This window comes from Thalassophryne amazonica, chromosome 17, assembly GCF_902500255.1.
Source record: "Thalassophryne amazonica chromosome 17, fThaAma1.1, whole genome shotgun sequence".
Taxonomy (NCBI): Eukaryota; Metazoa; Chordata; class Actinopteri; order Batrachoidiformes; family Batrachoididae; genus Thalassophryne; species Thalassophryne amazonica.
In genome coordinates, this window is record NC_047119.1 from 3,306,556 (window position 1) to 3,450,734 (window position 144,179).

At 42.7% G+C, this 144,179-nt stretch overlaps 3 protein-coding genes and 1 pseudogene across 12 annotated transcripts; 1 reads left to right on the forward strand and 3 right to left on the reverse strand.

Moving 5' to 3' along the window:
* Positions 1–1,894: 1,894 nt before the first annotated feature.
* sec31a (SEC31 homolog A, COPII coat complex component) lies at positions 1,895–38,184 on the reverse strand. Of its 4 annotated transcripts, none has more exons than XM_034192316.1 (28): positions 37,966–38,184; positions 35,103–35,182; positions 34,782–34,905; positions 32,094–32,292; positions 31,900–31,995; positions 31,161–31,301; positions 28,104–28,246; positions 27,914–28,013; positions 27,318–27,479; positions 26,386–26,538; positions 26,070–26,300; positions 25,873–25,947; positions 25,494–25,535; positions 23,789–24,022; positions 23,436–23,553; positions 20,927–21,105; positions 20,732–20,858; positions 20,463–20,608; positions 20,204–20,377; positions 18,046–18,285; positions 15,897–15,998; positions 11,971–12,073; positions 11,114–11,467; positions 8,253–8,308; positions 7,891–8,133; positions 3,153–3,272; positions 3,005–3,076; positions 1,895–2,877 (listed from the first exon to the last, which is right to left on the reverse strand). In XM_034192316.1, exons 2-28 carry the CDS (start codon positions 35,179–35,181, stop codon positions 2,698–2,700), a joined length of 3,993 nt encoding a protein of 1,330 aa, XP_034048207.1. In that variant the 5' UTR covers position 35,182; positions 37,966–38,184; the 3' UTR covers positions 1,895–2,697. The 4 variants fall into 4 exon arrangements, with proteins under 4 accessions (XP_034048207.1, XP_034048206.1, XP_034048209.1 ...); XM_034192315.1 differs by having other exon boundaries at positions 7,891–8,136; XM_034192318.1 differs by lacking the exon at positions 11,114–11,467.
* Positions 38,185–40,738: 2,554 nt separating this feature from the next.
* Positions 40,739–53,913, reverse strand: LOC117529849 (THAP domain-containing protein 1-like). 5 transcript variants are annotated; one of them, XR_004566122.1, is made up of 7 exons: positions 53,784–53,913; positions 46,536–46,749; positions 46,003–46,300; positions 45,738–45,875; positions 45,075–45,123; positions 44,721–44,766; positions 40,739–42,129 (listed from the first exon to the last, which is right to left on the reverse strand). XR_004566122.1 is itself a non-coding variant. In XM_034192725.1 (6 exons), exons 1-5 carry the CDS (start codon positions 53,852–53,854, stop codon positions 44,762–44,764), a joined length of 462 nt encoding a protein of 153 aa, XP_034048616.1. In that variant the 5' UTR covers positions 53,855–53,913; the 3' UTR covers positions 40,739–42,129; positions 44,721–44,761. The 5 variants fall into 5 exon arrangements, 1 of the variants encoding a protein (XP_034048616.1); XR_004566121.1 differs by having other exon boundaries at positions 44,721–44,773; XM_034192725.1 differs by lacking the exon at positions 45,738–45,875 and having other exon boundaries at positions 44,721–44,773; positions 46,185–46,300.
* Positions 53,914–70,245: 16,332 nt separating this feature from the next.
* lin54 (lin-54 DREAM MuvB core complex component) lies at positions 70,246–105,588 on the reverse strand. Of its 3 annotated transcripts, none has more exons than XM_034192448.1 (14): positions 105,466–105,588; positions 97,667–98,397; positions 88,480–88,591; positions 88,188–88,318; positions 82,234–82,389; positions 81,452–81,647; positions 81,260–81,333; positions 79,838–80,035; positions 79,585–79,676; positions 78,462–78,530; positions 78,181–78,283; positions 77,966–78,103; positions 77,640–77,842; positions 70,246–70,731 (listed from the first exon to the last, which is right to left on the reverse strand). In XM_034192448.1, the coding sequence occupies exons 2-14, from the start codon at positions 98,366–98,368 to the stop codon at positions 70,530–70,532; spliced, it is 2,376 nt and encodes a 791-aa protein (XP_034048339.1). In that variant the 5' UTR covers positions 98,369–98,397; positions 105,466–105,588; the 3' UTR covers positions 70,246–70,529. The 3 variants fall into 3 exon arrangements, with proteins under 3 accessions (XP_034048339.1, XP_034048338.1, XP_034048337.1); XM_034192447.1 differs by having other exon boundaries at positions 97,628–98,397; XM_034192446.1 differs by having other exon boundaries at positions 97,610–98,397.
* Positions 105,589–121,178: 15,590 nt separating this feature from the next.
* Positions 121,179–132,206, forward strand: LOC117530046 (annotated as a pseudogene).
* Positions 132,207–144,179: the final 11,973 nt, after the last annotated feature.

Genomic DNA, 144,179 nt, shown 5'->3' on the forward strand with positions numbered 1-144,179 from the left:
TAAAAATTCCCCATGCAAAACAGAAGTTACTATGGGTCACCTGGTACACTGATATCATCACAGGACAAGAAAAACCTAAAACATGTTTTGCTTTTTACAATGTGTCCAACGTGCAGATATGGTATGCATACTATGTGTCATCTTTTAAAATCTGTGTCAAAAGACACGTAAGATGACAACAGTGTATTACGTCCAAACTGTGTCAGACTACTCGCTTGCTTACTTCTAGTATGTACTGCGGTAATGGGCGGGAAGTACGTACTAACAGATATACCAGGCATTCGGTCACAGGGACAGTCTGATTTTCATTTGGTTGTTGTGGATGGTTGTGAACAAAAACTACCTTAAAAATGACTGTTGTCACTGACTGCTGTGGATGTAAATGACATGTAAAAGTCTAGTCTGTGATTGTACAACCCCAATTCCAATGAAGGTGGGACATTGTGTGAAATGTAAATAAAAACAATACACTGATTTGCAAATCCTCTTCAACCTTTATTTAGTTGAATACACCACAAAGACAAGATATTTAATGTTCAGACTGATAAACTTTATTGTTTGTGTGCAAATATTTGCTCATTTTGAAATGGATGCCTGCAACACGTTTCAAAAAAGCTGAGACAGGGGCAACAAAAGACTGGGAAAGTTGATGAATGCTCAAAGAACACCTGTTTGGAGTATTCCACAGATGACAAGGTTAATTGGAAACAGGTGAGTGTCATGATTGGGTATAAAAGGAGCAGCTCCAAAAGGCTCAGCTGTTCACAAGCAAAGATGGGGTGAGGATCACCACTTTGTGAAAAAAATAGTCCAACCATTTAAGAACAATGTTTCTCAATGTTCAATTGCAAGGAATTTAGGGATTCCATCATCTACAGTCCATAATATAATCATAAGATTTAGAGAATCTGGAGAACTTTCTACACGTAAGCGGCAAGGCCGAAAACCAACATTAAATGCCCGTGACCTTTCACCCCTCAGGCAGCACTACATTAAAAAAACTGACATCATTGTGTAACGGATCTTACCACATAGGCTCAGGAACACTTCAGAAAACCATTGTCAGTTAACACAGTTCGTCACTACATCTACAAGTGCAAGTTAAAACTCTACATGCAAAGCGAAAGCCAAACATCAACAACATCCAGAAACGCTGCCGCCTTCTCTGGGCCCGAGCTCATTTGAAATGGACAGACACAAAGTGGAAAAGTGTGCTGTGGTCTGATGAGTCCACATTTCAAATTGTTTTTGGAAATCATGGACGTCGTGTCCTCTGGACAAAAGAGGAAAAAGACCATCCAGATTGTTACCAGTGCAAAGTTCAAAAGCCAGCATCTGTGATGGTATGGGGGTGTGTTAGTGCCCATGGCATGGACAACTTACACATCTGTGATGGCACCATCAATGCTGAAAGGTACATCCAGGTTTTGGAGCAACACATGCTGCCATCCAAGCAACGTCTTTTTCAGGGACGTCCCTGCTTATTTCAGCAAGACAATGCCAAGCCACATTCTGCACGTGTTCCAACAGCGTGGCTTCGTAGTAAAAGAGTGCGGGTACTAGACTGGCCTGCCTGCAGTCCAGACCTGTCGCCCATTGAAAATGTGTGACGCATTATGAAGCGCAAAATACGACAACGGAGACCCCGGACTGTTGAACAACTGAAGTCATTCATCAAGCAAGAATGGGAAAGAATTCCACCTACAAAGCTTCAACAATTAGTGTCCTCAGTTCCCAAACTCTTATTGAGTGTTGTTAGAAGGAAAGGTGATGTAACACAGTGGTAAACATACCACTGTCCCAGCTTTTTAGAAACGTGTTGCAGGCATCCATTTCAAAATGAGCAAATATTTGCACAAAAACAATAAAGTTTATCAGTTTGAACATTAAATATCTTGTCTTTGTGGTGTATTCAATTGAATATAGGTTGAAGAGGATTTGAAAATCATTGTATTCTGTTTTTATTTACATTTTACACAACATCCCAACTTCATTGGAAATGGGGTTGTAAGACAGTTCTATATTTTTCAGCTTTATTTTATGAAACAAAAACCCACAGATCTTATATTCTGGCCAATACAGTTTTTCCTAATTGACTATAATTCAGAATGCCGGCACAGCTAAGAGGTCTGACTTTTCTAAAATGCCCTGCTGATTTTTTTCATTCCTGCTTCTTCATTGCTTCCTGTAAAGTCAGTAAACCAATCATGTTCTTTTATTTTTCTTTTACACATCTGTAGTGAAATGAGTGAACAAACTGAACTGTGTGCAACTTTGTGTCAATTCAGAGAATTTAGTATGTTTCAGGATTAATAACATTAAAATCTCATATTAATGAAATGAATAAAAAAAAATCAGTTCATTGTGCTAATTTGATCATTTAAGGTGGTATTGTCATAAAATATCCTGGAGCCCTTTTGAGGTGAAGTGTGCACATGTTTGCACAGGACTCGGAGCTGACTTTCACCCTACGTGTCACTGGGAACACGGCTTGTGTTTGAACTGTGTAAAACATAATGGCAGAAAACAATTATTTTCATCCACCTCAGAAGTCTTTGTCAAGTATTTATGCACTGAGAGTCAATTGGAGCTCCGCAGGAAGCAAACAGCCGACGGTTTTAACGTGTCTCACTGATATTCGGCTCCGTGCCGCCTCAACCAGTTGAGACTCGGGAGTGGTTGTGACCTTCTGTCGACTCAGACCCCGAGTTTGTTGGCCTGCGTCAGCACCACCTTCAGTACGGGCATGAATGCCGACGTCTCGCTGAAGTTGCTGTTGCTAACGATGTGAGTGTGGATGTTGAGGCCCTCTGTATAGGATCGGGTCTCTACACTCCGTGCGATGTTATGCAGTCCTCCTACAATGGCTGGAGAGAGCTGGAAGAAAACAAACAAACAAACAAACAAAAACCAGCCATTATTCATTTGCCGCCTCCTGAGCAGCAGCGGGTTGCTCTGCATGTACCATAGTATGAACATGGATCATTAACCCAAACACACTCACTGTTTGTTCTCTGAGTTTGTCGTAGAGGGCTTCCAGACGTTTGTTGGCATCATCGAGCTTCCTCCGCGTTTGCTGTGAATCAGTGTGAAAGCAGAATTAGCAAACGGCTCACCTTCATATGTCAAATAAACACAGGTGTTAGACTCACAGGGTCAGTAGCTACACTCAAGCACTTCTGGATGAGCCCTTCAAATGTGGTCTTCAGGACCAAGTGCTCATCAGGGATGGGCTTCTTCATGACCTTCTCAGCAGAGATGCACTGCAGAGGCTGAGACAATCACACGTGAGAATATAAAAAAAAATAAATGAATAAAGGTCTCAGTCTACAACCAGATCACTTTCCTGACTGCTTTTAAGTTTCTTTTTAAGCTACATTTCTAAGTGAACCAAACCTTAAAACAAAAGCTACACGTGAGAAGCGCTGTTATGTTCTGAGGTAACATTATGCCACAGCGGCAACATCCATGAGCCGCTACACTCAGGCACTAATGGTGGAGCTATTGCTAGCCTCAACCATTTTTTTCCTCATGCACAGGAACACTCTTCTTTGCTCGCATTTCACTGACCCCCTTTAGATTTTTCTACATATTGTTGGGAAGGTGTCGTAACACGGACCCGCAACAGGGGGCGCAAATGAACGGACAATGGATGAGACAAAGAGTAACAATTTAATGTTGTGAAACGCACAACTGGATACAGACAAAATATAATGCCAATTAAACACAAGGTGACGTGCGGGCAGGCTCGAAGATAGGAGACCTCTGGCGATCGAAGAGCCGGGACCCACACAGCTTCCACCACCAACGGCCTGAAGAACACTGGAGCCGCCAAGTCCTGAGTCCCCAGGTGGTCACCGTCTTCTGTTGCAGACCCTGGTACTGCTGGCAGAAGATGAAAACAGTTAATGGTGAGTGTGTATCCACACACCCAGTAATCCTTCACCCACAGGTCTTCAGGGAGGGAAAACCTCCACCTCCAGAAACAATTTCACCCGTGCAGCTCCTGTTAGTCTCGTCCCTGGATGGAGTGAGAGGCGAAGAACGTCGCCCTCCCACTATCACCAATCCAGCTTCAGACTGGAAAACGGCTGCACACAGAACAATGTTTAGATACAACGAAATCACAGCAGAGAAGGTTACCTTAGACGGTAGCTGATTTCTCGGCGAGGAGGTGGAGTAATAATCTGGCTTTTGTAGGGAAGGTGGTGATTGGTGACAGCTGGTGTAAATGAGTGACAGCTGTCACTCTCTGTTGTCTCGGCGCCCTCTCATGCTTGAAGCCCGCACTCCAAGCAGGGCGCCGACTGGTGGTGGTGGGCCAGCAGTACCTCCTCTTCAGCGGCCCACACAACACATATTTTCATGTTTTTGCAAGCTGTGGGGAATCTTACCAAATTTGAATTGAGGCACTTACATCAACCTCTGACTGGATAATTCACTAATGCACTGGATATTTGGTCCATTGATTCAGACTGTGCTCACACCGCAAGTTATCCACATGACAGTCCAAGACACTGACCAAACATAAAAGCCCCCGGATCTGACTTTCAATTTAACTGTAGCGTCATTAGTTCAAACACTTAAAAAAAATTTGGATTTCTGCCGGCAGGTTTGAAAAAAAAAAAAGAATCATTCCACATGCAGCAGAAAGTGATGGTGCCACATAACAAAAACCTGGAAATTCACTGGGTCCAACACTCAGCTACACTTTACATATGCAGGTACATGATGTGCATAATCTCTGCTTTAACATACAACAAAATGGAACTAAAATTATCTTTGCAACAAACCTCTCACTTGAGTCTGATTTCTAAACAGCAGTGTGTCAGGTTCTAGCACTCTGGCTTTTAAAGGAAATGACAGATGACAATCTGGTTGGTTTATTTCATGTTACACCCAGAACACACCCATGATTTAAGTGACCAAATACAACCGCTTTACACACCGTGTCTTACTTCCACTGAAGATAAAACGCTTTTATTGTGAAGTACATTCAGGAAAATATGGCCGTCCTGCTAAGTCTACTGATGGAAAAACAAACCAAACTACAGGTACAAACGCAAACTAAGATACGCGCATGGACACACACAGACCTGAATAAAACAAACTATAGATTAATAACACAATAACCAGTGTTGGGAATCAGACCTGTCATTCACACTCAAGCGCTTGGAAGTTTTATTGGAGCAGGTTATTGAGCTGACTCGAGTAATTCATGCATAACCAGACAGTCTGGAAACAGCCTGACTCATCAGCTGCTGTGTCATATTGTGGCGGGTGCAAGTCTGATACCAGTAACAAACATAATTCTGTAGTTATGGCCCTGTCCCACTGGTGTTTAGGAGGATTTGCATATGGATTGTGCACAAAATTGGCTCATATTTGCTTAACATCCGCAATATGCGTGAAACATGCTTGTATGAGCTGGCTGACACCGCACATGTCCGCAATTATCCACAGAGGCACATTTTTCCGTTACCAGGATTTCTGAGCTGCACAAAATTTTGGCTGCAGATGACATCCGCTTTATATACTCCATACATGGGTGATTCTTTAACTACGGGCACTATTGGCCTTGTAAATGTAATTTCCACCACACCATTGCCTTACAATATAAAGCGCCTTGGGGCAACTGTTTGTTGTGATTTGGCGCTATATACATGTGCTCTGATGTCACTGTTTATCTCCATAGAAACTACCCAAAGTCTTTCATACAAACTGCTTAAAGGGACATTAGTGTTGTGGTGGAAATTATGGCAATAGTGTGGGACAACTACATTTTGTTTAAAAAAATCACAACAGTTGTATGACATTGAATACCCCAATTATGTTTTGATTATTTTACTGATATTTTATTGAGATATTTTAAAACATTAGAAAAAACGTTTCTTTACCATTCATTTTTATCATTGAAGATCAAAAGTCTGGGTGTGGGACAAGCACAAAATGGCAATATTTGCATATAATGATGCTGAAAAAAGGTGAAAAAATTATCGTAGACTACTAGAACAAATTTCTTAACACACTTTCATTGTAAACATAACTATACGTAAAAGTGTGAAATTTCCCCTTTTTTCTGTTTTTCATACAATATGATCAAAGGACATAATAAGTGCCCGTAGTCTAAGAATCACCCACATACTCAATACATACATATACATACTCAATCTATGCGCTGTATATTCACCATCATCTGCTGATATCCGCAACTGACAGGGATTTGCAGCTTGGCAGCGGACTGGGACAGTGTGTAAAACGGATATTTTGCGTGTCCATCATGTCCACATCACGAACTAAAATAAGTTGTAGCAACTGCATACAGACTGGCCATGAATAAAGCGTTTTATTATGTCTGCTTTGCATCTGATTTGCATTTGGACGCCGTTCTTTGTTCTACCGGCTGCCACGCGCTCTGCGCTGGATGCTGCATATATAAAATAATTATTTTGTGGCAGATTAATCATTTTATTCTGCAAATTGGCTGTTGAAAATGGCTCTAATCACCTCCTGAATCACACTGGAAGTTGCAGCTGGGCGGCTAACAAGCAGCATGAAAGCATTTTGAGCCGTCTAAAAAGGTAATTATTTGAATTGTTTACATTGTCAAGGCTTGATAAAACAATTGCGTGTTTTTTTCCTTCTTGTGTGCAGCTGTTACAGTATTTATTCCTATATTCCTTATAACAGATTTAACTTGTTATAATCGTTCAGATGAGCTGCTCTCTGATGCGATCCATTGACATCACCACTTGCCCTGTTCACTGCTTGTTTACTCCAATCAACTTGTCCAAGTCCAGCAAATGCTCCAGAGGCTGTGCTGACGGCCCGAGTGCGCTTCTTTTATGACCACAATGCAGATGCCGTGCACGCGCAACACATGCGCAATGCATTCATAATACACCTGTAATACTGCCGTGATAATCGCAATGCGTCTGATCCGTTTCCTCACTACATGCGTTATACAACAGTGATTGTTCATCATATTTTCGCTATATATTATTAATATATCCATAATTCATACTGGGACATTTGTCATTTTTGGCCATTTTTGTTGCAGACGACAACGAACGCCCGCAATCTGTGTACTCAATTCATGCGCAATTAATCCTCTCCCCAGTGGGACAGGGCCCTTAGTAACATTTCTTACCTCCAGATGAGGAGTGGAGTCAGAGGTGAGTTGTTCCTTTTATTTTACTGCAGAAGAGCAGCGCTGCCACGTGTTAAAGCAGCAGCTGCATGCGGGGATGTTTTATTCTTATCTGCTGTCACCACATTTAATTTGGGCTTTTTTGTGTGTATATGTGGGCGTATTTTATTTTAGTTTTAAATCTGACTTGCTCTCTGTCCAAAGCACATGTCCTGTTGAATGTTTTAAAATATATAAACTTAAGGACATCACAATCAGCTTTTCCTTTGATGGGTGAGAGTTCAGTAAAACTACAGAGCAGAAAGTGGCTTCTTCTAACCAAACAGGAGTCACGTGACCACCTTCAATCGCTGAAATGGTTTTTAAAATTTATTTTTCCCCCCAGTCACTGAAAGTCCAGGAAAAAGTGTTGAAATGACTTCTACATGCATGAATGAACCGAGAGTTGCACATATTTGGTTGCCCAAATATTTTGATGGAGCTACAGTTTAAACTAAAATTGAAAAACAAAGCAGACTGTTTTCTTTCTTAAAACTGACCAGAGCAGTGAGGATAAACAGCAGAGCATCTGCTGCGGCTGTGGGCGGGCCAGCAGAGTTCCTGTACTCGATTAATGATTGTTGCACTTGTGACATTTCAGACATGACCGAGATCGATAAATCACTCCAGCTTTGGCTCAACTGTCCCACCCCCAACAATAACAGCAAAATACTTATCATCCAGTAAACTTCACAGTGTACCTGTATCACATCTCCCGTTGGTGCTCCCGGTGCTCCTTCCACACTGGTCTTTGGCCCTGAGGGGTTCATGGGTAGAGGTGCAAGCTGCTGCATGCCTGAGTAGGGGGTGTGGACACCGTCTGGACCCTGCACCATGGCACCGTGGGGTGCTAAAACAGGATCTGATTGGGCCTGAGGGTCACCAGTCAACGGAGCCATAATAGGGGCGGTGATGGGGGCAGGCGGAGTGTAGTTATCCAGAACCTGCTGAATAACAAGAAGTCTATTTTAAAACTTAATGTGCAACAGGTGTCGTTTTACTTTCAATTCAAACCGAGTTCACATTTGAAGTAACATAAAGCAACTTCCGTGTACAGACTTACCTTCTTTTGTGGTACTTTTTTCAGGACAGGTGGATCATTCCAACCGTTCTGAGGCCCTATGGGGTGGGAATCAGTGATTGATTTTCACTTTCATTGATTAACCTATGGCTATATCCAGATTACAGGCTGCGCTGCTCAATTCTGATTTTCTTAAAGGATATTCAGATCACATTTTTTTCCCCTTGAAATTCGACATTCTTGTATCTGATGCTGGCCCGACAACAATGGCCCATGCATGTTCAACAAAATCTGTAATCAGTGAGTGCTTATTATTAAAAAATCGAAATTAAAAACATCAGAAATGTAAAAATGCAACCTTTTTTTTGGCTGTGGAAGCATGTGAGACTTACAGGGAGCACAAGTCCCATGAAATCCAATCTGACCTTTCTCACTCAGTGATGCCGGAGATCAGACTTTTTTTAAGATCAAGGACACAAGATCATTCTGAAGAACTGTGACTTGTGTCCATAAATAACATAATGAGCTGAGAATAATATGTATATTAACATTATCAATCCAAAGATAATATATCAATGGTAAAAAAAAAAAAGGTGGAGACAAATTAGAGGGTGATTTGTCTCACCATCATGGATCCAAAAATTTCAACATAAATGCTAATTGCTGAGGTTACGCATCAGACACACAGATCAATATAAATCAGATCTGTGTGTGTAACTTGTCGAGTTAAAGACTGGGCCTGGCCCACTTCAGCCTGTAATGTGAACATAGCCAAACCTACCTTTTGTGTTAGTAACACAACAATTAACAATGTTAACCTTTATGCAATTATGAAACATGACACATTTATTAAAGTCTACCAAAAATCAATAAAAATGGAACAGTCAAGTTCCCAGGATGGTTAATGACACAACCTTATTTTGATTTATAAACCAAGAAAAGCAGTGTAAGACCCTTCATACTTAAAACTAAAAAGAGTAAACCACAAACATTAAATGATTATAAAGCACATCTATTTTGATAATTAGTTAATCATTTTGTCATTAAAAATATCCAAATTCTCTGATTTCAGCTTCTTAAATGTGAATACATTCCTTCTTTTTTTTTACTGGTTTCTTTACTGCTATCTGACTTAATATCTCAGCTTCAGCATTTGTGCTCTGTGTCTAATCTAAAGTGTGAGTACTGCAGTTTGTGAACTTAAACCTGTGATAGGTAACATACAGGGTGTTCCGAAAACTACTTAAACCCCCTTTACACAGGGACGGGGTCTGCCCAGCGGTCTTTGCATGGTCATGACATCACACTGAATGCTGCATGACGCCAAAGAGGGGCTCAGCTGACACCAGAACCTGAGGTCCGATCAGTATCCTCACACAAACCGGCATGATCGCAGTGGTCACCGTGAAGTATGAAGCTGCACCTGATTTCTGCAGGAGAGTCGCCAAGCCCGGAAGACACAAAATACCACACAGGCCACACAAAAACACCTCACAGAGCACCCCATGGCCGTCCAATGGGTGCACAATGACCATGGTGTTTTTGCCACACAGCAGATCGTTTACTGCAACATGACCGGAGTGACGTGCGTTTGGACATGAACTCAGAAAAAAAGGATCAATACCATTTTAATATCACAGCCAACAGGAGCGCAATGATCGGGGCTGTGTGCCATGAGCACAAGTGGACATGAAGCTCGACTGGCACTGAAAACACACATCACGTCAAACACGTAATCTGAGCCTCCATTACTGTTATGATGACAACCTGTAGTAACTAACTAACTTAAAACCTGTCACCATGGACGACAAAACGAGCTAAATATTAAATAAATCATTTCGCCATGTTTCCATACGTGCACATTCAGTTTGGATTGTGTATGCACCCCCCCCCACTGCAGTGTGCCTGACCGCCTGCATGAAAACACCTCATGTGAAGTTTTAATATACAAGTAGGTATATTAAGTTCACTGTGGATTCACCAGTTTTGTTCTTTTCTCCATGAATTGTATAATCCAGACTTTGAGTCACAGAGCTCAGTGTGGAGCTCTAGTCAAAAGAAGACAAAAAGTGAGTTTTCTAAAAAAGGACAACAGTCATGTGACTTTTTTCAGTCCCTGCAAAAGTTTTTTAAAAACCTGTTTGGATTTTTCATGGCTATCAGTTGTTTTCCAGCCATAGGAAGTCCAGTGAAAGGTGTTATTTGTCCAGTAATGTCCTTTTTCTGCAGATTCAGCTGATGCCACCCGTGAATGACAGAGAAACGCACATGCACACAAGATAAATCCAACCAGACCAGCGTGAAAAATTAACCTTTTAATATTTAGCTTGTTCCCCTACCCCCCCGAGAGCACAAGCACAGTGAGGAAAGATGACGGCAAACCACTCAAAATCCAGCACATACTGTATGTAAAAAAAAGCAGCTGCAGATCTCAGTGGAAATGTGACGTCACCTGTAGTGCACTAACTCCACGTGAGACTCAAACGCCGCTGAAGTGGTTACATAATAAAGGTGTTTTTGTGCCACCTCCACTGTTCAGGCGCATTTTAAGATGTTCGACAGACTCACAAGTGCCGCCGTCCTGTGTAAAGGAGGCCTTAATGACGGGTCATTCCTTTCTGAGTTTTTGAGAACTCGCATTGAGTCAATAGGCTGTTATTCTGGTACTATTCTTCTTATGAACACTACAGGCCACTCTGAAAACAAAAACACAATGACCCAGTTAGTGGACTGAAGCTAAAAATAAGCTCTGGCTGAAAACCAAGTGGCAGTTAAGATTGTAAATTTAAACCCTGGATTCTGAGTGAGCCAGAAGCAGAGAATCAGAGTGATGTGGATCAGAGTCATGCAGACCTGTTCTCTGAGAGACGGGATCTGTTCAGGGTCAGAGTCATGCTGTGTACCTGAGACTCCGGCTGGTGGAGGAAACGGCGTGTATGACACAGGAGATCCTGGCCCGCCATGCTGGAAAGACACTCCAGAGGATGGAGGAGGAGAAAAGGGTGAGGAAGTGGATGGAAAGAAAGGAGGATGGGAAGGAGGGCTGGAGGATAAGCACTGGCTGCTAGGAGGTGGTCCGGGATAGAGTGGAGGACCTGGCTGTGTATACTGAGAGAGAAAGCCAGGTGGGTGTGGAGGTGGGGACGTGCAGAGTGCTTGAAGAGGTGGAAGAAGAGGAGCAGCGGGTGAGTAATGAAGAGGCTGACAGGGGGGCGCCCCCCCAGCTCCACGTGAGAACTGGCTGACCTGGGGGTAGGCTGTGATTGACACGGGACACAAACAGATGCTGTTAGTGAAAACTGACACGGTTACCAGCAACAACAGCTACATTACATCATGCAACAGGACAGACGTGTGGGAAATAAACGTGACGAGACTGCGTCCACTACAGCGCATGCTGACGATCTTTGTCTCGTTTACAGGTTACAAAAGACTCTACGACAAAACAACTGCAGAAATGTTACGCACAGACATTCCTGTGTTAGTGACGAGTGTCATTTAGAGTAAAAACAGAGATCAGTTCTAACGAGACTGACTTAAAGAGTGAAACAGTCCCAAAAATATCTGATAGTGTCAAAGAATAAAGGCAAACAAGGCGTGTCCGAGATATATATATTTTACATCAACTTCATGTAGCCAGCTGGTGTTGATACCAGACGTGTCCAAGTCCAGTCAAAAATGACTTTGTCACAAAATGATAAAAGTAACTCAATAAATAAATAAATCACTGATCATAATGCAGGTTTACTCTGAGACTTACGCTGATACTGATGGGAATACATGTACATTGGAGTGGATGAGGCCGGTGGGGCAGCTGCTGTACCACAAGGTGGCATTCCATACATGGAGTTTGAGGGCTCCACCTTAAAAACAACAAACACAAGAAGAAACACAAATTAAACAATCCGAGGCCACATACTGTTTAAAATGTCTGGATCCTAGATCCAGACCTTTCAAAACAAAATCCCTCAAATGTTCCAAACATTCTTCTGGATCTCAGTTCACAGAATATATTCTGGTTCCCAGAACATTATTTATCTGCTCATCAAATTTCATAAGAATCAGTTTATTACTTTTTGAATTATCCTGCCAAAAGACAAACACTGGTGAAAACATGACTATCATGGCAGATACATGCCACTGTGTTCTAAAATGGCAGATGAAACAGCCACCAACATATCAAAGAGCAGGATGGGGGGCTGCCTTTTCCCTGAAAGAGAACATTTACCAATCACATGTAAGACAGAAATTTATGAGTAATTTGTTCAAACCGTTTAAGGAAGAAGCAGTAGCAAGATGTTTGAAACAGGACACAGGTCTGGACATTGAGGCTGCGAGTGTGACAGACGTCCAGGGAGTCGTGAGGACACAGCCGTACTTACAACGTGTTTTTGGAGAACTGCCTACTCCAGACAGATGTACCATACAGTTTGTATTTCTTAATGACTAACAGAAATGAAGTCCAAGACATACAGTGCCTTGCCTAACTCCGCTAAACAAAAACTGGCTCTAAAAGCGATGATTTGTTTTAATAGAAATTCTTCAATTACTTATGGGAGCTGAAAAAAATGGAGTAACTACATATTAAGCCAGCTCTAATTCCTAAACTGTTCATGTTACATTTTTGTTAAACATTTGATGTTAACAGTCCACAGTACAAGTAAAGCCTCACTGTTTCATTTCAACTCCACTGTAGTGCCGCAAAAGACAGTATCACTGTCCAAATACTTATGGACCATACAGTGTAGAGAAACAACGTGCACGTCAGGTGTGATGTGGCACATTTACACAAACACATGGAGGAGTGATTGCAGAGGCACAGGCAGTGGGCACAGCAGGGTGATTATTTAATATCATTTAGTGATTATTCTGTAATGTGACAGCCGTATTATTTATGTCCTAAAAAGCAGTGATATAAGTTAATGATATCAAACAACATTTAATTATAAGCTCACAAACTGAGGCAAAGGGTTTACTGTGTTTATGTAAATATAGACATCCTACTATTATAAACAACAGGTTGGTTGTCGTTGGCATTGTCCCACAGCAGCCTGTACTCAAGGTTCTTGAAATGGAGCAATATCTCCACCTGGTGAATATTTACCATTAATACAGGTACAGAAGAGTTTTGCCAACAGCTTTTACAGTTAAATGTTATAAAATATTCTTCATAATATCAGAGTATATGACTGCAAACATGCCACCTTGCTGTAGGACAGGTGCTGAGACAGATCAGATAAATTTGGATACTCAAGCACTCATAAAAAAGAAAATGCCAAGAAGTGTCCAGCCTTCATCTGGCAGGGAGAGAAACAAGGGGTAAGCCTGTTGCCTCTGGACTCAACCCTACTGCCTGGAGCCAGGGACTGGGTGGGAAATGTATCCTGATTCAGACCAGAGACTTATATTTCCACTTGAGATCACAGCAACCAACTTGGGACTTGATCTGTCCTTGTGGTCAAATTCCATTGACACGCTGTCCTCATTGAGCTGACTGTCCCTTGGGAACATGCTGTAGAACTGCATAATTTCTGAAACAGACATGGAATGTGGAACAGACTCTGCCGCGAGAACAGGTCCACCTGAATGGCATGATGGAAGATCCCTGCGTGTGGACTGGATGCCTGCATGGACTTCTCATAAATTTCATCTTTTGTTGTGTTATGTTCTGTTTTGTTCATCTTTTGTTGTGTTATGTTCCGTTTTGTAAAACTTTGCAAAACCTTGTAACTGTCAGAATGGCCCAAGCAACGGGTCACCCCTCTGAGTCTGGTCTGCTTGAGGTTTCTTCCTCAATATCATCAGAGGGAGTTTTTCCTTCCCACTGTCGCCTGTGTTCTTGCTCTAGGGGTTGGTAAGGTTAGACCTTACTTGTGTGAATCACCTTGAGGCAACTTTATTGTGATTTGGCAATATACACTCAACAAAAATATAAACGCAACACTTTTGGTTTTGCTCCCATTTTGTATGAGATGAACTCAAAGATCTAAAACTTTTTCCACATATACAATATCACCATTTCCCTCAAATATTGTTCACAAACCAGTCTAAATCTGTGATAGTGAGCACATCTCCTTTGCTGAGATAATCCATCCCACCTCACAGGTGTGCCATATCAAGATGCTGATTAGACACCATGATTAGTGCACAGGTGTGCCTTAGACTGCCCACAATAAAAGGCCACTCTGAAAGGTGCAGTTTTGTTTTACTGGGGGGGGGAAACCAGTCAGTATCTGGTGTGACCACCATTTGCCTCATGCAGTGCAACACATCTCCTTCGCATCATCCGTGAAGAGAACACCTCTCCAACGTGCCAAACGGCAGCGAATGTGAGCATTTGCCCACTCAAATCGGTTACAACGACGAACTGGAGTCAGGTCGAGACCCAGATGAGGACGACGAGCATGCAGATGAGCTTCCCTGAGACAGTTTCTGACAGTTTGTGCAGAAATTCTTTGGTTATGCAAACCGATTGTTCCAGCAGCTGTCCGAGTGGCTGGTCTCAGACGATCTTGGAGGTGAACATGCTGGATGTGGAGGTCCTGGGCTGGTGTGGTTACACGTGGTCTGCGGTTGTGAGGCTGGTTGGATGTACTGCCAAATTCTCTGAAACGCCTTTGGAGACGGCTTATGGTAGAGAAATGAACATTCAATACACGAGCAACAGCTCTGGTTGACATTCCTGCTGTCAGCATGCCAATTGCACGCTCCCTCAAATCTTGCGACATCTGTGGCATTGTGCTGCGTGATAAAACTGCACCTTTCAGAGTGGCCTTTTATTGTGGGCAGTCTAAGGCACACCTGTGCACTAATCATGGTGTCTAATCAGCATCTTGATATGGCACACCTGTGAGGTGGGATGGATTATCTCAGCAAAGGAGATGTGCTCACTATCACAGATTTAGACTGGTTTGTGAACAATATTTGAGGGAAATGGTGATATTGTGTATGTGGAAAAAGTTTTAGATCTTTGAGTTAATCTCATGCAAAATGGGAGCAAAACCAAAAGTGTTGCGTTTATATTTTTGTTGAGTATATAAACTAAATGAATTGAATGGAAGGTGGAAGTGTGTTCTGTGTGGGTGGACTGTAGAGGATTCATGGTCAATTCTACCAGAAGCAGTTGGCAAAAACAGTTAAAGCTTTGGCCAGCACACCAATATAGAGCAGTCCTGGCTGTAGCTGAAGATGTAAGGTTCTGTCTGAGGTCCTAAGCATCTACAAGACAGGAGACACACACCCTGCTCTGATCATCTTGTGGTGGTCCCGCCTCAACTGAGGGTGTCAGAATAAAAGGACAACACACCCAATGATGTTGAGGAATACCACTGATAATGTGTCATAAAGGCAGCTCCATCTGGTGGTCAAGAACAACTACACTCTGGAAGGTAAAACGCTTAATCTTCACCGAGTCCAAGTTCATAAATTAAGGTAACAAATTAACAACATCTGCCCCCCCGGTGACACTTATCTAGAGTAGGCAGGTATAGAAAATGGACAGATGGACATTAACCACATTAAGAAAGACAAACTTTGAGTGCTTGACATTATAATTCATATAGATTGCAAACGCCATATGTTTGTAAAACCACATACTGCCTGATAAATTCCACAGTGAACAAAATGAACTGGCTAATTTTTTTTTACAAAGATACACTGTGTGTAAAAGTGTGTGTCTCGGTGTACCTGCTGCTCAGAAGTGGAGCTTACTGGAAGAGGAGGAGGTACATTGGGGAGGGCTGTAGGAGTTTGGTTACTCCAGGTGGTAACAGTGGAGGCAGCCCTCACCTGAAGCACAGAGACAGACACATGGAAGAAACCAATGATGGAAGCACCACAGGGGAAACACCAACAGCACCACCACACTGCACAAGCACTGGACAGGTCAATGTGGGGGGTGGGTGTCAGGGTTTAAAGCAGAGCAATGTCCAACAGACAGAGCCAAACTCCCAAAGAGAAAGCAAGAACACTGTTTCCAGCACAAAGAGCATGAAGCTCCAGTCATGTGCACCAGAATTACAGGACATCCAGAAAGTATTCACAGTGCTTCACTTTTCCAACGTTTTGTTGTGTTACAGCCTTATTCCAAAATGGATGAAATTCATTTTTTCCTCAAATTCTACACACAGTACCCCATAATGTCAATGTGAAAAATGTTTTTGAGACTTTTGCAAATTTATTGAAAACAACACAAACAAACAAACAAAAAAACAAACCAATGCCATAATGCTCCAAATTGAGCTCAGGTGTCTCCTGTTTCCACTGATCATCCTTGAGATGTTTCTGCAGCTTAACTGAGTCCACCTGGGGTAAATTCAGTTGATTGGACAAGATTTGGAAAGACACACGCCTGTCTACATATAAGGTCCTACAGTTGACAGAGCACAAACCGAGCATGAAGTCAAAGGAACTGTCTGTAGACCTCTGAGACAGGATTGTCTGGAGGCACAAATCTGGGGAAGGGTACAGAAACATTTATGCTGCTTGGAAGGTCCCAATGAGCACAGTGGCCTCCATCATCTGTAAATGGAAGACGTTAAGATCCACCAGGACTCTTACTAGAGCTGGCCGCCCACCTAAACTGAGCGATCGGGTGTGAAGGGACTTAGTCAGGGGGGTGACCAAGAACCCGGTGGTCACTCTGTCAGAGCTCCAGCATTCCTCTGTGGAGAGAGGAGAACCTTCCAGAAGGACAACCATTTCTGCAGCAATCCACCAATCAGGCCTGTATGGTAGAGTGGCCAGATGGAAGCCACTCCTTAGTAAAAGGTACATGGCAGCCCACCTGGAGTTTGACAAAAGGCACCTGAAGGACTCTCAGACCAGGAGAAACAAAATTCTCTGGTCTGATGAGACAAAGATTGAACTCTTTGGTCTCATGTCTGGAGGAAACCAGGCACCATCCCTACAGTGAAGCATGGTGGTGGCAGCATCATGCTGTGGGGATGTTTTTCAGTAGCAGGAACTGGGAGACTAGTCAGGATTGAGGGAAAGATGAATGCAGCAATGTACAGAGACATCCTGGATGAAAACCTGCTCCAGAGCGCTCTTGACCTCAGACTGGGGCAACGGTTCATCTTTCAGCAGGACAATGACCCTAAGCACATAGCCAAGATATCAAAGGAGTGGCTTCAGGACAACTCTGTGAATGTCCTTGAGTGACCGAGTCAGAGCCCAGACCTGAATCCAACTGAACATCTCTGGAGAGATCTGAAAATGGCTGTGCACCGACGCTCCCCATCCAACCTGATGGCGTTTGAGAGGTGCTGCAAAGAGCAATGGGCCAAACTGCCCAAAGATAGGTGCAACAAGCCTGTGGCATCATATTCAAGAAGACTTTAGGCTGTAATTGCTGCCAAAGGTGCATCAATAAAGTATTGATCAAAGGGTGAAAATACTTATGGACATGTGATTTATTAGTTTGTTTATTGTGAATAAATTTGCAAAAAAACAAACAAAAAAATACTTTTCATGTTGTCATTATGGGGTGTTGTGTGTGGAATATTGAGGGGAAAATGTATTTACTCCATTTTGAAATAAGGCTGTAAAATAACAAAATGTGGAAAAAGTGAAGCACTGTGAATACTTCCTGGATCCACTGTATCATCAGTGTAACGTAAATCCTGGTTTGAAGGGAAACCATAAAAACAATCAGTGAAATGAACACTAGTTACTTAGTATGAAGAAATTAACCAATTCACACTAAAGATGAAATACTGCAATCAACTGTCAAATGGTAAACACCTGGGCGAACTAAGTAAATACATGATGAAATAAGTGGAATATTGAACATCAATGTTCACTCAGATTACTATCATCTCAAAGCTACACATACTGGCTGGTAATAGTGCTGCTGTGGAGGAGCAGCAGCAGGTGTCGGCACAGGAGCTGCTGCGGTGGGCTGAGGCACCATCGGGGGACGTGCTTGGCCGTACGAATGCCTCGACATGGCTGAGACGTGTTGGGTCTGAGCAGCGGGAACCTGTGCATGAATACTCTGCATTTGGACTGGAGCTGAAGGTGCCTGCAGTCCCAGAGCCTGACTGATCCGTTCCCGAAGCTGCTGTACAGCAACCTGCACAGAAGAGACAAGAAAAGTGAAACAAGGAATGGAGACATCACCCGAACAAGCAAAACTCAGTGATGGCCTTGGTTTTAGCATTTCACTAGCTCAGATGAGTAATTCTGTCCTCAGTGAAGCATCTCTTGCTAAAGTGGGGATGCATACCAGGAAGTGAGTTTGCACAGAATGTACGATAGCAAGCAGAGTAATGCTAATCTGCCAGAGGTTTTAAATGTCAGCCTTATTGTGAGGGAAAATAAGATAAGATCAACTTTATTTATCCTGAAGGAAATTATCTTGCCAGAGTACCGAAACTGTAACAGTGAACGTTTGTTTGTTTGCTTTTAAGATAAAGTACAACAAATTTAACCGAAATGACTGGAAGACATTTGCACAAGATGTTCGACAATATTGAACATAACTCAGAGTAACTGAATAACTCTGTTCATTATGTGTTCATCCTGCAGAAGGGGGAGGAATTATACAGTCTGATTGCCACAGGTAGGAAAGACCTCTTGTGGCATTCTGTTGTGTCCCTTGGTGGTCTCAGTCTTTGGCTGAAGGTACTCTGACAGGATGTCAGTGCAGCATGCAGGGGGTATGAGGTGTTGTCCAAGATGCTGTGCAGTTTCCTCAGCATCCTCCTCTCTGACACCTCCACCACAGACTCCAGGACAGAGCCAGCTCTCTTGATGAGCTTACTGAGTCTGTTCATGTCAGCTGCCCTCAGCCTGCTGCTCCAGCACACTACAGTGTAGAAAATGACGCTGGAGACCACCGAGTGATAAAATATCTGCAACATATTTCTGCAGACATTGAAAGATCTGAGCCTCCTGAGGACGTACAGTCAGCTCTGACCTTTCTTATCATCTGTGTTTACAGTCCAGTCCAGTTTGTTGTCTATGTGGACATCCAGGTACTGGTAGTATTCCACAATGTCCACTTCTGTTCCACTGATGGTAACTGAGTAATCAAAATGCCTCTTTGAACAGCATTTGGAGGCTGTGGTTGTTGATGCATAAAAACTGGTTGTCAACAGGTCAAAAAACTGATAGACTCCACGGATGGAAGGCTCATGGAAGGATGGCTATATTGGCCACTGACTATGAATGAATGATAATTTATTGTCATGACAACAAGTGCAATGAAATTATCATTACACTCAATTACCTCAGACAAAAATACAATTAATCCACAATTATTACTAGTTGAATGTAATAATGGCAGACATCAGAATTAAAACAACCACACATACATTTGACTGTTTATGTGCGCTAAACTTGAAACAGTCCGTCATACGAATTGAGGCAAAGTGAGCGTAGGCTGCAGCAGAAATACCGTGCAGCCAAACTTTGGGGGGGGTAGTGGGTGCTGCTGCAGCTGCAGATGGCGCACAGCCTCCTGGAGGGGGAAGGTGAAGTCTGGTGAAGTTGGGACTTTGAAGGTTGGGGCAGAGATAGAGACAAACAGGAGGAGAGGAGAGAGAAGGAGATGCGACCGCCCTCGCCAAAGTCCCAAGCAGTATTTTGAAATATCAAAAGTGTTTATTTGTTCATGTTGTTTATTTGTTATATTTACTCTCATAAATGAAAATAAACAAGTGAGATGGGTAAATTATAGTTTTTCATTTGTTGGATAATAATTTTAATTCCTAAGTTGCCTAACAATTGTGTACACACATATTCCCCTGAGAAAGCCAAAACTCACTTTTCCTTTGTCATATATTCAAGTCTGAGGTTTAATAACACTTTGGACAGACTGAGATCACTGCATTTGTTCAACACTTAAATTAATCCTCAGAAATACAACTTTCCTAGTAATTATACACACAGTTACACATAATGCACATACACAGTTTTTGCAGCCTGAAGCATAAAACATAAGATGACCATTAAACATGACACCCAGTGTGTCTTCATGTGTTACATACCTGGTTGGTGTTGTCGGGCAGGTAGGTGATGGCAGTGGACAGGCTGCCCTGGGAGGCCAGTAAACTGACATACTGGCTCATCTTCTCAGACAGCAGGATGCCAACAGCAGCAGGACCACAGCGTTGGGTCTGCTCTACAGCACGGCGCAGCACCACCACTTTCTCCACCAGGTCCTATGTGACGGGCACGCAGCACATTAGGGCTAGAAAGCTGGTATCAGACGCCACAGAACATTTTAACACGTCTGCATAAACACACCTGCAGGCGGAGTGGAGAATGTCCATCCTGTGCCCTGGTCCAACACGACACAAGTTTCTCCACATTTCCAGCACAAATGAAACACAGACAGGACTGGGCTTGCAGCTGGAGGTTCTCCTCTGCTTCCAGTCTGCTCCCAAGAAGGTCTAACAAGCAAAAACATTCAGACAAAAGACACCACAGCTAAGAGAAAAAGACAAAAATGTGCAGTGACAAAACCTGGTCACAGCTCACAGAGCATTTCTTCAGTATCATGGTGGAAAACTGACCACAGAGGGACGAGAACTCCTCAGGCTGAGCATAGGTCATCACAGCAGCCAGAGCTTCCTTCCAGTTCTGTAGGTCGCAAGTCTTCAGGATGTCATGCCAATCCCTCATCACCACTGCACTAATCAGCTACAAGGACAACACTTAACAGTTAACCTCTCCACCAATAACTAATCAATGACATCCTCCATCATTACCTTGGTTATCTTGCTGTGCATTTTCATAAAATACTTCTTCTGGGTTTTCTGGAGCAGCTCGGCCCCTCCAGCAATGGCCAGAATGATGCTGTCTGCCATTCTGTTGTCATGGAGACAGAGCTCCACAGCTCCCTCAAAGTCTCCAGTCAGCAGAGCCTGTATGATGAGGCCATCCATGTCTTACCCAAAAACAAAGAGAGGAAAAGAGAAAACACACAGATGACCAGCAGATTTAAGGACTGTCCTAAAATGACCAAAGAACAATGACAGAGGGCCACTTAAACTTCACTCAACTGACAAAATGTAGTTTCTCCTGAAATCCAAACATTTTAATGTTGTTTTATTTTTAAATGTCTTGTAAAATTACAGCTCATTTTAATTAAGACAACATATTTACCTGGGGGGGATCCATAACAAATATTTTCTCTTCTTTTTTAATGCTGTCTGCAGAAGGACATGAGTGTGTGTGTGTGCGCGCATGTGTGTGTGTGTGTGCACTTCTGAAAAGACTGGAAGTTACTTTGATGCACTGTGTGACACCAATGTCCATAAGATCTCTTGCAAATCCCTCCAGAGGTGTTATCAGGTTACAAAAACACTGTTTTGATTTGTTACCACTGCCAAGGAGGTTATTTTTGGTCACGTCCGTTTGTTGGCTGGTTGGTTTGTTAGCAGGATTACTCAAAAAATCTGCAACGGATTTCAATGAAATTTTTACCAGGGGTGTATCTTGGCCTAACTTAGAAGTCATTACATTATGGTAATGATCCGGAACACGATCCGGATCCAGTCATTTTTTTTAAGGATTCTTTATCATTGCAGGATAGGGCCAATTTCAACATCTAACTCATTGCATCTAACTTCATGAAGACGGGTCACAAAGGATGAACAAAAATTAAGTTACGACACAACAATAATTTAGCATGTTTCTCCTCATTGAATAAACTTATTAGAAAATAAAAAAAACTTGTGTAGTTCATGTAGTTTCTCTTTATAAATACATTTGCTGAAGATTAACCACTGAATCTGAAACATGACGGTAGATGCGTGAAACGACGTGGAATAAGCCTCTTTGCCAAAGGGTATTCCATGTGACGTCAGTGACCCTATGGCCTTGGCGGAGGTTTGCGCTCTCCGAGTCCTTCTAGTTTTAGAAGTGTTTATTTCTCGCTAGCTTTTACATAATATATGAGAAACGCTGTGGTTTCTGAGCATTTTCTGCCATGCTGGAGGAGGCGTCACAGAGAGACGAGCCAGCACACGTCACTGTACCTCTCTACTCTGAATGGCTGCCATCGTGTGCCTCCCATAATGCTTTGCACAAGTCTGGGAAAGTCCCCACGTGATCTATGACATCACTGTCAGGCTGCATGTGTTGTGAAAGTGTAGTGACACGGATCCACAACAGGGGGCGCAAATTAACGGTCAATAGATGAGCCAAAATATAACAATTTAATGTTATGAAGGTGCACAACGAATACACAGACAATCTCAGAATATGATTACAGTCAATCCACAAAGGTGACGTGTGGGCAGGCTCGAGGATAGAAGACGTCTGTCCTGAGAAGAGCCGGAACCACACGATTTCCGCCGCCACCGAACCTGGTGAATACTGGAGCCGCCAAGTCCCGAATTCCCAGGTGATCACCGTCCCCGACTGTCGGATCTGGTACTGCTGGCGAAGAACAAAGACAGTCAAGTGTGGGTGTGTGTACACCCCGTAACAACAACGGTGGGAATGCCACCTCCACCTCTCACTCAATATGCTGATGAATTTACAGTGATCCCTCAGAGGAAAAGAGTGCCGTCCTGCACTCACTCAGCCTCCACAGGAAGAGGGACCGGTACTCCTGCAAACACTCACAATATACAGCTTATAAGTAAACACAAATGGCTGAGGATATTACCTCTATTGAAGTACGATATCTCGGCGATGAGGTGGAGATGACGTCTGGGTTTTATGGAGTGGGATGATGAAGAATGAGTGACAGCTGTCAGGACATAATGAGTAACAGCTGTCACTCCCGGCTGTGTCCGTGGCGGCAGCGCCCTCTCGTGCCTGAAGCCCGCACTTCAGGCAGGGCGCCCTCTGGTGGTGGGCCAGCAGTACCTCCTCTTCTGGCGGCCCACACAACAGCATGGGTCTCAACCATCGCTGCCGTAAGCAGTTCAAGGCCGTCTGTTCTTTTGATATTTTACCCTTCAGGGAAAATTTTTATGTTTTTTTCTAGACAATGTGGATTTTGATTGTACTGGTGATGTTATATTATGAATTCCCTATTTAAAGGCTAATAAATAGAATTATAGTGGTGCCAGTGAAAATTCTTTTCATGCCTTAAATCTTAAAAAGCTCAGTGCCCTATAGCTTTAAGCAACACTTTAATAATACCTTTTCTCCTACAGAAGACATGAATCAACCGCCAAAACAAAAAGAACTGGCCCATGTGGGATGAATAAGCAATACTTCAAAATCAAATTCAGATCTTCTTAAAAACAGAAGCTTATTCACCTTGACTGATGCTGAGGCTGATACCTTCTGTGGAGTCTGGGGTGCTGATCTCAGCCGACTCTTCAGCTGGAGCTGAGGTGTCAGCACAAGTGGCCTCCTCCTCCTTCGTTGCCATTGTCTTCAAAAACAAAGAAAAATCTGTCTGTCTAATACAGTGTGTTTCCATGTTTTGCTGGAGACTGACACAACTAAAACATTTTTTTAGCTGACAGAGAAATATGTGGAAAACAAATTGATATTACTCAGTGTGTTCCTTCACAGGGTTCAGGATATGCAGTGTAAATGATTTAAAAGTGCATTAAAGGACATGTATTCTTTCTGCAAAATGGAATTGATATGGGCTTAAGGCATACCTCATCCATGGGGATACCCTCATTCTCTGGTATGATGGCGTCCCAGTTTGCTTCTGCTTCAAGTGTGTCTCCTGCTGTACGCTCTTTACTCTTCGAGTCGAGAACGTCCAGTTCAGGTGGTGGCTGAATGTTGGCTGCGGCGATCACATCAAATGATGCTTCGGGAGTTTCAAGAGGTGGTGCAAGACAAAGGTCAGCTAAAGGCTCCAGGCTGGCAGGAGAAGGCAGGTCCAACTGGATATGAAGAGCAGACAAAGAAAACAGAAATACACTCAGGCACAGACTCAGAACGACAGGACAGGCCAAGCTCAAAACAGTGTCACAGCTCCATGTCTGAGCAAATGTCATTCTGTTGATATGAGTTCACACAGACTTAAGATCAACAGTGACTTTAGATTTAATATCTCACTGTTTAAACACTCTTAATAAGCAAGTGCAGAAACTTAATGAAAGAATGACATGGTGCAACACTGTGACACAAAACAAAAAGCAACTTTTAACAATGCATTTCTTGGTGAATATGTTTTCCAGCAACTACATACGTATTTATATTGTTAAAGAAATAACACTGAGACCAAAGGGTGATTTTCTAATAGAAAAGCCACAACTGGTTTTAAAAAAGCAAACTGTCTGTTGCATCATGCACAGTTCTTGCAACACTTCCTTAATGCAAAATGTACAAATTGAGACATCAGGATTACAACATTTTTTTTCAAAGACCTGCAGCAACATTTATTATCAGTAGGTGTAAAATTGTCATTTAAGGAATGAAGCGCTGTGAGTTTAAAACATTAATTCAAAAGCAGCTCAGTAAATTGAGGTAGGCACGATTCATTGTTTTAATCAGGAAATGTTTGGGCTTCAATTTAAAAAATATCCATTAGTGCAAATTTAGAGAGTACTAAAGACTCAATCATTTTATTCAATACTTCTGCAGAAAACAAACACTTGTTTAATTTATTTTTGTTCACTTGGTCATGTGCTTTTCAGTGACCGTGCTGAATCCGGGTTTATGACACACAAACACTGTGCACTTCCACACAAGATGAAGCATTTTCAAAGCACACATTCATTTTTGATATGGTAAAAGTCCAGTAAGTGACATTTTCAATTAAAATGTGTGTTTGGCTTATTGTGCACATACCTGCAAATGGCTGATTGAATTTCATTTGCACTTATGGTCATGAACACACACAGAATCCTCATTTACATACTACTGTCTACGTTATGTTATGACCCGCTGTCATGTTCTTTTGGCTTTTACCTTTTTTCATTTGGGGTCACCACAGCAGATCCAACATGGATTACACCGAGTGCCCATCCTGATGCAACTTCACAGTTACATGAAGAATGGGCATGTGAGGTCTTGAACTGGGAACCTTCTGCTCTTCGCCATCATGTTTATCACACGCAAAGCATTAACCAACCCAACGCGCAAAAGTGTGGAACACTCTTGCAATTCAGCACTCCTTATATGGGATCTTAGTAAACCTGACCCCTTTTTATCTTTTTCTTTTATGGTGCACAACTAAAATAAAAAGCATTGAACTTTTTTTTTTACTTTCACTTTTGATACTCTGTGTGCTTCTTACCCTGTGTGCTGCTATACAATGCTGCTGGAACCTCTATTTTCCTGACAGAGCCTTCTCAAGAGATCAATGAAGTTGTATCTAATCTAATCTAATAACAGAAATGACAAACTTACAATTGGCTGGCCAGCATCCTCTTCTTCAAGTGCTGCTGAAATCTGGCCACAGAAACAAAACATTTATCACAAGATGTGTTGATTTAAATATGGAGTATGAAATACAACACATAAATATATAGTTTGTAGCACAGTAGGATCCATTGTTTGTCTGTTTCAGACATTTTTTTTCTTATTGCACATCTTATTTTACTTGCACATTTTATTTGCACATTTTTACTGTGAATTATTCAGTGTTTAGTGTATATTTATACATGCTGTACAGAGAGAGAGAGAGAGTGCAGCTCAAACCGAAGTCTAATTCCTTGTATTCTTGTGGCTACTTGATGAATAAAGGCTATTGTGATTCTGATTATGGTAATGAAAAAAGATATCCCACCTTCAATGCTACTTTCTCTTTGTCATAGCCTAGAAGTTCTAGGAACTTGCTGCGGATGTCACTCTCAAAATTAGCCTGAAAATGAGACACAGGTACAAAATAATTTTATAATACATTTCTTTGAAAACACAATATGCACTATTGCTGTATTATTGTTGTATTTGTTTTCAAATGACAGTGCTTTTTTTTTTTTTTACCTTGAGGAATGACCAAACTGTCTTTTCAAACTCATTTTCTGCTTCACTGATCTTTGCCTGGCAGAAATCCACAAAGCTGCCTGCACTCAGTGTGGCCTGCAACTGATCAGAGCGCTTCAAAAAGGCTGTTTCTGTAACAACCTGGCTAATATGCACAATATGCGAAGAGGGCTGCTGAGGCTGTTGAGGGTTCAGGTTTCCATTTTCCAGAGACACCAGTTTACCACCAAACTATAAGTGAGCCAAAAGAGTGTCAGTGCTTTCCACTGTAAAATACAGTAACAAATCAGAAATCGCATAACAGGACCTAACTCACAGCAAACGAAGCTCCGATGGGTCTCCGGATCCACTTAGGAGGCTTCTTCAGAGGACTGACTGCAGCGAGAGGTGCAGCCGGCGGCGGCAGCTGCAGCGGGGGCAGCGTCTGACCTGTCCCAAAAGGATCCATGTTCCCAAATGAATTACTGATCTGCAACAAACAACCACAATGAAATTAGATTGACTACGACACATCCTCACACTCAGATTCCAGAAATAAAATTTATAATCCATGACTGCAGACCTGATGGAACAAAAATGCAAATATGAGCAGAAGCTTGTTTTGAGAATATGCAAAACATCCAACAGCATCAATAAACCTGACAGTATGTGAGAAGGAATTATTACAAATCAAAAGGATTAATAAAAGAATTCACAAGATAAAATGTACCAACATAAAGGCTACAATGCAGCTCCATCAGTTTTCTATTATAAAACTATACGGCAGAAACAGGCCATTAATCTTCATCAAAATGAAGGTTAGTTTATTTTTACACAGCAATGTGATAACTTGGGGCAGCACGGTGGCTTAGTGGTTAGCACTGTTGCCTCACAGCAAGAAGGTCATGGGATCGATTCCCACCTGTGGCTTTTCTGTGTGGAGTTTGCATGTTCTCCCTGTGTGTTTCTGGGCTCTGGCTTCCTCCCACATCCAAAGACTTGCAGGCTAGGTGAATTGGACTCTTTAATTTGTCCATAGGTGTTTGTCTGTATGTGTCTCTGTAACAGACTGGCACCCTGTCCAGGGTTAACCCTGCCTCAATCCCTATGACTGCTGGGATTGGCTCCAGCCCCTTGTGACCCGATCTTGGATAAGTGGTTGAAGATGAGTGAGTGAGAGTGAATTTGATGACTTGAGCACGCGCTTCCATTCAGGGTGATTTTTGAACTTCAGATGAGTGTTTGGATTTTTAATCCCTGCTGTCTTACTTGGTCAGCGTGTCTCTGGCTCTGGGCCTGGCTGCTGCCTCCCATGATCGAATAGATGTCGATGTGACCATCAAAGCCTGCAGCTGACAGCAATGCAGGGTTCCTGGGGCACCACTGGATATCAAAGCACCACTGGCTGCTGGTGGGCAACTCGTACACCACCTGCAGGTTCAGACATTGATAAAAAAAACAAAACAAACAAAACAAAACAAAAAAAACAACAGCATTAAAACTGTGTCCTTTACATAAAGTTTGCATCATCGCAGTCTACTTCAGAACATCAGCCAGGGCCTCAAAATATGGAAAACATTACTGAAAAACACAGGAATCCAAGTCTCATTTGTTGTTATACCATTTTTAGATTTTCAGCTATCTCACTGTTCTGCTTTGGTTCATACACATAATTTTCTGAACCTTAGTTTACATGATGTGTGATAACTTGTAACAGCTACTCTCCTCAGATGACCATCACATCATTGAAAAGCTGAGATTCCAGGCTTTCAGAAACAGTATGGTAGCCTTTGCCAGGTTTTCGGTAATGACCAACCCCTCTGGCCGACGGTCTACTTTGTTTGACATCCACAGAATAAGTTTACCTCTGCTGTGTTTGGATTCCAACACAGAATCCTGTTGTCCTTCCCACAGCTCAGAAGCAGCTCTGGATCAGCCAAGCACCATGCGATAGACAGAATGCCGCTGTAGATAAAATACAGCGATATGCCATATGGTTCAAAAAGTCACAGGAATTCTGTGTGCCAGTATGACGACTCTAAAAAAACTATTTACCGTGTGTGACTCTCTATAATCTTGAGAGGAGAGGTAGCGAAACGTAAATCCCACATCTGGATGACAGGCATGCGATCATCTTCCGAGGCCACTACCAGCTGAGTTGCCACTTCTGGGTTCCAAGCCAGTCCAGAGCAATGCATCTAAACCCAAACACATGATCATTTCAGCCTAATGAACAAAAACAATTCGCCTCAAAGGGGAAATACAACACCTAGAAACTCCTGGTTTTAAGCCTTATTTTGGCATATTTTTGCCTCCATATATTCAAAAAACATACAAACAAACAAATAATACAAAAATGTACACAAAACGTTTTATATACATGGAATCTGTAGACTACCAGCAAGACGAAGATCATTTGAAAATGCACATACTTGATTTTCAAGAGTTATTTATTAACATGAGAACATGTGATTGTACAGTCCTGGGTCACAGCTTCAGTCAGCTCTGCCATACACGCTCGATTCAGTGGGTCAGACAAAATCAGTCAGAACCAATCTTGGTTACAAAGTTAATATGGTTCAAACTGCATTATTTTATGCTTAAATATTAAAAATAGGAAGACAATAATAATAATAATATTGTATTATTATTATTATTATTATTATTATTAAAGTAGGAGAATCTGCAGGGGTCTTGCCAGGCAGTTGAGTGTAGGGGACCGCCACGCTGTGATTTGGTTCCCCTTCGCTCTATTTTTTTTTAAAGGACATATGGCATGTCGCGCACCCTGGGCACCTCCCTACGGAGATGTTCCAGGCACGTCCATTTGGGAGGAGAAACCCTGGGAAGACCCACGACTAGGTGGAGAGATTATATCTCCACAATGGCCTGGGAACACCTCGGGATCCCACAGTCAGAGGTGGTCAATGTGGCCTGGGAAAGGGAAGTTTGGAGTCCCCTGCTGGAGCTGTTGCCCCCGCGATTCGATCCCGGATACACAGCTGAAGATGAGTGATGAGTAAAACATCACTTTAGTGCACCGCTGAAGTTTTATCAGCTAATGTTGCTATTCTTTAGGAAATTACTGTGTATAAATTTGCAGTTCTGATGTTCCTCTGACACACATTTCTACATTCTTTCGTGTTTTGGCCTGATGCCTCATTTCTTTCAGCTTTAAAGAAAGGCTGTAACAAAGGTTAAAAAACCCTTGTCTTTACTTCACAAAATGTGGCCCTCAAAATGCAGAAAAAAGCAGTTCAGAGGGTTATAAATTTCAAAATTTTCAGGGGGAGGAAAATGACCCCAGACCCTCCTACAATAAAATACAATACAAAAACTGAGTGACTGTGCAAGAAGGAGAACAGTGAGGAAAGCCACCAAGACAACTCAGAATACAGGCTTCTGCAGCTGTGATTGAAGAAATTGTGCACAGTACATGTTTTGCATTTTGTATCACCAGTTATACAGCATCATGATGAAGTGGTACAGAGGAGGACATTCTTTCACCAAAACATCAAATCTAGGCTTCATCTCAGATGTACCTTCTGGCAAACTGCAGCTGAACTTTCAGGTCTTCGTTTTAAGAAAAATCTTTTAAGAAAAGTCTGTGCTGCACTGTGGCTGCCCACTGCTCGTAGTGGTTGGACTGTGTCTAACTGTAGTTAGGATGGGTTACAGTAATGTGCACCTGGAAAGTACTCACAGTGCTTCACTTTTTCCACATTTTGCTTGACAGCCTTATTCCAAAGTCTTCTTGAATATGATGCCACACGCTTGGTGCACCTATCTTTGGGCAGTTTGGTTCATTCCACTTTGCAGCACCTCTCAAGCTCCATCAGGTTGGATGGGGAGCGTCGGTGCACAGCCATTTTCAGATCTCTCCAGAGATGTTCAGTCAGATTCAGGTCTGGACTCTGGCTGGGCCACTCAAGGTCATTCACAGAGTTGTCCTGAAGCCACTCCTTTGATATCTTTGCTGTGTGCTTAGGGTCATTGTCCTGCTGAAAGATGAACCGTCGCCCCAGTCTGAGGTCAAGAGCGCTTTGGAGCAGGTTTTCATCCAGGATGTCTCTGTACATTGCTGCATTCATCTTTCCCTCAATCCTGACTGGTCTCCCAGTTCCTGCTGCTGAAAAACATCCCCACAGCATGATGCTGCCACCACTATGCTTCACAGTAGGGATGGTGCCTGGTTTCCTCCAGACATGACGTCAAAGAGTTCAATCTTTGTCTCAACAGACCAGAGAATTTTGTTTCTCCTGGTCTGAGAGTCCTTCAGGTGTCTTTTGTCAAACTCCAGGTGGGCTGCCATGTACCTTTTACAAAGGAGTGGCTTCTGTCTGGACACTCTACCATACAGGCCTGATTGGTGGATTGCTGCAGAGATGGTTGTCCTTTTGGAGCTCTGCTGGTGACCATCGGGTTCTTGGTCACCTCCCTGACTAAGGTCCTTCTCCCCCAATTGCTCAGTTTAGACGGGTGGCCAGTTCTAGGAGGAGTTCTGGTAGATCTGAACTTCTTTCATTTACAGATGATGGAGGCCACTGTGCTCATTAGGACCTTCAAAGCAGTAGACATGTTTCTGTTCCCTTCCCCAGATTTGTGCCTCCAGACAATCCTGTCTCTGAGGTCTACAGACAATTCCTTTGACTTCATGCTTGGTTTGTGCTCTGACTGTCAGTTGTGGGACCTTATATGTAGACAGGTGTGTGTCTTTCCAAATCATGTCCAATCAACTGAATTTACTCCAGGTGGACTCCAATTAAGCTGCAGAAACATCTCAAGAATGATCAGTGGAAACAGGAGGCACCTGAGCTCAGTTTTGAGCTTCATGGCAAAGACTGTGGCTACTTGTGTACATGTGATTTCTTGTGGTTTTTTTTTTTTTAATTTTCAAAAATCTAAAAAAAAAAAAAAAAAAAAAAAAGAAAACTTTTTTTTGAATTGTCATTATGGGGTATTCACTGTAGAATTTTTTTTTTTTGGGGGGGGGGGATTAATTTCATCCATTTTGGAATAAGGCTGCAACATAAAATGTGCCCGTTGCCTGGTTTAGAAAGAACCCTGATACACTTCAATGAAATTAAAAATAATTTTAAATAAAAAACTTACGCGGTTGGTGTGGTCGCTAACTTTAATAATGAGGTCGTTCTTGCGCAGGTCCCACACTGATGCTCGGCCACTTGGGCTAGCAGATGCCAGGATGTGTTGGACCTGTCTGTTCCAGGCCACACAGCTAATATCCTCCAGAGGCTGTACAATGAAAATGAGAAAACAAACTTCGTTAACCATTCACTGCTCTTATACAACATACTGTAAAGAAAATTTCTAAGCATGTAGACAGTATGCACAAATAACATTTTTGGATGCAGGAACATGCTTCAGATGATATACACTCATGACCTTCATAATACAAAGACATACAGTATCAAAGGTGTGGGACGCACATGGTTGAACTGTGTAAAGAGCAGATCTCAGAATGTTCAGTTAAGCAAAACTGTCTCAGAAGGATCACTGGTGAATTGTGGAGTGCCACAGGGATAGGTTTTAAGAATAAAGATAAATGTGTTCATCAAGGATCTTGATATGCATCTTAACTGTTTAAATTCATTCTACTTGTGGATTACACACATTTAGTCTACTCAGGTAAAGATAATAAATGAGCACGATGCTGCATAAAGAATAATTTGAGCTAAAAAATCTACTCTGAAAGAAGGTCTTTGTATTGACAATACAATTCACAAAATGATAGAACCAGAGTGCAAACATTTTAAGTTCACCAAAATTAATCTGTCAGACTGTCATATGATTAAATAGAATGTGAAAAGTAGTTGATGCAGCAAATGTTGACCTGAGTTTTAGGTCCTGGGGTCATTGGAGTGCTGAAGTTATTCATGTCCCAGATATAGATTTCAGACTCATTCCCACCTGATGCAATCAGGTTTGTCTGTAGGACAAAAGACAAAAAACAAATTAGGTCAAGCAGTAGGTCATATTTTCAAACACACTACTCACACAATGGCAGTGCAGCGAAACATAACGTACCTGGAATGGATTAACATCGAGCGCCCGAACAGGCCCCGTGTGCCTTTCACTCTGAGTGATGATGACATCGTTTCCTCCCGCCATTATCTTAGCGGGGTCATACAGGATGACACTGCCATTTTCACCTCCTGCAATAAGGACCCCTGATGGGTGACCACTGCCATCCAATCCATATGGACCCCAAACCAACTTGTGGTACCTGAGAAGAATGAATTAAACTGTGACATTAACAATAACAAAAACGTAAATCAACATCAATCAAAATCAACAGCTCCCCCTCTGGCTGCCACCTTATCGTGGTGGGGGAGTTTGCGTACCCGGATGATCCTAGGAGCTATGTGGTCGGGGGCTTTGTGCTCCCTGTAGGGTCTCCAAAGGCAAACAGGTCCTAGGTGACGGGTCAGACTAAGGGCAGCTCAGAACCTCCATGACCAGTGAAAGATCAAGGACGAGACGTCACCCGGTATGGCGGAGCCGGGGTCTCACCCTGGAGCCAGGCCTGGGGTTGGGGCTTGCGCTTGAGTGTCTGGTGGTTGGGTCTTAGCCCATGGGGCCCGGCCGGGCTCAGCCCGAAGGAGCAACGTGGGCCCGCCCTCCTGTTGGTTCACCACCTGCAGAGGGGCCATGGGGGTTCGGGTGCAGAGAGGATTGGGTGGCGGTCGAGGGCGGGTGGCCCGGTCCATGCTCACAGCCCCTGGCTGTTGGGATGTGGAATGTCACCTCGCTGGGGGGCAAGGAGCCTGAGCTTGTGCGGGAGGTTGAGAGATACCGACTAGAGATAGTCGGGCTCACCTCCACGCACAGCATGGGCTCTGGTACCCAACTCCTGGAGAGGGGCTGGACGCTTCATTTTTCTGGCGTTGCCCACGGGGAGAGGCGGAGAGCTGGGGTTGCATTGCTTATTGCTCCCCAGCTCAGTCGCCATGTGTTGGAGTTCACTCCGGTGAACAAGAGGGTCGCGTCCCTACGCCTTCGGGTCAGGGACAGGTCTCTCACTGTTGTATCGGCCTACGGGCCGAGCAGCAGTGCAGAGTACCCGACCTTCCTGGAGTCCCTGGGAGGGGGTACTAGATAGCGCTCCGACTGGGGACTCCATTGTTCTCCTGGGGGATGTCCCTGGGAGGGGGTACTAGATAGCGCTCCGACTGGGGACTCCATTGTTCTCCTGGGGGATTTCAACGCCTTAGTACCTTAAGTCTCTGGATGTTGTAGGACTGTCTTGGCTGACACGCCTCTGCAACATCGAGTGGCGATCGGGGACAGTGCCTCTGGATTGGCAGACCGGGGTGGTGGTCCCTCTGTTTAAGAAGGGGGACCGGAGGGTGTGTTCCAACTATAGGGGGATCACACTCCTCAGCCTCCCCGGTAAGGTCTATTCCAGAGTACTGGAGAGGAGAATTTGACCGATGGTCGAACCTCGGATTCAGGAGGAGCAGTGTGGTTTTCGTCCTGGTTGCAGCACACTGGACCAGCTCTACACGCTCCATCGGGTGCTCGAGGGTTCATGGGAGTTCGCCCAACCAGTCCACATGTGTTTTGTGGATCTGGAGAAGGCGTTCGACCGTGTCCCTCGAGGCACCCTGTGGGGAGTGCTCCGCGAGTACGGGATCCGGGGTCCTTTGCTAAGGGCTATCTGGTCCCTGTACGACCGCAGCAGGAGCTTGGTTCGCATTGCTGGTAGTAAATCAAACCTGTTTCCAGTGCACGTTGGCCTCCGCCAGGGCTGCCCTTTGTCACCGGTTCTGTTCATTACCTTTACGGACAGAATTTCTAGGCGCAGCGAGGGTGTAGAGGGGGTCTGGTTTGGGAACCACAGAATCTTGTCTCTGCTGTTTGCGGACGATGTGGTTCTGTTGGCTTCGTCAAATCAGGACCTTCAGCGTGCACTGGGGCGGTTTGCAGCCGAGTGTGAGGCGTCCGAGATGAAAATCAGCACCTCCAAATCCGAGGCCATGGTTCTCGACCGGAAAAAGGTGCTTTGCCCTCTTTAGGTCGGTGGAGTGTCCTTGCCTCAAGTGGAGGAGTTTAAGTATCTCGGGGTCTTATTCACGAGTGAGGGACGGATGGAGCGTGAGATCGATAGACAGATCGGTGCAGCGTCTGCAGTGATGCAGTCGCTGTATTGGACCGTCGTGGTGAAGAGAGAGCTGAGTAGGGGGGCAAAGCTCTTGATTTACCGATCGATCTACGTTCCGATCCTCACCTATGGTCATGAGATTTGGCTAATGGCCGAAAGAACGAGATCGCGGGTACAAGCGGCCGAGATGAGTTTCCTCCGCAGGGTGGCTGGGCACTCCCTTAGAGATAGGGTGAGGAGCTCAGTCACTCGGGAGGAGCTCAGAGTCGAGCCGCTGCTCCTCCACGTCGAAAGGAGTCAGTTGAGGTGGCTCGGGCATCTTTTCCGGATGCCCCCTGGACGCCTCGCTGGAGAGGTGTTCCGGGCACGTCCCATTGGGAGAAGGCCTCGGGGAAGACCCAGGACATGCTGGAAGGATTACATCTCTCGGCTGGCTTGGGAACGCCTTGGGGTTCCCCCGGAGGAGCTGGGGGAGGTGTGTATGGATCGGGAGGTCTGGGCGGCTTTGCTTGAGCTGCTGCCCCGCGACCCGACTTCGGATAAAGCGGAAGAAAATGGATGGATGGATGGATGGATAAATCAACATCAGTGTGATGGAGACCTCCCAGTACCTATGAGGGGTTGAAAATGTGCCGGATGACTTCATGTCCAGAGAGGGATCAGCCAAGTCCAGCTCAAAAAACTCTAAGGAGGCATTGGTGCTGAAGGAGGCGTCCAGCTGTTGGGCTGATGTTCCTGGAAAAAGTGATTACAGTAGAGGCTCATGTTAAAGATGATACGTACATTAAATGCTGCTGAAAATCATGTAGCAGCTCTTTCTGCTGCTCTACTTTCTCCTGTAGACCAGAAAATTGCACTAACAGACCAGAGACTCTATAATTGAGATCATCATCTGAAATGACGTGCTGCTGGTGTTTGCTTCATGCTCATACCTGTTGCCAGGTAAATTGGATGATGCAGTGCAGGACTCCAGCTCTGGATGGCTGTGCGGTTGACCTCTTTAAGTTTCATGCTAAAAAATAAATAAATAAATTAAATAAAATACAGATTTTTAGAAAATAATCAGTACTTTCCACTTAGCAGTTACTACTCCAACCACATTTTACAAGGCCAAAAACAAAATTTAGGTATTACGAACATAAAAGAGCTCAGAAATGATGTAAATATGGTATCTGTGGAACTATCGGTGCCTGGATCAAGGATTTTGTTTTAGACAATGTGTGTCTATTAATGGTACAAAATCATCACAGTTGAGCCTAACAAGTGGTGCTCCCCAAGGATCTTTCTTGGGGCGGTTCTTTCTTCTATACATTGATGATTTGCATGCACCAATTTCATAAAAAAAAAAAAAAAAAAGAAAGAAAATTGCAGATGATCCAAAATCATATCATCCTACTTTGTTCAAGGAGCTTTAGAACAACTATTACCTTGAGCTGAGAAGTCATTAATTACACTGGTCAAAAAAAAAAAAAAAAACAACAAAAAAAAAAAAAAGATTTTGGGTAATTTTGGGGTGCCGAATCCAAATCTGAGCTCAAATTTCCTCTAACCCCTGGGAAAAATTATGGAATCACCGGCCTCGGAGGATGTTCATTCAGTTGTTTAATTTTGTAGAAAAAAAGCAGATCACAGACTTGACACAAAACTAAAGGCAATTCAAATGGCAACTTTCTGGCTTTAAGAAACACTATAAGAAATCAGGAAAAAAAATTGTGGCAGTCAGTAACGGTTACTTTTTTAGACCAAGCAGAGTGAAAAAAATATGGAATCACTCAATTCTGAGGAAAAAATGATGGAATCATGAAAAACAAAAGAACGCTCCAACACATCACTAGTATTTTGTTGCACCACCTCTGGCTTTTATAACAGCTTGCAGTCTCTGAGGCATGGACTTAATGAGTGACAAACAGTACTCTTCATCAATCTGGCTCCAACTTTCTCTGATTGCTGTTGCCAGATCAGCTTTGCAGGTTGGAGCCTTGTCATGGACCATTTTCTTCAACTTCCACCAAAGATTTTCAATTGGATTAAGATCCGGACTATTTGCAGGCCATGACATTGACCCTGTGTGTCTTTTTGCAAGGAATGTTTTCACAGTTTTCGCTCTATGACAAGATGCATTATCATCTTGAAAAATGATTTCATCATCCCCAAACATCCTTTCAATTGATGGGATAAGAAAAGTGTCCAAAATGTCAATGTAAACTTGTGCATTTATTGATAATGTAATGACAGCCATCTCCCCAGTGCCTTTACCTGACATGCAGCCCCATATCATCAATGACTGTGGAAATTTACATGTTCTCTTCAGGCAGTCATCTTTAGAAATCTCATTGGAACGGCACCAAACAAAAGTTCCAGCATCATCACCTTGCCCAATGCAGATTCGAGATTCATCACTGAATATGACTTTCATCCAGTCATCCACAGTCCACGATTGCTTTTCCTTAGCCCATTGTAACCTTGTTTTTTCTTTTTAGGTGTTAATGATGGCTTTCGTTTAGCTTTTCTGTATGTAAATCCCATTATAGGCGATTTCTTACAGTTCGGTCACAGACGTTGACTCCAGTTTCCTCCCATTCGTTCCTCATTTGTTTTGTTGTGCATTTTCGATTTTTGAGACATATTGCTTTAAGTTTTCTGTCTTGACGCTTTGATGTCTTCCTTGGTCTACCAGTATGTTTGCCTTTAACAACCTTCCCATGTTGTTTGTATTTGGTCCAGAGTTTAGACACAGCTGACTGTGAACAACCAACATCTTTTGCAACATTGCGTGATGATTTACCCTCTTTTAAGAGTTTGATAATCCTCTCCTTTGTTTCAATTGACATCTCTCGTGTTGGAGCCATGATTCATGTCAGTCCACTTGGTGCAACAGCTCTCCAAGGTGTGATCACTCCTTTTTAGATGCAGACTAACGAGCAGATCTGATTTGATGCAGGTGTTAGTTTTGGGGATGAAAATTTACAGGGTGATTCTATATTTTTTTCCTCAGAATTGAGTGAATCCATATTTTTTCTCTGCTTGGTCTAAAGAAGTAACCGTTACTGACTGCCACAATTATTTTTCCTGATTTCTTATAGTGTTTCTTAAAGCCAGAAAGTTGCCATTTGAAATGACTTTAGTTTTGTGTCATGTCTGTGATCTGCTTTTTTTCTACAAAATTAAACAACTGAATGAACATCCTCTGAGGCCGGTGATTCCATCATTTTTGCCAGGGGTTGTATATATATATATATATATTATATATATATTATATATATATATATATGTGTGTGCACACACACACGCTAACAGCTTGGCTTTAAATCGTGTTCACAGAAGCCAGTACAAGGCTGAGTTGGGCTATTACTGTATTAACATATTTATAACACAGGAATAGCAGCTTTGTGTGTAATAATTAAATGTTCCCACATTTTCCATTTGTTTCTTGAATGACGAAAAAAAAAATCATTATAATTAACCTAGCTAATTACAAACGCAAAGCCAAAGGACTATTTGCACTAATTCAAACAGGTATGGTGTCAAAAGACAGTATTATAGCAGGATAATTACAAAAATAGCAGATTCAGTCTGGCGCTCTAAGTTGAAGACATGATTTTTAGCAAAGCTAGCTAGCGGCAAGCTAACAGCTGACGGACGAGTCAGCGAACCTTATACATCAGTCAGTACACTGTTATAACACCTTACGATGACCCAAGTGATAACAGAGAACATGACATTTATTTCAGCCTGACATATATTTATGTCTGTGTGTGTGTAAAATCTGCGTGGCAGACACTTTAAGCGCCTTACCTTCTCTTCTTTCCACATGAACGGTCACATAAAATAAATTGTAAACACAAGCCTCCACTCCTACAGCTTCCTCTTTCGTTTTAGCTGAAGGATTTGTGTAGTTTGTGCAAACACAAGAGGCTACAGCGGAGCGGCTGAGACAGATTTCCACGTCCACAGTGGACCGTCCTCCATCAACGTGGCACTAAGCAACAACCTCCACCCACGAAGAAGAACAGCTTCCGGCCTGAGGCGCTAGGCTAACTGTTGCGGCTAGCAGCCCTCAAAATAATGTGCGGTACGTATAAAAGGGCCATACTAAAATACGAAATGGGGTCAAACGTAACGAAACGGAGCAGACTGCCTCATTGGCTGAAGTTTCATCTCTTAAACACCAGATGGCGCACCTGCCCCAGTACATGTACTTTCGGTTGCTCGGCGCTTTTTAAAGCATCATTTTATTAAAACAAGGCTTATTTCCGTCTTCAGTGTCACTTTTTTTTTCCTTTTTAAATCAGTGCCTGAGTTATTTCAGTGAAGAATGAGCGGCTTATATCTACATACTGCTCAAAGTAGAGAAGCTTGACTCTTCGACTGGACTGGGTTACTTGATACGAGGACGTTTCGCTTCAAATCGCAGAAGCTTCCTCAGCTAAAATTCCAGCTTTTGGGACTTCTTGATTATTCTTCTCTACAAACGTCAAGACAGAAGTCAGACCACCAGAGCAAGAATTTTAGCTGAGGAAGCTTCTGCGATTTGAAGCGAAACGTCCTCGTATCAAGTAACCCAGTCCAGTGGAAGATTCAAGCTTCTCTACTATGGAAACCACCTGGACAACTGAGAGCCTACAGAAAAACTGCTCAGACATTCTCTTTTGAACTTTGGGTCAATAATGTCCTTACAGTCAGACTCCACAATACGAGAATGTTATGTGTCTCCAAACTTTTTACTAATAGTGTATATGCTGTTTTTGTAATTGTAGTACAACCCCTGGCAATAATGATGGAATCACCGGCCTCGGAGGATGTTCATTCAGTTGTTTAATTTTGTAGAAAAAAAGCAGATCACAGACATGACACAAAACTAAAGTCATTTCAAATGGCAACTTTCTGGCTTTAAGAAACACTATAAGAAATCAAGAAAAAAAGATTGTGGCAGTCAGTAACGGTTACTTTTTTAGACCAAGCAGAGGGAAAAAATATGGAATCACTCAATTCTGAGGAAAAAATTATGGAATCACCCTGTAAATTTTCTGCCTGAAGAGAGAACATGTAAATTTCCACAGTCATTGATGATATGGGGCTGCATGTCAGGTAAGGGCACTGAGGAGATGGCTGTCATTACATCATCAATAAATGCACAAGTTTACGTTGATATTTTGGACACTTTTCTTATCCCATCAATTGAAAGGATGTTTGGGGATGATGAAATCATTTTTCAAGATGATAATGTATCTTGTCATAGAGCGAAAACTGTGAAAACATTCCTTGCAAAAAGACACATAGGGTCAATGTCATGGCCTGCAAATAGTCCGGATCTTAATCCAACTGAAAATCTTTGGTGGAAGTTGAAGAAAATGGTCCATGACAAGGCTCCAACCTGCAAAGCTGATCTGGCAACAGCAATCAGAGAAAGTTGGAGCCAGATTGATGAAGAGTACTGTTTGTCACTCATTAAGTCCATGCCTCAGAGACTGCAAGCTGTTATAAAAGCCAGAGGTGGTGCAACAAAATACTAGTGATGTGTTGGAGTGTTTTGTTTTTCATGATTCCATCATTTTTTTCCTCAGAATTGAGTGATTCCATATTTTTTTCCTTCTGCTTGGTCTAAAGAAGTAACCGTTACTGACTGCCACAATTTTTTTTTCTTGATTTCTTATAGTGTTTCTTAAAGCCAGAAAGTTGCCATTTGAAATGACTTTAGTTTTGTGTCATGTCTGTGATCTTTTTTTTCTACAAAATTAAACAACTGAATGAACATCCTCCGAGGCCGGTGATTCCATAATTTTTGCCAGGGGTTGTAGATTCAACTCACCTTTAAAAAAAGAATGAGCTTTATTAATCCCGAAGGAAAAATATTTTGCCAGAAACAATAAACAGAGAGAACAATGTTCATACTAAATGACTGAAAAACACCTGCACAAGATGTTGACAGTATTGCACATAACGCAGAGTAACTGAAAAACTGTTCATGTATTCATCCTGCAGAAGGAGTTACACACCCTGATTGCCACAGGTAGGAAAGACAAAGACCTCCTGTGATGCACCTTGGTGGTCTTTTGCTGAAGGTGCTGGACATCAGTGTAGCATGCAGGGGGTGGGAGGTGTTGTCCTGGATTGTGCGCAGTTTCAACATCCTCCTCTCCGACACCACCACCAGAGTCCAGCTCCACCCCCCAGGACAGAGCCAGCTCTCCCGATGAGCTTGATTAGTTTGCTCGTGTCAGCTGTCTTCAGCCTGCTGTCCCAGCACACAAGATGATGCTGGAGACCACTGAGTGATAAAACATCTGAGAACATATTAAAAAAATCCTTCCCCATGCTACTCCACCATGAAGCTGTAGAACTGGTGATGCAACAGTTTCTCCAGTGACAACCACAGATCAAAGTTGTCTGGGTGTCTTCCCTCACTAGTCTCCTTGCATGGTCACAAGTTTTGAAGATCCATACATCCACTTTCTAAATCCATTTAATCCAGTTTTGGGTCACAGGGACTGGAGGCTACGTCAGCCATCATTGGGCAAAAGGTAGCATGGATACACCTTGGACATACCACCACTCTACTCCAGACAGATTTACCATAGCTAGTATTTATTGATTGATGTAAATAAAGTCTAAGACATATTCAAGGACTCGTAAATGTTCATGTATCCACGCCCTGACATGTCTAACAAAAACTGGCTATGAATGTGATAAAAAATACTCCTGGAATTTCTAATTACTTATGAGCTAGAGCACAGTACGTATAAAAATAGCTGCCATTCCATTGTTAAACCTCTTGAATTAAATCGGACAGCACATCTTTTCATTTTAGCTCCATTGTGTTGATGCAGAGGCAAAATAATAATAGTCACAATCTAAATACTTATGAACCAAATATGTACACACTCCATCTTCAACCGCTTAGTCCAATGGCAAATATGTACATGTATACCCATTTAAAATGTAATAAATACCAGATTAAAATGTAATAATTACAACACCATCCATGCATGTTACAGTTTTTTCAACAAATCCTTGGTGTGTTTCCACGTCTTTAAAGTCGTTGTTGTAGGACCTTCCACAATAGACTTGTGTTTGCTCCTCCATCAGTAATAAAGTTAAGGCTGATCCCAGGTGACGTGGAAATAACACGCGATTAAAGCTCGAGCAGAAATTATGAAAAGGTTTAAACAAATTTGTCAGCTTTCATCTTGATGTTTTCATCTTGTCAAATGATGGTTTCTTTCTTTCTCTTTGTAAAAAGTATCTATTTAGACTGCTGGACAGATGAACATTTAATTTGCACACATCACCTTGGTATATCAGAAATGAAGCGGTGTATTTTTTATGTCTGTAACGTGATTATTCATAAAGAAAAATGTGTATGGATTAACCACACAGAAATAAGAATTAATACCAGGCGGGGTGGCGTGATGACCAGGTCCAAAATATTCTTGGGATCCCTTTTGCACAGTACTTAGAAAATGTTCAGTTGATGCTGGAGAATTATTCTCTTTGTCCACTGCTCCTCAGCAGCAGTTCATATGCACCTGTTTCCAAAGACCCTTTGGTGCACTCATCTTCAGAAGCTGTAGTCACAGAGCTGGCTGGATGGAAGTCATCTTTCAACTCCCTGCTCTTCCTAAAGTCTCCACATTGACACAGAGAAAGGGTTTGAGTCTCCACAGTCTGGATCTGGATGCATTCAGTCTTAGCAGTGTCTCACCCTCAGCAATCATGGGACAGCTCATAAGTAAGACACCAGAAAAGTAGAAAAATGAGTGACAAATGCATCTCAAAACAACACATCATCATACAAGCAAAAGCCAGTTCACTTTCAAGTGTGAATGTGCTCCGTTAGGTGAATCACAAACATGCACGCACCGTGTATGGTACTCAAAAACCCTTCAGGTCGGAGGTTCAGGGTACCAGCTTGTAAAACCAAACGTTACAAAAACAGCTTTGCACCAGCAGCCATCAGTGCTGTTAACAAGTGAGAGAAACTCCAATATAACTTATGTAATTTTTATTTATTTATTTTTTGCATAGTTTCTTTAACCTTGTTTTTATGAACAGCACATTTTATCCTTTGGCTTGTTTTATTTATTTTTTTTTTTAGACTTTTTATCTATTGATGTTTTAACTCATCTTGGGGTCATCCTTTATTGTTCTTTTAGCCTTTAGCACTGTCATCACTTTGTCTTGCTCTGTGTTGTTCTGTGTGTTTACAAAATGAGATCACTCACTGCAAACCAAATTTACCCAAAGGTATAATAAATTTAATCTGAAAAACCCTGATATTCCTTGATAAAATCTACACCATGGAATCTGTAAAGCCAACCAATTTTCTATAGATCATGCAGGTAAATTTAATCAAATAGGTTTGTTGTTCGCCACAGCATATCAATCGTCTCCATCTCACCCTGTCCTCCGTGTCTTCCTCTCTCTCCAACCACCTGCATGTCCTCCCTCAGCACATCCATAAACCTCCTCTTTGTCCTCTCTCTTCTCCATCCTCAGCATCCTTCTCCCTATATACCCTGGGTCCGTCTGCACATGTCCAAACCATGTCAATCTCACCTGTCTCCAAACCGTCCCACCTGAGCTGTCCCTCTGATATGTTCATTCGTAATCCTGTCCATTCTCATCACTCCCAAAAAGAATCTCAACATCTTCATCTCTGCCACCTCCAGCTCTGCCTCCTGTCTTTTTGTTAGTGCCACCGTCTCTAAACCATACAACATAGCTGGTCTCACTACTGTCTTGTAAACGGTCTCCTTCACTCTTGCTGATATTCTTCGGTCACAAATCACTCCTGCCACCTTTCTCCACCCACTCCACCCTGCCTGCACTCTCTTCTTCACCTCTCTACCACACTCTCCATTACTTTGGACAGTTGACCCCAAGTATTTAAAATTATCTACTTTCACCACTTCTACTCCTTGTAACTGCACTATTCCACTGGGCTCCCTCTCATTCACACACATGGACTCAGTTTTGAGTCAACTGACTTTCATTCCCCTTCTCTCCAGAGCATATCTCCACCTCTCCAGACTAGACTCAACTTGCTCTCTACTCTCACTACAGATCACAATGTTATCTGCAAACATCATAATCCATGAGGACTCCAGTCTGATCTCATCCATCAACCTGTCCATCACCACTGCAAACAAGGAAGGACTCAGAGCTGATCCTTGGTGAAATCCCACATCCACCTTGAATGAGTCTGTCATTCCTACTACACATCTCACCGCTGCCATACTATCCTTGTACATGTCCTGTACCACCCTAACATACTTCTCTGCCACTCCAGACTTCCTCATACAATACCACAACTCTTCTCTTAGCACCCTATCATAAGCTTTTTCCAAGTCCACAAACACACAATGTAACTCTTTCTGGCCTTCTGCCGTTTTTATATATACACGTCATGTACATGTACTTTTTCCAATTTTTGTCGAGTGGTGTCTCTGCTCCGGAGGAAAGTGCTATAGTAATAAAAAGTTATTAACCTCTCACTAGACAGTGTAGACAGTCTCATCTTTTTGAAAACATTCTAAACTCAGGTCTTTTTTTCTTTTTAACCAGTCTTTATTGTACTATTGTTTTATTTCTCATAATTCATTTTTCCAGTGTTGATAAAGGCTATTTCATTTACTACTACAGTTCACACTGCAATTTAATACAGTAACTTAAAATACTAATGGATTATTAACTGAGCAAGTGAGGTTAATAAATAATTTATTATATGGCTGTTTTTAGCTGCATCGACCAAATTTAATAGAAATTTATGGTGTATGTTCATGTCCAACTTGATTTTCTAATTGTGTTTTTTGCTTTCTGGTTTGTAACGTTTTCAATCTGTTCTTGACTGTTAGGAGCTGTGTTTTCATCTTGTTGGTTTTCATTCTGCATGTTCACTTCGAGCTCGTTTGCTGTTATATATATATATATATATACATACACACACACACCTTGTTTTCCTTCAGGACCACAGGTAAAATTTCCTTGTTTCACTGTTCTTCAAGTTCATTTTAAAATTGGAAAACAAAGTTATATTCATCTACCCTTTTTCTTTTTCCTGATCCATAAAAAGATCTGATCCGTGACCAAAAAACAGTGAACCGAACTCTGAGTTTTGGGATCGATTACACCTCTATAACTTTTGATCTGTCTTATTTCAGTTGGTGACCTATACTGGTTTACTGAAAGAGGCTGTATAATATGATTCTTTTAAAAATTCTGGCCTACAAAAACAAATCCCGTTTGACCGCTTATATTTTCTGAAATTGGTAGTACCCAAGTTATAACCCAGGACAAAATTAATTTAAGATGGCAGAGCGCTCAAAGAAGACAGTTTGAATAATGCATGTGAAATCAAGGATGGCCTGAATAACAAGATGAAAAAAAAAAATTACACTTGCAGAAGCAAACATTCAAGTGAAATGTGAACAAGTCCCCATTTACAAACTCAATTGTAATCTTCCTCTACTGACATGAAGGGGTCAGATGGTTAGTGATTGATATTAATCACTGGGTTAATCATTCAAATTATGACAAACTGTCACACATACTGGCCTGTCAGGACACCGCAGCGATTTCACTGTCATCTTCTTCACTCTGTCAACTGACGCAGAAAATCAGACATTTATAGGTGTTCCAACAAAAGGACAACATGGCTCATGAATCCCCCCCAAAAAAGCTTCCATCTACTAGTCAACAATAACTCAAGTAATTGTGAAGTTATAATTAACTTCATATACCACATATGTTAAAAAATATATGCAACAGAAGCTTTGGCAAGACCCTCATTCACAAGCTCAAGTATAATCTTCCCCAAACGCCAGGTATGGGTCAGATGGGTAGTGATTGATATAATCATTGGGATCATGATTCACATCCAAATATATTCAAACTGTAATGCATACAGGCCTGTTAGAACTCCTCAGTGTAGTTCCTGTATCTGTCTTCTTCAATCTGTCAAAGTGAGAAATAGGACTTGATTTTGATACAGAATAATATTTACAAAGTTTACAAGTTAGAAACATGCCTCATAAATCACATCAAATACCATTGGATGCCAAGATAAATTATACCATCAGTGTTTCCCCACTAAGCAGGCCACCAAGAACGCCTGACATGTGATAAATATCTCAATAATGTTAAAAAAAAAAAAACTCAGATTAGCACCACAACACTGACATTGTGATGATCAGAGCCCTGGTTTATTTTACTGCTGTGCTTCACTTGTGAGTCAAAACACCTGTTAATTACTTTTCTTACAAATATATCTGACTATGAAGTTGAACCAGCGGAACGCCAATTAAGCCTTAACAGTCATTACTTAAATATAGCCAGGGATTTGTTAAACGTTCAGAAGTTTGTAAAAATCTTGACACATTTGGTGAAAAATATTTCAATGCTGACTTGTACAGGACACAGGCAGATAGCATGATCCCAAATCAAACCCAGGTCTACATATTTATAACTCAACACCATATCCCACTGAAGTACCTGCTTGAGTATACAACCAAAGACCCACTAACTGCAGAACTAGAAATGGTTGTACAGAACTACTGCGGGTGTCTTACTGTGTTGACAGGCGCGGGAGGTTTAATTTCTCTCTCCAACACAAGCGTGCCTTGGGTCCACAGAAAGACTGCTGATGCAAACTTTCACTTCCTGAGTGTATTCGTTTGCTGACTCGATACATAAATTAATCGGTGTATCTGTTTAGACAAAAAAAAAGTACCCAGATAAGATAAATGGTACTGAAATACCACATATTTTAATGTATTTTTTTAATGCAGTAAGTAAATTTAGCCAAAACTGAATCGCTGTTGAAAACAGGATTACCTTCGCATGCCTCCAGCATTCCACTAGCTTCATCAGGCACAGCACGCATCCCCTTCACTTCATCAAGAGACATTTTAGCTGTTCTTTCACTCCTAACATTACAGAGTTCCTGTCTGGCATTTTCAAGTTGCTCTCTTAATGCATCATATTTGTGTTTCATCGTTACAGGGTCACAAGCGTACTGGTGGTCAACACTGACGAGATCTGCGAGCGATGCTGAAGGCACTGCTCGAGGCTCCCAAGGAGGATCTGGTGCTGCTGAAGCTGTCTGGCTCCTTTGTGATGTCCTGGTAGTGTCCTAATACATTAAAACATGTTAGGTTAAACTGCACACTTTCAGTCAAACATGGATTCAGACATACTACACTGTAATGTGAGGTGCTGATCTCAAACTCAGACACAGATGACCACTTCTGGTATGCAACTGGATACATTTTACAGAAACTTATAGTCCTTTAACATCAACCAAAACTTTGCCATCTATATATCAGCCAAATGTTACAACAGTCTGATCTGAAGTGGAAGTGCATTACTTTCTGTTTGTTCGTCTCCGTCTTGAGCGATGGCACTGCATCTTTCTTGAGTCTTTTGTGACAAGCGTGACGTGAAAGGATGAAGTCTGAGTGCTGAAAATGTTCAGAACATACATAGTCGTGCGGATTTGGCTGCCGTGGCTTCGCACTAGTGCAGCTGCTCCTGTTGACTGCTTTGATCCACTGCTCGCGTAGAACAGGCTCCTTTGGAAACCTGCCAAGTGTATCTGATTTTATTCAGCTATTTACACCAATATCAAAACACTGAATGGGTCTACATCTAATACCAACAACTAATGCTAAATTCCATGCAAATGTTTAATTGATGAATATGCATAAACAAAATTGCTCCTGTCCCAATATTTTTCGAAAAGTGTTGAATGCCTGAAATGCAGGAATGAATGGACAGTACCAGTCAGTTTGGACAGTTCAACTGGAACTTCTAGCTGGTAGAACAAATTAAATTAACCTGACCACACAAAACACAATATCTTTGGTTCATATGTCTGCAATGAAAGAGGTCAAAGAAAATGTAAGCATCTCTTTCTTTTTAATTTGCATTTCCATATTATCCCATATTTTCTATTTGGAGTTGTAAATGATTCTGTTTTGGAGGGGGACTGGAATATATTCTGGAACTGTGAGCCACAAGAACGTTTGCCACACAGCAATATTTAACTCAAAAAGCTGAGAGGATTTTAATGAAATTTGGTGAGCAGATCCTTAAAAAAAAATTGAAAAATAATTTTGAATCTGAGCTGTAACATGTATTGGCATTCAGCCACATGTGGCCTTGGCGGAGGTTTGCAGTATCTGAGAGCCTTGTAGTTTGGAAACTCATCTGCTTCCAGACCATGGCTTTGCACAATTCTGCGAGTCTTCCAAAGGAGCATAACTTCAATATGGTCCAGGTAGAGTCACAAAATTCATGGAAAAGCAACGTTTCCTCACCTGTGTCTACCAGAAACCAACATTTCAGAGGTAAATGTAGAAATGTTAACAGAGCTACTAATAAATGTTGCGGACCCACTCATTAACTGACTCCACTGATGACTTCAGGGTCCCATGGACCTTTGCACGAGTGCCAACATGGAGATTCATTGTTTCCTCACAATTACCAGGAAATTAAGGATCTTCAGGAACAGGAATATCAATGACACATAATCTGGGTGTGATTCATCCTGGAATTGGAATTTGCTTGAAGATAAAATCTATATATACACATTAACTTACATTAATGCCTTTGGTGACATTTCAAGTTGGTTTGTGTTTGTATTCCTTGTGCGTGGCGAGTGGTGATGTCATTTTTACTATTTACAACCAATGAGTCTAACCGGAGCCACTCCTAGGGTTGCCACACGTCCCTTAAAATACAGAAGTGTCCTTTATTTGACAATTAATTGTTGCGTCCCATATTGAATCAATATTGTTCCATATTTTCATAAATGTCCCACACACACACACATCAAAACTGAATAATGAATAAATAAAACACAGGAAATATTAAAGGCTGCCAAAGTCACCTCTGTACCTCACATTGGGTCCTGTAACGAGGAAACTCCACATCCAAAGAATCCAAAACATTTGCAAACATACAGACGTGAGTGGGAAGAGTCAAACCCCTGACGGCAATGGGTAAAAGGCAAACAAGTATTTTTATTTTTTTATTTCCTCTTAAAGTAAAAGATTAAAATTACTGGTCTGTTTTCCTCAATATCTATGTTTATTGTTGCACACTTCAGTGACTGCACAGTTTATAATTAACAGTTTTGTGTTAATAAAGCACTTAAATCTTTAAGTATGACAAAATGATTTTTTTTTTCTAAATTAACGGTACCACGCTTTGGGTGGCGGTACCGTGTACCGTGGTTGTTTTGCCGAGGAGCCGTGGTGGACATCCTTTATTTTCATTTCTGTAAGGTTGGCAACCCGAGTCAATCCATCCGTGCAGGATGACGACGATGGGATCCTGAAGAACTATAGAGGGTTTTCAATCATGTGACCGATTTGATGCAGGACAGGTGCCGTCTCCATTCTGGATTACAAGGAGGCTGGCGCGTGATAGAAAAATTAAGAGAATGTACAGTTATTTCGAGGCTTTAAATCCTCGAGATAAAGCTATTTATCGTGATAGATGTGTAGCAGTTGGTTCAGTGGATCCGTATCTTGTACCAGATAGTGAATTTAGTGTTGATGTAACGAACTGGCCTTCAGTGTCACACTGCGATATTGTGAACTAGGAAGCTGCCGACCAAGTCAGCCTCGCCAGCCTCCTGCAGATCATCACAGCGGAGCTCTGAAAGTGGAGGTCGTCTTGAAGTTCTGAGCGATTTCTCTCACCAGGCGCTGGAAGGGCAGCTTGCAGATCAGCAACTCGGTGCTCGAGGACCACAATGTCAATAAGCATCCGTATAGGAAGCGTTCTTGTGTTATCCTCGGCAGTATTTTTATGTATTCTTATATAATTTTATTGCCGAATGTTGTTTTCTCTGGGCCCCTCCCCAATCAGACCGGGAGTGACATGTTTAGCCGCATGTTCTCCTTGAATTGCTGGCTGTCTGAGTGGTGTCCAAAAAATGAGGTGGGCTTCATTGATAATTGGCAAAGCTTCTGGGGAAAACCTGGTCTTGTTAGGAGAGACGGCATCCATCCCACTTTAGAGGGAGCAGCTCTCATTTCTAGAAATCTGGCCAATTTTTTGGGATCCTCCAAACTGTGACTGTCTAGCGTTGGGACCAGGAGGCAGAGCTGTGGTCTTATACACCTCTCTGCAGCTTCTCTCCCCCTGCCATCCCCCTATTACCCCATCCCCGTAGAGACGGTGCCTGCTCCCAGACCACCAATAACTAGCAAAAATCTATTTAAGCATTAAAATTCAAAAAGAAAAAATAATATAGCACCTTCAATTGCACCACAGACTAAAACAGTTAAATGTGGTCTATTAAACATTAGGTCTCTTTCTTCTAAGTCCCTGTTGGTAAATGATATAATAATTGATCAACGTATTGATTTATTCTGCCTAACAGAAACTTGGTTACAGCAGGATGAATATGTTAGTTTAAATGAGTCAACACCCCCGAGTCACACTAACTGTCAGAATGCTCGTAGCACGGGCCGGGGCGGAGGATTAGCAGCAATCTTCCATTCCAGCTTATTAATTAATCAAAAACCTAGACAGAGCTTTAATTCATTTGAAAGCTTGTATCTTAGTCTTGTCCATCCAAATTGGAAGTCCCAAAAACCAGTTTTATTTGTTATTATCTATCGTCCACCTGGTCGTTACTGTGAGTTTCTCTGTGAATTTTCAGACCTTTTGTCTGACTTAGTGCTTAGCTCAGATAAGATAATTATAGTGGGCGATTTTAACATCCACACAGATGCTGAGAATGACAGCCTCAACACTGCATTTAATCTATTATTAGACTCTATCGGCTTTGCTCAAAAAGTAAATGAGTCCACCCACCACTTTAATCATATTTTAGATCTTGTTCTGACTTATGGTATGGAAATAGAAGACTTAACAGTATTCCCTGAAAACTCCCTTTTGTCTGATCATTTTTTAATAACATTTACATTTACCCTGATGGACTACCCTGCAGTGGGGAATAAGTTTCATTACACTAGAAGTCTTTCAGAAAGCGCTGTAACTAGGTTTAAGGATATGATTCCTTCTTTATGTTCTCTAATGTCATATACCAACACAGAGCAGAGTAGCTACCTAAACTCTGTAAGGGAGTTAGAGTATCTTGTCAATAGTTTTACATCCTCATTGAAGACAACTTTGGATGCTGTAGCTCCTCTGAAAAAGAGAGCTTTAAATCAGAAGTGTCTGACTCTGTGGTATAACTCACAAACTCGTAGCTTAAAGCAGATAACCCGTAAGTTGGAGAGGAAATGGCGTCTCACTAATTTAGAAGATCTTCACTTAGCCTGGAAAAAGAGTTTGTTGCTCTATAAGAAAGCCCTTCGTGAAGCTAGGACATCTTTCTACTCATCACTAATTGAAGAAAATAAGAACAACCCCAGGTTTCTTTTCAGCACTGTAGCCAGGCTGACAAAGAGTCAGAGCTCTATTGAGCTGAGTATTCCATTAACTTTAACTAGTAATGACTTCATGACTTTCTTTGCTAACAAAATTTTGACTATTAGAGAAAAAATTACTCATAACCATCCCAAAGATGTATCGTTATCTTTGGCTGCTTTCAGTGATGCCGGTATTTGGTTAGACTCTTTCTCTCCGATTGTTCTGTCTGAGTTATTTTCATTAGTTACTTCATCCAAACCATCAACATGCTTATTAGACCCCATTCCTGCCAGGCTGCTCAAGGAAGTCCTACCATTATTTAATGCTTCAATCTTAAATATGATCAATCTATCTTTGTTAGTTGGTTATGTACCACAGGCCTTTAAGGTGGCAGTAATTAAACCATTACTTAAAAAGCCATCACTTGACCCAGCTATCTTAGCTAATTATAGGCCAATCTCCAACCTTCCTTTTCTCTCAAAGATTCTTGAGAGGGTAGTTGTAAAACAGCTAACTGATCACCTGCAGAGGAATGGTCTATTTGAAGAGTTTCAGTCAGGTTTTAGAATTCATCATAGTACAGAAACAGCATTAGTGAAGGTTACAAATGATCTTCTTATGGCTTCGGACAGTGGACTTATCTCTGTGCTTGTTCTGTTGGACCTCAGTGCTGCTTTTGATACTGTTGACCATAAAATTTTATTACAGAGATTAGAGCATGTCATAGGTATTAAAGGCATTGCGCTGCGGTGGTTTGAATCATATTTGTCTAATAGATTACAGTTTGTTCATGTAAATGGGGAATCTTCTTCACAGACTAAAGTTAATTATGGAGTTCCACAAGGTTCTGTGCTAGGACCAATTTTATTCACTTTATACATGCTTCCCTTGGGCAGTATTATTAGACGGTATTGCTTAAATTTTCATTGTTACGCAGATGATACCCAGCTTTATCTATCCATGAAGCCAGAGGATACGCACCAATTAGCTAAACTGCAGGATTGTCTTACAGACATAAAGACATGGATGACCTCTAATTTCCTGCTTTTAAACTCAGATAAAACTGAAGTTATTGTACTTGGCCCCACAAATCTTAGAAGCATGGTGTCTAACCAGATCGTTACTCTGGACGGCATTTCCCTGATCTCTAGTAATACTGTGAGAAATCTTGGAGTCATTTTTGATCAGGATATGTCATTCAAAGCGCATATTAAACAAATATGTAGGACTGCCTTTTTGCATTTACGCAATATCTCTAAAATCAGAAAGGTCTTGTCTCAGAGTGATGCTGAAAAACTAATTCATGCATTTGTTTCCTCTAGGCTGGACTATTGTAATTCATTATTATCAGGTTGTCCTAAAAGTTCCCTAAAAAGCCTTCAGTTGGTTCAGAATGCTGCAGCTAGAGTACTGACGGGGACTAGCAGGAGAGAGCATATCTCACCCGTGTTGGCCTCCCTTCATTGGCTTCCTGTTAATGCTAGAATAGAATTTAAAATTCTTCTTCTTACTTATAAGGTTTTGAATAATCAGGTCCCATTTTATCTTAGGGACCTCATAGTACCATATTACCCCATTAGAGCGCTTCGCTCTCAGACTGCGGGCTTACTTGTAGTTCCTAGGGTTTGTAAGAGTAGAATGGGAGGCAGAGCCTTCAGCTTTCAGGCTCCTCTCCTGTGGAACCAGCTCCCAATTCAGATCAGGGAGACAGATACCCTCTCTACTTTTAAGATTAGGCTTAAGGCTTTCCTTTTCGCTGGGGCTTATGGTTGGGGCTGGATCGGGTGACCCTGGACCATCCCTTGGTTATGTTGCTTTAGACGTAGACTGTGTTTCATAATTATTGTATGGCCTTGCCTTGCAATGTGGAGCGCCTTGGGGCAACTGTTTGTTGTGATTTGGCGCTATACAAGAAAAAAGTTGATTGATTGATTGATTGAATAAAAAAATAAAATTCTGGGAGTAGTGGATTTCTGGTAGCGGCGGATCTCTCTCAGTGCCACGGTGCCTTGAAGCTTCTTCACCACGACGTTGAAGCTTCTGCAATTGTTCGCCAAATGCACGTAGTGTAACACAGTGGCCACTGCGTTGTAATCCAGAATGGCCGCGGGACACAAAATGACATGACCGATATGTCACATGAAAACCCTCTATAAATCATGTGCGTGCTGATTTTTGGACGGATTCCTGGATGAGTTATTTTAATGATTTGGGCGGGAACTTCTAAATCTGTCCTGGCAACTTTTCTTCCTTTTAAATGAAATTTATCCATCCAGGGAACTGCTTAGAAAAAGATTTAATATTGAACAAAAATGTATATTCTGTGATAACAACATTGAAACAACGGAGCATTTATTTTACCAGTGCATATATTCCAGGACATTTTGGGACGACTTATGGAACTGGCTATCTTCAAGAATCCAGCTACAAAGTGATCTGAAATGGGATGATATTGTTTTTGGTATTTTTTCAAGAGACATTGAAACAAGAAATGTGCTGCACAATACCTTATTGTTAGTAAAATATTTTATACATACATGTAAATGTAAGAAAGTAAAGCCCATTTTCACTGTGTTTAAAAAACAAATGCAAGATAACTATGTAAAATCCCTTAAACAGATGACATGTAAAAATCTGATGGAAGCCATAGAAGATCTGTAACTTTTTGCTGACCTCTAATGTTTTGTGTGTGTGTGTGTGTGTGTGTATCTATCTTCTTTTCTTTTTTTGTTAAGTTACCAGTGCCTTGTAAACCGCACCAGAATGTTTCAAATTGTTAATTGCCAAGATGGTTTGTACATTTAATCCTGTTGGAAGGGGAAGGAGAGGGAGAGAGAGGAGAAGGAAGAAGAAGAAGAAGAAAAAAAAACTATTTCTCATAATACTGAGAACGTTATTGTGGCCTTCCCTTTTTTTTCGTTACTGTATGTTGTTGCATTTGTTGAAATAAAGTTTTGGGGAAAAAAAAAAACTTTTCTTCCTTTCTTCCTGGCTATTTTAATACCTTAAAAATAACGTATTTTTTTGTCTGTGTTGATTTTTTTTTTCTTAAAATAAATTCCACGTTTGCATTTCCGTTTTGTCCACGAACAATCCCAGTTCGCTTTGCACGCCTTTAAAATAGCACAGCGAAAACTCTGTAAATGTCGTTGTAACGATCCGAAATAGAAGTGTTTCAAAAATTCTAAGTCTCAAACTTGATTTTAAAAAAAAAAATTACTTACACATGAAACGTGACTGATCCTCCGCTTACAAAGCGATTTTTGCAGCCAGCAGCCCAGCAAGACTTCACCATGACGAGGCCTTCCGCCACCACCGGAAGTACACCCCCAGCATTCTTCTTCTTTTGTTTTTCTGCGTGGCGCTCACTCAGTGGTACTGAACTCAGTGACCAACCATCCCAGGGTGGCAAGTTGGCAAATGTAGGCAGGTAGGGTCAAATTTTAAAAACGTTCTAATCAAATTGAAATTGTCTGATCATAAAGATTCCAAAACCGTATAGATTGCATCATCTATAACTGAATGTTATGGAATTATGGTGCAGAACCGTTAATTGGCAAGTAAAGATTTTTAATCTTTAACTGCAGGATCATTTTGATAGTCACAACTTTCAAATAACTTGTTTTACCAAGGTCAGTCTTAAAGTGCAGTAAAGTGCAACTTATAGCATTTTCTTACATGAAAAAGGGGTAAGAATTTTCTTTTGCTTTGTCAAATTTCTTTCATCTTCAACATTTGTGCAAGGATGTAATTAACACACACACGTTATAAAACAAAATGTTTTTTCTAATTGTCAATTTTTTTTCTCGTTATGTACATTAAGAGAAAGAAAAGCACCAAAGAAATCACCTACACATTAAGCATACGAGGTCTGTTAGAAAAGTATCCAACCTTTTTTATTTTTTCAAAAACCTGATGGATTTGAATCACGTGTGTTTGCATGAGCAAACCTTGAACCTTCGTGTGCATGCGCAAACTTTCACGCCTGTTGATTGCATCATTTTCTGGTAAGCAGCCTTTGTGTGAGGTGTGTGTCATGCGCTCAGCGTTTTTCATTTCAAGGAAAATAGCGGAACGACTGGAGCAGCGCCGCATCAAATTTTGTCAGAAACTGGGTGACAGCCAGGTGGAAACCATTTGGATTATTCAGACGGCTTTCGGTGATGATCCTCTGGGCATCACACAGATTAAGGAGTGGTACAACCAGTTTAAAGACGTCCGCATAACGGTGGAGAGCGAGCCGCGCTCCGGTCGGCCATCAACATGCTCAAATCACCAGATCATTTCCAAAGTGAACGCTGTGGTGATGCGGGACCGTCGTGTGACTATCCGAGAAATTGTGGAAGAGGTGGACATCAGCACTTTTTCGGAACATTCCACTGTGACAGAAGATTTGGCCATGAAAAGAGTGGCGGTGAAATTCTTTCCTGAAGCTTCTGACAGTGGAGCAGAGGCGCCTTTGTGTTGAAGTCTCACAGGACATGCTGTGACATGCCCACCTCTTCCACAATTTCTCGGATAGTCACACGACTGAAAAGTCACCGAAAGCCGTCTGAATCATCCGAATGGTTTCCACCTGGCTGTCGCCCAGTTTCTGGCAAAATCTGATGCGGCGCTGCTCCAGTTGTTCCATCTTTTTCCTTGCAATGAAAAAACACCGAGCGCACGACACACGTCCCACACAAAGGCTGCTTACCAGAAAATGATGCAATCAACAGGTGTGAAAAAGTTCACACATGCGCACGAAGGTTCAAGGTTTGCTCATGCAAACACACGTGATTCAAATCCATCAGGTTTTTGAAAAAAATAAAAAGGTCTGATACTTTTCTAACAGACCTCGTAAATACAAATTTTCTCATTTGTTAAAGCACTGACCATTTTTATGATCGGTGTATCAGTTCTTTGAAGAACCTGATGCCCATTGGTACTAGTTCTTATCCCTGAATTCCATCGTGAACAAAGATGCTAGTCCATTGCAGGATACTTCCTCAGCCAAGGCCAGTACTCACTGGGGTAACATAGATGAAGTGTCTTGTCCAAAGACCCTGATGGATATCATGACTTGGCATCAAACCCAGGTCTACATATTAGTCCAGCCATTACCCGCTCTGCAATATGGAGCAACACTAGCAACAGGTCAGGGAGCATGTGCCTTGGAACCTAGGTGGCACCTATCCAGGTCTACAGCTTAATCCATAGCCACTTCTTGAAAGTAACCATCCATCTACCACAGCCGAGTGAGATGTAGGCATCATCCTTTGGACTTCTCCAGTAGCTTTAGGCCCTAAATAAACACTAACCCACCTATGTGCTGGACCATGATCAGAGAAATGTGCCACATGGACAAAATGTTATCGCTGACATTCCTCACAATACAAGTGATGCTCATTTTAGTCTCATTGAGTAAATTGCTTGTTTGACAAAGTCATTCCAGCAGTACCCAAGGATCCTACAAAGAGACCTGGTACCAAATGCATCCAGTCATCGCTTTAGATTGCTAGCAAAAATCCAAGTCTCACAAACCTACAGTAAGACAGGAAACATTAGGACTAAGAACATGAACCAGACAGACAGAACAAAAAATAAAAAAAGACCACTTTCCCATCAAAAAAGTTTATTGACAAGCTTTACTCTTACATATATGAAATAAAAAAAAAAAAAACTCCTGACAAAAATAATTTATAACAGTATTACATTTACAATTCAGTAATGCAATATTTAGTTTTTCACCTAAAACTACTTTTTTAAAATGCAAAAAAGTACAAAACATTTTGGGAAAAAGACTGTAGAAAGACTTATTTCTCTGCCGATCTTCCTCGTCTTGTTTGTTGAGTCTCAGCTTTAACAGCCTCGGCAGCAGCACCTTTCTTAGCATTCACCCTGCGCTTGTTTGTAGGTGCAGCTTCTTCAGCGGTTGTCTCGGTGACTCTTGGCCGTCGCCTGGCTCGCTGGCTGGACTGACAGTGGTTTGATGTGACGGAGGATTCTCTTCAGTTTCATTCACGTTTGACTCATGCTTATGATTACTGTCAATGATTTCACTGGCAGACGGCACTGGATTTTGCACTCTGACCTGTTTAGCAGGAACTCTTTTTAATGTTGACGTGTCATCATCTTGGTCTTCAGGTTTAAGCTTCCTGCCCAGAGTTGCCTTTACAGGAGTTGGGTTCGAAAACTCAAAAACTTAAGTGTGCCTTCCACGACACACATTTTTTGGACATTTTTGCCTCGACATCTTTAATTCCAGAACAATCTTTGTCTGGGTTAGCCACAGCCATAGAGCTGCTCTCTTCAGAATCTTCCACGGCTGTTGCCACTGCATGCCTCCTCTTTGGAGCAGGTTCAACCGAAACAGGATCGATTTTTGCACAACCCTCCTCTGTGGCGTTGGCTAAACTTTGACCTCTCCTAATTGGAGTAGTTTGTGAAACCTTGTTCTGGGATGAGGTTTTCAATCCCCTTCTGGATTTGTTGACATAAGTATCTGGATGTTTAAGAGCCAGAGTATTTGAAGAACCTGCATCATTTTTGTTTTCTTCACCCTCCTGGGCAACTGTATCTTCAGGTAGTTTGGCAATTGAACCTCTTCAGTTGCTTTTCCTCTCTGTGGGGTTGACCACAGGCTCATCCTGGACCTCAGTGGAGTCTTTTGCTTTTCGGCTTCCTCTTCTGGGTTTTTCAGCCATATCTACTGTGGTCTCTTCACCTGAAGGACCTCCATCACCATTGGCTAGCTGTTCTGCTTCCTGTTTGGTACTTCTTCCTCTTTGCCCTGGCTGGAGGTTGAGGCTGCTGCTTATTCTCCAAAGTGTCTGCTGCCACTGAAGCCTGGTTCATCTTTCGCCCTCTCCTAACTAGCCGTTTGCCGATGATGGCAATGGGCTCTTGAGGTTGACTATCAGCCACATGTTTCTCAACAACACTTTGAAGTTTTCAAAGAGTAGCTTTTTTAGATTTCTGCCCTCTTCTGGGCTTTAACACTACTTTTTCCAGTGGAGCAGAGTCATGTTCTTCTTGAATTAAGTCTTCAGTGGAATTATTCTGCATAGTTACTTCAGCAGCCACGTCTGACCCCACCTGAGGCTGATCATCAGAAGTTGCTTCTGCTATTTTTTATGCTTACTTTTGGCTCAAAAGCAGCTTCAGCAGCTATGCTCTCCATTGTTCCTCAGTCGTTTTTGACTGTGTTTTTGTTCTTTCTTTTACTCTGTCACACAGCAGGTACTGCAGCACCTACAGGTTTCCTCCCTCTTCTTTAATGACTGGAGCAGCCGCAGCAGGTTTGTCAGCAAGTGCTTTTGATGCTGCCACAGTTGGCTTTCGGCTTCAAACGGACTTCTTGCCAGTGTCAGGATTACAGCTACCCGTGTCCACGTCAACGATTTTGCAAGTTGTCTCCAATTCAGATAGACTCTCATTTACAGCTGCAGGAGAAACAGTTTCCATGACATCAGATGTATCCTCATCATTTCCACTGGGTGACGCTTCCAGCTGGTCACAGGCTTCATTTGTCTCTTCAAAAACAAAAAAGAAAATCTTTGCATTTATAATGCTTGGCTATTTACCAGCAAAGATGTCTTCTTTCACCCATCTTACTTTAATAGAAACTAAATCAAAAATACAAGTGGGATCATGTCATACCTGTGTCGTTGTCAAGGTGGGTCAAATCATCCATGGTATCTGATGGCCTGAGAGGCAGCTGAACTTACAGCAGTCCTTTTGAGCGCAGTACAGATCACTGCTGCATTCAAGTACCGTTGGAAATTACAGGACTTTTTTGTTGTTTCAAATTCAGCAGTTGCTTGTGGCAGGAGCGTGGTTTGGTAAAATAATTCATTGTATCCACGCAAAAGATTATTTCTTGCCTGTATAAAGTGACTGAGCCCAGTGACACTGACCCCCCCCCCCCCCCCCCCCATCCACATAAAAAAAAAAAAAACCAATCCAAGCAAACAACTGTAATTTTCAACGGTACATGAACGCAGCAGCAGGAAAGGACTGATCAATTTACTGCTCTGATGATATATTCATCAGAGACATTAGGTCTCTCTCTTCTAAGTCCCTGTTGGTAAATGATATAATAATTGATCAACATATTGATTTATTCTGCCTAACAGAAACCTGGTTACAGCAGGATGAATATGTTAGTTTAAATGAGTCAACACCCCCGAGTCACACTAACTGTCAGAACGCTCGTAGCACGGGCCGAGGCGGAGGATTAGCAGCAATCTTCCATTCCAGCTTATTAATTAATCAAAAACCCAGACAGAGCTTTAATTCATTTGAAAGCTTGACTCTTAGTCTTGTCCATCCAAATTAGAAGTCCCAAAAACCAGTTTTATTTGTTATTATCTATCGTCCTCCTGGTCGTTACTGTGAGTTTCTCTGTGAATTTTCAGACCTTTTGTCTGACTTAGTGCTTAGCTCAGATAAGATAATTATAGTGGGCGATTTTAACATCCACACAGATGCTGAGAATGACAGCCTCAACACTGCATTTAATCTATTATTAGACTCTATTGGCTTTGCTCAAAAAGTAAATGAGTCCACCCACCACTTTAATCATATCTTAGATCTTGTTCTGACTTATGGTATGAAAATAGAAGACTTAACAGTATTCCCTGAAAACTCCCTTCTGTCTGATCATTTCTTAATAACATTTACATTTACTCTGATGGACTACCCTGCAGTGGGGAATAAGTTTCATTACACTAGAAGTCTTTCAGAAAGCGCTGTAACTAGGTTTAAGGATATGATTCCTTCTTTATGTTCTCTAATGCCATATACCAACACAGTGCAGAGTAGCTACCTAAACTCTGTAAGTGAGATAGAGTATCTCGTCAATAGTTTTACATCCTCATTGAAGACAACTTTGGATGCTGTAGCTCCTCTGAAAAAGAGAGCTTTAAATCAGAAGTGCCTGACTCCGTGGTATAACTCACAAACTCGTAGCTTAAAGCAGATAACCCGTAAGTTGGAGAGGAAATGGCGTCTCACTAATTTAGAAGATCTTCACTTAGCCTGGAAAAAGAGTCTGTTGCTCTATAAAAAAAGCCCTCCGTAAAGCTAGGACATCTTTCTACTCATCACTAATTGAAGAAAATAAGAACAACCCCAGGTTTCTTTTCAGCACTGTAGCCAGGCTGACAAAGAGTCAGAGCTCTATTGAGCTGAGTATTCCATTAACTTTAACTAGTAATGACTTCATGACTTTCTTTGCTAACAAAATTTTAACTATTAGAGAAAAAATTACTCATAACCATCCCAAAGACGTATCGTTATCTTTGGCTGCTTTCAGTGATGTCGGTATTTGGTTAGACTCTTTCTCTCCGATTGTTCTGTCTGAGTTATTTTCATTAGTTACTTCATCCAAACCATCAACATGTCTATTAGACCCCATTCCTACCAGGCTGCTCAAGGAAGCCCTACCATTATTTAATGCTTCAATCTTAAATATGATCAATCTATCTTTGTTAGTTGGCTATGTACCACAGGCTTTTAAGGTGGCAGTAATTAAACCATTACTTAAAAAGCCATCACTTGACCCAGCTATCTTAGCTAACTATAGGCCAATCTCCAACCTTCCTTTTCTCTCAAAAATTCTTGAAAGGGTAGTTGTAAAACAGCTAACTCATCATCTGCAGAGGAATGGTCTATTTGAAGAGTTTCAGTCAGGTTTTAGAATTCATCATAGTACAGAAACAGCATTAGTGAAGGTTACAAATGATCTTCTTATGGCCTCGGACAGTGGACTCATCTCTGTGCTTGTTCTGTTGGACCTCAGTGCTGCTTTTGATACTGTTGACCATAAAATTTTATTACAGAGATTAGAGCATGCCATAGGTATTAAAGGCACTGCGCTGCGGTGGTTTGAATCATATTTATCTAATAGATTACAATTTGTTCATGTAAATGGGGAATCTTCTTCACAGACTAAAGTTAATTATGGAGTTCCACAAGGTTCTGTGCTAGGACCAATTTTATTCACTTTATACATGCTTCCCTTAGGCAGTATTATTAGACGGTATTGCTTAAATTTTCATTGTTACGCAGATGATACACAGCTTTATCTATCCATGAAGCCAGAGGACACACACCAATTAGCTAAACTGCAGGATTGTCTTACAGACATAAAGACATGGATGACCTAATTTCCTGCTTTTAAACTCAGATAAAACTGAAGTTATTGTACTTGGCCCCACAAATCTTAGAAACATGGTGTCTAACCAGATCCTTACTCTGGATGGCATTACCCTGACCTCTAGTAATACTGTGAGAAATCTTGGAGTCATTTTTGATCAGGATATGTCATTCAAAGCGCATATTAAACAAATATGTAGGACTGCTTTTTTGCATTTACGCAATATCTCTAAAATTAGAAAGGTCTTGTCTCAGAGTGATGCTGAAAAACTAATTCATGCATTTATTTCCTCTAGGCTGGACTATTGTAATTCATTATTATCAGGTTGTCCTAAAAGGTCCCTGAAAAGCCTTCAGTTAATTCAAAATGCTGCATCTAGAGTACTGACGGGGACTAGAAGGAGAGAGCATATCTCACCCATATTGGCCTCTCTTCATTGGCTTCCTGTTAATTCTAGAATAGAATTTAAAATTCTTCTTCTTACTTATAAGGTTTTGAATAATCAGGTCCCATCTTATCTTAGGGACCTCATAGTACCATATCACCCCAATAGAGCGCTTCGCTCTCAGACTGCAGGCTTACTTGTAGTTCCTAGGGTTTGTAAGAGTAGAATGGGAGGCAGAGCCTTCAGCTTTCAGGCTCCTCTCCTGTGGAACCAGCTCCCAATTCAGATCAGGGAGACAGACACCCTCTCTACTTTTAAGATTAGGCTTAAAACTTTCCTTTTTGCTAAAGCTTATAGTTAGGGCTGGATCAGGTGACCCTGAACCATCCCTTAGTTATGCTGCTATAGACTTAGACTGCTGGGGGGTTCCCATGATGCACTGAGTGTTTCTTTCTCTTTTTGCTCTGTATGCACCACTCTGCATTTAATCATTAGTGATTGATCTCTGCTCCCCTCCACAGCATGTCTTTTTCCTGGTTCTCTCCCTCAGTCCCAACCAGTCCCAGCAGAAGACTGCCCCTCCCTGAGCCTGGTTCTGCTGGAGGTTTCTTCCTGTTAAAAGGGAGTTTTTCTTTCCCACTGTCGCCAAGTGCTTGCTCACAGGGGGTCGTTTTGACCGTTGGGGTTTTACATAATTATTGTATGGCCTTGCCTTACAATATAAGGCACCTTGGGGCAACTGTTTGTTGTGATTTGGCGCTATATAAAAAAAAAAAATTGATTGATTGATTGATATTCAATCATCTTTACACTTATATTTCTTAACCCTTTTGACAGTTTTCTGTTAAAAATCTTTGTAATCTTATGGATCGTTCTAATTTTTTTTTTTTTTTTAGCATGGTCATCTGTCTGATTTTTATCGTAAATGCATGTATCTGCTGAATTTTATTTTCAGGGGGAGGTGATGTCTGGTTGTTGGGCTTGAGACCAAAGGATCCTCTGTTCAAATCCCAGCCTGACCAGAAAATCATTAAGGGCCCTTGGGCAAGGTCCTTAATCCTCTAGTATTATTATACTCTTTCATCACAGCAACATCTTCGTTACAAATCAAACAGACACTTTCCGTTGATTTCTTTGAAAAAATACTCGTTTTCCCACCGTGTTTGAAATCTTCTACATTCACTTAATATTTTGCGTTTCTTCGGCGCTGCCATTTCTTCTTCTTCGGTGCTGTAAAAGTTTTCTTCGCTTAATTTCGTTTCTGTGGCTGGCTAGATGGAGCCAGCCGCTGGCTCCATCTAGTGTTGAAACGGAGAAGTGCAACAAAGTTGACCTCAAGCTTCTTGTGCGGGCCATATTTAATTATATTTTTCAGAATTTGCTGCGGGCCGCAGTTGGCCCGCGGGCCGTAGTTTGGACACCCCTGCTCTAGTTGCTCCCGGGGTGTAGTGAGCACCTTGTATGGCAGCACCCTGACATCGGGGTGAATGTGAGGCATTATTGTAAAGCACTTTGAGCGTCTGATGCAAATGGAAAAGTGCTTTTTAAATGCAGTCCGTTTATTGTTAATAAATAATTTATTAACAATAAATGTCATGCAGGAGCTCCTGAACGAGCGAAACTAAACAGTAGTTACAGCCATCATCCCAGGACATCCTTGGAGTTGAGGATGGAAGTAATTTTATGTTAACGTCGGGTGGTTTTAGGGGGTTAATGAGGGGATATATGGCATTCATATATGATGCTCACTGAGTTCTATTGGACTCGTTTGTTTTTGTTTTTTTATTAACGATTTGCCAAGTGTGATCAAATCAAAGTGTAAGACCATTGCTGACGACACTAAAGTGTATCACCCCATTATTTCCCTCATCGATGCAGCAGAGGTTCGAGATGGCAATAATCTCATTGCATGGTCTGAGACTGTTGGGTTTCAATGAACAAAAATGTAAAGTCCTTCATATGGGAAAGAAAAATCCCCGTTACGATTATATTATGAAAGGTAAACATTTTACAGACTGCTACAAAGGAAAAAGATCTTGGCATCTTAATTTCAAGCAATTTGTCCTTCTCAAAGCAGATGGCTGTGTTGGCAGCTAAGGTTAACAGTATATTGGGCATCATTAAAAGAGCCTTCTCTCATATCACTAAAGAATATTTTCTTCTATTATGAGAGAGTTTTGTAAAGCCCCACCTTGAGTATTATGTACAGGTCTGGGCACCATATCTTGAGAAAGACAGTGAAATGGTTCACAGAAGAGCTATTAAGTTGATACACAAGTTTCAACATATGCCCTGTATGGACAAACTTGCTGGACTTGGTTTAACTACTTTAGCAGATAGACACACTAGAGGTGATTTAATTGAAATGTACAAAATCTTACACAGATATAAAAATGTTCATTTTTAAATTTTCTTTGAAATGAGAAGATACGCTGGCCCTGGAGGCCATGGGCTGATCCTTGAGGTTGAAAGGTCTAGACTGGCCTCGAGTTTTTTCAGCAATAGAGCTGTTGTGTTATGGAATAGTTTGCTTTGGTCTGTGGTTTCCTCACCAACTATGAATACTTTTAAAAGAAAATATGATTTGTATTATGGTAACACCACCAGGAAGACTCATTGGAAAAAGGGCAGGCTGTTCACAGTGATGGATAAAAACATTCACAGAAAGTTGACTACAAGGGAAAAGTGTGTTTGCACAAGATGCACAAGCAACAGGGATGACCGCAGCCTTGAGAAGATTGTTAAACAAAACATATTCCAAGAACTTGGAATCAGCTTGGAACTTCACAAGGAGTGGACTGAGGCTGGAGCCAGCGCATGAAGAGCTACAAATGTCGCATTATTACTAAAGAACCACAGACCACACCAGAAATGGCTTACCTGAGGTAAGGAGAGAAAAAGCTGGACTATTACTCAGTGGTCCAAAGTTCTCTTTCCAGATGAAAGAAAATTTGGCATTTCATTTAAAAATGAAGGTCCCACAGTCTGCAGGAAGAGTGGAGAGGCACAAAATCCAAGGTGCTTGAAGTCCAGGGTGAAGTTTCCATCGTCAGTGATGATTTGGGGCGCCATGTCATCTGCTGGTGTTGGTCCACTGTGTTTTAAAAAGTTAGTTCAACACACCAGGAGATTCAGAGCACTTCATGCTTTCACCTGCTGACAAGGTTTATGGAGATGCCAATTTCCTTTTTCAGCAGGACCTGGCACCTGCACACAACCCAAAAACTACAAGTAACTGGTTTGCTGACAGTGACATTACTAAACTTGACTGGCCCCAGGACAATACCTCATAAATTCTCTACAGTGAGGAAAATAAGTATTTGAACACCCTGGGATTTTGCAAGTTCTCCCACTTAGAAATCATGGAGGGGTCTGAAATGTTCATCTTAGGTGCATGTCCACTGTGAGAGACATAATCTAAAAAAAAATAAAAAATCTGGAAATAACAATGTATGATTTTTTTAATCATTTATTTGCACGTTACTGCTGCAAATAAGCATTTCACCACCTGCCAATCAGCAAAAAATTCTGGCCCTCAAAGACCTGTTAGTCCGCCTCGAAAAAGTTCACCTCCACTCCACTTATTATTCCAAATTAGAAGCACCTATTTGAGGTCGTTAGCTGCATAAAAACACCTTTCCACGCCACACAATCCGTAAGACTCCAACTACTAACATGGCTAAGACCAAAGAGCTGTCCAAAGACATCAGAGACAAAATTGTAGACCTCCACAAGGCTGGAAAGGGCTACGGGGAAATTACCAAGCAGCTTGGTGAAAAAAGATCAACTGTTGGAGCAATTATTAGAAAATGGAAGAAGCTAAACATGACTGTCAATCTCCTTCAGACTGGGGCTCCATGCAAGATCCCACCTCGTGGCGTATCAATGATCCCAAGAAAGGTGAGGAATCAGCCCAGAACTGCACGGGAGGAGCTGGTCAATGACCTGAAGAGAGCTGGCACCACTGTTTCCAAGGTTACTGTGGGTAATACACTAAGACGTCATGAGTTAAAATCATGCACGGCACGGAAGGTTCCCCTGCTTAAATCAGCACACGTCCAGGCCTGTCTTAAGTTTGCCCATGACCATTTGGATGATCCAGAGGAGTCATGGGAGAAGGTTATGTGGTCAGATGAGACCAAAATAGAACTTTTTGGTCTTAATTCCACTCGCCATGTTTGGAGGAAGAAGAATGCTGAGTACCATCCCAAAAACACCGTCCCTACTGTGAAGCATGGGGGTGGAAGCATCATGCTTTGGGGGTGTTTTTCTGCACATGGAACAGGACGACTGCACTGTATTAAGGAGAGGATGACCGGGCCATGTATTGTGAGATTTTGGGGAACAACCTCCTTCCCTCAGTTAGAGCATTGAAGATGGGTCGTGGATGGGTCTTCCAACATGACAATGACCCGAAGCCCACAGCCAGGATAACCAAGGAGTGGCTCCGTAAGAAGCATATCAAGGTTCTGGAGTGGCCTCGCCAGTCTCCAGAACCTAAATCCAATCGAAAATCTTTGGAGGGAGCTCAAACTCTGTTTCTCAGCAACAGCCCAGTAACCTGACTGATCTAGAGAAGATCTGTATGGAAGAGTAGACCAAAATCCCTGCTGCAGTGTGTGAAAACCTGGTGAAAAACATTTGACCTCTGTAATTACAAACAAAGGCTACTGTACCAAATATTAACATTGATTTTCACAGTTGTTGAAATATTTATTTGCAGTAGTAACATACAAATAAATTATTAAAAAATCATATATTGTGATTTCTGGATTTTTTTTAGATTATGAACAGAGCAGGAACAAGAGAGATTTTGTTTTGGAGAAATGCTAAGCAAATTTATTTTTACAATTGGATTTTTTTTTTTTAAAAAAAACAAGGATTGCCATTTTGTACACAAGCTCACAAAATTAAAACATGAGGGAAAAAAAAAAATCTACAAATGAGACACAATGGCACTTTTTCCCTTAAAGACGGTCCACTGCTACTTTAGAGCCGTGTGATATGTTGTGTGCACTACAGACTGTAAATGATAAGCTGTGAAGTGTTTAAATACAGACTGGCTATCTTTGCACTGCACCGGAACAATTACATCCAGTCTATTTTTCCAGGACCGGAAATACTGCCAGCTGGAAGTTGTGATCAACCGACTTCAGTTTGACTTCTGCCGGCCATGGCATCACACAGTGGTGATGTCGTTGGTGGTGGTCCAGGTTTATAGTCTTTTAGGTTAAGGGTAGGGGCAAACGATATACAGGTTATATTTTTCCATCAGGCCATTAAAATAACCACCACCATTTAAATAACGAGGTTTAGTAGTTTGTCCTCTGAATTATTATAATGCATTTGAATCCAGGTTTGTTTGTTTTTTAATGCGAGTATAAAGTGTGACAGCAAACACAGGAGACAGATTAATGTTCATTCTGAGGTGGCTCAGAGCAGACAAAGGACGATTAGTACGACGCCCACTCTCTTTAAAAAGCATCTTAAAAACAACAGTTCTACTTTAAATGATCTTGTAAATGCCACCGTAACACAGAAACCTTATTAAAAACAAAACAGGAAAATAAGACACAACCCTGGTTCAAAATATCCAATGCTGATCTCAATCTTCTGCATCAATAACGTGAGCGTGCACATACTCAGCATCCTGAAAGTATTCACAGCACTTTACCTGTTCCACATTTTGTTACGTTACAGCCTTATTCCAAAATGGATGAAATTCATGTTTTCCCCTCAATGGGGGAGGTGACGGTCTAGTGGTTAAGTGTTGGGCTTGAGACCAGAGGATCCTTGGTTCAAATCCCAGCCTGACAGGAAAATCTCTAAGGGTCTTTGGGCAAGGTCTTTAATCCTCGAGTTGCTCCCGGTGTGTAGTGAGCGCCTTGTATGGCAGCACACCCTCGCATCAGGGTGAATGTGAGGCATTATTGTAAAACGCTTTGAGCATCTGATGCAGATGGAAAAGCGCTTTATAAATGCAGTCCATTTACCATTTAAGAAACCACACATGCATAAGTATTCACACCCTTTGATCAATACTTTGTTGATGCTCCTTTGGCAGCAATTACAGCCTCAAGTCTTCTTGAATATGATGCCACAAGCTTGGTGCACCTATCTTTGGACAGTTTGGCCCATTCCTCTTTGCAGCACCTCTCAAGCTCCATCAGGTTGGATGGGGAGCGTCAGTTCCCCATCCAACCTGGGTAGTCTCACAGTTCTTGCTGCCGAAAAACCAGAGAACTTTGTTTCTCCTGGTCTGAGAGTCCTTCGGGTGCCTTTTGTCAAACTCCAGGTGGGCTGCCATGTGCCTTTTACTAAGGAGTGGCTTCCATCTGGCCACTCTACCATACAGGCCTGATTGGTGGATTGCTGCAGAGATGGTTGTCCTTCTGGAAGGTTCTCCTCTCTCCACGGAGGAATGCTGGAGCTCTTTCAGAGTAACCATCGAGTTCTTGGTCACCTCCCTGACTAAGGTCCTTCTCCCCCGATCACTCAGTTTAGACGGGCGTCCAGCTCTAGGAAGAGTCCTGGTGGATCTGAACTTCTTCCATTTACAGATGATGGAGGCCACTGTGCTCATTAGGACCTTCAAAGCAGCAGAAATGTTTCTGTTCCCTTCCCCAGATTTGTGCCTCCAGACAATCCTGTCTCTGAGGTCTACAGACAATTCCTTTGACTTCATGCTTGGTTTGTGCTCTGACTGTCAACTGTGGGACCTTATATGTAGACAGGTGTGTGTCTTTCCAAATCATGTCCAGCCAACTTAATTTACTCCAGGTGGACTCCAATTAAACTGTACAAACATCTCAAGCATGATCAGTGGAAACATGAGGCACCTGAACTCAGTATTGAGCTCCATAACAAAGGCTGTGAATACTTACATGCATGTGATTTTCTAGTTTTATATAAATTTGCAAAAATCTCAAAAAAAAATAAAAATTCACAGTCATTATGGGGTATTGTGTGTAGAAGGTCGAGGGCAAAAAATTAATTTCATCAATTTTGGAATAAGGCTGTAACACAAAATGTGGAAAAAGCGCCGTGAATATTTTCTGGATGTAGTGTACACACTGGTTCTACAGTGACATGAAATCACCTGATTTATATATATATATATATATATATATATATATATATATATATATATATATACATATAAAAGAATGTATGGGATGTGACAGCGTGTTTCCAGGGCGACAGCAGGCAGCAGAGCCAAAACTTCAGGTGAAAGCACTTGAGAGGCTGTAATGTTTTTAAACAGCTGAAATAATTACGACATAATGTGCTGTAAAAAAAAAAAAAAAAAAAATTAAAGCTTAGAAAAATGATTCAGTGTGAAGTAAAAAAATCTGCTACAGCCACACTGCTGACAATCTGATAAACACGTTGGTGAAGAGGCTGTATGGTTGATTCGTATTAATAATAAAAACCCTGAATACTAAAGCAGAAAGATGTGAGATGCTTTAAAAATACCTGCTGGAATTTACTGCTTTTCTCCTCTTTTTAAACATATATCCAATATCCTGCAAGTATAAAATTGAGATGTAACATTTGCATATTATTACGTCTGCAGATCTAAATGAACAAATTAATTTTTTAAATTAGAGATTTTTAACAGATTGTGTGTAAAGATGAACATGGGGTCAATGAAATGTTTGTTAGAATCAGAGGCAGATTCCAGATGGTTTGTGAGGAATTCGAGTGTGCTGAAGTGCTTTCTGGGGTGCTAGTTTTAACTCTCACCGTGAGTCGGTTAACTGCACGCAGTGACATCATGCTGAAGTGCTTTCTGGGGTGTGTCTTTCTTCATTTTGGCGACTCTCGTCTGTACATTCTTGTGAAATTCTGAACACCGCTTTTACATTTACATCAGCATGGAGGAACATCTTGTCAGAACTCTGCAGATGAGGCACTTAAAGGCTCTGCGGGATCATCAGGTCTAGGACGATGCACCACACTACGGGACTGCCTTGGGTCCTGGATGGCAACCACCCAGGCAGATAACTAACCGTCCCAGGCTGCCTGAGAGCAGCCGTCAGTCTTCTGCAGCCAGGTGAAGCGTAGTTGTCCACTTGGCATTCTCCAGCTGCTGCGGTCCTCAACACTGAGGTACCTGCCAGCCGGATCACACCCAGACAAATACAGCACATGGCCAAAAATACCGAAGCTGGTATTCCTTCACAGTGCCCTCATTTGAGTCTCCCTCATTAACCATTCATTTGACAAAGTCATTCAAGAGGTCTCAAGACATCCTCATCCCAAAGACATCCAGCTGTCATCTTAGATCACTGGTTAGTGGCCAAGTGTCACAGCCACACAGTAAGACAGGAGGCACCACGACCCAAAACACTGCAACCTTTGTTCCACAAAGGTACTGGCATCGCCAAACGCTATTGTCCCCCAACAACTCCACAGAAATATCAAACACGGTAAGTCTGGGTGGAGATGACTTTTTTTTTTTTTAATTTTGCATAAAACTTCAACGAGTTTGACAAACAGTTGCATGAATGACCCTAACGTACCGTTTGATTTGTGCCACGCTGACTGTGGACGCTTGGCTAACCATGACGGTTCTACTTGCTTAACGTCACTGCATCACGCGCCTCTTCCTCCCACCATTCTCTGTGTTTTTAATGTGTAGTAAGCATGTCAGTGATAAAAGAATATAATTACAGCACCAGAAGATTGCTTCCAAATCTTGCCGTGTTTTATCGCTGTTCTGTTCTGATGTGTGTGTAAAATACATTATAGGTGTGTGTTGATCTAAAAATAGCCTTTCTGATAAAACCTAACACTGCCTTTTGACATTCCTGTGTATGAAATACCTACCATAGCTTTGATTAAGACAGCTTGCAACACTATAAGCCACAAAATGAGCACTCAATAAAATGCGTGTCAAAATAAATATCAAAATGTACATATTTTGTCTATTTTAAGAACAAATATAAGCGAAAACATTAAAAAAAAAATCTTAAAATGGAAAAGAATGAAGGAGAAACGGAATAACACTGAGGACCAGCTGTAGTGTGTGTGTGTGTGTGTGGGGGGGGGGGGGGGGGGGGCGCAGATCTGACAGTGCCCTTACAGGGCAAATAAAGTCAAGAATTAATTTCCTGCTCAGCACTGATTTGCTCGGTTCTTTCCAGTCTTTTTTTTTTGTCAGTCACAGCCTGATCAACGTGTGATAATTTTAAAGACAATCAGAGTTGCTTTCTCCGTCCATTTGTCCTTCAATAAGTTGCTTACAAAGTTGGTGAACGGTGCAAATGACTGTTCGGTTTGTTTTTCCAGCTGTCTTTCAGCTTTGCCTCGGCAGGTCATTGTTCAGCCTTGTGATGAGACGTCCTGCTCCCCTACAGGAGCGAGAGGCGGCGAGGGTCCGTGTCTCTCAGGAGGAGCGGCTGTGGTGGCTGGAGGGCAGACAGAATCAGAGCACTCGTCCTAGCAGTTGATGGAGGCGCAGTCTGCTTTGGCTTTCCCTGCGGAGCTGATTATCCTCATGAGACAGTGCCCAAACTCCTCCAGGATCATTCTTTCTGCCTCAGCCTGAGGCTGGTGACTCAGCTCGGCCTGTTTGGCCTGTTCCAGCAAACACTCGCAAGTCGCTTCAAGCACCTCCTTTGTCACAAACGTGTACGGCAACCTGTGACCAAAGAAAACAGTAAGCAACTGAAGCTATGTCACAGGTCCAGACTGCCGGCGATCACTTCATCCAGTCATTTCCCAGTGGCAGGTAGCACATTTGTGAAATTAATTAAAAACAGTTATTTGTGAGTTATTATCTTGTTACACAGTGACCCCAAAGGACAAGACACAAACTTAAGTGGTAAAACAGTTGCAATTAAAATGTTATTATAGATACTATCTAGGCAGAAAAAAAAGAATAAATCTTTGCAGAAATATGTTGTGATTAAGAGGTGCTTTTAATTCAACTTATTCAGCAATGCGCCAGCAACCAAAGTGTCCCAAGCAATGAACACAGTTGTTTTTATGCTGGCGTACATATATTTTAAGCTGCGAGTCCATGTGCACCCATAGGCTCATACGAGGGACCTCCCCAGTCCTCAGCACGTCACTTATGGTGAATGAATATGTAATGTGAAGAACCTAGTGTTGGGAAAGTGTAAGTACACGGACCCACAACAGGGGGCGCAAATGAACGGACAATAGAATAGGTCAAATAACAACACTTTACTGTTGCGAACGTGCACAACAAACACAACAGATTCCACAATAGATCAAAGGTCAAATTACAAGGTGTCGTGTGGGCAGGCTCGAAGATAGGAGACGCCTGTCCAAAGCAGAACCGGAACCACACGATTTCCTCCGCCACCAGACCCCGGGAATACTGGAGCCGCCAAGTCCCGAACTCCCAGGTGGCCACTGCCTCCGCGTGTCGGACCTGGTACTGCTGGCGAGGAACAAAAACACAATTAAACGTGGGTGCGTCTGCACCCAGCAATCTGCACGGCAGGGAAGCTACCTCCACCTCTCGTTGGAGAAAAAGTCTGTTATCACTCACAAAAATCACAACAAAAAGGCTTTCTATCAAGCAGTCAGGCTGAGGATATTACCTTTCAGGTAGAACGATATCTCGGCAAAGAGGTGGAGATGACGTCTTGCTGATATACCGATGCAGATCAGATGAGTGGTGACAGCTGTCACAGGTGATGAGTGTCAGCTGTCACCCCGGCTGCTCCTGTGAGGCGGCAGCGCCCTCTGGTGCCTGGAGCCCGCACTCCAGGCAGGGTGCCCTCTGGTGGTGGTGGGCCAGCAGTACCTCCTCTTCAGCAGCCCACACAACAGGACCCCCCCCTCAACGGGCGCCTCCTGGCGCCCGACCAGGCTTGTCCGGGTGGCGGCGGTAGAAATCGGCCAGGAGGGCCGGGTCCAGAATGAAGCTCCTCTTCACCCAGGAGCGTTCTTCAGGTCCGTACCCCTCCCAGTCCACCAAATACTGGAAACCCCGGCCCATCCTACGGACATCCAAAAGCCGGCGCACAGTCCAAGCCGGCTCGCCATCGATGATCCGGGCAGGAGGCGGTGCCGGACCCGGAGTACAGAGGGGTGAGGTGTGATGTGGTTTGATTCGGGACACGTGAAATACAGGATGGATCCGCAGTGAGGCCGGCAGCTGAAGCCTCACTGCGGCTGGACTGATGACCTTCTGGATTTTGAAGGGACCGATTTAACGGTCCTGTAACTTGGGGGAGTCCACTTTGAGGGGGATGTCCTTTGTCGACAACCACACCTCCTGCCCTGGCCGATACGCAGGGGCCGGGGTCCACCGACGGTCTGCATGGGCCTTTGACCTCATCCGGGCCCTCAGCAAGGCAGAACGGGCGGCACGCCACACCCGACGGCACTTCCGTAGGTGGGCCTGGACCGAGGGCACACCGACCTCTCCCTCAACCACTGGAAACAAAGGCGGTTGGTACCCCAGACATACCTCGAAAGGGGAGAGGCCGGTGGCTGACAACACCTGGCTGTTATGGGCATACTCGATCCAGGCCAGATGGGTACTCCAGGCCGCCGGGTGCGCGGCTGTCACGCAACGCAGGGCCTGCTCCATCTCCTGGTTGGCCCGTTCTGCTTGCCCGTTGGTCTGGGGATGGTACCCGGATGAGAGACTCACCGTGGCCCCCAGTTCCCGGCAGAAGCTCCTCCAGACGTGCGAGGAGAACTGGGGACCGCGATCTGAGACAATGTCTGTTGGGATCCCATGCAGCCGGACGACGTGGTGAACCAGGAGGTCCGCTGTCTCCTGGGCCGTCGGGAGCTTCGGGAGGGCCACGAAGTGGGCCGCCTTGGAGAATCGGTCCACTATCGTGAGGATGGTGGTGTTGCCCTGGGACGGCGGGAGACCCGTGACAAAATCCAGGCCGATGTGGGACCAGGGGCGATGGGGCACGGGCAGCGGCTGGAGCAGACCCGAAGCCCTACGATGGTCAGCCTTGCCCCTGGCGCAGGTGGTGCAGGCCTGGATATAATCCCGGACGTCGGCCTCTAGGGACGCCCACCAGAAGCGCTGCCGGACAACTGCCACGGTTCTTCGCACCCCTGGATGACAGGAGAGCTTAGAGCCGTGACAGAAGTCCAGGACTGCAGCCCTAGCTTCTGGTGGGACGTAAAGTCTGTTCTTCGGCCCAGTTCCGGGGTCCGGGCTTCGTGCCAGGGCCTCCCAGACGGTTCTCTCTACGTCCCAGGTGAGGGTGGCCACGATAGTGGACTCCGGGATGATGGGTTCCGGTGGATCCGACAACTCCGTTTTGACTTCATCTTCATGTACCCGGGACAAGGCATCCGATCTCTGGTTCTTGGTCCCGGGACGGTAGGTGATCCGGAAGTCAAAACGGCCGAAGAACAGTGACCAGCGGGCTTGCCTGGGATTCAGCCGCTTGGCGGTCCTGATATACTCCAGGTTCCGGTGGTCAGTGAAAACCGTGAATGGCACGGACGTTCCCTCCAACAGATGTCTCCACTCTTCAAGAGCCTCTTTCACCGCAAGGAGTTCTCGATTGCCGACGTCATAGTTCCGTTCGGCCGGGGTCAACCTGCGGGAAAAATAGGCACACGGGTGAAGGACCTTATCGGTCTTCCCGCTCTGGGAAAGCACAGCTCCTATCCCTGAGTCCGAGGCGTCCACTTCAACCACTAACTGGCGACTAGGATCGGGCTGCACCAGAACGGGTGCAGACGAGAAGCGCCGTTTCAACTCCTTGAACGCGGCATCGCAACGATCCGACCAGGTGAAGGGAACTTTTGGTGAGGTCAGGGCTGTCAGGGGGCTAACTACCTGACTGTAGCCCTTAATGAACCTCCTGTAGAAATTAGCAAAGCCGAGGAACTGTTGCAGCTTCCTACGGCTAGTGGGTTGGGGCCAGTCTCTCACCGCCGCAACCTTGGCTGGATCAGGAGCGACGGAGTTGGGGGAGATGATAAACCCCAGGAAGGACAAAGAGGTGCGGTGGAACTCACACTTCTCGCCCTTCACAAACAGCCGGTTCTCCAACAACCGCTGCAGGACCTGACGTACATGCCGGACATGAGTCTCAGGATCCGGAGAAAAGATGAGTATATCGTCTAGATATACGAAGACGAATCGGTGCAGGAAATCCCGCAAGACATCATTAACTAATGCTTGGAACGTCGCGGGGGCGTTGGTGAGGCCGAACGGCATGACCAGGTACTCAAAGTGACCTAATGGGGTGTTGAATGCCGTCTTCCATTCGTCTCCCTTCCGGATCCGAACCAGGTGATACGCATTTCTAAGATCCAGTTTAGTAAAGATTTTGGCTCCATGCAGGGGGGTGAACACGGAATCTAATAATGGCAACGGGTATCGGCTGCGAACCGTAATCTCATTCAGCCCCCTGTAATCAATACATGGACGAAGTCCGCCATCTTTCTTGCCCACAAAAAAGAAACCTGCCCCCATCGGGGAGGTGGAGTTCCGGATCAGCCCGGCAGCTAATGAGTCCCGGATGTAGGTCTCCATTGATTCGCGCTCAGGTCGTGAGAGGTTGTACAGCCTGCTGGACGGGAACTCAGCGCCCGGAACCAAATCAATGGCACAATCGTACGGACGGTGCGGGGGAAGGGTGAGTGCCAGGTCCTTGCTGAAGACGTCAGCAAGATCGTGGTACTCAACCGGCACCGCCGTCAGATCGGGCGGGACTTTGACCTCCTCCTTAGCCTGGGAACCGGGAGGAACCGAGGATCCTAAACACACCCGATGGCAGGTTTCGCTCCACTGAACCACCACCCCAGACGGCCAATCGATCCGGGGATTGTGCTTTAACATCCATGGGATGCCCAAAATCACGCGGGAGGTGGCAGGAGTTACAAAAAACTCAATCTCCTCCCGGTGGTTTCCAGACACCACCAGAGTTACTGGTGGTGTCTTGTGTGTGAGTAAAGGGAGGAGGGTGCCATCTAGTGCCCGCACCTGCAATGGCATAGGAAGCGCCACCAGAGGGAGCCCTACCTCCTTTGCCCATCTGCTGTCTAGCAGATTCCCTTCTGACCCCGTGTCCACCAGTGCTCGGGCTTGAAGGGTTAAATCCCCGCTCAGGATTGTGACTGGGAGTCGTGTGGCAATTTGTGTGTGTCTCACTTGAATGTCTTGACCCCCCCTTAGCCCAGTCTCTAAGGGCGAGTGTTGACGTTTTGGCCGTTTGGGGCAGTCTCTCTGTGTGTGCTCTGTTGAGCTGCAGAGAAAACACTCTCCACGGATCAGCCTCCCCATTTTGGCCCTGTGCGTTTCCCTAACAACGTCAGCAGGGGGAGCTGTTGCCCCACAAAGCGCTGCGGCTGTGGAGCGTGGGGAGGACGGCCCCTTTTCGAACCCGGAAGGGAGAGGGGCGGCGCGTATCCGGTCACGTCCTTCGCCTCGCTCCCGACGGCGTACCTCTAACCGATTGTCTAATCGTATAACGAGATTAATAAGCCCGTCTAAATCCCGCGGTTCGTCCTTAGCCACCAGGAGCTCCTTCAGGACCAACGACAGTCCGTTTACGAAGGCGGCGCGGAGGGCAGTGTTATTCCAGCCGGACCTCGCAGCCGCGATGCGGAAGTCGACTGCATAAGCAGCTGCGCTCCGGCGCCCCTGTCTCATTGACAGCAGCACGGCTGAAGCGGTCTCTCCTCTATTTGGATGATCGAACACTGTTCTGAACTCCCTCACAAACCCATCATATGTCAGAAGGAGCCGTGAATTTTGCTCCCAAAGTGCTGTAGCCCAAGCGCGTGCCTTGCCGCGAAGCAGATTAATTACATAAGCTATCTTACTAGCATCAGTCGCGTACATGACGGGACGTTGTGCGAAGACGAGCGAACACTGCATAAGGAAGTCCGCGCACGTCTCCACACAACCTCCGTACGGCTCTGGAGGGCTTATGTATGCTTCAGGGGAAGGTGGGAGGGGTCGTTGAACGACCAGTGGAACGTCACTGTTACGCACAGGGTCGACAGGAGGGAGAGCCGCAGCAGCGCCCTGAGGGCGCGCCTCCACCTGCGCGGCGAGAACCTCCACCCTGCGGTTAAGGAGGACGTTCTGCTCAGTCATTAAATCCAACCGAGCCGTGAAAACGGTGAGGATCCGCTGCAACTCACCGATCATTCCTCCTGCGGGCGCCTGTGCGCCCTGTTCTTCCATTGGCCGTTCAACAGCCGGTTGACGCCCCTCGGGATCCATGACGTTGGCCGAGATATCCTGTTGGGAAAGTGTAAGTACACGGACCCACAACAGGGGGCGCAAATGAACGGACAATAGAATAGGTCAAATAACAACACTTTACTGTTGCGAACGTGCACAACAAACACAACAGATTCCACAATAGATCAAAGGTCAAATTACAAGGTGTCGTGTGGGCAGGCTCGAAGATAGGAGACGCCTGTCCAAAGCAGAACCGGAACCACACGATTTCCTCCGCCACCAGACCCCGGGAATACTGGAGCCGCCAAGTCCCGAACTCCCAGGTGGCCACTGCCTCCGCGTGTCGGACCTGGTACTGCTGGCGAGGAACAAAAACACAATTAAACGTGGGTGCGTCTGCACCCAGCAATCTGCACGGCAGGGAAGCTACCTCCACCTCTCGTTGGAGAAAAAGTCTGTTATCACTCACAAAAATCACAACAAAAAGGCTTTCTATCAAGCAGTCAGGCTGAGGATATTACCTTTCAGGTAGAACGATATCTCGGCAAAGAGGTGGAGATGACGTCTTGCTGATATACCGATGCAGATCAGATGAGTGGTGACAGCTGTCACAGGTGATGAGTGTCAGCTGTCACCCCGGCTGCTCCTGTGAGGCGGCAGCGCCCTCTGGTGCCTGGAGCCCGCACTCCAGGCAGGGTGCCCTCTGGTGGTGGTGGGCCAGCAGTACCTCCTCTTCAGCAGCCCACACAACACCTAGATGGTTTCTGAATGGACGCTCTGGTGAATAATAATAATAAAACTTCTTTTTTTTAATTAGCGGTAAAGGCCCATTTGCACTGCAGTCTGAATTCCATTATGTTAATGTAAAACTGCAGTTTTTTGGGGGTTTTGTGTGTGTGTGTGTGAATATGCTCAAATGGTTTATGTGTAGCAGAGCACATGGAGAGAGCTCTGGATGTGAACACTGAGCACCTTCAGCTGTGGTGCAGCTCAGGAAACTCACTAAATAAATAATTCATAATAGATCTAAGTTAATTAAAATGTTGAGTAAAAAACTACTTCACACCTGTGAATGAAATATAACAGTGTCTGGATCCAATCCATAACAGAACCAGGAGCGGATTAATGCATAGGCTCGCCTGGGATGAAAACTAACAACCCAAAGTCGCATGGAGCACCACATTATTGCACACCAAACTTTTTGGAGGCAAAAGTGTCTTCAGCTGCAGCAACTGGATCAAGGCTGGATGTTTTGCTCAGCACGCAAAAGTGTCTATACCAGAGAAAGGTTGTGAGCTAGGATGACGTCAATGGAATTTACTGTAAAAAAAACCCAACACTAAAACTGAAAATGCGCAGAATTCTTCAGATTCCAGAAAAAATTAAAGCATTACCTCCCGCCTCCACTGGAAATGATGGGTGTCGTCCTCATGAGCAGATCTGAGATTTGTGATGAGAGTTTAGTCTTGGCTGCAGTCTGCTGCTGCACCCTCACTTCTGCTGCATCGGCCAAGTGCATCAGTGTCTTCCTCTCCGGACTCTCCTCAAAGTTTTTGCAGCCGATGCATTTGCAAATGGAAGAACACATGATCTTTGCCTTCAAAGTAAAAAGACAAAAAGGTTATACTGATCATCAGGTGCTCACATTAACACAATGACACGAGGGGATCAAACCAAGTTTCACAGACATGCAGCAGTACATAATGAGAAAAGGAGCCACCTCATAGCACTCGCAGTAGTTCTTCAGGCAGCCTGAACGTTTGCAGTTGCACCCTTTACTGTGTCGCCGATCTGACTCGCCCTCTTTGCCTTTACCAATTTTAGGTTTGAAGGCCTCTGGGTTCCGGTCCAGACACGTCTAGTAAAAGAGAGATTCATCCTGATTTCTAAGTCCATCAAGACAAGACTGAGTACCAAAACGACTCAGAAACTCACCTTTATAGCTTTGAGACGCTCTGTTTCATGCTCCAGGTTATTGAAGCAGTTAGTGCAGTTACAGTTATTGCAGAATTCTCCATTTGCAAAGCAGTCACAGTACCTGGGAAGGGAGCAAAAACGTTCAAGTCACTTTGTCAAAGATTAGTTTTAGAACATAATATTAAGGAAACCGAGTTATACATTAACCGATGAAACCAAGCTTCAACTTGAGAAAATTTTCCAAAGCATAGAACAATTACAACGCAGACAATAAATTGATGTCAGCCAGTCATACTCACAGTTTGAGACACTGTGACTTGGTGCAGTTGCAGGGTTTCCTTGGTCTTGATGTTGTTTCTGCTGATAAGCTATGAAACAATAAGTATTACTTAGGTTAAAATAAATTATTTAAGATTCAGTTGTGTATTTGGTGTGACCTTTGTAGCAGTTTTCATGTGCGCCTTTCTGTGCTTTAGAATTTCTACAAATCAGGTGCTGTGCTACGCAGCAAGTATTTGAAAAACACAACAGAAAGACAAATTAAAGTTGAGTTCACTACAAATCTGCTGTTGGTTTGTTAGTGGGATTATTCAAAACCTAAAAAACACAATTTCCAGTAAACATGGTAAAAATGTTGTTGATGAATTTTGTCATGTTCAAATTTAATATTTTATTTCTAATCAAACCACAATGGAGCTTTAATTCTCCACAGAACAGAAATATTAGTATCATCTGCAAACAACCAAATTCAATATACTTTGCAATTATCATAGATATACAGAATAAACAATTTCAGACCCAACACTGAACCCTGAGGGGCACCACAAGAAATGTCCAGACATGATGAACAGACATTACACAACTTCAGAAATTGTTGTCACTTACTTAAAGAACTGCAAGTTATGGTAAAGACTGCATTTATATAGTGCTTTTCCATCTGCATCAGAGACTCAAAGTGCTTTACAATAATGTCTTACATTTACCCCGATGTCAGGGTGCTGCCATGCAAGGCGCCCACTACACACCGGGAGCAACTAGGGGATTAAGGACCTTGCCCAAGGGCCCTTAATGATTTACCGGTCAGGCTGGGATTTGGACTGAGGATCCTCTGGTCTCAAGCCCAACACTTAACCACTAGTCCAGCACCTCCCCATTTTATTTTCTTTACCTTATCAATTCAAGTTGATCAAATCAAAACAAAAGGTAAAGGAATGGAAATTTACAGACTTTCACAGAACCTGCTAAAAAGGTTGTGAGCCAAAACGTGTCACATTTATTCCAACTGTAACAGGTACATTAAAACAATTTTTACTTATTTCATAAGAACCATATTATTTAATATGGTTTAATCTAAAACATACAAATGATGATGATGACGTGTTCCACCTTAAAAATTCTAACATATATTAAATGTTGGCTTACCCATTGAGTGGCAGTCTGGCCTGAGTCTGGATAGCAGTGGACGTGGGGAAATTGGAACTGCTGGCTAAGGTCACAAATGGCGCCTGTTGGAGCTGCATGAGTAATAAATAAGATTCTTGTCATTCAGGTATGAGTTTACGACAAGTTTACAGTACATAGACTTCTGGTCAGTCACTGATAAGTGGCAAATTATCCCAAAGACCAACAAGTTCTACTTTCAGGAAATTTTTAGACATCTCAAACTGGAATGAACCTGTGTGACATATTGAGCTGGCACGACTGCATAGCCGACATTCCCGGAGCCCGGAGCTGGTGCCAGGACCGTGCCTGGTGGAAGGTTGGTGAAATTGGGCTGGATCTGGGGTAGTGGAGTTGCAGGCATGATCAGGCGTTGCTGTGTCTGAGGGGTCGTCACCACCTGCGCTGCTGATGTCAAGGGCTTGGGTGCCACCTATAAAACAAACAAAGAAAGAAACAAATGCATGAATGCAACAACATCAAAGAAAGCAAAGAAATCAGATACATAGTAATGTTCCAAGTTACAGCTCATTTCATAAACGCTGTGACATGTGAGCAAGTAATTATGATCATTTTCTGTCTCAGAGTTTGAGGCGTTTAACAATCATCACCACACTGGACTACAAACACACATCGTAACATTAATGTGAATAACTGTGACTGTTTGAATTCATTTCCATGTTGACGTCTACTTTAAAAAAAGAAAGAAAAAGTGCAACATGAGCATGCAGACAAGAGGTGGATTTTGCCATTTACACACCTCTGAATCTTTATTAGAAGTTCAAGTTTTTTGCTGACAGACATAATTAAGGCCTACATAAGCCCTGAGGCCCATTAGTGCCCGTGATTATCCCCGGATACCCCAGCGTGAAGCTGATGAGAGTCTCCAGAAGAACTGCTGATATCACTAATTATTCTGAAATGAACAGATCATAGTGGAACAGCACCAAGAAACATCACTGTGCCAAACAAGATACGTGAATGTCTCCACAATTCAACATTTTCATCACATTTACAAACACACCTCTGATGGCCGAGGCCAGAAAAACCTGTGAATGCCTGGATTTTTGTCTTTTATCAAGCACAGTCTCATATCCAGACACTGTATGCTGCACTCAGCTTCTCCGGAGTTGTAATCAAAGCTGCTGATCTTCACAATCCCACCCAGGACCGAGCACTGAACAGTGCAGGAGTCAGAACCTATCCCTGATAAACAGCAGAATTCACTGGAAAGAATTCAAAGATTCTGTCCCTGCTCTGTGCAGTACTCACACTACCTGTGTATAAAATGACTATGATGTCCAGCAACTTGTACAGGTTCCTGTAAATTTTCAGGACATCCCAGAGAACAGCTAAGTGAACTGAATTAAATGTGTCTCTTTGATTTCCAGTTTGATTCAAAGAATACACTCCAGTGCCGGGACTGTGCTCACTCTTTGTCCAGTCGATTATGAACCACCACACTTAAGATCACAAAGGCAATGAACAAGTTGAGGACGGGGAAAGTTCTCAGAATCTGCAGTGTTGGGGCTGAACACAAAACATCAGTTCAGGTTGAGTCATATCAGATACTCAATACTGAAGCATGTAGATTTAAAAGAAAAAAATATCTGTGAAAAAAAATGTGAGCAGATAAAAAAAATATATATAAAATCACCTGCTTTATGGTTTGTGCTGAAACAATTGGGACGGACATCCTCACTGCTCCTGTGCCGACCACCACAGGCTTAGCTGTGAAGCAGAAACAACACAAGTTGCCAAAGAAGAGCTTTCAAGTCTGCATTCACTCTATTTCTCTGATCAATAATATGAAGGACACAATGGGTCAGTTCGTGTCCAAAAGGGACACCTGTTTGTGTGGAGCTGGTGCTGGCACAACCGGGCTGTCCGGTACTAGCAGCTGTGGTCGCTGTGACGAGGCGGACGTAGTGGAACCTGCTACCTGGCACCTGAATCTGCTGTATATTGGGCTGCGTGGCAAGAGGGATGATGGTCTTGAACTGGGAGTTGCTGACTCCTCCCACAGCCTGCACCGGCTTAATGCTCTGCAAATATATTAGAAGAAATAAAGCACTGAGACTTAATTCAAGCTAACAAACAACAAAAGACAAAAAAGCAGTATGTTGACAAAACAAATTGGTGACCATCGCTACAGGACTGACACTGAACAACAAAGTGTCAAACGAGCAAAACAAATAGCAGTTGATTTTTTTTTATTATTATTTGTGTTTTTGTTTTCTTGTTAACCAACCAACCAACCAACATTATTTATTAAGCACTTTAAAACAACCAAAGTGCTGTACAGAAAAGAAAAATCATCATAAAAGACATAATTCACATAAAATAGTAAACAAAATACAACTAAAATAATTAAAAGTCATAAAACATGAATAAAAATAACCATATGATAAAAACAATAAAATGAAGTAAAAGAATGAAGCCGACATCTCAAGTGCCAAAGGTCAAGGAGAAGAGATGGGTTTTCAACAGAGATTTAGAAGCAGACAGAGATGAAGCCTGTCTAATCTGCTGAGGCAGGTCATTCCAGAATTTGGAGCCGCAACAGCGACAAACACAAATAAACGCAGTCATTTCAAATACACAGCTGATGCAGTCACGTCCTGATCTTACCTGTGCAGATGACTGACTTGTGGCCACCTTGACTGGAGACGCAGATGTAGAGTGTTGAACTGCAAGGATCTGTTGACCAAGGGCTACGTTGATGGGCAGTGCCACAGACTTTGGAGGAGCACCGGAGGTTGGGGAAGCTACAGATACCACAGTCACCTGAGAAGACCAAACAAGTGCAACTGAGTCCCCAATACTGCAGGCAGATGTATCTCCAAAAATTTGAATATCACAAAAAGTACAATTTTTTTTGTCAGATTTTTGTTTGCTTAGAGACTTAAGTGAAAGTGAGTCAACACAACAGACCAGCCTTTCCCCAAGCGTAGAATTAATCTCTTGGCAGTATGCGTTGCTGAGTATTATTTACTTTTTCCTGTGGGCAAGATTTAATCAAATTGTATATGTCATGTTAATTCATCTTATTTATATCTATTTTCAATTCATTTTATTTTATCCATTACTATGATTCAGATCAGTTTAAACTAAAGTTGACGGCATTTGTCGTGGACTGTCTGTGACATCCAGGACTGTGTCGGGCAGTGAAGAAGAACTGACTGCTCTCACATATACAGCACCAGTCCATCAGCTTCATATACATAAACTGACATCAGATCTACAGACTATGTTGCAAAGACGTTCAGGGGAAATGTGTTTTTATTTCTGGTTTTCTTTTCTGAGACAGGGTTATTTAACAGAATGTGAATCTGGTCAGAATTTACTTCCTGTTCCACACTCCAGTCCAGTGGTGGCAGATTTCTGTCTATTTATAAATGCTCTCCGTCATGTTTGTCTGTTAAAGCAGAAACTGATCGGTATCTGAAGTGTGTATTATCTGAGTCCGATTCTTATGAAGCACTGCTTCATTTCGCTTACAGCAGAGATTCGGCGTAAGGAGTAAAGGAGTAAATACAGAATATAACAACATAATAGTTTACAAATATAGCTAACTCATGCAAAAAACTTTATTGATTTAGTTTGTTTTTGATTGGGCTCAAAGACTAGGCAATTAAAATCTCAACATTCAAAGAACTAGTTAATTTCATAATGCTTTCAGACTAGAGACTAGATAATTGCTTTCAGACTAGATAAAGATACATAACATAATACTGATGAGATTCTGCTTAGGATCAATTCACTTTTGTGCTCTTGAAAATGTGCCTGGAGAGCCTGAATGTGTACTACAATAAATGTTTCTTCTCAATGCATATTGTTTTGGATTGAACGGGGAGAAATAAAAGTTGTAGTACTGAAGTGGAAAGAAAGGGAGTCCAAATTGGCTCTAAAATGAGCAACAACAACAATAATTATAGATGACACCATCGCCATGAGGAATTATGCAGGCTTTGGGGATAGACTAGCTTGTTACTCCCGGTACTTTAACATAATATTTTACGACAAAAAATAAAATTAATTCTGCTAAATTATCTCTTATAAGTTCATCTGAACATTAAATCATTAACATACCTGTGTTTGTGACGAATTGTTAAGTTAAAAGCGAATTGAACGACGAACGAGTGAACGGGTAGAAATTTAGTTGAAGACAGATTTGGAGCAGGAAGCTGAGAAAGATGTCTGGGACATCGAGACACACCGCACTATGCCTCGTCTCGCACCGCTAATGTGAGCGTAAAGAGAATCTGCAGTGGTAGAGTTGCCGTGATTTTTAACCAATCAAAATGCATGTCGTCTTCACATTGCGGATTCCGAGATGGCCGCCTCCATCTCGGTAAACACACAGGGTTCTAGCTTGGATAAAATTTTAGCGTAGTGGTAATGTCAAGAGAGCAAAGCGACCGGGGGGTGCAGAAAGGGAGAAGCTTTTGAAAATTCAAGCTAAAAATTGGCCATTCTAGGGGTACCCAAAGGGGAAAAGCCAGGTACGACAGCCCAAGTCCCTTCATCATGTCCAGAAGGGGGAAGTTTGTTGAGTGGGCAATCTCATTCTGGATTAGCCAGTACATGACCCTCAGTGAGGCAGTCGGAGTCCATGGACATTTTTATGTCAAGACTTAAAACCTATTTTTATTCTCTTTCTTATAAGTAGTTTTTATTTTGTTATGTTTTATTCTTTTACTTCTGTTTTTAATTAAGTAGTTGAATTTTTTTTTATTTGTATTTATTTAATTTTTTATGTTGAACTGTTCTGTGTGAGGCACCTTGAGACGGCTTTTGTTGTAATTTGGCGCTTTATAAGCTGATTAAATTGAAACTGAACATTTTATTGAGTCTTAAAGTAAATAAATATGAAATTGGTTACTGGATCCTTAAACTCTGGACATAATAAACTCTACATGGTGGATCCTTGATCTCTGGACATAAACAGAAATAAAATCTGTTAGTTTTTGTCAAAAGCATTTCCTTTCAGACATTATTATTGGCATTAATGTATTTCCATACCTATGAGCTGAGCTCTTGCAGATGTGCTGCAGGTCAGGTTTATAAAGAATGCAGGACGTCTCATTCTGGGAGGAAAAAACATTTTAGTGGATTGTAATTTATTGTCTGTATTGCAACGTTTGTAAGAGGTGTCATTTTATTTAAAGCAGCGATTCGTTTTGAAGTTATTAATTCCGAGCGGACTCTGTCTCAGAGAGACAGAGTCAGAGAGCCGTGCAGCGTTTGAAGCTCGTTTCTCGACTGCAACAAGACAAGAGTCCCAGTTAGTGACTTTAATCCACACAAAAATGACTCATGATATTTTAATGGCTTTCAGAGGGGTTAAGAAGCAGACTTACCGCTTCTGAAGAGCAGCGAATCAAAGAGCCACGGGCCATTGAATCGAAGCATTGCTTCGATTCACGCTTCAAACTGGAGTCGCGCTGCAGCAACGGTTGATTACAGACGCTGTACTGAAAATCATAACTGTCCAAAATAAGCATAACGGGCCGTAACGCAAGTCTGCGCTAGCTAGAACCCTGAACACACCACTATTTTATGATAAATTTCTCAGCGATTTGGAGTTTTTCCGCTAAAATACCATTTCACAGATTTGAGGAAATAAAAATTAATGTTTTGCTAGTTCTTTCAGATGGCGAGATTTTGCAAAAAGACGGAAATCCATCCAAAGATGGCGAATAAGCATCCATGCTTTCACTACTAATGATCCACTTGTGAAGGAAGATATGTTCTCAGAGACTTTTTTGAACATGTGTGTGTGTTAACAGAATTAGCATGAAAAAGAAAATCAGATTAGAACACACTTGGTGTCTCAGTTTTTAAAAAGAAGCTCTAACACCATATTTCAATGAATAAAACCATTTCCCGAAAAACTGGATGTGCCTCACTTCACTATTTCAGCCACAGATAAATCCATCCATCCATCCATCCATCCATTTTCTTCCGCTTTATCCGGAGTTGGGTCGCAGGAGCAGCAGCTCAAGCAAAGCTGCCCAGACCTCCTGATCCACACACACCTCCCCCAGCTCCTCTGGGGGAACCCCAAGGCGTTCCCAAGCCAGCCAAGAGATGTAGTCCCTCCAGCGTGTCCTGGGTCTTCCCCGGGGCCTCCTCCCGATGGGACGTGCCTAGAACACCTCTCCAGTGAGGCGTCCAGGGGGCATCCGGAAAAGATGCCAGAGCCACCTCAGCTGGCTCCTTTCGACGTGGAGGAGCAGCGGCTCGACTCCGAGCTTCTCCCGAGTGACCGAGCTCCTCACCCTATCTCTAAGGGAGCGCCCAGCCACCCTGTGGAGGAAACTCACCTCAGCAGCCTGCAGTCACGATCTCGTTCTTTCAGTCATGAGCCAAATCTCATGACCACAGGCGAGGGTTGGAACACAGATCGATCGACAAATCAAGAGCTTTGCCCTCCTGCTCAGCTCTCTCTTCACCACAACGGTCCGATACAGCGACCGCATCACTGCAGATGCTGCACCGATCCGTCTGTCGATCTCATGCCCCAATTCGTCCCTCACTTGTGAACAAGACCCCGAGATACTTAAACTCCTCCACTTGAGGCAAGGACACTCCACCGACCTGAAGAGGGCAAAGCACCTTTTTCCGGTCGAGAACCATGGCCTCGGATTTGGAGGTGCTGATTTTCATCCCGGACGTTTCACACTCGGCTGCAAACCGCTCCAGTGCACGCTGAAGGTCCTGATTTGACGAAGCCAACAGAACCACATCGTCCGCCAACAGCAGAGACAAGATTCTGTGGTTCCCAAACCGGACCCCCTCTACACCCTGACTGTGCCTAGAAATTCTGTCCATAAAGGTAATGAACAGAACCGGTGACAAAGGGCAGCCCTGGCGTTGGCCAACGTGCACTGGAAACAGGTTTGACTTACTACCAGCAATGTGAACCAAGCTCCTGCTGCGGTTGTACAGGGATCGGATAGCCCTTAGCAAAGGACCCTGGACCCCGTACTTGCGGAGCACCCCCCACAGGGTGCCCCACCACCGAGTTTGGGGATTGCCGCCACTACAGGCACCAGAGACACCAGCCGCATCAACAATGGAGGTGGAGAACATGGTTCACTTGGACTCCATGTCTCCAACCTCCCTGAGATCTGGTAGAAGCTCTCCTGGAGGTGGGAGTTGAAGACCTCGCTGACACAGGGTTCCACCAGTGGTTCCCAGCAGACCCTCATGATACGTTTGGACCTGCCAGGTCTGACCGGCTTCCTCCCCTCCCAGCAGATCCAACTCACCACCAGGTGGTGATCGGCTGACAGCTCACCCCCTCTCTTCACCCGAGTGTCCGAGACACATGGCCGAAGGTCAGATGATACAACTACAAAGTCGACTATCAACCTCCGGCTCAGGGTGTCCTGGTGCCACGTGCACTTATGGACACGCTTGTGCTCGAACATGGTGTTCGTGATGGACAAACTGTGACTAGCACAGAAGTCCAACAACTGAACACCACTGAGTTCAGATCGGGGAGGCCGTGCTTTCCGATCAACCCCCTCCAGGTCTCACTGTCGCCGCCCACGTGGGCGTTGAAATCCCCCAGGAGAACAATAGAGTCCCCAGTCGCAGCACTATCTAGTACCCTCCCAGGGACTCCAAGAAGGTCGGGTACTCTGCACTGCTGCTCGGCCCGTAGGCCGAGACAACAGTGAGAGACCTGCCCCCGACCCGAAGGAGTAGAGATGTGACCCTCTCATTCACTGGGGTGAACTCCAACACATGGCGACTGAGCTAGGGAGCAATAAGCAATGCTACCCCAGCGCTCCGCCTCTCCCCATGGGCAACGCCAGAAAAGTGGAGCGTCCAGCTCCTCTCCAGGAGTTGGGTACCAGAGCCCAAGCTGTGTGTGGAGGTGAGCCCGACTATCTCTAGTCGGTATCTCTCGACATCCCGCACAAGCTCAGGCTCCTCCCCCCCCAAGCAAGGTGACGTTCCACGTCCCAACAGCCAGGGGCTGTCAGCACAGACCGGGCCGCCGGGCCACCCGCCCTCGACTGCCACCCAATCCTCTCTGCACCCGACCCCCATGGCCCCCTCTGCAAGTGGTGAACCCACAGGAGGGCGGGCCCATGTCGCACCAGGCACTTGAGCATGAGCCCCAACACCAGGCCTGGCTCCAGGGTGGGGCCCCGGCTCCGCTTACCGGGCGACGTCTCGGTCCTTGATTTTGTACTGGTCATGGGAGCTTCTGAAAACTCTAACACAATAAAACTCATGGTCTGACACAGACCATGAGTTTTAGACAGATAAATGTATTAATTAATTATTACCTCTGCAATACTTAAAATGACAAACTAACATGTCTGTACCATTTTCTGTGGCTGTGCAGTCAGCATGCAACTTGAAAAACTCTACCCAACGTCTTGGCAATGTACACTGGAACACCACGTGCCAAGAGGATGATGGATGAGAACCTCCCTCACTGTATTATGATAGTCAAAGACAGCAGTTATGACAGTTCCCTGTGTTTTAGCTTGGGAGTCTATAAAATGTGAGTATGAACTGTACGGGGTCAATGAGTAAATGTTCAGTACTGCAGCACATACCTTGGTGGGAGTCTTAAGTGGTGAAATGGCTATTTTTTTGCCAGAGATACTCTGGATGCTGGTGGTGTGAGGCTCAGAAATTGTGATGGTCTTTGGTGGAATTGCAGAGGAATTCTGAGTTAGTACACGTCCTGTGATCAGAAAGATCAATAAACGATTATTTAAAGACAGCAGAAACATCTGAAAGTACAGGAGGAGGGTCAACATAACAATGCACACATCGTAATATACTGGCTTGAAAGTGAACAATGCCCACAGTAAACTGAACACTTAACAATACCTCTGTACGTACCGGCAATGACAGGAGACACTGCTGTCTGCGTACTGAGACCTTTGGTGTTCACCGTTTTCGTGATGATAAATTTGATTGGTGCAGCTGAGGATGGTGGTGTTTTCTTAGCAATCTGGAGATATTTGATAATGTTAAGATGGATCATATTCACACATTCACACATTGAAGACCAGAACGTGAATACATTTAAAATTAAATAAACCAAGCGGGCAAAACTAGAATACATTACTGTGTTGAACTGAACAGACTAATTGCATCATCAGTTAACTTCAGTAATAATCAGCAGCACTGATTACTGAAGTTACTGATTACTGTTTTAGCAGTATTTTTTGCATAAAGCACATAGTATCCCAATTTTTGCTCATCAACCTCTTCCTCCTGAAACCTTTCCTGGAAGTAATCATTCCACCTTCCTCTGTCTAAAAGTCACACTAAGTACCTTTGTCCATGGGACAAGCAGGTTTTCTGTAGCACGTAAGGGCACTAAACAACACCTACAATCCAGTTGGAGTGCACAAAAATGTACAACAATCATCCCAGGGTGGTAGCTATTAGAGCCCGACTGATACTGTACATCTGTTGGTCGATAATAACTCAAGATATGAGCCTTTCACAAACATTTTAGTATTGTGTTTTGTACTTTTTTTTTTGCAGACATGAAAACTTTTATTCTACAAAATAAACAATGTAGAAAATCACTTTGGCTGTTAGAAATTGTGTCATTACGAGGGCTGTGCCATTTGGTATGCTATCCACTTCACTTTGGTCAAGGAAAAAAGATCTTTACTATCCCTGTGGTGAAATTTTTGTGCAGCCAGGAAAGAGACAGTCACTGCCACAATCATACAGACAACAACAACAGTAATAAATACAGAGAAAAGACATGCCAGATCACTTATTTAGCAGGGAACCTATTTAACAGAGAAATGGCAGCAGGGACAAAGGAAAACTTACACCCGTTAGTCCTGCACTTTGCCTTTTTCATTATGGTTGTTTTAGTGTGTTTTCTTTGACTGGCAATGTTTCTCCTCTTGTGGTTTGTAATGTTAAGCATCATTGCTGCTGAGTAATCTACCGAAGTTGTTACTTAGTGCTGTTCTGCAAAAAGGAGCAAGTGTTTCTCTCCTATTTCTGTCAGCCATGTTGCCGTGTTAGTGGAGGAGGGAAGAGAGCGCAAACGGCAGTCTGAAGACACCCGAGTGTGCTGGAAGGCTGTAAAATCCACTCAGTGTGTGTGTGACAGATCCCTCACAGCCATGACCATCCACAAAAAGTCTCTGCTGTGTGTGCGCGCATGGAGGTAAAGTAGATCAGCCCCCCCTCGTCAAAGGGATTGGTTTTTAGTCTGGTTGGTAGAGTGATACTAACCCAAGCTGTGTTTGAAACCAGCACAAACACACTGGCGGCCTGAAATTGTCTGCGGCACAGACTCCACCCCCTTTACAAATTTAAAACCTACAGACAGAGGAATCTGACCGCTGTAAAGCTGATGTCCTTAAGTAACAGCATCATTCTGCTTTACACAATCAGCAGTGACATTACCAGTGCCAGACAACAACCAATAAGGATGCACTGTTTTTCACAGATGAGAACTTTTTACTTAGCATCATCCAAGCATGCATAGCTTAAGTTATCATCATCATAAGCTACTTATCTTTATGACCAAGTGTGACAGCGTCTGTGGCCATATTAGAGTGTAACTATTTTGGCAGGAGGGTAAAGTAGCATGTTTGGTGGGGTGGGGGAATTGACGTGCAATCCCTCTGTAAAAACAGCAAAAACTGTGACAAAAGGTCCATTTTAGTCTGTACAGGGGTCAAACGTCAAAGGTGCTCCAGTCTGGGGGAGGGGGGGTTAAATGCAAATACTGGTTGACGTTACAGGGTTTAAAAAGGAAAAGTTTGCACCATCTGTTATGCTTAGTTATCATGTAATGAGTAACATCTCACATAATCCAGTGAACATTGACCTTGTTTGACCATTACTCTGGAGACCAAGCTCATCAACTCAGTCAAAACTAATCCACTGATTAATCATATTAGCTCAACCAATAATGTAAAAAAATAAAATAAAATACAGATGCACACACTTTTGTGTTGGCCAGGGTATACAGAGCCTGAAGTTTAAGTTTTGTTTAGTCCCTTTAAGTGGTTCTGATTAGGTCAAAGCTGGCTTCTGGCCCATGGACTCCTTTACTAGCAGTCTGCCTCACCACTTTTGCAGTAGCTGCTCAGATGTCCAGCATCTCTTCATCACCATACAGTGCCAGTCTCACTTCCTCTCAGAATTTCAAACAACAGTCTCCTACAGCTTCCACCATATGACCCTCGGCTCAGCCCTCATTCTTGTCTTTTTCACATTCAGAATCAACCTACAACTCCCACTTAGTGCTCTCGAGCTATGCTTTCCCCTCTTCACCACCTTACACTCTCCAATCTCTTTCAATGTGCACCTTCTGCAGTGGATACAGTCCAACAGTGTGCACCCTCCTTTGATTCTTTAAATCTGACACTCTGAATCTCAACCACCGCACTTCTCACCTTTGTCCTCTCCCACTGCCTCCGGACACACCTCACTCCGCTCCTTCTGCTTCACGTAACAGCAGCATAGTTTAAATTCGTGTTCTGCTGGATAACAGTACTGGTGGCAGTTGTCAATCCAGCCCTTGACCAATCCATTACGGAAATCCGATTTATGATGCGGATATTTGAGGAATTTGAAAAACACAGATTGATGCAATGTTTTGTGGGAGTGGTTTGTGTTAAGTCCTCCAGAGGAGGCATGTCACTTGAAGCTGTTAGAACATGAAGCTTTGGAAACCTTCCATCATTCCCAACTGAACAAAACACTGACACTCAGAAGGAGCTTTGAAACTCAGTGCACTTTAGTGCAGAAACTGATGCTCAGAACATCTCTGCTCAGCTCACATCACTGTCCTCATTCACACCTGGAATTAAAGTGTGTCTCGTATCCAGATATGATTCCAACCCAATTTAATTTACACCTGAAATGAATGTGCCTCCACCAACTTCAGTGAAAACTGATTACGCTCTGATGTCCAGCTCACAGCACTCCAGTTTTGCACAGGTCAAAAAAAGAAAGAAAAAAGTGGTAGCTGGGCCACTGCATCTTATTTTATCTTTAAATGATTTATTTGCTTTATAAAGCAGGGAAATAAGCAGCCTTCAGCAACTACAAAGCTGCAGAGGAGAAACATGATTATACAGCTGCTTAGCTGGATGCAGGGATGCAAAAATGGAGGGACGGGAGGGGGACGTTCACAAAAACATGTACGCACCATCAAACTATTATTTTTTTTTAATTTGCATAAGACTGCAATTGATGTTATCCAAAAAGACCTGTGCAGCCACGCAGACGAGGGTCCTGGTTTAAAAAGAAAAGAAATAAAAGAAAACTACCGTCCATGCAGTAGCTGTATGTGGACTGAAAATGCATTTCCATTTACTCTGTTTCAAAGTGGTCTCAATGTGTCTGCACTAGATCTACCTATTAGCCACACAACCAAAAGCTAAGAGAAATGCAAGTCAAGTCTGGGAGCACATAGTGGTGTTGCACTTTACTGCATCACAACACCTTCAAACTGTCTCCATTTGTCCCTGACTGCCGCTGGAGACGGTTTGGCCAGTCGCAAGTCACAATCAGTCTTCACTGGCTTCTGGGCATATTTATACCAGTCACTTCATGTGGTCAAGTACTCTGATTAAAATTCAATCACCAAAAATGCCTTTTAATGCCAGGTGTATATCCTCCTGCCTGCCAGGACACACACACACACACAACAAAAATATAAACGCAACACTTTTGGTTTTGCTCCCATTTTGTATGAGATGAACTCAAAGATCTAAAACTTTTTCCACATACACAATATCACCATTTCCCTCAAATATTGTTCACAAACCAGTCTAAATCTGTGATAGTGAGCACTTCTCCTTTGCTGAGATAATCCATCCCACCTCACAGGTGTGCCATATCAAGATGCTGATTAGACACCATGATTAGTGCACAGGTGTGCCTTAGACTGCCCACAATAAAAGGCCACTCTGAAAGGTGCAGTTTTATCACACAGCACAATGCCACAGATGTCGCAAGATTTGAGGGAGCGTGCAATTGGCATGCTGACAGCAGGAATGTCAACCAGAGCTGTTGCTCGTGTATTGAATGTTCATTTCTCTACCATAAGCCGTCTCCAAAGGCGTTTCAGAGAATTTGGCAGTACATCCAACCAGCCTCACAACTGCAGACCACGTGTAACCACACCAGCCCAGGACCTCCACATCTAGCATGTTCACCTCCAAGATCGTCTGAGACCAGCCACTCGGACAGCTGCTGAAACAATCGGTTTGTATAACCAAAGAATTTCTGCACAAACTGTCAGAAACCGTCTCAGGGAAGCTCATCTGCATGCTCGTTGTCTTCATCGGGGTCTCGACCTGACTCCAGTTCGTCGTCGTAACCGACTTGAGTGGGCAAATGCTCACATTCGCTGGCGTTTGGCACGTTGGAGAGGTGTTCTCTTCACGGATGAATCCCGGTTCACACTGTTCAGGGCAGATGGCAGACAGCGTGTGTGGCGTCGTGTGGGTGAGCGGTTTTCTGATGTCAATGTTGTGGATCGAGTGGCCCATGGTGGTGGTGGGGTTATGGTATGGGCAGGCGTCTGTTATGGATGAAGAACACAGGTGCATTTTATTGATGGCATTTTGAATGCACAGAGATACCGTGACGAGATCCTGAGGCCCATTGTTGTGCCATACATCCAAGAACATCACCTCATGTTGCAGCAGGATAATGCACGGCCCCATGTTGCAAGGATCTGTACACAATTCTTGGAAGCTGAAAATGTCCCAGTTCTTGCATGGCCGGCATACTCCCCGGACATGTCACCCATTGAGCATGTTTGGGATGCTCTGGACCGGCGTATACGACAGCGTGTACCAGTTCCTGCCAATATCCAGCAACTTCCCACAGCCATTGACGAGGAGTGGACCAACATTCCACAGGCCACAATTGACAACCTGATCAACTCTATGCGAAGGAGATGTGTTGCACTGCATGAGGCAAATGGTGGTCACACCAGATACTGACTGGTATCCCCCCCCCCCCAATAAAACAAAACTGCACCTTTCAGAGTGGCATTTTATTGTGGGCAGTCTAAGGCACACCTGTGCACTAATCATGGTGTCTAATCAGCATCTTGATATGGCACACCTGTGAGGTGGGATGGATTATCTCAGCAAAGGAGAAGTGCTCACTATCACAGATTTAGACTGGTTTGTGAACAATATTTGAGGGAAATGGTGATATTGTGTATGTGGAAAAAGTTTTAGATCTTTGAGTTCATCTCATACAAAATGGGAGCAAAACCAAAAGTGTTACGTTTATATTTTTGTTGAGTGTATATATATATATATATATATATATATATATATATATGTCCTGGCAGTCAGGAGGATATGGGGTAAGTCTGCTGCATGAGATGATGTCATAGAGCTGGTTGAAGTAGATCTAGTAACTGGTCACTCACTCAGGAACAGCATTTTTATAGTCATACGAAGCTATAAGTGACAGGTGGAGCGTGGAAATCTTCTAACTTGTCTATTTAATCCAGACAACATAGAGAGTAACACTAAATACAATAAAACTCACATATAATGGATTCAGGTTGACCAGCGAATTTTGTCCATTATAATCGAAATACATTATATGTATAAAACGGACAAAATCCATTATACGTCTGTAACAGATTAGTTACAGTCAGGAGGCGATGAGCGATCTACGGGGAATCCTGAATCGGACCTGCCTCATTTAATGGTAGGGTCAAAACTTCATCTGAAAAAAAATAAATAAATCGACGCCGGCCTTAAATAAGCACTGGACATTTGGTCGAGTCACGCTTTTTTTTTTTTTTTTTTTAAGTCCACTGCGGAGTGGTACCTAAAAATCCTAAAGCTTGATTTATGCTTCCACAACTCTGTGGCCACGCAATGATGTCAACATGTGAATGACCCTTAAAGTTCTCTGTCATGTTGGTGGGCATCTTAATGCATTTTACCACAGGAACAGTGGCTTTTTCTGGATCAATTTGTCCCTCAATGAGCTCCACTTCTTTATACAATCATCAACCTCCAAACCAACAGTATGTGCAATTTCCCTCCATAAATTGGTCATGTTGTAAAGTTGGGCATATTTACAGACTTTTCTCCCAAACATTCCTCTATTTGATCCATGATTGAAATGTAATTGGCATGCGCACTGCAAAAACTTTTAAAATATGACAGAAGAGGAAGGAGTGAAAGCGAAGAAGTGACCAATCACAACCCTTGCTGTCTCCGTTGCTTCGACCAGGCTACGGAGAGAGTTTGCAGCCACGCAGAGGGCTCTGATCTAAAGCATTTGTCTTTGGTTCATCACATCCGGGGATATGTGTGAAACTAAACACCATATTAAAGATAAACTTTATTGATCTCAGAGGAGAAATTAAAGTGCCAGCAGCAAGCAGCATTTTGCTAATAATCGCTGGCCTTGAATAAAAGCCTGCCTCATTGAGGCGCCAGGTCTGAGCGTAGTTTGAAAAAAAAATAATAATAAATGCCCAGGCGTGTAATCAATGAAATATAAGTACCCACTTTCCTCAAATCGGTGAGTGTCAGTGCAGAACTTCATTTCATACCTCTGTTACTGGACACGTTCAAACTGCTCTGTCCGGTACATGCGAGGGGTTTTTAATGGAAATGACGGGGCGGGGCGTTTTGTCCAATGGTGGTTATTACATGAAAAAAAAAAACATACAAAAACATTGGGTCTTTTGTTTTTGTCCAGTGAGTGAGAGCATCCAGTTTATACGATAATGCCTTCCGCAAGTTTTACTGTATGTGTGTGTGTGTGTATATACACACACAACGCTCGGAATTTAACTGTTCCATTGTCATTTTAAGTCCTTCACAGATATTTCCACTTCATGAACAGAAGGAATTCAGGAAATAAGAACCAACTATTGATAGCCTCCTTTGCAGCGAGAAACTTTGACGGCACAGACTTTCGAGCAACTTTGTGTTTCATTTGTTTTCCATGTGAAGCATACTTCAAGTGGTCCTGACACCAGATGCATTCAGCTTCCTCACGTAGTCTGAGAAATAATCTCTGAGCTCATCATTTTCCTCCAGCCATGACCGTATAAACTCGTATTTGATTACTGTATGTCATCAGTCAGCGTAATGTTATCATGCCCTTACCGTGTGGACGCCAAAATCTTACTGTTGTCACAATGCCAGAGTCCTAACATTTCATCCTACCTCTGAAACACAGTACCATTTCAAAAAATATCAGAGACCAAATGCTCAAACAAACAGTGTGAAAAGTCTGTAGTGTGTGGTAACACTTCCACAAAAAAAAAAAAAAAAAAAAAGATATGTAGCATGTGCAGAAACAGTGACATGCCAAATCTGTCTTGCTGGTCTGAAGGCCTAATCCATGTGGCAGCAAATTTACAAAGTTGCACAGAGTTAATATGAAGTCTTTTAATCTCACCTGTTGCCTGCTTTCAGTCAGACTCATCACAACCTGCTGAAAAACTGTTATCCACAGAAGACACCCTTGTTTTAGAATACTACGTCTGGAAATACTTTAATTCCTTATTGAGCGTGAGTGCGTCTGCATGTGCATGTGTGGGGGGTCTGTCCGTCTGAGAGACATGGGACTATGACGTTTCAGAAACCTGTCCAGTGACACATGCCATAAGAAATCCCGCTAGGGAAAGTATTTGCTGCCTGATCAAGCTGCACAGTCATTCGCGATGGAGCTACGGAGCAATGATACCGTGAAATGCCTTGCAAAAATGGTCCAAAATCCCAATTTTTGGGCGAAAATTTCAAACTTACATCTGTGATTGGTGAAGCTGCATATCATAATCAACGGTATAATAAACTCCCCCCTCTATTTAAAATTCTCATCGTATGTGCATCGATCTCATATGGCCTTTTGGCATCCCAACTGACAGAAATCCATCACTGATGGAGAAGTTTAATCCCTGTCTCTAAGGGGGTTGGGGCGCTGTTCCCACCCCTCGTCCCACTGCCTACACCATGTCACACATGGTCAGTTTGTGAGCAGGAGATAAACTAGCTTACTTATGTGTAAAGTGCTTTGGTAAGATGTTTCCATCATGTGCCATCCAAGAGAAACACACGTGGTGCAAGGATGAACGGCGCCAAAACTGAATGTTGATAGGACTAATACTTTTAGAGAAGCTACATGTATTAGCTAACAACACTGAATGGACATTGATATTTACATTCTGGACTCACACACCAATCCAGCAGGGGGCGGTAAATCATCTATATATTAAAAGCGTGTGTGATTTTATTTAGTTAGTTCAATGTAAGTACATAATATAATTGTAAATACGTTAAAATACATGGATGACAAGAAAGTGAAAACACTTATTTCCATTGTGGTCCATTTAGAAATCAAATGACAAAATAGAAGTAAAAATGAAATAATGATAATCATGCGTATGTGATAACAAGAACCTAAACAATTTCTAAATACATTAAGACAGTAAAATAACATTAAAAAAAATTATGTAATTAACAGGAAATAAATGAGCTGAGTTCTTCTAAAAACTGTTGAGGTCTAAGGTCCTAAAACATTCTGGAATCACACCACCATTCCAACTCATTACAGAAACTTTGCACAATTTATTACCACCCTTGAAAAATGTCAGCTACCTAGTTTGTAAACACTACCCAATCTAGAACCCATGGATCCCCACAAACAATGTGCTAGTGTTTTTAACTAAGTACTGAAGAATGATTAATGAACTACAGGTTGTAAATGCCCACTATGCTAGCTTGTCACTTTCAGCTGTCAACATTACTAGGTAAGAGGGGGTGGGTCAGGATAAGATCTCATTTCACAATGGTTGGTTCAGCTTTCACCACCTGGAAAGGCCATATCTTCACAGAATGCAGCCTTCAAAGGATGTGGCACCTGTAGTCTAAATGTCCAAGACGGAGTTGTTTGTTTTTACTTGAATGCTATTTCACGGCTTGAAATGCCCATATTACTAAAGAAATCAAATATTTTTGCTTCAGTTAAATATTACACATGCAATAACATTAGATGTAACCTGCAGGGTCTTCAGCTGCTGGGCCTGTAATGTGGTCACCTGGTTGGCAGCACTTCCCATCACTGGCTTGAGTTCAGATCTCCCCCCAATTGTCACCACCTTAAACTGTGTTTGGGACTTTGTATCTCCTGATGTTTGCGTCACTCCAGGCTTGTTGGCAGCATGGGGTAAGTGCAGCACTATGGGGTGCCCAGACTTTCCTATTTGTGTAACCAAAACTTTTTGTCCTTCATGCTTGATGACCTGAGGTGTTGTACCAGCAGACTTTGCTGCTTGAGATGAAGCCACCTTGTTGAGGATGATCTGGTGGTTTGCAGCAGAGATTGGAAAGGGAGCTGAGATCTTTAGTCCACTTGTGGAGACTGTAGTTCCTGTCACACTGTTTGTAATTTTGGTGATTGCTGTGGAAGTGGCCAAGGCAGGTTTGACAGTGACAAGGGATGATGATGTACTGGACAGTAAGACAGAAAGCTGACTTCCAGAACTGATGCCACCTTTTGAGTCTGTGATGGTGTTGAGAGTCACAGACTTTGTGAGTTCTGTTGGAGCAGGGACAGAACACAGACTCACATTTTCTGCAACAATGGGTATATCTGTTTCCATCGGGATTGGTGTGATGTCACTGGGCTCTGACTGGACTGTGATGCTTTCAGATTCCGAGGGAGGGATGTCCTCTATCCCTTCTGTATCCATAATCTCATCAGGAAGGTGGCTGTTGACTTCTGGCGAGACAACATCCATGTTTGCAAACTCTCAGCTCAATGCTAAAGCTGCAAAAACAACACAAAAGCTCTGCGTCGTTAGTGTGCAATGTTTTACAGATATGTTAAATGTACAACTTAAAAATATACAATTGCTTTTAGAAAGCCCTTCAAACACAGAACAATCATTTTGAGTCAGTGACAGACATGGCATCGGTCAAATTTGCCTTTAGACCCGAGTGCATGAAACCTGAAGTGTTCTCCCAAACCGTCCCCCCACCTTACATGCTTGGATAGCCCTACACTTTAACAAATCTCCGGAAGAAATCCTGTAAATATGATGCTCTAAATTATGAATTATAATCTGGTTGATAAACTACCTCAATACATAAACAATTGGAAGGAATTGATGAAGCTTTTCTGGATGAAGAGCAAAATGTTTTCAAGGAGCTCAACAAATCCAGTTGACCTGACTCAACCTACTTAAAAAATTCCTATTTCCTTTCTTCCATGGACAAATGTGAAGAATTACTTCTTTATTTTAGTGGACCAGCAATGAAGTAAGTTATTGTGCCCCGAAATTAAATAAGGGGGACCAGTGAAATGGACTCTGTCCAGCCGTGCATCCGTCCGTCCGTAACATTTTGAGGGCTCTAGATTTCCCTCTTACCCCTTGCATACACAGTACACACCCATATTATATTGTACAAAGACACAAATGTCACATCCGGGCATATGACCGTGGCCCAGATTTTCAAGGTCATCCAAGATAAAGGCAGACAAACAAAACCAAAAGGCAGACACCGACCGCCTGACCCCAGATTGTGACTTATCTCTCCAAATATCACTTCTACAGCTTACATTTGAATTGAACATCTACAGGAAATCATGCATCCTGACTCCCTTGACCTGACTGCATTTGACCTTGGACCTGAAAGTCAAGGTCAAACATGACAGTGGAAAAAAGCCACTGTCTGACCCCAGAAATGGTTACTTTCACTTTTATGCACACATTCGAGTCTGAAGTAATAATTGCACATAACAGTACTCATGCACTGCAATTGCAGCAGTGATTTGTACTCTTCACTGAAACTGCCTCTGTCTGGCATATCATTCTATAGAAACTTGTGTCTTCAATGCCTACAATTATCTGTTAACACCTGCACGAACACATCACATGTACATATATCAGCATAATAGTCCGGGGACCTCAGCCGAGTCTTGGCTTGTTCAATTTAAGTTGTGCAGGAGAAGCAAACCTGCACATTTTAGATGCTGGAATCAATGAAAGAGTTGAATAATATATTAATTGTTTTTATATATATATATATATATATATATATATATATATATATATGTTTTAGCTCTAGCATGCTTGCTTTGCAAAAGGCAATGTGTGGGATAATTCACATAACTATCATTACCTGGAACAGACGACGGACCTGATTTACTACAGGTTTTCTTGTGTAAAACCATGCACAAACACCATTGATTTCACAAATACATCTGCATGCTCAGTAACAATGTGCAACGAGGACAGCGTCTGTGAAATGTACAAACTAGCACGATTAACATTTGTCTTCATGAGCATGTGCAATTTGGGGTTTGTCCATCCAACTGTACAAATCTATGGGAGGAAACATGCAAATAGGTGAGAAATGTGGTGCATGATTTATCAAAGTTAAAAGGAAATTAGCAAGTGCTGACAGAGTTCTTATTTTGTGAGTTTGACAACTTGGCATTAACTCGTACTTGTCAGAATGCTGTTCCAGCACAGAGGCTGCCTAGACTCTATATAAATAAATGAATAATTGTACACATCAGGCATATTTACATTTATTGCGTGCTTATTTCTTTAAGAATAAATGTCTCCATGTGTAACAGGTAGACCAGAAAGAAGAAGCACATGTCAGAGTCTGTTGGGACAACACTACTGTGCACACAGGATGCACAGCACTTGAACATACTTGTGCACTGGGTATTACAACAAACCAACAAACTCTTATTTCAGACATTTAATTCTTGTTTTATGCGTGGTGTGTTTACAAAGAGGTGAATAATTATGATGCATTCTGCCCGTGAAATGCACAGAGAACATGTGCACTAGGGATGGGTATTGATAAGATTTTATCGATATTGATGCCATTATCGATTCTGCTTATTGATCAGATTTTTTTTTTTAATCAATTCCCTTAGCAATATTGCCTGTGAATTTTCTGTGTATTAAAAGTAGATTTTACAGGTTTTCTATGTCAACAACATTTTATTGAGTCTTAAAGTAAATAAATATGAAATTGGTCACTGCATCTTTGATCTCTGGACATAAATAGAAATAAATAAAATTGTAGTTTTAGTCAAAAGCATTTCCTTTCAGGTATATGAGACACGTCAAGAAAAATGTAATTCATAAAGAATGGAGGATGTCTCAGTTTGGGAGAAAAAACCTCTTTTGGTGGGTTGTAGTTTGTTGTCTGTATTACGTTTGGAAAGAGGTGTCACTTGATTTAAACCGGCAATTCCCTTTGAAGTTACTAATTCCTACTGAAATGTATCTTTCCAACTTTACTCGGCAGAGAGCCGCGCAGCATTTGGAGCTGTGCAGTTAGTCCCACGAAACAGAGGCTATCATCATCATCGTTATTATTATTATTTCCTTTACCTCATGGACAACTTCAGTTTACACACCAGTGAAGCAGGTCCAGCTCACGCCAGAGAACCATCGTGTAAAACTCCAGCGTGGAACGGAGAATGACTCACACAAGACACGAGTCCCAGTTAGTGACTTTAATCAGCACAAAGGTGACTCACGATTGACATCTTTAAATGGCTTTGAGGGGAGTTAATGAAGAAATTGCGGACCTGCCATGGCTGAAAAGCAGCAAAGCAGAGATCCAGTGGGTTGCAGCGCTGCTTCACTGCTTCAAGCAGAATGGGGGCAAGAAACAGCGGGTCTGCAATCAACATAGAGAAATAATCATTTTTCCGATAACACACCCTCAAAAACGGCCACTAATGTGAACTGAAGGATCGATAAGGGAATCATTAAGCAAAAAGGCTATTGATGTCGTGGATCGAATAATTTCTTATCGGGAACCAGTTTTTGATACACATCCCTGATGTGCACACAGCTCTATGTGCGTTCCACCAGTAGAACACATAAATATTGCCCCAAGTGTAACAGGTCTTGTGCATCCCGCATCGGACTTTTCAGCCACCAGAGGGCTTGCAAGAAAAAAAAAAAAAAAAAAGCCTTCCCACTATCCTTGCAAGCGAGGAAACTGCCAACAATAACATAATTATTCCCCCGTTTGCTAAAACACATGAATAAAAACAAGAATAAATGTCTGAAATAGGATATTGGTTTCAATTTTCTTTTGTTTTTAAATTGCCAGCCCATGAACACAACTGTGTTATGTTGCAGTTTGTGTGCAACAAAGTGCATACTGCAAGTAAATGTACTCCTGATCTACTGCAATAGCGGGGTCACAGCAAGAAATTATTTAAAAGGTCACATATGAATTAGAAGAAACTCTCATTTACAATGAAAGTGGTAGAAAAATGGATCAGCCTGCCAGAGAGCTTAATAATAGCATCAAGTGTAGCCTAATCTGTTTAAAAATATATATTAAACAAGCAGTGGAGAAATAATGAGAGTAAATGTAATATAGATAAGTAAATAAAATATACTCTGGGTTTGTGCTTATGTTGTCCTGATGCAAAATTAACAAGTCTGGACACAATATATAAAATGTACCACATCCCTGGGATGCCACACGCATTCAAGACTGCACTTGGAGGGATGTCCTGCGCAATCAAAAAAACAAAAAAAAAAAAACAGATTTTTAAAATAATGTTTGTTTGTTTCTCCTTGCTGCCATCAGCGAGTCACTGCTTCTCTTCCTCTCTCCTTTCTGCAGGAGGCGCGGTCAGTCATCCTGCTGTATGTTTAAGCATCGATGTACAAAAGCCACAGAGTGGACAACATAGAACAGCAAACCAGACTACAACCCTCCATCCACAACGTTTGGAAGAATAAATGGAATTATCTTACTTTTTCATTTCAAACCAGGTGTTTAATCACTGTCCTTGTATGAAATAGACCGCTGCATGCACGTTTAAGACAATGCCACTAACTTATGACATTACTTTTTATTAATTTGACATTTCATAGGAATTGCCGTAAGATTTCACGGATGGGATGTTTGCAAAGCAGCAATGCTGCCTACGATCATTTTTAATCTGTAAGCGATGCTTTATGACATGTTGTATTTGTGCAAATACAAAACAAACTTAAAACTGAAAATACTGAAGGCTCTCTGGACTGACATGTCACATGAGATGACTAGTCAGTCAATAAATAAATAAATAAATGTGCTGCAGAATAAATTCAGCTAACACAAAACGGCTGTCATCAAATTAAAACATTTAATGAAAAAAGAGCTTACAACTACTCTGTCTCCCGATGCTAAAGTGCCTTATGCAGCTTTACATGTTAAACGTTATTCATGACCTATATATAATAAAATATGGCCATCAGGTAGAAGACTTTGTGTCCATCCATCCATCTGTGCTCAGCATAAGTCCAATCCTATTATTGTCAGGGTCTTTAAATTCAATGGGAACATTCTTGGGACACAGAACTTGGACACGTTCAGAGATGGCTAACCTTGACATATTTAAAGAGGTCAAAAGGTCATATTCTACTTTCTACTGTTATGCTCATGCGGCCAACAGAATAAGTCCAGTCCTATTACTGCCAGGATCTTAAAAATTATAGCAACATTCTTGGGACACAGAATTAGACAAGTTCAAAGACGGCTAACCTTGACCTACTTTAGGAGGTCAAAAGATTACATTCTTTTCCTATTTTTATGCTCGAACGGCTGAGGGCATTTTAGCATTGTGTTAAAGTTTTATTCTGCATAGCTTTAACAAATTTCCATCAAATTCTGAACGTACAAGAATCCAACACCCATTTCATTTCAAAAGACCTGTTCCCTTTTGCCCCTACACTGTTGTGGATTTACTTTTGGTGAATTGCCTTTTTCAAATATAAAAGTACATAATCTTAGACACACTTTGCTTTCCTGTATTGCTGCTGGGAGTCAGTGCTGGGCCTTGGGACTTGCATTTTCAATACCAAGTATGTTCCAGGACTCGGTGGCCAAAAATTCTAATGCAAACCCTATACTATTCCTCCACTGAGATGTCTTCCATTTCTATTAGATATGGATAAGCGGTGCCTTGCACCTGCACCCAGAACTTTAAATGACATAGCGGATTTAATTTCATTTTGCGCTTATGGCTAAAATGAATAAATAAATTAATAAAATCTTCATTTAAATACTGTTGTCACATTACTGCTCGCTATCAGTTGCGCAAGAGTTCTTGGTAATTCATTTGTAAAACTGTCTCCACCCCAACATGCAAGTTTGGACTAACTACACAATTTAACACATGATCTGGGATCTTAGGAAATATTACTTTCATTGATTTATACATCTGTAAAATTAATAATAGAATTTGGGATGAGACAAAGATTTTGAAAGCTCAGATATTACTTTTACCATTTTATTAAAAATTAATGACACCTTATGAATTAAATGTGTAACCATGAAAGTTGTAACTGGATTAATCAAAGATAAAATTAATCAATAGTTGCCCCAAAACCAGACAGATTAACCAGTGGAATTTATTTTAAATTAATTTCCAGAAGGGAGGCAACATCAACTGGTGGTTTCTCTCATTCTCTCATATCAACCCCTACAGAAGAAAATCATTGTCATATACCTATTTTATACCTGAAGTAGGGAAAAAAAAGAGAAAATGCTTAACATGACTGGGATTCTAACCCGGCACCTTTTGCTCACAAGTCTAACACCCTATCACACGACATTGTCACATTCTACAATGGGTCATAACTTCAAGTTTTCATACATGCCACATACAAATGGCTATATGATAAGCTCTAAACCCCATGGGATACTTAATACAGATACACGTCTATGTATGGACAGCATTTTGTGTTAATACGGCTACTTAACATAACTCTTAACATACCCTCATCAATTTTAATTGTCAACACAGCCAACCACATTAACAAGTAAACACAAAACAAGTTTAAAACCAGTTTTCAATCACCATCCAGAACGTAATGTTCATTTGACAGAGCAGTGACAGCAGCAGGCCGAACACCATCCAGCCTGAAAACACACTAATCCATCCAAACCCAATGACATACTGCAGCTAACAGTGGATTATTCACGTCCGTGTGGTAAGAACGACCCAGATAGTGTCGTGGGGTGGGGGGTGCACTGAATTATGCAAACAATGCGTGGACGTGGTCGCGGATGGTAAAGAGTGAGAGAAAGGCTGTGTTACTATTTCAGGCCGGGGTTGGATTTCGAAAGATCCGCCATTTTTACATCGTCATCATCTTAGTTAGCTCTGCGGCTAACGTTCAACTTTAACCACATTATGACAGCAAAATATTCACAGTCAACACAACAGCCAAGTTAAAGTCAAAATAAGAGCGGATAGTAACTGCGTACTAATCACCAAGCATTAACCTCTTTTGGCAGACTGTCAACGCAAACAACGCGAGCTTTCCCTTCTGTCACTTAAAGCGTCCGTCTGAACTAAAACATCTTAGTTTGTGCCAGTTATGGATTAAGGGACCAAACTTCTAGAAATGACACTGTGCTGCACATCAGTTATTACGCATTAACATCAAGCATTACTGTGTGTTGTTTACTGTTAAAGGCTCCTTTGTAAAGCCGAAAACACATTCAGGTGTCAAAATATTAACTTAACACCGTGTCAAAACAACCCAAACCACCTCGGAACGTACGGCTAAGTTAACTGGTAGTTTCTCTTTTGCAGTCGCGCCACACTATTTTTGCGAGTGTGTCCATTAATCAGCGACCTGTCACACCTTTCAGTTCCAGGGAATAGTCTGGCCCCTGCGTTAACCCATCGAGCCAGGACAACTGTACTAGCAAACTTGCTGAGCCTGCTAACCCGAGCTAGCTAGCGCTACATTATACCTCAACATTAAAACACGGCCCTACGTGTGCTGCTTTCGACTGGACGCAGTGTACCGGACCCTCACGCAGGCCGACACACAGTCACGCTTACCCGATGTTTTTTTCCCACGCAGGTCAACGTTACCAGATTTAGACAGGAAAGGAAGAAGCGATTGTTCAAAATACCGCGCCGAGCGCCATTCCACCCTGACATTTCACAGCGCGACCACGCCTTCAATATACTACGTCACAACTACGTCACATTTAAAGGCACAGCAATATAATTTGTGTTACTACAAACACTACTTCTTTTTTAAAGGAAAAAACAATAAAATATCTTGTAAGACTATTTGGTCGGTGTTGTCTTATCACAACAACTTGCAAAGGGACTTATAAGAAATTATTGTAATAAATTTTAATAAATGTATCTCAGCCACGCATATATGGGGATGAACAGAAATATGAAATTGTTGTATTTTCTATTTTTTTTTCTCTTCATCATCGATAATATTCCTTCAGTGCAGTTGTGCCACAATGGAAACAAGTGTTTTTGTTGTTTTTTTACACTTTTTTGTGTTTCCCTGTATATTCAATGTATTTCAATTATATTTAATACACCTATTTGTATTATTTTATCTTCTCATTGATTCTACAAATACAAATTATTAAATCAATCAGTTCAATGAAGGACTGAGCAACTGCTATTATTCTCAGTCAAAGTGACAGGGACTGAAAGTTTGGTGCTGCAGCTAATGTGTTGTCAGTGTGGAACTTAATGAAATGCGCTTTAATGCTGTACCGCCAGGGCTGCGCCTTGTCACCAGTCCTGTTTGTGATATTCATGGACAGGATATCGAGGCATAGTCGGGTGGAGGAGGGTTTCCAGTTTGGTGGGCTCAGGGTCTCATCACTACTTTTTGCAGATGATGTGGTCCTGTTGGCTTCAATGGCCTGTGAACTGCAACACTCACTGGATCGGTCCACAGCCAAGTCAGAAGCGGGCTGGGATGAGGATCAGCACCTCTAAATCTGAGGCCATGGTTCTCAGCAGGAAACCGATGGATTGCCTACTCCATGTACAGAATGAGGTCTTGCCCCAAGTGAAGGCGTTCAAGTACCTCGAGGTCTTGTTCACAAGTGAGGGGACAATGGAGCGTGAACTTGGACAGGGAATCCATGCAGCAGGTACAGTGTTACATTCACTCTACCGTACTGTTGTGACAAAAAGGGCGCTGAGCCAAAATACGAATCTCTCGATCTACTGGTCAGTCTTCAATAGTACTCTCACCTATGGTCATGAGGGTTGGGTCATGACGGAAAGAACTAGATCGTGGGTACAAACGGCCAAAATGGGCTTCCTTAAGAGGGTGGCTGGTGTCTCCTTAGAGATAAGGTGAGAAGCTCGGTCATCTGTGGGGAGCTCAGAGTAGAGCCGCTCCTCCTTCGCATTGAAAGGAGCCAGCTGAGGTGGTTCGGGCATCTTGTAAGGATGACCCCTGGGTGCCTCCCTAGGGAGGTGTTCCAGGCACGTCCATCTGGGAGGAGACCCCGGGGAAGACCCAGGACTAGGTGGAAAAATTATATCTCCACACTGATCTGGGAACGCCTCGGGATCCCCCAGTCAGAGGTGGTCAATGTGGCCCAAGAAAGGGAAGTCTGGGGTCCCCTGCTGGAGCTGTTGCCCCCTGCGACCCGATCCCAGATAAGCGGTTGAAGATGAGTGATGAGTGAGTGCTGTACCTTTGAACATATGTGCAAGGCATTATGCAAGTTTGAAATAACAACTAGATTTAATATTCCAAGAGGCTTAAATATCTCAACAAAACTGTCAGTCATGCAGCACACACAGGTTTCATTTTTAATCATGATTTTGAGTTATGATGTCATGGTTCCCCCCCCCCGATCCCTGGTTTTTATTCTGTTTTTAAACCTGTTGTCATCTGTGAATTTTTCCCCCAGATGGCGCCCTCTGTTGAGTTCTACACGGGCTGCTCCTCACCACTCATCTCTGCCGCACACCTGGAGTGTATGAGCGGCTGATGAGCAGCAGGCTATATAAACTCAGACTTTCTGATCAGTAGGGCCGGATTCTTGGTTGGTGTACCTTTCCTGGGGTCAGGTTTGTGATGGACTCTTGCACAATTCATGAGCCATTCCATGAGGACCAAGCCTGATTGCTTCTCTGTGACCTTGACCGCGTCTTCCTGTCGCTCCCATGTGCCTAAGACATTGGAGCTTCCCGCAGCTAAACTCAAGGTAACCTGGCCAACTCTCTTATTCCAGTATTAGAGCGAAATGTCCTTCCTGGTGTTCAAGACTCCTTCCTGATTGGCTCCCATGCTACCCTGGTTCCTGGTTTCTGGATACCTGCACAGCAAATCACCTTGGAACTCCTTGCTCTCAGCTCAGATTGCGGCTCTGCTTCACGTCAATTAAGTTCCTTCTTGTCTCAGTGGGATCCTGTTTTCACTTGTTCCTGTCTGTGACTGTGCTAAGATAAAAGAACTGTTCCAAGAACTTTTTCTAAGAACTGCATGAACTCTGATATTGATATTGTTCAGGTGGCCTTCACTTCTCCCCATGGTCCTTCTCTGTAGATCCAAAGCCATCTCAAGGCTTTCTCCACTGCTTCGGTGATGTTCTTGATAGCTCTGGTCCTTGATCCTCCTGTGATGCCCAGTACACTGAGGGCTCTGTGAAGTGGCTGACCCACAATACAGCCATACTTCAATGGGCAAGCACCTCACATTCCACCCCTCCCCTCGACAGCCAGTGGCCAGATGTTTGTATTTGGTCCTCTTCCTTTCGTGAGCCTCCTCCAAATGGTCTTCCCATGGCACTGACAGCTCCATGATAAGGATGTTCTTAGTAGCCTCAGAGACCAGAAGTATATCTGGCCTTAAGGTGGTGCTGATGATGTGTTGCAGGAATCTCAGAGCTGCGTCACCATTCCAGTGTGTTCTAGACACCCTGGTACTCCAGAGGTCCCTCTGCACTGATGTGTTGATGTGCTGGAGAAGAAGTCAGACAGTTGCCTTGCTGCTGCTATGCTGAAGATCTTTCCTTCCACACTCAGCAGGGAAATAATCCTGAATTGGCTGATCCTCTTTGAATTTTCAATTTCAATTTAAATGGACTGCATTTATATAGTGCTTTTCTATCTGCATCAGACGCTCAAAGCGCTTTACACCGTGATGTGAGGGTGCTTCCATACAAGGTGCCCACTACACACCGGGACCAACTAGGGGATTAAAGACCTTGCCCAAGGGCCCTTAGTGATTTTCCGGTCAGGCTGGGATTTGAACTGGTCCAAAGCCCAACGCCTTAACCACTAGACTATCACCTCCCCTTTCAATTATAATTCTAATAATATAATAATAATAATTTCAATTTCATTTATATAGCGCCAAATCACAACAAAGCTGGCTCAAGGTGCTTCACACAAGTAAGGTCTAACCTTACTAACCCCCAGAGCAAGAACACAGGTGACAGTGGGAACGAAAAACTCCCTCTGATTATTTGAGGAAGAAACCTCAAGCAGACCAGACTCAAAGGGGTGACCCTCTACTTGGGCCAAGCTACCGACACAAATTACAAAACAGTTCACAAAAAACCTCCTCTTTAGGCATCAAGACTTCTTCAGCCCATCTCCACTGCTGCACCACCTTCAGTCTCCTCCAGATGACTCTTAGGATCTTCCAGAGTTGCTTCAGTCGCTGCTGGGGTCACTGTAGGTATTCTGGATGTGCAGATCTAGCTCCGCCTTTGAGCAGACCAGCCTGCCATCTCGCTTCTGCCCCAACAGTGATCTGGTGAAGCCAAACAGATGGCGATGAATAAAGCCTACTCCCTGGCTTTCTCTTTCTGCCGATTTATTGTTTGGGTTTCACATTTCACATTTGATGGACCTTAACAAAGGTGTGTGTCATTAATGATTGTCATTTGATAATAACTTATGACATGCACTGCTTGACCTCACTGTCAGCAGTTGTTAATGTCAGCGGCTGCAAAGTGCACTGTGGTTACCACAACAGGTATGTTTATTAAATTAAAGTAAAACAATAATTACTGCATAACAAATTACATATATGGGTGAAAACTCTAATTTGTAAGTTCCCCCCCAAAAATGAATGAATTCTTCTTGTTTCTCTACATCTTAATCCCACGTTTATGCAGGGGTGGAGGAGGATTACAAACACTAACCCTTCACTTACTACTGGACAAGCCCTTCTACCAACTGAGCACTTCCCAAAAGAAGTAATGTAAACCATCCTAAATCCAGAACACACTTAACTTTAATCTTGCGACTCTAGAATGGGACTGGATTTCCTCGCAAGCATTCCAGGAGGCCCTCCAGCAAATTGACATTTGTCATTCAAGTTCTTGTTTTCAGCCTGGTTCCACACCCTCTCACCTCTATTCTATGATATAGTCCTGTAACGCCTCCATTTTCCATAGCAGCCATGAGATAATCCCAAAGAACTTGGGCGGAATAAAATGAGTAGGTTCATGCCAGTCATCTAATGAACAGGTAAGTCCTACAGGCCCCGATGCTCATTGGGTCAGTGTTGAGGTTCAAATGCCATAGCATGAAGCAGATGAGAGGCTGTGACTTCCACTGGATGGGACGTCAGTTTACCACAGGTTATTACTCTAGTCAAAGCCAGTACCCATTTCTCACTGGGTGGAATAGAGGATGACACAGATGAAGTGTCTTGGGGGTCCCCAGTCTGAAGGTTGGGGAGGTGATGGTCTAGTGGTTAAGTGTTGGGCTTCAGACCAGAGGATCTTTGGTTCAAACCCCAGTTTGGCCGGACAATCACTACGGACCACTGGGCAAGGTCCTTAATCCCCAAGTTGCTCCCAGTGTGTAGTGAGCACCTTGTATGGCAGCATCCTGACATTGCTGTGTGAGTGTGTCTGTGTGAATGGGTGAATGTGAAGCATCACCGTAAAGCTCTTTGAGCTTCTCATATAGGTGGAAAAGTGGTGTATACATGCAGTCCATTTACCATTTGGTCCAACTCCTATCCTACAGAGCCACCTGCATAGATAATGTAGGATGCATTTATATTTCATTATCTTACTTGCTCTGGAAAGGTAACATGAGTAAAAGTGGATGGCTTCCTTGTCAAACAAAGGTCTGCTGATATTGCACCCTCGTCACAACAATAAAGTCCTTCCTTCCAAACCACCAGCGTAGACCATGAGCCTGTTAATTTTGGCCTAATCTGTACCAGTTAAGGGGCTAAATGACACAATCCATCCTCAGTGCAGCACAGCCTACATAAAAATGTATGATTGTCATCCCAGAGTGGCAGCTGTAGCCAGGTAGAGGTCAATGAAGATTTACACAGAGGTCCAAACTGAACAATGTTCCAATCATATTGAAACATACCACATTTCTGGTCTGATCATAACGACTCCAGGAAGGTATACACTGAAAAAAAGAAACAACTTAAAAAAGTGTTACAATTGGTAAAACCTGAATGAATTACGTTGTTTGAACTTAAGTTTGTAAGTTAGATCAACTCTAGATCAACTCCAACTTACAAACTTAAGTTCAATCAACTTAATTCATTAGGTTTTTACCAACTATTCTCTTTTTTCAGTGTAGTTTAGACTATCTATCACTGGATGTTTTGGAGTTATTGGGTAAAAACAGCAAAAAACAAAAATGACAAAGGTCAGTTTCAATTTGTACAGGGGTCAAAAGTGATGCAAATTATTGGTTGAGCTACAGGGATATAGAATAGTTTTGACCGTGTTGAATGCTTGGTCTCCACACAGTAAATTTTGCAGAGTAAAATATACTCTGCCGGGATAACATTTGGTTCCAGTCCAAATAGAGTTAAATATACTCTATCACAGTGTAAAATGATCTCTTCCATTGGTTGTCCAACGGATGGATGATGCCACTCGGAATCCATGACGCTGGCCGAGATATCCTGTTGGGAAAGTGTAGTGACACAGACCCACAACAGGGGGCGTAAATGAACGGACAATGGATGAGCCAAAAATACAACACTTTACTGTTGTGTAATCAATCAATCAATCAATCAATTTTATTTATATAGCGCCAAATCACAACAAACAGTTGCCCCAAGGTGCTTTATATTGTAAGGCAAGGCCATACAATAATTACGTAAAAACCCCAACGGTCAAAACGACCCCCTGTGAGCAAGCACTTGGCAACAGTGGGAAGGAAAAACTCCCTTTTAACAGGAAGAAACCTCCAGCAGAACCAGGCTCAGGGAGGGGCATTCTTCTGCTAGGACTGGTTGGGGCTAAGGGAGAGAACCAGGAAAAAGACATGCTGTGGAGGGGAGCAGAGATCAATCACTAATGATTAAATGCAGAGTGGTGCATACAGAGCAAAAAGAGAAAGAAACACTCAGTGCATCATGGGAAACCCCCAGCAGTCTACGTCTATAGCAGCATAACTAAGGGATGGTTCAGGGTCACCTGATCCAGCCCTAACTATAAGCTTTAGCAAAAAGGAAAGTTTTAAGCCTAATCTTAAAAGTAGAGAGGGTGTCTGTCTCCCTGATCTGAATTGGGAGCTGCCTCCCATTCTACTCTTACAAACCCTAGGAACTACAAGTAAGCCTGCAGTCTGAGAGCGAAGCGCTGTATTGGGGTGATATGGTACTATGAGGTCCCTAAGATAAGATGGGACCTGATTATTCAAAACCTTATAAGTAAGAAGAAGAATTTTAAATTGTATTCTAGAATTAACAGGAAGCCAATGAAGAGAGGCCAATATGGGTGAGATATGCTCTCTCCTTCTAGTCCCCATTAGCACTCTAGCTGCAGCATTTTGAATTAACTGAAGGCTTTTCAGGGAACTTTTAGGACAACCTGATAATAATGAATTACAATAGTCCAGCCTAGAGGAAATAAATGCATGAATTAGTTTTTCAGCATCACTCTGAGACAAGACCTTTCTAATTTTAGAGATATTGCGTAAATGCAAAAAAGCAGTCCTACATATTTGTTTAATATGCGCATTAAATGACATATCCTGATCAAAAATGACTCCAAGATTTCTCACAGTATTACTAGAGGTCAGGGTAATGCCATCCAGAGTAAGGATCTGGTTAGACACCATGTTTCTAAGATTTGTGGGGCCAAGTACAATAACTTCAGTTTTATCTGAGTTTAAAAGCAGGAAATTAGAGGTCATCCATGTCTTTATGTCTGTAAGACAATCCTGCAGTTTAGCTAATTGGTGTGTGTCCTCTGGCTTCATGGATAGATAAAGCTGGGTATCATCTGCGTAACAATGAAAATTTAAGCAATGCCGTCTAATAATACTGCCTAAGGGAAGCACGTATAAAGTGAATAAAATTGGTCCTAGCACAGAACCTTGTGGAACTCCATAATTAACCTTAGTCTGTGAAGAAGATTCCCCATTTACATGAACAAATTGTAATCTATTAGATAAATATGATTCAAACCACCGCAGCGCAGTGCCTTTAATACCTATGGCATGCTCTAATCTCTGTAATAAAATTTTATGGTCAACAGTATCAAAAGCAGCACTGAGGTCTAACAGAACAAGCACAGAGATGAGTCCACTGTCTGAGGCCATAAGAAGATCATTTGTAACCTTCACTAATGCTGTTTCTGTACTATGATGAATTCTAAAACCTGACTGAAACTCTTCAAATAGACCATTCCTCTGCAGATGATCAGTTAGCTGTTTTACAACTACCCTTTCAAGAATTTTTGAGAGAAAAGGAAGGTTGGAGATTGGCCTATAATTAGCTAAGATAGCTGGGTCAAGTGATGGCTTTTTAAGTAATGGTTTAATTACTGCCACCTTAAAAGCCTGTGGTACATAGCCAACTAATAAAGATAGATTGATCATATTTAAGATCGATTATTAAATAATGGTAGGGCTTCCTTGAGCAGCCTGGTAGGAATGGGGTCTAATAGACATGTTGATGGTTTGGAGGAAGTAACTAATGAAAATAACTCAGACAGAACAATCAGAGAGAAAGAGTCTAACCAAATACCGGCATCACTGAAAGCAGCCAAAGATAACGATACGTCTTGTAATGTGCACAACGAAACACAGACAAATGCAGAGTTTGGATTACAGTCAAATATACGAAGGTGACATGTGGGCAGGCTCGAGGATAGGAGACCACCGTCCAGAGAAGAGCCGGATCCCACACGATTTCCACTGCCACCGGATCTGGAGCACCCCGGAGCCGCCAAGTCCTGAATTCCCAGGTGGCCACCGTCTCCAGCTGTCAGATCTGGTACTGCTGGCAGGAGGCAGAAAACAGTTAATGGTGGGTGTGAGAAAACACACCCAGTAAACAGTCAGCTACAGTTCCTTCACGGTTGGCAAAACACCTCCACCTCTAGAACAGGACACAGTTCGTGCAAAGCCTGAATAACTACTTATCGAGTTTGATGTGAGGAGTGAAGAGCGTCAGCTCCTCCACAATCCGCAAACCCCAGCTCCAGCTGCGAATAATCACCAGGTAAGTATGCAAAATATTCATGAACAGATTACGTGCATTCAGCACAATAATGGCTGAGAGTTCTACCTTGAGGGTACGACAATATCTCAGCAGCGAGGTGTAGTTGCTGCCCGGCTTTTATGGAGATGTGGTGATGATGAGTGACAGCTGGCGTTGTTGATGAGTGACAGCTGTCACTCCCGGTTGCTCTGGCACCCTCTCGTGCCTGAAGCTTGTGAATGACAGCTGGTGCAGGCACTACACCGTGAGGGAGACCACGTGTACATCGGATGTAGAATTATTGTGTCTGTCACTGAGGCCCTTCTATCTCCTGAGGGAGTTTGGGAATATAATCATTTGCGTTGTTTATGTTCCACCCAGTGGGAATGCAGTAAGAGCAGCAAGCCTTATAGCTGAATGTATTCATAAACAGCTGCAACATACACCGGCAGCTCCAGTGTTTGTTTTGGGCGATTTTAATCATTGTAAATTAGAACTATCCCTCCCTGGTTTTCAACAATATGTAAAATGTGACACACGTGGAAACAAAGTGTTAGATAAATGCTATGGCAATGTGAAAAATGCTTACACTGCCAAATCAAAGCCCCCACTCTCAAATTCGGACCATAATATTGTCCAGCTGATCCCGCGCTATAAGACCGCTCTCAAAAGGAGTAAGCCCCAAACAAAAACAGTGACTTTATGGGACAGAGACAATATGGAGACGCTTAAAGGATCTTTTCTCTGCACTAACTGGGAAATATTCCATGAAATGGAAATAAATGAAGCCACCGAAACAATAACAGATTACGTTAAATTTTGTGTAGACAGTGTTATGAGTAAGAAAGAAGTTACAGTGTATCCAAACAATAAGCCGTATATAACTAAACAGGTGAAAGAGTGTATTAACAGGAAAAAAATAGCATTTAAGAACAAAGACAGAATGAGTGTGAAAGCGGTACAAAGAGAACTTAATACATTGCTGAAAAAGGCCAGGATACTACACAGGGAAACTATTGAGAAGAACTTTAGAGAATCAGACATTAAAAGGCTGTGGGATAACATCAAGATAATAACAAACATGAACCCAGCTAAAAAGACACTTGCAACAAATGATGATCAAGGAAAAGCAAACGAGCTAAATGACTTCTTTTTGAGGTTTGAAATACAAGATTTTTCCGATGATTGTAAGAATATTTTGGAAAACCTTCCTGTTGACCAAAATACCAGGATCGCAATCGTCCCATGGAGAGTTCAATCAATCTTTAAGAAGGTGTCTACAAAAAAATCCACTGGTCCAGACGGCATCTGTGCAATGCTTATAAAAGCATGTGCAGAAGAATTGGCCCCTGCTTGGTGTCCTGTCTTCCAGCAGTCTGTAGACCTTCATACTGTACCAACCCTCTGGAAAAGATCCATTATTGTTCCAACTGCCAAAAAATCGTGCTCATCTGGAAACAATGGCCAATAGCTTTAACATCTGTTGTAAGCAAGTGCTTTGAAAAGATTATGCTATCTTTCCTCAAGGCGGATGTTAATCCTGTACTTGACCCACTCCAGTTTGCTTATAGGCAGGGTAGAGGCACTGATGATGTCATCAAAAGCTTAACCCACCTTTCACTTAAGCACTTGGAAGATCCTACTGCATACGCACGGATTTTATTGGTTGATTTCAGTTCAGCCTTTAATACATTACAACCATACCTGTTGCTGTCTAAGTTAAAGGAAATGAATGTTAACCCATTTTTAATTAGATGGTATCATTCTTTTTAAACTAATAGATTACAACAAGTCAGAGTTAACCGAGCTCTTTCAGTACTCAAATCATCAAGCACAGGTGCACCACAAGGCTGTGTCAGTTCTCCTGTTCGCTTCACTCTTTATACTAATAACTGTACAAATAACTACTGTAATAACTTTGTTTTTAAATTTTCTGATGACACAGCCATTTTGAGCCTACTGCACAAAGACTCAAGTCCAACAAAGTACTTCTCTGAAGTGAAACACTTTGTGCAGTGGTGTGATGACAACCACTTGGTTTTAAATCAAATCAAATCAATTTTATTTATATAGCGCCAAATCACAACAAACAGTTGCCCCAAGGCGCTTTATATTGTAAGGCAAAGCCATACAATAATTACGTAAAAACCCCAATGGTCAAAACGACCCCCTGTGAGCAAGCACTTGGCGACAGTGGGAAGGAAAAACACCCTTTTAACAGGAAGAAACCTCCAGCAGAACCAGGCTCAGGGAGGGGCATTCTTCTGCTAGGACTGGTTGGGGCTAAGGGAGAGAACCAGGAAAAAGACATGCTGTGGAAGAGAGCAGAGATCAATCACTAATGATTAAATGCAGAGTGGTGCATACAGAGCAAAAGAGAAAGAAACACTCAGTGCATCATGGGAACCCCCCAGCAGTCTAAGTCTATAGCAGCATAACTAAGGGATGGTTCAGGGTCACCTGATCCAGCCCTAACTATAAGCTTTAGAAAAAGGAAAGTTTTAAGCCTTATCTTAAAAGTAGAGAGGGTGTCTTTAAATGTTAATAAAACCAAGGAAATGATTCTGGATCCAAGGACTTTTGGGGACCATACTCCTGTGGTCATACATGGTACTCCTATTGACCAGGTCAGCTCATACAAGTACTTGGGGCTGCACATAGACAATACTCTCAGCTGGACTGTACATGTGGACAGTTTGTGCTCTCGACTCCATCAGAGACTTTATTTTCTTCGTAGTGTTCGTTTGTATGGTGTCAATCAAAAAATAATGTTGTTGTTTTACCAGGCAGTGTTAGAGAGTCTAGTCAGATATGGCATGACTGCCTGGTACGGCAACCTCTCTGTACAACTTAAAACAAAACTTAACAGACAAATTGATAATGCAATGAAGATAATTGGAAAGAAACAATATCAGTCCCTCAGCTCACTCTATGAAGAGTCTGTCTTGAAAGCAGCTCAGAGGATACTGATGGATTCAGCTCATGTCCTTCACACAGAGTACACTCTCCTTCCCTCTGGGAGAAGGTATAGAGTCCCTCGGAGCAGACTGACAGACTTAATAGACTCAATAATTCATTCGTCCCCATGTCCATCAAATTGCTAAACAATAATGTCTAAAACTGGAATTGTGCAATACTTATGGTGTTTCTCCTGACTTCCTGTCATGTTAATTGTTATGGATGTGGTTGTGTTTTTACTTGTATCTGTTTGTTTCCTTTTGTAAAGGCACTTAGCATGAGTCCAAGACAAATTTCCCTGAGGGGACAATAAAGTGTATCGTATCGTAAGCCCGCACTTCATATCGTAAGCCCCCACACAACAAAATAAATAAAGTTAGCCGATTTAAACTCATCAGAGTCAATAAATTTAGTGGAAGCTCATCAGTCTGCTAATGGTTTTCAAAGTTAGCTGATTAGTGGAACTGTTCCCAGAGGCGCCGATAAGGGGAGACTAAGAAGATGGATTGTAGGGGCCCATGATTGACAGGGGCCCAGTTAGGCCCCCAATACAATTACATTAGTGACAAAATAATATGGGGGGGTAAGAGTTCTTTTCATGGGGCCCAAAATCCCTGGTGGTGCCCCAGACTGTGCCCAACTCAACCCAAAAGTCTTCGGGTTGCTGGGTAATTTAAGGTGAATGTCTGCTGTTTAGCTTCCCTGGTTACTGAGATACAGCCAAGGACCATTCCATCTGAGTCAAATGTCAAAGCACAAATCTCTTATTTTCAGGAAAAAGAGGAAAAAAATGTTTAAATGGCTCAAATAGAAACTTGGGGTCTCTGAGTAAATCGAGACAAAAATCTGCTCCCCAGACTCAATTACTGAGACCTGACGAGTGGGTGAAACTTGTACACTCATCTTCAACCGCTGATCCAAGATCGGGTCGCGGGGCATCAGCTCTAGCAGGGGCCCCCAGACTTCCCTCTCCCATGTCTCTGACTGGCGGATCCCGAGGCGTTCTCAGGCCAGGCCAGTGTGGAGATATAATCTCTCCACCTAGTCCTGGGTTTTTCCCTGGGGTCTCCTCCCAGGTGGACATGTCTGGAACACCTCCCTAGGAAGGCGCCCAAGAGGCATCCTTAACAGATTCCCGAACCACCTCATCTGGATCCTTTCAATGTGAAGGAACAGCGGCTCTACTCCAAGCTCCCCATTGATGACCGAACTTCTCACCCTATCTCTAAGGGAGACACCAGCTACCCTCCTAAGGAAGCCCATTTTGCCCGCTTGTACCTGTTATCTAGTTCTTTCGGCCATGACCCAACCCTCATGACCATAGGTGAGAGTAGGAACAAAGACTGACCAGTAGATCAACAGCTTCACCTTTTAGTTCAGCTCCCTTTTCATCACAACAGTATGGTAGAGCGAATGTAACACCACCCCTGCTGCACCGATTCTCTGGCCAATTTCATGCTCCATTGTCCCCTCACTCGTGAACAAGACCCTGAGGTACTTGAACTCCTTCACTTGGGACAAGACCGTATTCCATACCTGTAGTAGGCAATCCATTTGTTTCCTGCTGAGAACCATGGTCTCACATTTAGAGGTGCTGATCCTCATCCCAGCTGCTTCACACTTGGCTGCGAACTGATCCAGTGAGTGTTGGAGGTCACTGGCCGATGAAGCCAACAGGACTACATCATCTGCAAAAAGCAGTGATGAGACCCTGAGCCCACCAAAGTGGAAACCCTCCTCCCCCCCGACCTTGATATCCTGTCCATGAATATCACAAAAAGGATTGGTGACAAGGCGTAGCCCTGGCACAGGCCAACCTCCACCGAGAACAAGTCCAACTTAATGCTAAACATTCAAACACAGCTCTCGCTTTGTGAGTACAGAGACTGGATGGCCCTGAGAAGGGACCCCCTCACGCCATACTCCTGCAGCACTTCTCACAGTATCTCCCAGGATACCCAATCATACACCTTCTTCAAGTCCACAAAACACATGTAGACTGAATGGATATATTCCCAGGCCCCCTCCAGGATCCTTGTGAGAGTGAAAAGCAGGTCAGTTGTTCCCCGACCGGGACGGAACCCGCATGTTCCTCTTCAATCAGAGGTTCCACTATCAGCTGACCCTCCTTTCCAGCACCCTGGATTAGAACTTTACCAGGGAGGCTGATTAGTGTGATGACCCTGTAGTTAGCACACACTCTTGGAACCCCCCCTGGTTTTAAATACGGGGACCACCACCCCAGGTTTGCTCACTCCTTAGGCAATTTCTGGACGGATCTCATCAACCCCCAGGGCCTTGCCACTGCGGAGTTGAGTGTTTGACTACCTCAATGACTTCCAACAGGAAAATTGATGAAAATCCTCCATCAGCTTCCAGCTCTGCCCCTTCGATAGAGGGCAGTCTGGTCTGATGCAGGAGTTCCTCCAAGTGTTCCTTCCAGCATCGGATTACATCCTCAGTTGAGGTCAACAGAGTCCCATCTTACTGTAGACAGCTTGGATGGTTCCTGTTTTCCACTCCTGAGGTGCCTCATGGTCCGTCAGAAGCACCTTGGTGCAGACCGACAGCCTTCTCCATGGTTGCTCCAAACTCCTCCCACCCCACTTGCTTTGCCTCTCCCACAGCAGAGGCTGCTGCCCTATAGGGTCTGTTGGTATCTTGTAATTCCTCCGGAGTCCTCCGAGATAACATATCCCGGAAGGACTCCTTCTTCAGTCGGACGGCTTCCCTGACCACCGGTGTCCACCAAGGTTGTTCAAGGGTTGCCGCACCTTGACGCACATAAGACCTTCAGGCCGCAGCTCCCTGCTGCAGCTTCAGCAATGGAAGCTTTGAACATTGCCCATTCTGGTTCAGTACCCCCATCCTCCACAGGGATGCTAGAAAAGCTCCACCGGAGGTGTGAGTTGAAGATCTGTCAGACAGTGGGCTCCTCCATATGTTCCCAGTTCACCCGCACTTCCCCTTTTGGCTTACCGGGTCTATCCAAAGTCCTCCCCCACCCTCTGATCCAACTCACCACCAGATGGTGATCATTTGACAGCTCTGCTCCTCTCTTCACCCGGGTGTCCACAACATGCGCCCTCAGTTCAGATGATACGATTCCAAAATCGATCATTGATCTTCAGCCTGGGGTGCTCTGGTACCATGTACACTTATGAACATCCTTATGTTTGAACATGGTGTTTGTTATGGACAGTCCATGACTAGCACAGAAGTCCAATAACAAATGACCGTTTGGGTTTAGATCGGGGAGGCCGTTCCTCCCAATCACACCTCTCCAGGTGTCTCTGTCATTGGCCACGTGTGCGTTGAAGTCCCCCAACAGAACGATGGAGACCCCCACCGGAGCCCCATACATGACTCCATTCAGGGACTCAAAGAAGGCCGAATACTCCAAACTGCTGTTCGGTGCATACGCACAAACAACAGTCAGAGCTCCCCCCACCACCCGAAGGGGCAGGGAGGCGACCCTCTCCAGTGTAGTGGTGGTCAGCCGGGGACTCGTCAGTATCCTCACACCCGCCCAGCACCTCACAACCTTGGCAACTCCAGAGAAGAATAAGGTCCAACCCCTATCAAGGAGAGTGGATCCAGAGCCAAGGCTGTGTGTGGAGGCGAGGCCAACCAGATCTAAGTGATATCGCTCCACCTCCCTCACAAGCTCCGGCTCCTTCCCCCACAGCAAGGTGACATTTCACACCCCCAGAGCTAGCCCCCTGCCGCCCGGGTCTGGTCCGCCAAGGCCCTCGACTTTCACTGCAACCCATGGGACAGCGTACCCGGCACCAGCGGTTCCCCCTGTGGGTGGTGAACCCACAGGGTGGAGATGGAAAGTCCACGTTGCCTTTTCGGGCTGTGCTACTGAGCTCCATGGCAAGTCCAGCCACCAAGTGCCCGGGCCCTACATCCAGGCCCGGCTCCAAACGGGGGCCCCGGGCTTCCTCCAGGCCGGGTCACATAATGTACACATGGCATTTATCTATTCAAATTCAACTGTTTTCTAATTATTTTAAATTCTCTCTCTCTCTCTCTCTCTGGAAACACTCTGGATATTGATTTCATAAATTTTCGCAGTGCAAGCCTAAAACCTGTGCAGTTACAAGAAATCAGCTGTAAGTGTTCAGTATACGAGCGCTGACTTGTCAGTACACCCATGATCGCCATTTAGATAACCATGTGATTTCTTTGAACACTCTGGAATATCTGTAAGATATGGGAGAGACTGAAATTATGTAATAGATAAAGACATGTGATTCCTTTTCCTGTAACGGTTTGGAGAGGAAATCGCCCATATATGGTTAGACAGGTATGAACGATTATTCATGTGTGGACATGCATGGGTGTGGCTTCACCTGAACTGCAGAGCAAACACAGGGACATAAAGTCTGCTTGAGACATAACAGACACTACATGTGCAATTGTTCTTCAAACAGGTGTTGGTCCACGTTAAACTGTGAGACAGCTCAGTCTTGTGCATTTGGACAGAAAAGAACCAGTCCAGAAACGAGCCTTCTGCATTTTACCTCTCAGTCTCTATTTAAGAGTCGAGTGATGGCTGACAGGGCCGAGTGGAACAGGGCAGTGTTGGTGTCTGTGGCCAAGTTCGACTACGGGGTCAACCTGCAGAAGAGACCTGGAGCGGAGAAGGACTCGAAGAGACTCCACCGTACACTCAGCAAACTGGGCTATAAAGTGGAGCTACACAACAACCTCACCAGTGATGAAATCTACAGATTGTTTTTAAAAGGTACAGTATGAATGAACGCACACCATCCGGCAGTTTGCCTCAATATTTAAACGTTCATCAGAATATTGCTGCTGTACCTGTTTGTTGCATAAATGTGCTGAGGGTCCTGTATTAAGAAGCAGATTTACCCAAGAATAAGTACAAGAATCTCTTCAAATGTACATGGAAAACAGGCATATTCAGTGTACTATGGAAATGTGTGTCTAGACAAGAGAATCTGCATAGTGGATGATGTAATATCAGTATGACTGGAACTGATTCAGCATCTGCAAACGTAGAAAACAAAACTTAATTTGTGTCTGTATGACATATATTCCTGAAGTTCTACATTTTCTTACATGCTGAATCCATTTTAAACACAATTACATAAAATGAGCTTGGCACATATTATTACTACTACTACTATTATTATTATTACTATTATTATTATATCTCAAACAACATCTATGTGTTTGAGATATAATAATAAAGTTAAAGGTTTGGTCTTTGTATTGGTGCTTGTATCATAAAATTAACAACTATTTTCACCTATCTGCTTGGCTAAAATGTCACAGATAGTTTGTCATATATATATATATACAACAAAAATATAAACGCAACACTTTTGGTTTTGCTCCCATTTTGTATGAGATGAACTCAAAGATCTAAAACTTTTTTCCACATACACAATATCACCATTTCCCTCAAATATTGTTCCAAATCAGTCTAAATCTGTGATAGTGAGCACTTCTCCTTTGCTGAGATAATCCATCCCACCTCACAGGTGTGCCATATCAGATGCTGATGTAGACACCATGATTAGTGCACAGGTGTGCCTTAGACTGCCCACAATAAAAGGCCCACTCTGAAAGGTGCAGTTTGGTTTTATTGGGGGGGGGATACCAGTCAGTATCTGGTGTGACCACCATTTGCCTCATGCAGTGCAACACATCTCCTTCACATAGAGTTGATCAGGTTGTCAATTGTGGCCTGTGGAATGTTGGTCCACTCCTCTTCAATGGCTGTGCGAAGTTGCTGGATATTGGCAGGAACTGGTACCGCTGTCGTATACGCCGGTCCAGAGCATCCCAAACATGCTCAATGGGTGACATGTCCGGTGAGTATGCGGCCATGAAGAAGTGGGACATTTTCAACTTCCAAGAATTGTGTACAGATCTTGCAACATGGGGCCGTGCATTATCCTGCTGCAACATGAGGTGATGTTCTTGGATGTATGGCACAACAATGGGCCTCAGGATCTCGTCACGGTATCTCTGTGCATTCAAAATGCCCATACCATAACCCCACTGCCACCATGGGCCACTCAATCCACAACATTGACATCAGAAAACCGCTCACCCACACGACGCCACACACGCTGTCTGCCATCTGCCCTGGACAGTGTGAACCGGGATTCATCCGTGAAGAGAACATCTCTCCAACGTGCCAAACACCAGCGAATGTGAGCATTTGCCCACTCAAGTCGGTTACGACGACGAACTGGACTCAGGTCGAGACCCCGATGAGGACAACGAGCATGCAGATGAGCTTCCCTGAGACGGTTTCTGACAGTTTGTGCAGAAATTCTTTGGTTATGCAAACGATTGTTTCAGCAGCTGTCCGAGTGGCTGGTCTCAGACGATCTTGGAGGTGAACATGCTGGATGTGGAGGTCCTGGGCTGGTGTGGTTACACGTGGTCTGCGGTTGTGAGGCTGGTTGGATGTACTGCCAAATTCTCTGAAACGCCTTTGGAGACGGCTTATGGTAGAGAAATGAACATTCAATACACGAGCAACAGCTCTGGTTGACATTCCTGCTGTCAGCATGCCAATTGCACGCTCCCTCAAATCTTGCGACATCTGTGGCATTGTGCTGTGTGATAAAACTGCACCTTTCAGAGTGGCCTTTATTATCTTGTGGTGTCATAAGACAAGAACACTAAAGACAACCTGGTCTCACGGCAAGTCGTGCTTCAGCAGCACAAAATATACATTAATCTATTGGTTCGTAATATTGTGTGTGTGTGTGTGTATATATATAATAAGTCCCTTCAGCTGCTCCCTTGTTTTGCACTCGGGGTCCACACAACAAATCTGAGGAACATTTTTAATTGGCATAAGTTTTTTTACCATACTTAGGTCATGTGAGCTCACGGGATTCTCTGAGTTTGAGTTGGATCCTGATAGCTACATATCCGGATCTACGCTTAATCGCTGCCTGAGAAGCAGCTGTTCTCCATATGTTATTTGTTCAGACAGATTATACAATTGCTTGTATTTATTTTTGAAAGAGCACAGGTGTTCAGCAAACACTGTGAATGTTCAAGTGACATTTTATAGCTGCTTATAATGAACTGATAATACCGTGGAACAGAATGAACAGAATGTATGACTGGAGCTGCGTTTCTTGAACAAACTAGTGATGGGTTTTAATATGCTTGAAAAGATTCATGCCAAATGTAGCAAAATTTCTTCCATTTCATATATAAATGTAACTCTTCGCAATGATTTATTTCAAGATGCAATGTAATAATATAATACTGATTTGCTTTTGGGTTCCTTTAAAAATGAAGAAAAAGACACACCCACATTTTATTTACGGCACATCCCCTCCTCAGCTTTCTTTAAACTCTTTAATGTTGTGAAACGGATTCCACCACAATTACACACATGCACACAGCAGGTACTTCTGTTCATCTGCATGAATTTACTGCATTTAATGAATTATGCAAAGATGTTAGGCACAAATTTTGATAGCAATGTAGCGTTTTATGGTTTTTGACCATCATTTTCAATTATAAATTATTTTTTTAAATTATTTAACACCTGAATCAAGCTACATACTTCATTTTGAACTGAAGACACCACTTGAGTTTTTCTTCATGGACGACTCAGCATGTGACAACACAGACATTTAGACTCATTAATAAAACAACTGAAAAAACATGATTAATTTATGGGTGATTTTCTTGTAAATTAGCAAAAAGTAACCAAAGCTTTTATTTTTGAAGGTGAAACATACTCGCACATTATTATACATGTACAAACTTGCATGTTTTACATGTGCGACAGTATTATACATGTCAGCACCAAATCTCCTGAATATTCTTAGAAATATATTTACCTGCATGTTTAATTATATATATATATATATATATATATATATATACAATGTTTACTAAATTGTATATAAGGTGAAGTGTTTTATGCATGTATTTTAACTAACACTTATTTTTACCATGATTGCCTACCACCTGTCCAGGGGACTGCAGATGAAAAATAGCCGCTAAGGCCAATTCTGTGCATTTACAGAAATGTTCATTAATGTAAATTGTCCCTGTCAAATAAACTAATAAATAAATAAATAAATTATTAAATTTGTGTTCGTTATTTGATGTTTTACTGACACACTAATCAAGAAAAACAAAAACAAAACAAAAAAAAAAAACCTAACTTTGACAACATTTTGGACAGTTTTTCAGCAATTTAAGATCTTCCACAATTTTTTTCTTTTGATTTTTTCCTTAAGTAAGTACAGTTGGGCATTTTTTTCAAAACTTCCCAAGTCAGATGTGTCCTGTCTTGTGACATCATGAGGCTATCCTATCACAAACAAACTATTGGCCCTTGCCAAAAGATAAGTGTGTATAGTTATCTGTTATTCTTATTCTTTGCAATTGTATCACCATGTTTTTTTTTTTTAAACCTGTTTTGTTTTTATGTGAAATATACATAATTCTGGAAGCCCTTCTAGACAAATACCAGGACATGTTAAACCTGCTGAGGACAAAATATTCTCTAATCTGTAGTTTAATTGATATTGCGCAAAGAAGCATACCTGTGCAATTGTGGCATGCATGCATGTGTGACTGTGCGTGTTCACGCAGGGCACATATATGCACGCCAGGTAAAGCATGCAAATGTTCCTTTGTCTTGATGTCGAATTTCATAATGAGTGCACAAAGTGTGGCATTTGAATCTGCACGTATAACACCTGCATGTTTGTGTTTTTTGCACTGCAGAGAGCATGAGGCCTGTGAAGGACTGTTTCCTGGCCGTGTTGTCCGTCTCACGGGGAGGAGGGTTGCGTGTTTGGGACCGATGGCAAACCCGTCCGGCTGGCTCACATTTTCCGTTATTTTGACAACTTGTGTATGGAGACAAAGGCTAAGCTGTTCCTATACAGGTACAAACATCAGACATCCACCAACACACAAATCACCATGACGACGCTGCAGTATATTCACCAATTTAATGCTCTTATTCTGTGGTGCAGCATCATTAACGTCAGAGTCTGGTGATTATAAATCATATTATAAGAATCTTTTATGCTTTCAGGAGTTTGGACTTTTAGGGTCATGAAATTGTGTTTATCATGAATGATTCTCTAAAGCATAAGGTCCACTGTCAGATTCTGACCTCCTGACCTTTGACTGCCCTGAACAGAACATAGAAATTATTCAGACATTCCAGATATTTTCCAATGAGAGCTATCATTTTAATGTGGATGTGTCTTATTTTGTCACATTGCTGTGTCCAGGCCTGTCGAGGAGATGACCTGGATGATGCGTGGAGGTAGATTCAGCAGACGACACCACGGATGGCAGCCTTAACCAGGACCTATCTCGTTCCTGTAGATACAGCAGTGATGTACGCCACACCTCCGGGTAAGAGCCAATCACATGACCCGCTTAATTAAAAAAAAAATGCACAGAAGATACTCAACACTGCATGTCCTCATCAGCCTGAACAAATATCCCACTAGAAAATTACATAGATACACACACTTAAAATAAAAGATAATTAGGCAGATACACACTTAAATCAAATTTAAACAGATACACCTGCTTACAATAACAAATCAGCAAATATATGCATTTATGATAAAAATCAGATACCAATGCTTAAAGTAATAATAATAAAAATCAGACAGATACAAGTTTAAAATAAAAATCAGACAGCCATATTTGTGTTTCAACTAAAAAAAAAAAAAAAGACAGACACACACATTTAAAATAAACATGTATCAATCTGTGGTCAAAAACTGTTTTAAAAACAATGTAATCTTTTTTCAATGATAATAAATAATACAAAGGTTATAGTTTATGGACGTTCAGAGGGAATGATCGAGCAGCTTCACACATATTGGCTGCTCAGTTATTTTCATGCCAGCTGGCTACAGTTTAAGTTTAAATCAAAATATAATTAAGATTGTTTTGTTTTATTTATTATTTTGGACAAGTGTTGCACAATTTAATTTCAGTGGACAGCAGACAAACTGGGCTGATCTCAAACTGGGCAGTTCGTGATGGCATTACCAAAAGTAAATTAATCTATGGTTTGTGATACTGTCACGAAAACGGGGTGCTTTTCGTGACAGGGGGCATGAAATGAGGGGTCGGGGGGAGTGGGTGTTATAGTTAGGGGGAAGATTATAAATAGTTAAAATAACATGATGGGGGTAGTAAAAAAAAGGTGTGAGGACTGGTCTGAGTGGCATAATGCCTTTAGTGAAATAGGTTGTGATGGTTTGTCATTTTAAAAGTGGGCCCCTGGGAGAAATAAAAGTTGGGAAACATTGTTTTATCTCATTCTTTAGCAGCCCAGTCTCACGTTTTTTTTTTCGTGCTCCCCCCGCTTCACTTTTAATTGCGTGCATCCATCATAGAATGAATGAGAATGAATTTGTGCTACCGTGAGGAAAATGAGGCCCTTTTTTGTTTTTGTTTTTCTTGATTAGTGTGTCAGTAAAACATCAAATACGAACACAAATTTAATTATTATTATTATACATGTACAAACTCGCACATGTAAAACGTGCGAGTTTGTACATGTATAATAATGTGCGAGTATGTTTCACCTTCAAAAATAAAAGCTTTGGTTACTTTCTGCTAATTTACAAGAAAATCACCCATAAATGAATCATGTTTTTTCAGTTGTTTTATTAATGAGTCTAAATGTCTTTGTGTTGTCACATGCTGGGTCTTCCATGAATCAGAATCAGAAGTTTATTGCCATTGCCAGTGAACAGGATTCACAGACTAGGAATTTGCTTTGGTATAATGGTGCAACATTAAGAAGAGATAAAATGCTAAGATAAAATATAACATATGTGTCAAAATAAGATAAAATATAAGATAAAAAAAAAGAAATATGAAATATGAAGGCTGTGTGCAACAGAAAAACAGAGAAACAGAAAAAAACAGTGCAGTGGGAGGAGTGCAATTAAAAACCAAAGTACACTGTCTAAAGTGACCCGTGAGAAAATGATAAAGTGACAGAGTTAAGCTTAAGGTGACTGAGTTATGAGGCGTTCATGAGTCTAACGGCAGAGGGGAAGAAACTGTTCTTATGGCGGGAGGTTCTGGTCCGGATGGACCGTAGCCTCCTGCCTGAGGGGAGTGGTTTGAACAGACCGTGTGCAGGGTGAGAAGGGTCAGCTGTGATCCGACCTGCTCGGCCCAGAGTCCTGGAGACGTGCAGGTCGTGGAGAGATGGAAGGCTACAGCCGATCACCTTCTCAGCAGAGGCCACAATGCACTGCAGTCTGTGTCTGTCCCTGGCTGTGGCCCCGGAGTACCACACCGTGATGGAGGAGCAGAGGATGGACTCGATGATGGCCGTGTAGAACTGCACCATCAGCTGGACAGGCAGCTTGGCCTTCTTCAGCTGCTGCAGGAAGTACATCCTCTGCTGGGCCTTCTTGATGAGGGAGCTGATGGTTGACTCCCACTTGAGGTCCTGGGTGATGGTGGTGCCAAGGAAGCGGTGACAGACCACAGTGGTGATGGGGCTGTTGGTGAGGGCAAGGGAGGGCAGGGGGGCTGTGGCTTTCCTGAAGTCCACGATCATCTCCACTGTTTTCTGGGTGTTGAGCTCAAGTTGTGCTGCTGCACCAGGTCACCAGCTGGTCCACCTCCCTCCTGTAGGAAGACTCATCCCCATCCGAATGAGTCCGATGAGTGGTGGTTGTCGTCCGCAAACTTGATGAGCTTTACAGAGTCGTGGCTGGAGGTGCAGGCAGTTAGTGTACAGGGAGGAAGAGCCAGAGGGGAAAGGACACAGCCCTGTGGAGATCCTGTGCTGAGAGCCCGAGTGTTCGCGACATTCTTTCCCAGCTCACATGCTGACTCCGGTCCGTCAGGAATTCTGTGATCCACCTGCAGGTGGAGTGGCACGTGGAGCAGAGAAAGCTTGTCCTGGAGCAAAGCTGGAAGGATGGTGTTGATGCAGAGCTGAAGTCCACAAACAGGATCCTAGCGTAGGTTCCTGGGGAGTCCAAGTGCTGCAGGATGGAGTGCAGGGCCAGTTTATGGCGTCGTCTACAGACCTGTTGGCTCTGTAGGCACACTGCAGGGGGTCCAGGAGAGGGTCGGTGATGGGACTTCAGGTGGGATAAAACCGGCATTCGAAGGTCTTCATGACTACAGACGATGAGAGCCACAGGCCTGTAGTCATTAAAGTCCAGTGATGTGTGGTTTCTTGGGACTGGAATTATGATTGAGGACTTGAAACAGATGGAACATGGCATGACTCCAGGAAGGTGTTACAAAGATCCCCGTGAAGACTGGGGCCAACTCATCAGCACAGTGTCTAAGGGTGGCAGGAGAGACAACAGTTGGGCCCGGGGCCTTACGTGGATTCAGCCTTTTGAAATGTCTCCTCACGTCCTCCTCTTGGACGAGAGGGCAACAGGGGGAGTGGGGAGGGCAGCAGTTGAGAGGGGGGAGTCCAGAGTGTTTGAATATCCAGGTTGTGTGGGGGGTGGGGAGGTGTGAGTCCTTGTCTTCAAAGCGTGAATAGAAGACGCTTCAGGTCGTTGGCCAGCTTCAGGTCGTCAATAGAACGAGGTGCTTTGGGCTTGTAGTTGGTGATCTCTTTCAACCCCCTCCACACAGAGGCCGAGTCGTTGGCAGAGAACCTTTGCTGCAGACGTGAACTGTACATGGATTTATTGCCACCTCCTTGCTAAATCTGTACTTTGCACCTCTATAGCTGTCTCTGTCTCCTTCTCTGAAAGCCACCTCTTTCTGCTGACGGAGCTGCTGGAGTTTAGGTGTGAACCAGGACGTGTCATTGTTATATCTCACCCTGGTGCGCTGTGGGATGATGCTGTCTTCACAGAAATGAATATATGACGTCACAGTGTCCGTGTAGTCATCTAGACTGTCTGTTGAAGCCTCAAACATATCCCAATCCGTGGTGGCCAAGCACGCGCGTAGCTCCTCTACAGCTTCATTGCTCCACACTTTAGACGTCCTCACAACAGGTTTAGAGAGTTTAAGTCTCTGTCTGTATGTGGGGATCAAGTGGACCATCACGTGATCTGAGAGTCCCAAAGCTGCACGGGCCACGGCGCGGTACGCACCGCTCACTGTCGTGTAACAATGATCTAACGTGCTCCCTTCTCTGGTCGGGCATTTAACAAACTGTTTGTATTTTGGTAATTCCTGACTGAGATTCCCTTTGTTAAAATCACCGAGAATTAAAGAAGAAGAAAAACTCAAGTGGTGTCTTCAGTTCAAAATGAAGTATGTAGCTTGATTCAGGTATTAAATAATAAAAAACAAAAAATTTTAATTGAAAATGATGATGGTCAAAAACCATAAAACGCTACATTGCTATCAAAATTTGTGCCTAACATCTTTGCATAATTCATTAAATGCAGTAATTCATGCAGATGAACGAAGTACCTGCTGTGTGCATGTGTGTAATTGTGGTGGAATCCGTTTCACAACATTAAGAGTTTAAAGAAAGCTGAGGAGGGGATGTGCGTAAATAAATGTGGGTGTGTCTTGTTCTTCATTTTTAAAGGAACCCAAAAGCAAATCAGTATTATATTATACATTGCATCTTGAAATAAATCATTGCAACTTCAATGTGTATTTGGCTGCTCAGTTATTTTGTCACCAGGCTGCAATGTAAACTAAAATTAAAATACAGTGCAAATTATATGATTTGTGAAGTAAGTGGTGGGCGACTTCCTTGCAGCAGGGTGAAAATGACCGGACCAGGCAGCAGAGTGCAGCAGTCAGTGTGTGTGTGTGTGTGTGTGTGTGTGTGTGTGTGTGCGCTGATGGATAATAATAACTTGAATGGAGTGTTCAAGACTCAGTGTTTGCTGACCTCTTCTCCTTTGAACTATAATATACATCATGATCCCATGGAAGCCATGCTGCACTTTTCGCAGAAGACAGTTGTATTTGGGTTTGCTGGAAAGGTCTCGTTCTAACCACGGTCATTAGTGGACCAACTGCACACAGCACTGCTGTGAACATGCCCAGGAGCTTGTGTGTCACAGGGCTGTGTTTACTGTCACTTATAACCAGCACTAACCTGGTGTGTAACACTATGACACACAACTTTAGACTGCTGTTGTGATGAATCAGGAAAGATTTCCTCACTTTAAGAATTTCTTATGGCTACAAATCGGCAACAGGAGACCAGCTTAAATAACATTTTTATTTAGTTGTTGTCTTTATGTGAAGGTTGAAACTGTTAAATTATTTCAACTTCACTGTTTATATACACAGAATTGGCAACTGAACGAAGAGTTACATTTATATATGAATGGAAGAAATTTGCTACATTTGGCATGAATCTTTTCAAGCATATTAAAACCCATCACTAGTTTGTTCAAGAAACGCAGCTCCAGTCATACATTCTGTTCATTCTGTTCCACAGTATTATCAGTTCATTATAAGCAGCTATAAAACGTCACTTGAACATTCAGTGTTTGCTGAACACCTGTGCTCTTTCAAAAATAAATACAAGCAATTGTATAATCTGTCTGAACAAATAACATATGGAGAACAGCTGCTTCTCAGGCAGCGATTAAGCGTAGATCCGGATATGTAGCTATCAGGATCCAACTCAAACTCAGAGAATCCCGTGAGCTCACATGACCTAAGTATGGTAAAAAAACTTATGCCAATTAAAAAATGTTCCTCAGATTTGTTGTGTGGACCCCGAGTGCAAAACAAGGGAGCAGCTGAAGGGACTTATTATATATATACACACACACACACACACACAATATTACGAACCAATAGATTAATGTATATTTTGTGCTGCTGAAGCACGACTTGCCGTGAGACCAGGTTGTCTTTAGTGTTCTTGTCTTATGACACCACAAGATATCTCATCAGATAAAAACAGGAATTCTGCCTACCAGAGTTTAGGTTGGCCGTTGTTGCCCTTTGTGGGGGTATGAACTCCATGAGGGCACCTTGTAGCTGTTTATAGTTTGATGAGTGCACTTATTTTAACATTTCTTCCTTCCCTCCTCTCCTCAGGTTATGGTGCTTTATGCATCCACTAGGATCAGTCTTTCTCCAGACTTCTGCGATTTAGTAGAAGAGGAAGGCAACCGCAACCTGGAGCTGACACGCCTACTAACGCGCCTCTCGTACCGCGTGGCCTACACCTTCCAGGCAAAAGGTCGGCTACTTGGCGGGAAAAAGGAAATGCCTTGTCTTCTGTCACGGCTGACCAGAGACTTCTTCCCGTTTGCCACGACTTTGGTTGACACTGGAAATGTCAGAACTCGGACTCCTTTGAGCAGTTAAGGCAGTCTGAAGTCTGAAGGCAGTCTGAAGGCATTCTGAAGTCTGAAGGCAGTCTGAAGGCATTCTGAAGTCTGAAGGCAGTCTGAAGGCAGTCTGAAGGCATTCTGAAGTCTGAAGGCAGTCTGAAGGCAGTCTGAAGGCATTCTGAAGTCTGAAGGCAGTCTGAAGGCAGTCTGAAGGCAGTCTGAAGGCAGTCTGAAGGCAGTCTGAAGGCAGTCTGAAGGCAGTCTGAAGGCAGTCTGAAGGCAGTCTGAAGGCATTCTGAAGTCTGAAGGGAGTCTTAGTTGGGGGATGTAAAAAAAGCTGTGATTAGTTTACGTTTGTGATCAGATAATATAAAGTACTGGTGGCTGAAACTTTCCAGTATGTTCATGTTTCCACTCCCTGAAGTTGTTGTATATTTCTACCACTTTTTACTTCCTGTTGTAGATATAACGTATAACATGTTTAATATGTTACTGTGTGACTCACAATTAAAAAATGTACCGTATAAAACTTTTTCAGCTAAACATCCCCTTGACTGAGTAAACTTTTCAAAGAAATCATCACTGTGTAAAAATGATCTCACACCATCAATCAAGCAACAATCATTGTTTTGCCCAAAAAAAGGAAAGGACCACTGAGATTTTAGCTCTTATTGGGCAATAGTCTGCTTTGTTGTGATTATAAATTCTCACAAAAGTTTGGTTTCGCCACCGTTGAAACAGTCATGCCTAAAATAATAGACTCAGACCAATCAGGTGTTATACCAGGGAGACAGTCATTTTATAACATGTGCCACTTGTTCCATGTGTTGTATTCTTCCACTCCACCTGACAGCCAGAGGTCAAAATTTATTTAGATGCTGAAAAGGTATTTGATCGGGTGGATTGGGAATATTTATTTACTACTCTGGAAAAAAATTTGGATTTGTCCCCTTTTATATCCTGGGTTGAAACAATTTACTCACACCACTGGCCGCAGTACGCACCAACTCTGAGACATCAAGCTATTTCCCGTTGCATCGTGGCATGACACAAGGTTGCTGCCTGTCGCCATTCCTTTTTTGACCTGCCCGTAGGTGTCACCTTATGCGGACGACCTTTAAGTATACCTGTCAAATCCTATACAATCCCTACCAGCTCTCATTGACATACTGTGAGCATATGTCAAGATATCAGGGTACAAACTAAACTTTTCCAAAAGTGCTCTTTTCACAGTTAATGATTTGGCAACATGAATAGACTTTAGTCCTTTCCCTTTCAACAAAGATGAAGAATTCACATATTTAGGAGTTAAAGTTAAAACGTCTGTATAAAGATCTCTATCAATATAATTTTAAAACCTTGTTAGAAAGCACCAAACAAGATTTGTCATGATGGTCCATATTACCCATTTCTTTGGCTGGAAGAATGAATACAGTTAAGATGACAGTCCTACCAAGCTTCATGTATTTATTGCCCAAATGATTCCCTTTTTTTTTTTTTTAACCCACATCCGTGTTTAAGGAGATAGATACCTTGATTTCTTCTTTTGTATAGAACAAATCTGTCCCAAGAATGAGGAAACTGTTTCTGGAGGTGCCCAGGCCAGCAGGTGGTCTGGGTGGCCCTGCTTCATTAAGTATTATTGGGCTGCAAATATAAGTAAGATAACATTCTGGATCTCCACATGGGGTAATAGTCATGATCCACCTTGGGCTATTATGAAATTGTATAGTAACCCAGAAATTTGCCCTATTTCTTATTAGTTCTGCGATCCCTACAGGTCCGCAACCTCAGATCCGTAATCATGGTTCTTAAACATTCCTGAAAAATTTGGTTCCAGTTTAGGAAGCATTTTCATATAATCAATTATCCCCATTTTCTCCTCTGTTAAATAATCACCTTTTGCAGCCATCTCAATTGATTCTGAATTTCAGATTTGGCATAGCAATGGTCCAGTATTTTAAAAGAACTTTTCAGTAAAGAAGCGTTTTATACAACAAAAAATAGATTTCCCGAAATCTCTTGTTTTTCAGATTATACAAATTAGGAGTTTTGTTAGTAAACATTTTGTCAGGAACCTGGACCCAAAAAGGCTGGACATAAATGTAAGACTCACACCAGAGGCGTAGAGTGTAAAAATGGACTTACTGAAAAAATCAAGCTGTGGTATCGTAGATATGTTTGTATATTGGTAAGGTACAGGACACACGCTGCAGTTAATTACAAGTCTGTGGGTGTTATGTTCACAAGAGTCCAGCAGAGGGTGATGTGAGACTTTGAGTTGCCAGACTGTGTATGTTCAGCTGACTGAGGAAGTTGTCTGCTAGTGGCTCATGGTCCACTACAGGAGTGGACCTACAATCCTTTATGAAGATGCAACACAAGCAAAGGTCAGTGCACAGGAAGGCAAGCCAAAATCAGCAACGTATCCAAATCATGAGACTAAGTCAAGGTCAAAAATAGGCAAAGGTTCAGTACACAGCAAGGCAACAATCTATTGTGAAAATAAAACAAGGTAAAAACTCAGGTCCTGACACAAACAAGATCAAGTACTGTGAGGGGAAAAAAGGCTGGAACAAAGTCACAAGGAACAACAAACTAGCAAACACAGGAGGGAAAACAGAGGGTTTAAATAACAGGTGTGATTAGGGAAAATGAGACAGGTGTGGAAGAACAACCAGGAAGAGGGCGTGGCAAACAAAAGAGACAAGACACATCCTCCACCTCTCTCCACTGCTCAGGCAGTGGTCTCTCTCAGTTGGGCCGAACCACGATTAAGATTTTTAATATTCTGTGTGCATCTGCGCTCTGGCCTCATCACCAAGAAGCGATCACTACACCTAAAATAGTCCAACAGAAAGGAATAACTGCACTGCAAAACAATGCATGACTTGCCGATGTATTAATTTGACAATGTTTTAAGTCACACAAATGGCAAAAATTTAAATGAAATCATGATTACTTACCCTCTCACTGATGCATGTGTGTGGCTTCGCGCCATGTTGGAGGTCTTCTTGTTTACATCCGGGAAACCTCGAAAGTAGTCCGGCAGCCTTCCCACAAGCTCATTTTGCAGCGTTGACCTGGCACAGTCAGTCAGAAGCTGTGGGCAGTGTGGGACCAAGACACACTCAGACTGACCCCAAACACAAGACAAGGGCGTGCAGTCCAAGAAAACACAAACATGACACACTTGACTTTCTATCTAAGAATGTCCCAGTGACATGTGAACCTTAAACCCTCACACTGAAGGTCATATCTTGAAAATTTACACCATGATTCAGAATATTAACCCACCCTCATGGAATAAACCTACATTAGTGTGGGAAAAGGATCTAAACATTGACTTCTCTCGGTTGTCTTGGTAATGTTGCTTAGATTGTATCCACACGTCCTGCAGTGCCTGATCCAATTCAAAGTATAGCATTAGTCAAATAAACTTTCTACAATTTATCCTAATGTTGGTCCTGCATGTTTAAGGTGCCATCAGGGTCCAGTTACTATAGGACATATGTTTTGGCTTTGTCCATCACTGAACCGGTTCTGGAAAGACATTTTTGATGTCATTTCATATATGTGCAGGAAAACGTTGATACCTTCCCCTTCTTCCATTTTTGGTGTCCTTCCCCCAGAGATCACTGTTCCTAGACTGCAAACAAGGATCATAGTTTTAGTCTCATTAATGGCGCACAGACTCATTTGTCTCCAGAGGAAATCAGACAAACCTCCTTCATTTGATGGCTGGATTAAGGAAATGCTCTCCTGCTAGAAAAACAGAGATACTGTAGAATTAACTGTCGGGAGGAATTTTGGGTGATTTGGTCTCCTTTCTTTGACTATGTAAAAAACCAGAGTCCTTTTTTTCTTGTCAATATATAAAATAAACATGTGACAGAGTGGCGTATGTTATTTTCTTTCTTTTATGCTGGTGAATATGTTATAAATATCTGTTTTTATATATTTACAGATTTATTATTATTAGGTTGTACTGCCTTTATTGCTGTTTTTATGGTTTTTGGTCCCTTTTTCTTTACATTTCTATGGTTGGGGTGGGAGAACAACACGGTGTGAGTCTGGACATTTGTGAGGATCAGCACAACAAGCTTCTCCCTGTAGTGTCAGGATTCAGCAGGTTCACCTATTGGTTATGTTGTTTTGTTTTTGGAAACTCAAATCTCATTGGGGAGGTTCTTTTAAAGATCATCAGTATTATCTAAAAGAGCAGCTACTGTACGTACATTAATGTGACACATTGGTCATGCACAGTCAGGCACATAAATATTTGGACAGTGACAGTTTCTTGCAATATTATCTCTGTACACCACAACAATAGAAATGAAATGAAGCAGTCAAGATGTGCTTACAGTGAAGAATTTCATTCCTTTGTAATTCAATAGGTTTCACAAAAATATTTATTAATTACATCCATTTTATATATCTGACAGGTGGGTTGGTCAAAGACGTTTAGACACAAATGTGAGGCTCACACAGACAGCTCTGGTTGGTAAAATTCGTTAGTGAGGTGGATAGCAGCAGTCGGTACACAGAAAGCAGTCCAAAATACACAGCAGAAGTACAAGAATCATCAGGCTTGGCACGGTCAAAAAATGGGCAGGAGGTCAAAAACCCACGGAGGGAGGTAGGCAGGACTATGGAACATGAGAACAGGAGCTGGAGAGAAGGCACAAGACGCATCAATTTGGCAAGGAGCAAACACACCCAGTGATCTTATATAATCCCAGGTGATGAGCTGCAAATTAGGAACTGGTGTGTGTGGAAAGTGCTGGAACAAAGGTGTGGCCAGAGAGAGAGAGAGAAACGCCCACCACCAAGAACAGAGAAACAGACAGACCCAAGCAGAAACACCCAGCAAGAGAATAACACACAGAAAACCAATGAATCAATGAAAACAATAAAACAGACTGGACAAAAATAAAACAAGCAAACAAAATCTCAAACACTGACATCACAGTCCTTCAGTTTTTATCAGTTTGACCAAATTGGAGCAACTTGAACTTTTCATCCCTGTATAAACTGAAATGACCTTTGTCACCTTTTTTCCCATTTTTGCAGCATATCTCCAAAACATTTAGTCATAGATAGACCAAACTACACTCACCGATCACTTTATTAGGTATGCCTTACTAGTACCAGGTTGAACCCCTTTTGCCTTCAGAACTGCCTTAATTCTTTGTGGCATAGATAGACAAGCTGTTGGAAACACTCCTCAGAGATGTTGGTTCATATTGACATGATGACATCATGCAGTTGTCACCCATTCAACCAGTCTGTCCATTCTCCTCTGACCTCTGACATCAACAAGGCATTTTCATCCATGCAACTGCCGCTCACTGGATATCTTCTCTTTTTTGGCCCATTCTCTGTAAACTCTAGAGATGGTTGTGGGTGAAAATCCCAGTAGATCAGAGAGTTTTTTGCCCGTCTGGCACCAACAACCACAAGCCACATTCAAAGTCACTTAAATCCTGTTTCCTCTCCATTCTGATGCTCGGTTTGACCTTCAGCAAGTCGTCTTCACCACGTCTAGATGCTTAAATCCATTGAGTTGCTGCCATGTGATTGGCTGATAAGTTATTTGTGTTAACCAGCCATTGAACAGGTGTAGCTAATAAAGTGGCCGATGAGTGCATTCCTTTATGGAATCTTTAGTCAGACAAATAATGTGGTATACTTGTCAATATGACTGGAGAAATTTAAAATGCTGACCCCTGTGTAATCCTTCATTCTAATCCAATTACATTTTTTTCTGCAAATCTGATTAGTTAATCATGTGAGATTTCAGACTGTATAATATCGGGGTAACGGTGGCAAAATATTCAACCGTTTCACATTTGGATGTATTAGTCCGCACCCTGATTGGTGTTCTAATGAGATGTCGAGAGGCCAGCCCTCCGCGCAACTGCGCATCCACATGCATGCGCAATATGTTCGGGACACGGACTGTCGATTTATGCGACGAAACGCGCATCTCAACAGAACACCGGCTGCGCGCGCTGCTACACAGATGTCATTAATGGTGCTGTTAGCTGAGAGTGACAGAAAATTGTGTACCGCCGCCGATGCTGAAATGTGTGAATTTAAGCTACCATACAAAAGTATTGATGTGGATTCTAATACAGAATTACCATTTCACATTTGATGGATTAGTCTGCACCCTGACCGCTGTTGGAGCGACACTGCCGCAACGGTAAGCCTCGCCAACCGAATTACCTACAGAAAAATAAACCATGCAAACGATGGAATTGGATTAGAATGGGAACTGTCAAAAATATCCCTTTTACCGGCTCTGCTAACGCATGGTCGGTAAAGCTCAATTTGCGACCGTATAACCAGCATGAACGTCCACAAATCATCAGACACAACAGGGTTATTCCCTAATTGACCCCTACCTGGCTACAGCTGCCATCCTGTGATGCCCGTAACACATTTTTTTGTAGGTCCTGGTGTACTACAGCTGGATTGTGAGCATCATTTAGTCCACAATTAGCTCAAAATGGGCTTTGGGCTCATGGACAAGGGAAGACTTTGTAGTTTTAAAATATACTAGGAAAGCAAAGTGAAATCAATTTAAAGAATATATGTTTTGATTTAGTGCTATGAGGCAAACGGTTATTTATTGTCAAATTAAATGCATGGAATTGATTAGGTAATCTATTTAGCATTTTAACATGCAAAAATGTCTCAACAATACATCTTCAAAGGGGACCTTCATCCCTCACCCAAGGGCAGTCTCCTGACCTCCTCCTGGGTAACACACTGAAAAGATGCAGAAGTATCAAAGTTTATGTGTTCTGCTTTTTCTGAATGAGGAAGAAGTTACAAGAAGAACGCCAGTCCATCACTGATGGACCATTATCATGAGTTATACCCGTAACTGGCTGAGACCATCACACACAGCTCAAATATAATAGACCAATAAAAATACATTTACAATAATGGTTGTCAAAATAGCCAGTAATTGGTTCGACCTTTAAACGTTAACAAGTCCAACCCAGATGAAAAATGATCATATGAGTCAAGTTTAACAATAAATGGAACATACGAGAAGTTATAATCGTGTGGCTCACGGGCTGCGACTGGCCCTCGGGCCTTCAGTTTAAGAAGGTCATAGATCAGACTTCATGATATGTGCTTGAGCCACTATCATCAGGTGGAAAGAAACACTAATGCTAACAACTGATTCATTAAAGGGATTGTGTGGTGCAAAATGTATGTTTTCCTACATTTTACAGTTAATATGGTGAAATGTCATGATACACATTGAAAGAGTACAATTCAGTGAATGTGTTACGACGCTGATATGAGCATCATTTAGGCCTGGAGTGGCTTTTTAAACACTTGTTGATTTTTAATCAGCTTTCTGTCAGTTTGTAAGACACCTGGTGACTAATGAGTTGCTGAAACAAGTGAAACAAGAATATTCTCTCTTGAGCAACAGCATCATCAGTCACTTTTACAGACTGGAAGAGACACTCAGAAAGTGCACTATCAGGAAGATTTATGGAATGAAGTCTTTTAAACCTCAGGGGTCCAGAAACATAAAACACCATTGATATGGACTCATGGATGAGTCCACGAGCCCCTGAGAGTTCATAAATGGTTCTGTGTGGCCTTGACATTTGAGGAATTCTGTTCAAAACTGAACCACTAAACTTACATAAAACCTCTCCACTGTATGGTTTGAGTTACAGAGCTGTGATGTGGAGTATAACATTTCAAGGTCACACAAGGGCAAAGGCTTTGTGGCCAACATAAAAGTGATATATGACTTTACATTAGTGTTTAATAGTAACCACTGGTGCATCTTCAACTAGAGCAAACAGAGATTTCTGACATCTGCCAATCTGGATCCAGATCACCTCCAAAATTCAGTGGAGTCTTCTGTGCCCTAATGTCTAATGTGATGATAATTTGGTGAGAATATGTGAAGTAGTTTTGACATAATCCTTCAAAGCCTATATAAAGTGAAATGTTATCCAGAATCCAGTTCTGGATCCAGATCACCTTCAAAATGTAATGGAGTCTACCGTGGCCTATTATCTATCTGTGGTGGAAAATTTTGTCAAAATCCGTGCAGTAGTTTTGATGTAATCTTGCTAACAGACAGACAGACAGATAGATAGATAAATAAATAAATAAATAAACACTGATGATTCTATTACGTCCTTGACGCACATAAGTTCTTTGAAACAGCCCATTTAAATATCACTAATACACAACAGACGCATTGGGCCAAAACCTTGACCTTGTCCCGAAGACCTTGACTTATTTGCTGATGACATCCAAATTTACTGATCATTTAAAGCCTCTGAGACCCAGAAATTGGACTCTCTACTGAACTGCCTTGAGAAAATAAAACAATGGCTCGGTGCAAATTCCCTGCAGTTAAATTTGGATAAAACTGAGGTGCTGGTGTTTGCCCCCGATGATGTCATTCCAGGGATTAAACAGTATTTAAGTCTTTTGAGCTCATCTGCAAAATCTAGCCTGAGAAACCTTGGTGTTATCTTTGATAAAGAAATGTCATTTGAGCATCATTCCAAGCAGCTCACCAAAACTGTTTCTACCAGTTGAGGAAGATTTCCAAACTCAGATCAATTGTTTCAAAAGATGATCTTGAGTTGATTATTCATGCTTTTGTATCTTCTCGTTTGGACTACTGCAACGATTTGTTTTCCTGTCTAAACAAAAAGGAGCTGTCCCGTCTGCAGCAGGTCCAAAATTCTGCAGCAAGGCTGCTGTCTCGCTCAAGCAGAAGGACTCATGTTTCTCCTATTTTAAAGTCCCTTCATTGGCTCCCACTGTCATTTCATTTCCATTTTAAAATCCTGGTGTTGACTTTTAGAGCTTTGCATGGCCAGGCTCCCTCCTACATTAGAGACCTGTTATGTCCCGACACTCCCACTCGGAGCCTAAGGTCAGTGGATCAGAACCTTCTGAGGGTCCCTCGTACCCACTCTAAGACGTGAGGAGATCGCTCTTTCCAGGCCGTTGCACCGAGGCTCTGGAATGATCTCCCTTTGTCTCTTCATTCACTGGACTCTGTTGATGTTTTTAAGCATAAACTTAAAACCCACCTCTTTCTCCAGGCAGTCAATCCTTAGTAGTGATCTGGCTGTTTTATGACCACTGTGTGTGTCTTAGTGCTGTTTTATTGTAATGGAAATTGTATTTTTCACAGAATTTTTATCTGTGTGTGCCTTCTGTGAAGCACTTTGTGACTTCCCTTGTCTGTGAAAGGTGCTATATAAATAAACATTACTTACTTACTTACTTAATTACTTTTAACTGATTTTTTTTCAAAATCAAATCACTTGTCCTTGGCAGGCCCTCAGTCACACCACCAAGTCTGATCTAAATCAGATCAGTTATTTTTCTCACACATGCGCTGAGAGGTTGACCCACAAGACTGATGCTCTGTCATTGGTTTACAGAGAACAGGGGTGGTGGCCAAGTGGTTAATGCGCTTGGTTTCAGTTCAGAAGGCTCCAGGTTCAAATCCCACCCCTGCCACATTTCTCCATGTAATGTGGAGTTGCGTCAGGAAGGGCATCCGGCGTAAAACCTGTGCCAATTCAACATGCAGATCCACCTTGGATTTGCTGTGGCGACCCAGAGTGCAAACAAGAGAGCAGCCGAAGGGACTTACTATGAATTGACTGAAGAGAAACAAAACTGAAACAAATGTTGCTTAAAATGAAACTGATATGACAAACTTAGGCACTCCTGTGACACCATGCCAAAGGTTGGTATCTGATTACGTCACGAAACATATGAACGTGTTGCACTGCACAGGAGTTAAACATCAATCATTGTGCACACAAAACACATTATTATCATGGAACTGATGGAGTGTAAATACAGAAATACAAACATGGGTATTCAGGCGTACACACTGAGGTGTTTTGCTCACTGGCTCAGTTGGCGCGCCTTTTGGCTGCTCCTGTTTGTCACAGTGAATCCAGTATGGATCACCAGCCTGATTTGGTTCTGGATGCTCTTCCTTATGTAACTCCAGATCTACAAGGATACTGGTCGCGGGTGTACTGGAACCCAAGACCTTTCTGCTGTGAGGCGTACGTGCTAACCACTGCAGCACTGAGTGACTCCACAAGTAGGTAGAAAGACTCACCATAAAACTTCATTTCATAAATTTAAATGGTGTCCTTTTCGCTTTGGAAATGACGGGGCTCTTTGCAGCCCTTGTGCAGTTTCCACAAATGCAGGCTGGTTACAATTTAAATTGGCTTCAAAGGTGGCAAATTCCACCAGACACTTGATTAAAGTTACTGACTTCAGTTTGGAAACAAATTTGTCTGACAAAAGCACGGTACTTGCCCAGAGAAAGTGAACATGAGGATTTCACCATTGCAGAACATTTCAGTCCTCAGCTGCTCTCCTGTGCTAACGATCACTGAAATATCAAGCTCAGTGATCAGCACTGTCAACCCCAAAAACATCCCGAGTGCACTTGAACTAACGCCCACATGCTATGAATTGTCAAGATAGGGCCCCCAGTGTTTTAGTTTATCTCATTTTAGCCTTTGAAATTTTAAAAAGAAGTTTTAACAGTTATTTGTTATACCCAAACAAGGCTGCATGATGTGGTAAGAGGTCATTAGGCTTTGTCACCCTACAAGAAGGTCCCGGGTTTGATGCCACCCTTCCCCATATTCACCTTGTATATCTGTATTTGGGTCATGACGGTGTTCCAGTGTCAATCTTCCATGCCGCTGTGTATATTTGTGATACATATATACCCAACAATGCAAAAAGCATCCCAAAGACAACAGTGACCTCACAGAATAAACCAAACTTCACAGTTCTGACAGTGTAATTTTCAAACTGTTCTCATCGTAGTGAAAATGTTCCTTTAGATCAGTCTTTAAAAAATACAAACACTGTGCCACTGTATGTAAATCTGTGTCAAGTAGCCAGTTTTCAAAAGCTAAGTGACCTGCTGGAAGGAGACCAGTGAGGGAAACTGAAGTCAAAGTAAATGTAAGAATCAGTGGAAAGTTTTTTTTTTTTTTCAATCAATCAATTTCAATCAATCAATTTTTTTATATAGCGCCAAATCACAACAAACAGTTGCCCCAAGGCGCTTTATATTGTAAGGCAAGGCCATATAATAATTATGTAAAACCCCAACGGTCAAAACGACCCCCTGTGAGCAAGCACTTGGCTACAGTGGGAAGGAAAAACTCCCTTTTAACAGGAAGAAACCTCCAGCAGAACCAGGCTCAGGGAGGGGCAGTCTTCTGCTGGGACTGGTTGGGGCTGAGGGAGAGAACCAGGAAAAAGACATGCTGTGGAGGGGAGCAGAGATCGATCACTAATGATTAAATGCAGAGTGGTGCATACAGAGCAAAAAGAGAAAGAAACAGTGCATCATGGGAACCCCCCAGCAGTCTAAGTCTATAGCAGCATAACTAAGGGATGGTTCAGGGTCACCTGATCCAGCCCTAACTATAAGCTTTAGCAAAAAGGAAAGTTTTAAGCCTAATCTTAAAAGTAGAGAGGGTGTCTGTCTCCCTGATCTGAATTGGGAGCTGGTTCCACAGGAGAGGAGCCTGAAAGCTGAAGGCTCTGCCTCCCATTCTACTCTTACAAACCCTAGGAACTACAAGTAAGCCTGCAGTCTGAGAGCGAAGCGCTCTATTGGGGTGATATGGTACTATGAGGTCCCTAAGATAAGATGGGACCTGATTATTCAAAACCTTATAAGTAAGAAGAAGAATTTTAAATTCTATTCTAGAATTAACAGGAAGCCAATGAAGAGAGGCCAATATGGGTGAGATATGCTCTCTCCTTCTAGTCCCCGTCAGTACTCTAGCTGCAGCATTTTGAATTAACTGAAGGCTTTTTAGGGAACTTTTAGGACAACCTGATAATAATGAATTACAATAGTCCAGCCTAGAGGAAATAAATGCATGAATTAGTTTTTCAGCATCACTCTGAGACAAGACCTTTCAGATTTTAGAGATATTGCGTAAATGCAAAAAAGCAGTCCTACATATTTGTTTAATATGCGCTTTGAATGACATATCCTGATCAAAAATGACTCCAAGATTTCTCACAGTATTACTAGAGGTCAGGGTAAT

Bases quoted from the DNA above. Each gene is read 5' to 3' on its own strand.
- lin54 (XM_034192446.1), bottom strand. From the start codon at position 98,368: ATGGATGTTGTCTCGCCAGAAGTCAACAGCCACCTTCCTGATGAGATT. The intron at 88,592-97,609 runs GCATGTGTAATA...AAATATCTCCAG, and splicing joins AGGTTACATCTAATGTTATT to ATTGCTAAGAAAACACCACC. The intron at 70,732-77,639 runs GTAATGCTTTAA...CTTTGGTCACAG, and splicing joins ATTTCCAGTGGAGGCGGGAG to GTTGCCGTACACGTTTGTGA.
- sec31a (XM_034192315.1), bottom strand. From the start codon at position 35,181: ATGAAACTTAAAGAGGTCAACCGCACAGCCATCCAGAGCTGGAGTCCT. The intron at 27,480-27,913 runs GTAAACTTATTC...CTGAACCTGCAG, and splicing joins GGAATCCAAACACAGCAGAG to GTGGTGTACGAGTTGCCCAC. The intron at 21,106-23,435 runs GTGAATAAGCTT...TTTTTGGGTAAG, and splicing joins CAGCCTCAGCATCAGTCAAG to ACATGGATGGCCTCATCATA.
- LOC117529849 (XM_034192725.1), bottom strand. From the start codon at position 53,854: ATGGTGAAGTCTTGCTGGGCTGCTGGCTGCAAAAATCGCTTTGTAAGC. The intron at 46,301-46,535 runs GTAATGCACTTC...TTAATGTATTAG, and splicing joins CGGAGACGAACAAACAGAAA to GACACTACCAGGACATCACA. The intron at 45,124-46,184 runs GTACGCTTGTGA...TCACTTTGACAG, and splicing joins CTCGTCAGTGTTGACCACCA to ATTGAAGAAGACAGATACAG.